Raw genomic sequence first — 144,179 nt, forward strand, 5'->3', positions numbered from 1 at the left:
TCTTACTGTGCTTACCCCAGTCCAACGCCAGCATCTCCACATGAAGATTCTTCCACACAGGAATTCAAGACAAACTCCACCTGGACAAGTGAATGGGAACCATTGGACACGACAGACAAGTCCCTGGTCTCAAACCCAATCCAACCGCTGCCTGGCTTCAACCTTCCAAGGAAAGAGTGGTCCACTCTCAACAGGTTCAGGACCAGCCACGGCCTCTGCTCGGCCAACATCCACAGAAGGGGCATTGAGTGCCAGCCCCCTATGTGCCAGTGGGAGAGAGCAAGCTGTGCCCCACATCGTAGATGAGTGTCCCATGCAGAGACTCAGCGGAGGCCTATCCGCAGTCAACACAGCAGGACCGGAAGACAGGGCTTGGCTTAGGGACTTTGCATTCGCTGAATAAATAAAATAAAAATCAGGAAAGTGTTCAAATTCTCTTGAAAAAATAATAATGAGCGGTAACCTTACAGAGGGGGAATTACGAGGTCAGAACTTGCTACCTGGAGCACAGAGGTTAGCTGACTTTACACAGCCATTTACTTTAGACGCTTACTCAGTGAAACTGGTTTTGTGAACAGTTCAGGCCCAGACGTTGGCATAAAAATTTCTAACAAACACGCTATCCATTCGCTATCTTGTACATTTTTACACAGATCCCTAAACGCTAGCGCTCTCGAGCCACGAAACACCAGGGCCTTTTTTTTTTCAAGTTGTCCGGGTTAAGTGGTTTATTTTCAAAGCCCTTTGTTTGACCAGTTTGCTTTAATTAGAAAATAGAATTCTTTGTGAACACAAGGGGCTCCCACCGAGCCGCTTCCTGCACTTTCGAAGGGCTTGTTGATGTCATTGCGAGTTCTAAGGCTTCCTCTAATCCTTTATTTTTATTCAGAATAAACTGCGCAAAGCGGGGAGGTCAGCTAGGCCCATTGCATGCTCCACTATCAATTAGCACATGAACAGGGAGACTGCAAATGGTCCCACATCTCTGACAGAAGCCAGTGGTGCAGGGGATCTGCAATTCAAATGTTTCCTGGGACAGTTTTTAAAGAGACTGTGTGCCCCTGTTTGCTGTCGCTCATGGTCAGGGTCAGCAGAGTGAGAGAAATTTTTAAAAAAACAACGCAGGTCTATTTTTCCCACACAAACCGACAGGAACTATATCCCTGTTTTGGCCTTTTTAATCCCAGTCATTGAGAGTATAAAGTTACAAGAAAAACATATTTGTTTGATCTGATTTATTATTGTCACATGTATTAGCACACAGTGAAGAGTCTTGTTTCTTGCGCGCTCTACAAAGAATACCGTTCATAGAGTACATAGGGGAGAAGGAGAGTGTGCAGAACGCAGTGTTACAGTTATAGCCAGGGTGTAGAGAAAGATCAACTTAAGGCGAGGTAGGCCCACTCAAAAGTCTGACGGCAGCAGGGAAGAAGCTGTTCTTGAGTCGGTCGGTGCGTGACCTCAGACTTTTGTATCTTTTTCCCGACGGAAGAAGGCGGAAGAGAGAATGTCCGGGGTCCTTAATTATGCCGGCTGCTTTGCCGAGGCAGTGGGAAGTGTAGACAGAGTCATTGGATGGGAGGCTGGTTTGCGTGATGGATTAGGCTACATTCATGACCTTTTGTAGTTTCTTGCAGTCTTGGGCAGAGCGGGAGCCCATACCAAGCTGTCATACAACCAGAAAGAATGCTTTCTATGGTGCAGCTGTAAAAGTTGGTGAGAGTCGTAGCTGGCATGCCAAATTTCCTTAATCTACTGAGAACGTAGAGGCGTTGGTGAGCTTTCTTAACTATAGTGTTGGCATGGTTTGAGATTTGATTATTGTCTCAACAATAATCATTTTAATTTTGTTATAGACAAAAAAATCCTCACCTGTTCTCCATCTTATCTTTTATATTTATATTGGGCTACAGTTCTACTCCAGGGGCTTGGGGCGCAGTCGGTAATGTCCCTGCCTCAGAACCAGAAGCTCTAAGTTGAAGTACCACTCCAGGATTATCTAGAAAACTTCATAATACAACCAAACAGTTTGATTAACAACTTGCAAATCCTTTCACCACATATCAATGGCAGGTGGTAAAAATGGAAGAGATTCCTGGTCAGCCATGAGGTGGAAAGGAAATTGGATCCTTGACCATCATTATCCAGGCCACAACTCACAGATAATAAGTGCATTGAGCTGTAACACACCACCGCAGTTTCACTGGCGTTAATTTCTTTTATTCATTTGTGGGACATGGGCGTCGCTGGCTGGCCAGCATTTATTGTCCATCCCTAGTTGCCCTTGGAGGGCAGTTGCAAATCAACCACATTGCTGTGGCTCTGGAGTCACATGTAGGCCAGACCAGGTAAGGACGGCAGATTTCCTTCCCTGAAGGACATTAGTGAACCAGATGGGTTTTTCCGACAATCGGCAATGGTTTCATGGTCATCAGTAGTTTGTTCAATTCCTTGGAGATTTCTCTGAGAATTCACTTAGCTACCACTTAGGGTGGCATGGTGGCACAGTGGTTAGCATTGCTGCCTCACAGCGCCAGGGACCTGAGATCAATTCTCGGCTTGGGTCACTGTCTGTGTGGAGTCTGCACATTCTCCCCGTGTTTGCGTGGGTTTCCTCCGGGTGCTCCGGTTTCCTCCCACACTCCAAAGATGTGCGGGTTTAGGTGGATTGGCCATGATAAATTGCCCCTTAATGTCAGGGGATATAGCTAGGGTAAATGCATGGGGTTATGGGGATAGGGCCTGGGTGGGATTGTGATCGGTGCAGACTCGATGGGCCGAATGGTCTCCTTCTGCACTGTCGGCATTCTATGATTCTTCTATGACACGTCAAAAGAGAACAAATAAAAAAGACAGTGTGGACTCACTCAATGCACCACAAGAAACAACCTGATCTGGACCAATCGGTATACAGGCCTATTCATACTGGCTCTTCTGTAAAGGAACTGAAAATTCTGTGATGGCTTCCGCTTCTAATTCACTGACTCCTGCTACAAGGTGTCCGAGGGTGAGGACTGGACTAATCTCAGATATGATGCCTGCCCCCCAGCCTCTCCAACAGGATGAATGTTCTGCCAACACTCAGTGTCTGGTCTCACTTGGGTGAGACAAGGTATTCCACCATGCGTCAGAGTGCCAATCGCAGGAATTGCATCAAATTTTCTGTTTGGTCACCTTGTCACTTCCCACTCACAGAAATGTACGTGTGGATTTCTTTACAGGGAGTGTCAGAGATCCTGGGTACCAGCAACCTTAGGCACCCTTAGTCAACTTGAGTCCAAGCAGCACTGGACACCATGCATAATGCAATACGAGGCCTCCAAAGACTTGTGCACAAGAAAAAACAAGCTTACAGTCTTCCCGCAAGTCTTTCTGAAGTTACAAACACCTTGGCAATTATAGTCAATTACAGCAAATCAGAAACAAGCAATCTTTCTAATCCTTTATTTGTATACATATTCACCAATTAATCCTGGCTTTTTGCCCTTTCTCAATCGATGAAAAACTGTCTTCTGCTAATCCTTCATTTGCATAGCATATCCCCATATCTTGCCTTTGGTATTGCATAGAATCCCGACAGTGCAGGAGGCCATTCGGCCCATCAGGTCTGCACCGACAACAATCCCAACCAGGCCCTATCCCTGTAATCTCACATATTTATCCCACTTATCCCTCTAACATACGCATCCCAGCACACTAAGGGGCAATTTAGCATGGCCAATGCACCTAACCCGCACGTCTTTGGAGTGTGGGAGGAAACCGGAGCACCCGGAGGAAACCCACGCAGACATGGGGAGAACACGGGGTTAACCATTGTGCCGGCCAGATTGAATAGATAGGTGATTTAAGGCCAGTGCAGTCACGATGGGCTGAAGGGCTTCTTTCCATGCTGTAAAACTCTATGATATCCCATGACGGATTTTTTTTTCAGTTGCCGATAAACACTGAATAAAAGCATCAAGAGATTTAAAACCATTGGTCAAGAATGTTACGAATAAATTATTTTTAAAATCATGAGATTTGTTGACAATCCTGACTCAGAATCAGACGAATTTCTACCACTTGGCTTCTTTTACTCCATCCTTGAAGTTATAAAACCAGTGCTCAGAGTGAACCAGGCAAATCCGAATGCATTCCTTGCTTGCTCCAAAAACCAAATTCAAATTCCAATTGAATCCAATTCATGGTCCCCACAAGAGAATTTCTTTTTGCTCAGAGGGTTGTGAATCTTTGGAATTCTCTGCCTCACAGGGCTGTGGAATCAGTATGTTGAAGAAGAAGTTGGCAGATTTTTAAATACCAATGACATAGAAAGATATGAGGATAGTATGGGGGGAAAGCATTGAAGTGGACAATCAGCCATGATTGTAACGAATGTCAGAGCTGGCTATTGGGCTGAATGGCCTATTCCTGCTCTTATGTTCCTCTCAGAGTCTCTTATGAGAAACAAACAAGATCCAAGCTGACAGGATGAGGCATCTTGGACTTGATCCAAAGCTTGAAATTAGCCGAAAGGCATTTTCAAACAGAGGTTTCTTCACACAGCAGCTCACAGGCTAAATGGGAAAAAAGCTGGTGGAGGCATGGTGGCACAGCGGTTAGCACTGCTGTCTCAGCACCGGGGACCCGGGTTTGATTCCCGCCTTGGGTGACTGTTTGTGAGGAATTTGCATGTTCTCCCCGTGTCTGCATGGTTTTCCTCCAGGTGCTTCTGTTTCCTCCCACACTCCAAATATGTGCAGGTTAGTTGGATTGGCTATGCTAAATTGCTCCTTAGAGTATCAAGGTGTGTAGGTTTGGTGGATGGGCCGTGCTAAATTGCCCCTTAGTATCTAAATATGTACAGGTTAGGTGGATTGGCTATGCTAAATTGCCCATTAGTGTCCAAAGATGTGCAGGTTAGGTGGATTGGCCGTGCTAAATTGCCCCTTAGTGTACAAAGATGTGCAGGTTAGGCAGATTGATCATGCTAAATTGCCCCTCAGTATCTAAATATTTGCAGGTTAGGCAGATTGACCATGCTAAATTGCCCCTTAGGGTCTAAATATGTGCAGGTTAGGCAGATTGACCATGCTAAATTGTTCCTTAGTGTCCAAATATATGTAGGTTAGGTGGATTAACCATGCTAAATTGTCCCTTAGGGTCCAAATATGCGCAGGTTAGGCATTTGACCATGCTAAATTGCCCCTTAATATGTTCCTAAATATGTGCAGGTAAGGTGGATTGGCTATGCTAAATTGCCCGTTAGTGTCAGGGGGATTAGCTAGGGTGAATACGCGGGGTTACGGGGCAAGGGTCTGGGTGGGATTGTTGTTGTTGTTGGCTCTATGGGCCTCCCTCTGCTCTGTGGGGAGTTTATGATTCTATTTCAGGGCCACACATGGCTCAATGTGCTGACTGCATTGCCATGGGGCGGGTGGGCTGAACACTGCCAGCCTTCAGGCTCCCTCAGCCCTTATCCTCTCAGGTAGATTTCTATCCAAGGGAAGGGTTAGCTCCCAAAGCCCCAATCAGTTCCGGGGTGGCTGGGAACTGCTTCCGGGTCGAGCGCAGCAACATGGCGGCGCCCATCGGTCTCCGCCTGGAGTTTCGGTGCGTGTGTTTGTCAATGGAAAGGGCCGGGAGGGGGTTTTCCTGCTCACCCTCCCCCGTGAATGGCGGGGGGATTGTCCGGGGAGGCGCCCGGGCCGCGTTTTTAAAAGTTTAATTTCTCCCGGCTCCGCGGGATATTTAAAGCGATAACTCCTGAAGCCTCACCCCGGGGTGCGGGGGGCCGCCCTACTTTCTGCTGTCCAGGACCTCGAGCTCTGCATTCCTCTCTGTCCCCACCTCTCCTCATAAAGACTTCCCTTAGAATTGATCTCTTTGGCCATTTTTGGTCTTCGGACCAAATATCCTCCCTCCCCAGTGACTCAGTCTCATCTCTCTCTCTGGGAGGTTCAGCTGTGAAAAAAAACTCCTATGGGGTGCATTTCAATACACTCCAAAGGCTGCCATGATTTTCCGTCAGTGGTTTGAGATTAAGTTTTAAAGTTTACTCATTAGTGCCACAAGTTGGCTTACATTAACACTACAATGAAGTTATTGTAGAAAATCCCCTAGTCGCCACACTCTGGCTGCACTGTTCAGCTACACCGATGGAGAATTTAGCATGACCAATGCACCTAACCAGCTCGTCTTTCTGACTGGGAGGAAACCCACGCAGACACAGAGAATGTGTACACTCTGCACAGATGGTGACCTGAGCCAGGAATTGAACCTGGGTCCCTGGTGCTGTGAGGCAGCAGTGCTAACCACTATGCCACTGTGCTGCCCATATTGCCGTTGAGGTTGGCAGGGAATCTTGTACAACCCACAACTGTTGTTCCCGAATATTGGCAAAGGGTGATGCGGGGGGGGGGGGGGGGGGGGGCGTGGTGAGCAGCATTGAAGCCATTGACACCAACATTGGCTCTTTCCACAGTGTTGTTCGGGGTGTAGCGGGGGGAAAAAAGGGCAAGGGGTGGGTTCCATCACGTCATGCTGACGGAGAGCCCACCCGCCAAAACTGATAATTCTTCATCTTCAGAAGCAATGAAGCAGTCCGCACCCATATGCAGCAAGACCTGGTCACAGTTTTGCTTTGGGCTGATGTGTGGTGCAGATGTAACTTGCTGCTTGAGTGCCAGGCAACAACCATCTCCTTTGACATTCAATGGCATTACTCACTGAATCCCCCGCTGTCAACATCGTGGGGGTTACCACTTACCAGAAACTGAACAGGACCAGCCATATAAATACTGTGGCGACAGGAACAAGTCAGAGGCTGGGAAATTAGCAGTGATTAACTCATTCACCACCGCCCCCCGCCAAAAAAAAAAAGCCTGTTCACCATCTACAAGGCACAAGTCAGGAGTGTGATGGTATACACTCAATTTGCCTGGATAGGTGCAGCTCCAACAACACTCAAGAAACTTGACACCATCCAGGGCAAAACAGCCTGCTTGATTGGCACCCCATTAATAACCTGAAACATCCACAGCCTCCAACATCAGTGCACGGTGGCAGCAGCGTGTATCATCTACAAGATACACTCCAGCAACTCAACAAGGTTCTTTAACAGCACCTTCCATACCTGTGACCTCTTCCACCTCGAAGGACAAGGGCAGCAGACACATGGGAACACCACGACCTGCAAGTTCTCCTCCAAGTCATTTACCATCCTGACTTGGAACTATTGCACCATTCCTTCACTTTCATTGGGGTCAAAATCTTGGAATTCCCTTCCTAACGGTACTATGGGTGCACCTACATCACATAGATGGCAAGATGGCACAGTGGTTGGCACTACTGCCTCACAGCGCCAGGGACCCGGGTTCGATTCCCGGTTTGGGCCACTGGTTGTGTGGAGTTTGCACATTCTCCCCGTGTCTGCTTGGGTTCCCTCCAGGTGCTCCGGTTTCCTCCCACAGTCCAAAGATATGTAGGTTAGGTGGATTGGCCATGCTAAATTGCCCCTTGGTGTCAGGGGACTAGCTAGGGTAAATTAATAGATTTACAGGGATAGGGCCTGGGTGGGATTGTGGTCAGTGCAGACTCGATGGGCCGAATGGTCTCCTTCTGCACTATAGGATTCTATGATTCAAGAAGGTGGCTCACCAGTATGTTCTCGAGGGCAATTAGCAAAGGACAATAAAAATGCTGGCCCAGAAGAATGGTGCACCTAACCAGTGACACCTGGGCAGCACGGTGGCACAGCGATTAGCACTGCTGCCTCATAGCGCCAGAGACCTGGGTTCGATTCCTGGCTTGGGTCACTGTCTGTGTGGAGTTTGCACATTCTCCCCGTGTCTGCGTGGGTTTCCTCTGGGTGCTCTAGTTTCCTCCCACAGTTTGAAAACTGTGCTCGTTAGGTGCATTGGCGTGAACAGGCGCTGGAGTGTGACGACTAGAGGAATTTCACAGTAACTTCATTGCAATGTCATTCATTGCAAGCCTACTTGTGACTAATAAATAAACTTTACTTTTACCTACATCCCATGAAACAATAGTTTTAAAGAAAAGTTCTTTTCATTTATTTTGTGAAGAGTTAAATTACTCAATTTTATTCTCTGCGATTAATCCATTATAGAGGCGGCGCAGAGCTGCTCTTCAATGGGGTGAAGGATCAACATGTCACATTGCCTGGCCAGCCAGCACCATGTGAGTATTGGATTTCTTTGGCATTCACTGCTTGTTGTTGAAAAGAAATTAAAGGGTGACACTTAAACTGACAGCTTGTAGCAAAGCCGAGGAATGGAGATTTGCACCGTTTATTGGCAGAGGGGAAGAGAGGGCTGTTGGGAACAAGACGTAAGAAAATGAGCTGCTGGATCTGTCAAGCCTTCCCCACACTTGTGATAACTGAAGATCTGTGATCAGTCACTTCCTACTGCTGGTCCCCATCTCTCTGCTGTCACGTGGTCTCAAGGAGAGGCTCAAAATCATAGCCGGATTAGGGGAAGCAAATTCTGAAAAATTTCCCTCTGGTAATTGAAGCCAGTTCAAGCCAGGGGGTGGCACGGTAGCACAGTGGTTAGCACTGCTGCTTCACAGCTCCAGGGACCTGGGTTCGATTCCCGGCTTGGGTCGCTGTCTGTGTGGAGTTTGCACATTCTCCTCGTGTCTGCGTGGGTTTCCTCCGGGTGCTCCGGTTTCCTCCCACAGTCCAAAGATGTGCGGGTCAGGTTGATTGGCCATGCTAAAATTGCCCTTAGTGTCCTGAGATGTGTAGGTTAGAGGGATTAGTGGGTAAATATGTAGGGATGTGGGGGTAGGGCCTGGGTGGGATTTGTGGTCGGTGCAGACTCGATGGGCCGAATGGCCTCTTTCTGTACTGTAGGGTTTCTATGATTTCTATGAAGTGGACAGTTGGGCAAAGCATATTTTTAAAATCTGTCAATTAACTTTTCTTCTATGTGATGCGATCTCTGCCCCTGTCACGACCTGGTCCAATTCCCTTTTGAAGAGTCTGACTGCTTCAGGGAAAAGATTTGATTTATTATATTATTGTCACATATTAGTATACAGTGAAAAGTATTGTTTCTTGCATGCTATACAGACAAAGCATACCCTACATAGAGTACGTGGGGAGAAGGAAAGGAGAGAGTGCAGAATGTAGTGTTGCAGTTACCGAAAACGAAAGATCAGCTTAATATATGGAGGTCCATTCAAAATCCTGATGGCAGCAGGGAAGAAGCTGTCCTTGATTGCCTAACATCCAGCCTATTTATATTTCTGTGTACAGTCCAGTACATTCTGTGCATAGTACATTTGTGGGTGGCACAGTGATTAGCACTGTTGCCTCACAGCTCCAGGGACGTGGTTCCATTCCGGCCTTGGGTCACTGTCTGTGTGGAGTTTGCAGATTCTCCCTATGTCTGTGTGGGTTTCCTCCGGGTGCCCCGGGTTTCCTCCCACAGTCCAAAGATGTGCAGGTTAGGGCATGCTAAATTGCCATTTAATGTCCAAAGATGTATAGGTTTGGTAGATTGGCCATGTTGAATTGCCCCTTAGTGTCCCAAGATGTCTAGTTTAGATCACAGAATCCCGACAGTGCTGAAGGAGGCCATTCGGCCCATCGAGACTGCATCGACCACAATCCTACCCAGACCCTATTCTTGTAACCCCTCATTTACCCTGCTAATCCCCCTGACACTTGGGTTAATTTTAGCATGGCCAATCAACCTAATACGCACGTCTTTCGGACCGTGGGAGGAAACCGGAGCACCCACAGGAAACCCACGCAGACGTGGGGAGAATGTGCAAACTCCACACACACAGTCACCCGAGGCCGGAATCGAACCCGGGTCCCTGGTGCTGTGAGGCAGCAGTACTAATCACTGTGCCACCCTGCCATCCAGATTAGATGGATTAGCCATGGTAAATGTGTGGGGTAAACACAGTAAGAGTTTTAACAACAACAGGTTAAAGTCCAACAGGTTTATTTGGTAGCAAATGCCATAATGTGTGGGGTTACAGGGATAGGGCGGGGGAGAGAGCCCGGGTAAGGTACTCTGTCAGAGAGTCAGTGTAGATTCGATGGGCTGAATGGCCTGTAGGGATTCTACGATTTTAATAGTTTAACCATACTCGGGGACTACCCCCCTCTAATATGGGCCACTGATGACTGAAAAAGGCGCATTCTGTTTTTATCACAAGATTTTCACTGAGTTTTGGATTGTATTTTGCGGTTGCATCCATCTCTCTATTAAAATCAAAAACTTGCATACAATATATTGTGACCCCCATCTCAATGAATATCTTCATTGGAATAATTGATACCAAAGAACCCAAGTCATTTACTCTGATCTTGTGAAATGTGGCTGCTGTGCACTTAACTACTGTTTTAAAATTAGCTTATCATCACTTCAATATCCCCAGCGGTGTCTGTAATTAAACTCTTTCTTGTTACTCTGTGTTGTGATTGGTGAAGTATTCGGAGATAGTGAAGTAATCATAGAATCCTTTCAGCGCAGAAGGAGGCCATTCAGCCCATCAAGCCTGTATCGACAACAATCCCACCCAGGCCCTATTCCTGTAACCCCTCATATTTACCCTGCTAATCCCCCTGACACTAATGGGGAATTTAGCATGGCCAATCCACCTAACCTGCACATCTTTGGAGTGTGGGAGGAAACCGGAGCACCCGGAGGAAACCCACGGACAGACAGGGAGAATGTGCGAACTCCACACAGACAATGACCCGAGGCTGGAATTGAACTCGGGTCTCTGGCGCTGAGAGGCAGCAGTGCTAACCATTGTGCCACCGTGCTGCCCAAGAATTATAAAAGAATTGTATTCTTGTACAAGAATTGCCTGTGTTTCTAATGGTTCTTAGCACTTAACCAAGCAAGCCAGGATCAGTGACAAGTATTCTGACCTGGAAATAGTGTTTGAAGCTTATTTCTTTGAGATTCCCTGTCTCATATGCTTCTTAAAATAAAGACTTACAAAATAAAAATATTCAATCCAACTATTCACAGTGTAATGAGCAAACATTGAGTGAGTTTCAGCTGGGCCATTGTGAGTTCAGTTAATTACTAAAATAAACTCCTTGATGCATGCGCGCACACACATGAAAATATGTACAAACATACATTAGGAGCAAGAGTAGGCCATTCGGCCCCTCAAGCTTGCACCATGATCTTGATAACGACATGGCTGATCAGATTGTGGCATCAGTTCTACTTCCCTGCCTCCCCTTTATACTCTTTCACTTCCTTGTCAATTAAGACTCTAAGTCGGCCTTAGATAATATTCAATGCACCAACTTCTATTACTCTCTGGAGAAGAGAATTCCACAAACTAATGACTGTCTAAGAGAAATAATTTATTTTCATCTCTATCTTAAATGAGATGTCCTGTCGTTTTTAATTGTGTCCCCTAGTTCTGGTCTCTCCAACGAGGGGAAACATCTTTTTACCCATTTTGTCAAGTCCCCTCAAGATTGTGTATGTTTCAAGAAGATCACCTTTCATTCTTCTAAACTCCACTGGGTATAGGCCCAACCTTTCCTCATAAAATAACCCCTTATAATCCCAGGAATGAGTCAAGGTGAACCTTGGCCTTTATCGCGAGGGGGATAGAATATAAAAGCAGGGAGGTCTTGCTGCAACTGTACAAGGCACTGGTGAGGCCGCAACTGGAGTACTGTGTGCAGTTTTGGTCCCCTTATTTGCGAAAGGATATATTGGCCTTGGAGGGAGTGCAGAGAAGGTTCACGAGGTTGATACCGGAGATGAGGGGTGTTGATTATGAGGAGAGATTGAACAGATTGGGTCTGTACTCGACGGAGTTTAGAAGGCTGAGGGGTGATCTTATAGAGACATATAAGATAATGAAGGGGCTGGATAGGGTAGAGGTAGAGAGATTCTTTCCACTTAGAAGGGAAACCAGAACTAGAGGGCACAGCCTCAAAATAAGTGGGGGCCGGTTCAGAACAGAGTTGAGGAGGAACTTCTTCTCTCAGAGGGTAGTGAATCTCTGGAATTCTCTGCCCATGGAAGTGGTGGAGGCTTCCTCGTTGAATATGTTTAAATCACGGGTAGATAGAGTTCTGATCAATAAGGGAATTAAGGGATATGGGGAGCAGGCGGGTAAGTGGAACTGATTCGCTTCAGATCAGCCATGATCTTGATGAATGGCGGGACAGGCTCGAGGGGCTAGATGGCCTACTCCTGCTCCTATTTCTTATGTTCTTATGTTCTCTGAATAGCTTCGAAATGTAATGATATCCTTAAGTAAGGAGACCAAAACTGTACAGAGTACTCTAGATGTGATCTCACTGTGCCCTATACAACTGAAGCAAAACTTTCTTACCTTATGTTTAATTCCCCTTGCAATGAATGAGGACATTCCATTCGCCTTCCTAATCGCTCGCTGTACCTGCGCTAACCTTTTGTGATTCATGTACCAGGACACCCAGATCCCTCTGTAAAAGCTCTTTTATTTATTAGTCACAAGTAGGCTTACATTAACACTGCAATGTAGTTACTGTGAAAATCCCCGAGTCACCACACTCCGGTGCCTGTTCGGGTACACTGAGGGAGAATTTAGCACGGCCAATGCACCCTAACCAGCACGTCTTTCGGACTATGGAAGGAAACCGGGGCACCCGGAGGAAGCCCACGCAGACCAGGAGAACTTGCAGATTTTGCACAGACAGTGACTCAAGCTGGGCATTCAACCCGGGTCCCTGGCGCTGTGAGGCAGCAGTGCGAACCACTGTACTACCGTGCCGCCCACACGGAGTTCTGCAGAGTCCTGCAGTCTCTCTCCTTTTGAAATAAAATCCTCCAGGCTACCTTTGTCAATCTGAATCATCCAATCTATATGTAGATTAAAATTGCCCATGATTATTGCTGCATCTTTCTTACAAGCCTCCATGATTTTCTTCTATCTCCTACAGTGACATTAATGTCTGTCAGTAACTTTGTTCCCATAAGATTACGCAGCATCCATACAAAAGGCAGTGGGACCGGGGCAGTAACTTGTAGCTTTTGCTCCGACTGATGGTATTTAGGTTATTTTTTTTCCCATAGAATCATAGAAACCCTACGGTGCAGAAAGAGGCCATCTGGCCCATCGAGTCTGCACCGACCACAATTCCATCCAGGCCCTACCCCCATATCCCTACATATTTTACCCGCTAATCCCTCCTAACCTACGCATCTCATGACACTAAGGGGCAATTTTAGCATGACCAATCAACCTAACCCGCTCATCTTCGGATTGTGGGAGGAAACCGGAGCACCCGGAGGAAACCCACGCAGACACGAGGAGAATGTGCAAACTCCACACAGACAGTGACCCAAGCCGGGAATCGAACCCAGGTCCCTGGAGCTGTGAAGCAGCAGTGCTAACCACTGTGCCACCGTGCCGCCCTTTCTTTGGTGTCATCCGTTGCCAATGCTCTCTGAGCTAGCTGAGACTCAGTGGGTGGTGCTCTCACTTCTGAACCGGAATCTTGTGAGAAATTCGGAACTGGAATGCTGCACCAGCTTTTAGGTGAAATGCGATATTCCAGGTCTGTCTGTCCTTTTGGTCTCATGGCAGCTTTTCATAGAATCCTTACTGTGCAGAAAGAGACCATTTGGCCCATCGAGCTTGCACCAACAACAATCCCAACCAGACCCTATCCCCATAACCCCGGGTATTTACCCGAGCCAGTCCCCCTGACGCTAAGGGGTAATTTAACATGGCCAATCCACCTAACCAGCACACCCTTGGAGTGTGGGAGGAAACCGGAGCATCCAGAGGAAACTCTCGCAGACACAAGGAGAACATGCAAACCCCACACACACACACACACACACACACACACACTGACCTGAGGCCGGAATTGAACATGGGTCCTTGGTGCTGTGAGGCAGCGGTGCTAACCACTGAGCCACATGGCCAGGAGAAGCAGGGAAGTTCTCCCCGGTGCCCTAGCCAATGTTTAACCCTTAACAAACATCGGTAAAACAGTGAACTGGTTATTCATCACATTGCTGTTTCTGGGAACTTGCTTGGTGCAAATTGTCTACCATGTTTCCTACTTTATAAAAATGACTATACTGCAAGAATACTTCACTGTGTGAAACATCTCGGGACATCCTGAAAGGCACTATAGGAACTCAGTCTTTTTTCTCTCTGTCTCCTCTCCTGAAGCAGCTGAAGTTTTGCCAGGACACGGTTCTGTGGGACATCATCAGCCCTCGGGTATCATGTCAAAGTGACCATGTTTCATGTCTTATTGTTGGCGGGATTATCGGCTGCAGCAGGGCATCACAGCTCAATGTTGTACAAGTTCAGCGTTCAAGCACATACTTTCCAGCATCCATCAGTGACCCAGCCTCCTGCGTGGTCACCTCTCCCGGTGCGTCCCCACAATATTATCGACTTTATTCAGTTCAGGTTTGGAGTTTTCCACTGTCAGATTTGAACTCCCAACCTCCGGGTCGTGAGTCTGTGACACAATTGTGCTCGACACACGCTAAATATTCACAGCAGTCGATCTGTGTGCTGTGGTAGCTTTGTAGCTCTTCACGTTTAACTTTCAATTCACACAGCAATTCCACCTTGCTGTGTGTGTGTCTGTCTGTCTCTGCGCCTGTGTCTGTCTCTGCGCCTGTGTCTGTCTCTGCGCCTGTGTCTGTCTCTGCGCCTGTGTCTGTCTCTGCGCCTGTGTCTGTCTCTGCGCCTGTGTCTGTCTCTGCGCCTGTGTCTGTCTCTGCGCCTGTGTCTGTCTCTGCGCCTGTGTCTGTCTCTGCGCCTGTGTCTGTCTCTGCGCCTGTGTCTGTCTCTGCGCCTGTGTCTGTCTCTGCGCCTGTGTCTGTCTCTGCGCCTGTGTCTGTCTCTGCGCCTGTGTCTGTCTCTGCGCCTGTGTCTGTCTCTGCGCCTGTGTCTGTCTCTGCGCCTGTGTCTGTCTCTGCGCCTGTGTCTGTCTCTGCGCCTGTGTCTGTCTCTGCGCCTGTGTCTGTCTCTGCGCCTGTGTCTGTCTCTGCGCCTGTGTCTGTCTCTGCGCCTGTGTCTGTCTCTGCGCCTGTGTCTGTCTCTGCGCCTGTGTCTGTCTCTGCGCCTGTGTCTGTCTCTGCGCCTGTCTCTGCGCCTGTCTCTGCGCCTGTCTCTGCGCCTGTCTCTGCGCCTGTCTCTGCGCCTGTCTCTGCGCCTGTCTCTGCGCCTGTCTCTGCGCCTGTCCCTGCGCCTGTCTCTGCGCCTGTGTCTGTCTCTGCGCCTGTGTCTGTCTCTGCGCCTGTGTCTGTCTCTGCGCCTGTGTCTGTCTCTGCGCCTGTGTCTGTCTCTGCGCCTGTGTCTGTCTCTGCGCCTGTGTCTGTCTCTGCGCCTGTGTCTGTCTCTGCGCCTGTGTCTGTCTCTGCGCCTGTGTGTGTGTGCGTGTGTCTCTGCGCCTGTGTCTGTCCCTGCGACTGTGTCTGTCCCTGCGACTGTGTCTGTCCCTGCGACTGTGTCTGTCCCTGCGACTGTGTCTGTCCCTGCGCCTGTGTCTGTCCCTGCGCCTGTGTCTGTCCCTGCGCCTGTGTCTGTCCCTGCGCCTGTGTCTGTCCCTGCGCCTGTGTCTGTCCCTGCGCCTGTGTCTGTCCCTGCGCCTGTGTCTGTCCCTGCGCCTGTGTCTGTCCCTGCGCCTGTGTCTGTCCCTGCGCCTGTGTCTGTCCCTGCGCCTGTGTGTGTGTGTGCATCTCTGCGTGTGTGTGTGTGCGTGCATCTCTGCGCCTGTGTGCGTGTGTATCTGTGCGTGTGTCTCTGCATGTGTGTGTCTGTCTCTGCAGCTGTGTCTGTGTGTGCGTGTCTGGTCTGTCATAGCAGATACTGTTTTATCCTCTCAATATTGATGTGCTTAGCAACAAGTTACTAGTAGTTTTCAGCTTATTTAATTGATCCTTGCCTTTGTTTCTGATCCATAAACAGTTTTGCTTAAAATAACTCCTCCAGGTGGGAGATGTAATTCTATCAACCCCCACCAGCACCTTTCCCCAATCAGTTCACCCCTGCCCCCCCCAACCACATCTCTTCAACCTCTATCTAATTTTGCCTCCGATAGTATTATATATGTACCCTTGTAAGGGCTGCTCTTGTGGGTGTCTCAAAATTTGACTGCCGTTCCCTTTTCCTTTTGTATTGATAACTATTCCATGGACCTTTGCACCCCCACCCCACCCCTTCCCCCGGGGTCAGGTCAGGTAAGCTATGGGCCAGCGGTCAAAGCACTACTAGGCAACCGTGGCATTGCTCCAGCAATGCAGCCTGAACCGTGACCATTGTCCTGTCGGGGAGCTCTCAATATTGTCCGTGGAAGGGCAAACAGATGAACAAAAAAGAGGGGCTCTCAGCTCCAATGGGTCGAGCTGCAGCCAAGAATTCCAAGCTGATGAATTGTAACAGTGCTGGCCAGTGACTGGGGAGACAAAAGGGAAAATGCCTTCACTTGTCAGAGAGTGAAAACCGCCATGGCTGCCCCCCTCCCACCCCCCCCCCCCCCCCCCCCCCTCCATGATTCAGCAAGGTAATCTGGCGTGGCGCAGTGCTGGTAGAGCAGGGGAAAGCCCCAAGTTTGATCCACTCCAAGGTCCCTCATCTAGCCACAGTGGTTAGCACTGCTGCCTCACAGCACCAGGGGCCCGGGTTCCATCCCGGCCTTGGGTCAGTGCCTGTGCGGAGTCTGCACGTTCTCCCCGTGTCTGCGTGGGTTTCCTCCGGGTGCTCCGGTTTCCTCCCGGAGTTCAAAAGACGTGCTGGTTAGGTACATTGGCCGTGCTAAATTCTCCCTCAGTGTCCCCGAACAGGTGCCGGAGTGTGGCGACTAGGGGATTTTCACAGTAACTTTATTGCAGGGTTAATGTAAGCCTACTTGTGACACTAATAAATAAACGGTAAAGCAAGTGGCAGTACTACGATTGACTTTGATGCCCGTGTTGGGGGTACGAGGAGAGTTAACCTCAACTACACCCCTGATTGTAATCCCTGCTCGCGGTGTGGATGTCCAATGGGAGCCTCGCTGTGATGCCTCTCGCAGTCAAATAACTACCAAGCATGAAGAGTGGTCAGCTGTGCAATCTGCAACCATGGGACACCAGTCCAGCAAAAAGCCACACTGCTTTGAAGAACTGATGGAGAAAACTGACAAAAATAATGGTTGGGGAAACCACCTCCCCCCACCCCCCGGCAAAGAAATCTAGAAGAGATCCTTTAGCAACAACTAACATAATGTACAATCGCACATAGATATTCACAGCAGTTTGAGGCCGCGCATATAATACTAAAAGCAAATTGGGGCATGGTGGCACATCTGTGCTGCCTCACAGCGCTGGGGACCCGGGTTCGATGCCCGGTCTTGGGTGACTGTGTTCATAAAATCCTACGGTACAGAAGGATTCGGCCTATCGAGACAGCACCGACCACAATCCCACCCAGGCCCTATCCCCATAACCCCATGCATTCACCCTAGCTAATCCCCCTGACACTAAGGGGCAATTTAGCATGGCTGATCCACCTAACCGGCTGATCCACCTAACCCACACATCCCGTGTCTATGTGGGTTTCCTCCGGGTGCTCCGGTTTCCTCCTACAATCCGAAAGATGTGCTGGTTAGGTGCATTGGCCGAGCTAAATTCTCCCTCGGTGTACACGAACAGGCGCTGGAGTATGGCGACTAGGGGATTTTCACAGTAATTTCATTGCAGGGTTAATGTAAGCCTTGTGACACTCATAAATAAACTTTACTTTTAAAAAACTTTAAAGAAGGGTAGCAGAAGGCATTCTGTTGATTCACAATATTGTGACACTACAGTTCAGTGCAAACACTCGTTTCCACAATTCCCTTCCGGATCCTCTCTCTGTCCAGAGGCACTTTCCCTGCTGGGGAAAAGCTCAGCTCCTAAGTATAAGCTTCAGTGAGCATCGCCTGCTTTCAATTCCCACTGAAGCAAGACCTGGGTTTATTCTTAAAGGGGCCTGTGTTTCTAATATTGGCAACCTTTCCACATGTTTGTCCTCTGGATCCCGCGGCAGAATCCGGTAGCAGCATCGCGATCAGCATTTGTCGCTGGACACGCAACAACACGCCTGGTTACTCTTCGGAATGTGATCCAAAACGCCAGAGCGAAGTATAAAATCCCGCGACAGGATAACGCCGACCCAGGGATGCTGAGCATGTAGCCAGAGACCTGGGGAAGCTAACTCCTGGGAATGGAAGGACAGCCTTGTGTTCAGGGAAATAGGTGCTGGGCAGGAGTGGGAATCTACTGAGCGGATTGGACGGTGATGGCAAGGTGTGTTGTAGTTTGGGGTAGTTGACAGCCTGAAGTGGGCCCGTCTTTCCAGCTGTTCTGTAAATTCGTCCCAAATATCGGAATGAACCTGCCCCACCCAGCATCCTCCGCTTTTGGGGGAACAGGATATCATTTTTAAAAGGCACGCTGATCTAAAAAAAAATTTAAGATGAGGACCCCCCTCCCTCCCTCCCCCCACTGACAGGGGGCATCCCCCCCCCCCCCTCCTCCCTCCCCCCACTGACAGGGGGCATTCCCCCCCCCCCCCCCCCCTCCCCGCTACGGATACAGGAAACCACCCCCCCCCCCCCCCCCGTGGACACAGGAAACCCACCTCCCCCCATGCAGACCTCTCTCCTCCCATAGACACAGGAAACCATCCCCCCACAGACACAGAACACCCCACCCTCCAGGCGATCCCCCCCCATCATGGACACAGGACAACTCCCCACACACTGAAAAATTTGATTTATTATTGTCATATGTATTGGGATACAGTGAAAAGTATTGTTCCTTGTGCGCTGTGCAGACAAAGCATACTGTTCATAGAGTACATAGGCGAGAAGGGAAGGAGAGGGTGCAGAATATAGTGTTACAGTCAGAGCTAGGGTGTAGAGAAAGATCAACTTAATGCAAGGTCGGCCCATTCAACAGTCTGATGGCAGCAGGGAAGAAGCTGTTCTTGAGTCGGTGGCTACGTGATCTCAGACTTTTGTATCTTTTTCCTGATGGCAGAATCACAGAAACCCTACAGTGCAGAAGGAGGCCATTCGGCCCATTGAGTCTGCACCAACCACAATCTCACCCAGACCCTACCCCCATATCCCTACATATTTACCCGCTAATCCCTCAAACCTACACATCTCAGGACTCTAAGGCGCAACTTTTTAGCATGACCAATCAACCTAACCCGCACATCTTTGGACTGTGGGAGGAAACCGGAGCACCCGGAGGAAACCCACGCAGACACGAGGAGAATATGCAAACTCCACACAGACAGTGACCCGAGCCGGGAATCGAACCCAGGTCCCTGGAGCTGTGAAGCAGCAGTGCTAACCACTGTGCTACCGTGCCGCCCACGTTGGGAAGTCGGAAGAGAGAATGTCCGGGGTGCACGGGGTCCTTGATTATGCTGGCTGCTTTTCCAAGGCAGCGGGAAGTGTAGACAGAGCCAATGGATGGGAGGCTGGTTTGCGTGATGGACTGAGCTACATTCACAATTCTTTGTAGTTTAGTGCAGTCTTGATCAGAGCAGGAGCCCATACCAAGCTGTGATACAACCAGAAAGAATGCTTTCTAGGTGCACCTGTACAAATTGATGAGAGTTGTAGTGGACATGCTGAATTTCCTTAGCCTCTTGAGAAAGTAGAGGCGTTGGTGAGCTTTCTTAATAATAGGGACCAGGACAGTGGCTACACGTAGAAGTATTTTAATGGTTATAAAGCACTTTGCGACTCCAGTGATTGTGAAAATGGCAAATAAATGCATGTCTCTAAAGATTATTTTCCCAAAACCAATACTGATGGTGATTTTGAATTTCTCATTTCCTTGCTTGAGTAGAACAGCTCCAGCTTCTCCAGTCTGTCCAGGTAACCAAAACTCCTCATCCCTGGTATCACTGTAATAAAGACGTAACTCCACGATTCTTTCTTTTCCATTTGTGAGGTTTTTTTTTAACAATCCCAGTGCCTGTCCATACACTTTGTTTAAAAAAAAAGGAACCCTGTCCCTTTAAGATGAGATGACCCAGTCGTGTCCCGGTGAGGTGTGAGAGATGGGCTCGTGTTTAATATTCCGTTCACACGCTGCTCATTACCAGCTGGTCATTCTGTGTTAGTTGGAAGAGTCCTGTTTGCTGAACTCTGAGCAAAGTTTAAACGGCCTGCGCCTCTGTGCAAATCACATTTTAAAAAGGCAAGTTTCTGCCTAATTAAACAATGAGCAGCGAGTCTGTGCAACATCTGTGAAAATCCATCTTCTGCCTCATTCTTTACACAAACCGGGGCTTTGTTACGCGCCATTCACTTGTAAATGTAGCCACTGATCCTGCAGCTTAGACTTTATTGGGGGTGGTGGGGGGTGGGGGACATGTTTAGGCTGTTTTTAGATTGGGTTAAGTGCCGTGCTGCTGGCTCTCTTGTACTTGGTTCTCAAAATCTGAAGATTCAGGTTTGCTGAGGCCAGCCGGCAGCGAGGGCAGGTTTCTCTCGCGTTGCTTTCGTGCAGCAGCTTTCTCATATTGGGGTGTTTAAAACATCCTACAGTCAATTACATACTTTTTGGTTTGAAGTGTGTTCGGTATTGTATTGGGGGGTAAAAGTGGTAGCCAACTTGCTCACGACATGGTGGCACAGTTGTTAGCACTGCTGCCTCACAGCGCCAGGGACCCAGGTTCGATTCCAGCCTCGGGTCACTGTCTGTGTGGAGTTTGCACATTCTCCCCATGTCTGCGTGGGTTCCGGGTGCTCCAATTTCCTCCCAGAGTCCAAAGATGTGCGGGTTAGGTTGATTGGCCATGCTAAATTGACCCTACTGTCAGGGGATGAGCAGGGTAAATAGGAATAGGGCCTTGTGGTCGTTGCAGACTCGATGGGCCAAATGGCCTCCTTCAGCACGATAGGGATTCTATGGAACCCCCTATCCTGAGGTTGTGCCCTTGTGTTCTAGATTCCCAAAACAATCTCTCAGTACGGTGGCAAAGTGGCACAGTGGTTAGCACTGATGCCTCACAGCGCCAGGGATCCGGGTTCAATTCCAGCCTCAGGTCACTGTCTGTGTGGAGTCTGCACGTTCTCCCTGTGTCTGCGAGGGTTTCCTCCGGGTGCTCCAGTTTCTTCCCACAGTCCAAAGATGTGCAAAGATTTTCCATGTTAAATTGTCCCTTAGTGTCCAAGGGTGTGCAGATTTGATTTATGATTGTCACATGTATTGGGATACAGTGAAAAGTATTGTTTCTTGCGCGCTATACAGACAAAGCATACCGTTCATAGAGAAGGAAAGGAGAGGCTGCAGAATGTAGTGTTACAGTCATAGCTAGGGTGCAGAGAAAGATCAACTTAATGCAAGGTAGGTCCATTTAAAATCCTGATGGCAGCAGGGAAGAAGCTGTTCTTGAGTCGGTTGGTACGTGTCCTCAGACTTTGGGTTGGTGGATTGGTCTTGATAAATTGCCCTTTAGTGACCAAAGATGTGTAAATAAATTTTATTTATTAGTCACACCTAGGCTTATATTAACACTGCAATGAAGTTACTGTGAAAATCCCCTAGTCGCCACACTCCGGTGCCTGTTTGGGTACATTGAGGGAGAATTTAGCATGGCCAATGCACCTGACCAGTACGTCTTTCAGACTGCGGGAGGAAACTGGAGCACCCGGGGGAAACCCACGCAGACACGGGGAGAATGTGCAGACTCCGCACAGACAGTGACCCAAGCCGGGAATCGAACCCAGGTCCCTGGTGCTGTGAACAGTGCTAACCACTGTGCCACCGTGCTGCCCCTAGGTTGGGTGGATTAGTCATTGTAAATGCATGGGGTTATAGGGCCTGGGTGGGATACTCTTTCGGAGAGCCGGTGCAGACTTGACGGGCCAAATGGCCTCCTTCTGCACTGTAGAGATTCTACGCTTTTAACATGAGCAGCAATGACATAAATGAGCAGGTAGTTTGCTTTGCCGAATGGTTTAGTCTACCAAATGTCCTTCATGGCTTCCCTTGGGCAAATGCATGGAGTTTGCTGCCAGCAGTGTCTATTCCTAAACACCATAAACCATGCAGGCAGGTCATGTGTGATTGTAACAGCAGCTTACATGATCAGGCCAGGCAGCTGGTGGCCATTTCCCTGTAGCCATCAATGAATGGCACTCAGCAGAGTCTGTACCCACTTGCTCTCCTGATCACAAAAACAAACTTTAATTGACATAACACCTTTCATGACCTCATGACATCCCAAGTGCTTTACGGGCAGTGAAATACTTGAGTTTATCTGTATTTACCCTTGTAATGTAGGCGTGGATTGTACCCTGTAGCCTGTTTCTGTCCTGTAATTTCGATTTAGAATCATAGAATCCCTACGGTGCAGAAGGAGGCCATTCGGCCCATCGAGTCTACACCAACCCAACAATCCCACCCTACCCCCTTAACCCCATGCTTTTACCCTGGCTAGTCGCCCTGACACTAAGGGGCAATTTAGCATGGCCAATCCACCGAACCTGCACATTTTTGAACTGTGGGAGGAAACTGGAGCACCCGGAGGAAACCCACGCAGACACGGGGAGAACGTGCAAACTCCACCTGTCTTTGTTTTTATATATGCTGTGTTTGTGAATCCCACCTCTCCTCTCACACCTGATGAAGGAGCAGCATTCCAAAAGCTCGTGATTCCAAATAAAACTGTTAGAAAGAATAAAAAACAAAGAAAATTACAGCACAGGAACAGGCCCTTCAGCCCTCCAAGTCTGCACCGACCATGCTGTCCAGACTTAACTAAAACCTCCGACCCTTCTGGGAACCATATCCCTCTATTCCCATCCTATTCATGTATTTGTCAAGACGCCCTTTAAAAGTCACTATTGTATCCGCTTCCACTACCTCCCCCGGCAACGAGTTCTAGGCACCCACTGCTCTGTGTAAAAAGTCTGCCTCGTACATCTCCTTTAAACCTTGCCCCTTGCACCTGTGCCCCCTGGTATACTTTAACCTGGTGTTGAGAGACTTTTTACCGTGCCCACCCCAGTCCAACGCTGGCATCTCCACATCAAACTCCACACAGGCAATGACCCAAGCCGGGAGTGGAACCCGGGTCCCTGGCGCTGTGAGGCAGCTGTGCCCAGATTTAGTTCTGTGCAGATCGCCGCTCTATCCTTGTAGCTAAGGATCTGCTCCATTATCTGTGGAAGGTCTGGACACCCAACGGTGCAAAATGACCAGTGAAAATTTGCAAGGCGTGAAAAGAAAATCGCCAGCTGAGAGAGTGTTGTGGTGCCGGAGGCTCCCGACTTTATTGTGACCTGGTTCAGAAGGTGATGCAGCCTCTGGCACTGTGCCTGGGTCAAATAACCCACGTCAAACACACCCTTTAGGTTTTGGTTGTAGGCATATGTGTGTAATACGTACTGTACGCGGGTACCTTGGGGGATCTGTGATGTTTAGTTACTAATCTGTCATATCCACCCGAGCCCAAGTGCTAGACCTTGTAATCCTTTTTATTTTAGATGTTTGTGAATTAAGTCAAAATCAATTATAGAAAAATAAACTGCTTGGAAACATGAAGCTGCAAATGAGTAGGCGAACCTGGCCTTCTCTAAGCGGAGTACTTTCTTTCTCCTTAACATGTAAGCGAGGCTTGTCAAATGCAAGTTTTATGTCAGTATGATTCACAAATCTGTACATCTGGCATGTATATTCTGTCTTCGCACTTTGTCGTTGTCGCACTCCCGTTTCTGGGACACGGTTTTTTGAACAAAATATATAAAATATGTAAAGAAGCAAAGGCAATTGTCTGCGATGCACAGAATCCGCCAACCATTGGCACTGCTTTGACACAGGAGCCAGTATGTCTATAACCTCTGACCTTAGCTCATCAATCGCACTTTTGAAAGGGTTGACAGGAAGCTGGGCTGTGACTCGCAGTCTAAAGAGCAGTTTAAAATGGCCTTATCCCCGGTTTCTTTAACAGCGGTTAGAGTCTGTTGCCCCCAAAGAAACGCTGCCTCGTCGAAACAGCAGAATAGTGACACTGAGCACCGCGGGTTATATTCTGACAAGGTTCTGGTTTGCTTGATTTAGCCATTAGTAGCTTCTATTGCGAGTATCATCCAACTTCAGAAAAAGAGTGCTTAAATGGCAACCTCTGTGTGCCACCTTCTCCCCCCTTTCTGACTAGCTTTGCTCCCAAACCCCCCTCAAGAACATTTTAACTGTCGACAGTAAGTGGAGATAAACAGCATCTTGTGGGGCGCTGGTTCGGGGAATTCCCTGCTTTATATTGAAAATGGAAATCTATGAACAGAAAGCATAATCATCGAGTGAAATGTGGGTGGCGCAGTGGTTAGCACGGCTGCCTCACATCAGCAGGGTCCTGTGTTCGATCCCCGGCTTGGGTCACTGTCTGTGCGGAGTCTGCACGTTCTCCCCGTATCTGCATGGATTTCCTGTGGATGCTCCCGTTTCCTCCCACAGTCCGAAAGACGTGCCCTATACAATTGCAGTAAAACATCTTTATTCCTTTACTCAAATCCCCTTGCTATGAAGGCCAACATACCATTTGCCTTCTTTACTGCCTGCTGTACCTAGAAACATAGAAAAACTACAGCACGAAACAGGCCCTTCGGCCCCACAAGTTGTGCCGAACATATCCCTACCTTCTAGGCCTACCTATAACCCTCCATCCTATTAAGTCCCATGTACTCATCCAGGAGTCTCTTAAAAGCCCCTATTGAGTTTGCCTCCACCACCACTGACGGCAGCCGATTCCACTCGCCCACCACCCTCTGTGTGAAAAACTTACCCCTAACATTTCCCCTGTACCTACCCCCCAGCACCTTAATCCTGTGTCCTCTCGTAGCAGCCATTTCCACCCTGGGAAAAAGCCTCTGAGAGTCCACCCGATCTATGCCTCTCAACATCTTATGTACCTGCGCGCTTACTTTCAGCGACTGATACACGAGGACGCCAAGGTCTCACTGAGTATCCACCTCTCTCAATTTACACACATTCAAGTACTAATCTGCCTTCCTGTTATTGCTACCGAAGTGGATGACTTCACATGAAGGTTGGTTATGCAGCCTGCTGTCAGCGGGGCAACATCTCTGTGCGTTTTTAAAGCCCCGTGTGTCTGAGCGATATGCTCATTCCATCCATGTAACTTAGTCCCAAGCGTTCATCGTAATAGCACCATGTGACAAATTATCCTTCATCAAGATGAGTCACAAGTGGCTCTGACAGATATTCTGGAGTAGCAAGGAAGGGAACAGGACTGAACACAAAGTTGGAAGGAAATGTAAGGTATGCCAAAGGATTGTTATTGAAGGATTCTTTCGTGTTATGAACATAAGCAATAGGAGCAAGAGAAGCCCGCACAGCTCATCGAGCCTGCTCCGCCATTCAGTATGATCACGGCGGACCTTCACCTTCAACTCCATTTTCCTGGCTGTTCCCCATATCACATTCTTCCCTGAGGCACCAAAAATATGTCTATCATAGCCTTAAATATAGTCTGAACCCTTACCTTGTGCATTAACCTTTTGTGTGGCACTTATCAAATACCTTTTGAAAATCTAAATAGACTACATCAACTGGTTCTCCTTTATTTATCCTACCAGTTACATCCTCAACTCGATTAAATTTGTCAGACAGTATTTCCCTTTTGTAAAATCATGTGGTCTTGTTCTATTGACACTCAGTGGATGGAAAGCCATTAGAAAAGCGATGCAGCAATTTGGTTTTCATTGAATCCCTACAGTGCAGAAGGAGGCCATTCAGCCCATTGAGTCTGCATCGATAACATTCCCACCCAGGCCCTATCCCTGTAATCCCATGTATTTACCCCGCTAACCCCCATGACACTAAAGGGCAATTTAGCACGGCCAATCCAACTAACCCGCACATCTTTGGAGTGTGGGAGGAAACTAGGAGCACCCGGAAGAAACCCACACAGACACCGGGAGAACATGCAAACGCCACACATACAGTCACTCGGGGCCAGAATCAAACCCAGGTCCCTGGTGCTGTGAGGCAACAGTGCTAACCACTGTGCCACCATGAGTGAACGTCCCAAGGAACAGGAATATAATTGCTGCAAGGTCAGCTAACCGTGGTAAGGAGGGAGTGGGCAATGGGTGGTGGACTGGAGGGGTGAAGAGTGCAATCTGTGGCTAAAGAATGTTGCTGAGGGATGGCCGAATGTGGACGGCCCCGAAGGTCAGGATCTTGAATTCCACAGAAAGAGATGTTGGTGAAGTTGGCAGCCGCTGGAAGTTGGAACAAGTGAACTGGATGGGCACAGATTAATTTGCAAGAGGGATGAGAATTAACCAGGGTGTATGAATCACCTCTTCTACTCAGACAGCACTGTTGCTTTATCCATGAACCTTCAGACATGACCACCTTACGTGGTCAAGAAGTGACACTAGTGGACTATACCTTAGCGTGAGGGAGGCAGCACCTTCAGAAGAGGGTGAACTAAACATTCACAGAATCCCTACAGTGCAGAAGGAGACCATTTGGCCCATCGAGTCTGCACCGCCCACAATTCCACCCGGCCTCTATCCCCATATAACCCCATGCATTTACCCTGCTAGTCCCCCTGATACTAAGGGGCAATTTAGCACGGCCAATCCACCGAACCCGCACATCTTTGGACTGTGGGAGGAAACCGGAGCACCCGGAGGAAACCCACGCAGACACGGGGAGAATGTGCAAACTCCAGACAGACAGTGACCCAAGCCGGGAGTTTGCACGTTCTCCCCGTGTCTGCATGGATTTCCTCCGGGTGCTCTGGTTTCCTCCCACAGTCCACAGACGTGCTGGTTAGGTGCATTGGCCGTGCTAAATTCTCCCTCAGTGTACCCGATCAGGCGCCGGAGTGTGGCGATGAGGGGATTTTCACAGCAACTTCATTGCAGTGTTAATGTAAGCCTACTTGTGACACTAATAAATAAACTTTAAAACTTCAAACAATGAAGGGTGGCATGGTAGCATAGTGGTTAGCACTGCTGCCTCACAGCGCCAAGGACCCGGGTTCGATTCCATCGGTTAGAGGGGTTCGTGGGTAAATATGTAGGGATATGTGGATAGGGCCTGGGTGGGAGTGTGGTTGGTGCAGACTCGATGGGCCGAATGGCCTCTTTCTGTACTGTAGGATTCTATGATTCCACACAGACAGTGACCTAAGCCGGGAATCGGACCCGGGTCCCCGGCGCTGTGAGGCAGCAATGCTAACCACTGTGCCACTCCTGCATTGCAGGGAGGAAAGGCAATGCTAAGTTTATTATTCAGAATACTTAGCCATTCCGTACAGTAACTCCCTCCATCGCAGGCATTTAAAGTGAGCCGAGTGATTTGCTTGTATCGGAAGATCAAAAGTTCAGTTTGTTTATTCAATGGTGCAGTAATCAGTGTGTTATTCTTCTTGTTTCTGTCACCTTGGTCCGGCCCCAGTGTTAAATTTTAATAGGCTGGGCACAGGACGCTGTTTCTTTTATTGAGATTAGCTTGAATTTTTATATTTGGGAGCGGGTGAACAAGGAACAAAGGGGTGCCATTATCCCACATTAACATGGAAACAAAGGCTACTCGAGGGCTCGTGTGCCAGCCGCAGAGGCTCTTGTGCGCTGCCATTGTTTCCAGTGGGAGAGTACCATCTGGGGGCTTCTGCCGTACAAGTCAGTTTATTTGCCAACATTCTCTGGGTGTGACAGTCACCACCACCCGCTAACTCTCCCCCGCCCCCAGTTTTGCATTTGGTGATTAGAAATAGCTGCACTTTCTTAAAGATGCATTAACTTTAAGAAGCAAACTTTTTTTTATTGTGTCTGTTTGCGAACACACAATTTTACTGAAATGAATTAAAGTTTATTTATTAGTGTCACAAGTAGGCTTACGTGAACACTGCAACAAAGTTAAAAGCAAATTACTGCAGAAGCTGGAATCTGAAACCAAGAGAGAAAATGCTGGCAAAGAGTCATTTGGACTCGAAACGTTAGCTCTTTTCTCTCCTTACAGATGCTGCCAGACCTGCTGAGATTTTCCAGCATTTTCTCTTTTGAGTGCAATGAAATTACTGTGAAAACCCCCATTCGCCACACTCCGGCACTTGTTCGGGTACACTGAGGGAGAATTCAGCATGGACAACGAACCGAACCAGCACGTCTTTCGGACTGTGGGAGGAAAATCGGAACACCCGGAGGAAACCCACGCAGACACGGGAGAACTTTCAAATTTCACACACAGTCACCCAAGGCCGGAATCGACCCCGGGTTCCTGGCGTTTGTGAGGCACAGTAAGAAGTCTCTCAACACCAGGTTAAAGACCAACAGGTTTATTTGGTAGCACAAGCTTTTGGAGTCTCGCTCCTTCTTCAGGTGAGTGGGAGTTGTGTTCACAAGCAGGGCATATAAAGACACAAACTCAATTTACAAAATAATGGTTGGAATGCGAGTCTTTACAGGTAACCAAGTCTTAAAGGTACAGACAATGTGAGTGGAGAGAGGGCCAAGCACAGGTCAAAGAGATGTGTATTGTCTCCAGCCAGGACAGTTTGTGAGAGTTTGCAAGCCCAAGCAAGTCGTGGGGGTTACACAGATAGTGTGATATGAACCCAAGATCCCGGTTGAGGCTGTCCTCATGTGTGCGGAACTTGGCTATCAGTTTCTGCTCAGCAATTCTGTGTTGTGTGTTGTGAAGGCCGTCTCGGAGAACGCTTACCCGAAGATCAGAGGCTGAATGCCCGTGACTGCTGAAGTGCTCCCCGACAGGAAGAGAACACTTCTGCCTGATGATTGTTGAGTGTTGTGAGGCAGCAGTGCTAACCACTGTGCTGCTAAGTGTTAGTTAACGTGGAATTGCAAAGAACCTGGCAGACAACTTTTTCAGTTCCACTGCTTTTAAGAGGATTAAAGATTAGTTACCATATTTGCATTTGATTGTTTTCCAGGCTTTCCTGACACGCTGTTTCCCGTTATAAGATATTTCATGGAAATATCGCATTGTGCAATAAATTATTTTCAATTTCCCACCCTCCTGGTGTTGGAAGCTGTTCCTTCTCTCAAGGGAAGGTGATGGCCTAGTGGTATTATCATGAGACTATTAATCCAGAAACTCAGCAAATCTTCTGGGGACCCGGGTTCGAATCCCGCCACGGCAGATGGTAGAATTTGAATTGAGTAAAAAAAATAAATCTAGAATTAGGAATCTACTGATGACCATGAAACCATTGTCGATTGTCGGAAAAAACCCATCTGGTTCACTAATGCCCTTTAGAAACATAGAAACCCTACAGTGCAGAAGGAGGCCATTCGGCCCATCGAGTCTGCACCGACCACAATCCCACCCAGGCCCTACCCCCACATATTTTTACCCGCTAATCCCTCTAACCTACGCATCCCAGGACTCTAAGGGACAATTTTTAACCTGGCCAATCAACCTAACCCGCACATCTTTGGACTGTGGGAGGAAACTGGAGCACCCGGAGGAAACCCACGCAGACACGAGGAGAATGTGCAAACTCCACACAGACAGTGACCCGAGGTTGGAATCGAACCCAGGTCCCTGGAGCTGTGAGGCTGCAGTGCTAACCACTGTGCCTCCATGCCACCCACTTGAGGGTTCTGGTCTCCTTCCATCAAAGTTTCAATAACACATTGTAACATGTACGGGTTCATTCACAGCCTGGTGTATGGGTGAGCGTGCAGGATCTCGTATTGCCGGCCAGGCCACCTTTGACATTCTAACAGAGCAGATGCTGCCGGATCAGCTCAGATTTTACAGCACTTTCTGTTTCTATCGCAGCAGGAGGCTGTATTCACGATTCGATTGACAGTTTTAAGAGGCTATTAAAGGATTATCTGTCACTGATGTGATAAGAGAATAAACATTTGTTTTTGCCAAAAGAAAAGCTACTTTCTGTGATAGTGAATTCCACACATTCACCACCCTCTGGGTGAAGAAATTTCTCCTCACCTCAGGCCTAAAAGCTTTACCCCTTATCCTCAGACTGTGTGCCCTTTAGTTTCCCTCGTTTTTGAGTTTTGTTACAGAGCGCTTTTAAGGGCCTATCAGCTAGTTAATTTGTTCACTCATTTGTTTAATCGGTCAACTCAAACAGAGTAGAAAGAGAACTGCAGGTACGAGAGTGCATCATCAGCCCCAGTGATATTTTAATTTTGCAAGTTTCTATTTCCCTTTAAAAGGGTTGATCGCTAGTTAATTGGTTGTTTGTTTTTTGTTTCCCCGAAGAAATATAAAGCGACACTGAACCTCTTTACTTAGTTAATTTGTTTATTTGATCATTTGATTTGAGACGAGTGCAAAGTAAGCTTTCTGGGACGCTGGTGTTAGTAGGCAGGAGTCAAACATAATGCATTTAGTTACGGAACACAGCATTATCAAGGAAAGGATTTGCGTCAAGTTTCATATTTCACCGTCTAGCTTGGATTCCATTTAACATTATGCTTAAAGTGAAGCCAGTTCTGGTTATGTTTGGTGAGGTTAGATATCAGTCCCTTTATGAATAAACCAAACTTTGCATCAGAGTGAATTGAGAGCAGGAGATGCTCACTGAAGGTGGTATTTTGATTTGATTTGATTTATTATTGTCACATGTATTAGTATACAGTGAAAAGTATTGTTTCTTGCGCGCTCTGCAGACAGAGCATACCGTTCATAGAGAAGGAAAGGAGAGAGTGCAGAATGTAGTGTTACAGTCATAGCTAGGGTGCAGAGAAAGATCAACTTTATGCAAGCTAGGTCCATTCAAAAGTCTGACAGCAGCAGGGAAGAAGCTGTTCTTGAGTCGGTTGGTACGTGACCTCAGACTTTTGTATCTTTTTTCCATCGGAAGAGGGTGGAAGAGAGAATGTCCGGGATGTGTGGGGTCCTTAATTATGCTGGCTGCCTTGCCAAGGCAGCGGGAAGTATAGACAGAGTCAATGGATGGGAGGCTGGTTTGCGTGATGGACTGGGCTACATTCACGACCTTTTGTAGTTCCTTGCAGTCTTGGGCAGAGCAGGGGCCAGACCAAGCTGTGATACAACCAAAAAGAATGCTTTCTGTGGTGCATCTGTAAAAGTTGGTGAGAGTCATAGCTGATATGCCAAATTTCCGTAGTCTTCTGAGAAAGTAGAGGCATTGGTGGGCTTTCTTAACTACAGTGTCGGCATGGGGGGACCAGGACAGATTGTTGGTGTTCTAGACACCTAAAAACCTGAAGTTCTCGACCATTTCTATTTCATCCCCATTGATGTAGGTATTTAAGAGCTGGGCTTTTCCCCAGCAGGGGAGTTGCCTCTGGACGGAGAGAGGATTCAGAAGGGAATATTGGAAACTAGTGTTTGCACTGAACTGTAGCGTCACAATAAAACAGCTGTGACTCGTCCGAATGACTTCTGCCAGATTCAGCAAATGGATATTCACCATGTTTAACACCGTTTGCACCTGGAAATGTCAACTGTTGAACTAGAGTTGCCGACACTCCAGGGGGTGGCACAGTGGTCAGCACTGCTGCCTCACAGTGGTCAGCACTGCTGCCTCACAGTGGCAGGGACCGGGTTCAATTCCCGGCTTGGGTCACAGTCTGTGCGGAGAAACCATAGAAACCCTACAGTGCATAAGGAGGCCATTCGGCCCATCGAGTCTGCACCGACCACAATCCCACCCCAGGCCCTATCCCTACAACCCCACACATTTACCCCGCTGATTCCTCTAACCTACACATGCTGGGTCCCGAAGGGGCAATTTAGCATGGCCAATCAACCTAACCCGCACATCTTTGGACTGCGGGAGGAAACCGGAGCACCCGGAGAAAACCCACACAGACATCGGGAGAATGCACAAACTCCACACAGACCCAAGCCGGGAATCGAACCAGGTCCCTGGAGCTGTGAGACAGTGCTAACTATTGTGCCACCGTGCTGGAGTCTGCACATTCTCCCCGTGTCTGCTTGGGTTTCCTCCGGGTGCTCCAGTTTCCTCCCACAGTCCGAAAGACGTGCTGGTTAGATGCATTGGCCGTGCTAAATTCTCCCTCAGTGTTCTCGAACAGGCGCCGGAGTGTGGCGACGAGGGGATTTTCACAGTAACTTAATTGCAGTGTTAACGTAAACCTACTTGTGACACTAATAAATAAACCAAGATTGTCCTAGAGTCTCTGAAAAATGATCTGGACGCAGCTGGGAATATCACAGCGTTAACAACGGTCGTGTATTTTTACCCACTTGCTTTGAATGCTGCTGCTTTTAGGCGTAACAATATTGGAGATGTGGAGGGAGTGGAGAATGACTGTTCGGAGTTTGAGGAAGAGAGAGCAAGGGATGGTTGAAGATAGGATGTCCAGGAACAAGATCAACCAGACTGACCCCGCCCCTCAAATGAACAGCCACGTAGCGAACAGTCGATCTTTACAGTCCTTTTACTGAGAGAGCAAACCTCTCACTAAATGTGTACTTGTCCAACAGTCAGATTGGTGGAATTCCTGGTGGAATGCTTTTCACACTATCCTCCCTGAGCAACTTTAACCGGGCATGGAGTTTGAGCTCCTGTTCAAAATCAGATCATTAATATCTGCCTAAGTCAAGAGCCCCTGCCGCGCTCCCTCTGTCTGACTGCCTTTATCCATTTTCTGAATGGGAGGGAAGATTTTTTTCCTCCCCGTTGGCTATCCCTCTTGTCAAAAAGAAAAACGGGCGTATTCATATGAACGTAGGGGTTCGGAGCAGACCATTGTAATCGGTGGGCGAGGAATTGACAGCTTGCGAAGTTGTTCCTTCTAATTGACTGAGACAGAATATCTTTGATTGAAAGTAAGGGGGAGTGACTGAGCTGCTTAAATCTGCAGCCTACCTATTATAGCATAGAATTTACAGCACCATTCGGCCCAGCTGGTCCATGCTGGCCCCCACACGCCTCCTCCCACCCTGCTGCATCTAACCCCATCAGCATAATCTCTGCAGCGGGTACGTTTGCCTTTAAGTAATCCTTATTTGGAGGCCGTCGTGGATTCTATCTCTTGTGTTCTGCCTTTCTTTATTCACGGTCCCAAACTTCACTCAAGTTGTGCTTTTGGACTGACGCAGTTGGCGAACTGACAGTTAAATACATTTCAATGTCACTTTTGTTGTCACAAGGGTGCCCGCTGTTTTCTGTTCAAATGGTGCTGAGTGACTGGGTTGGACATACTCTGCTGTGCCACTGCCAATTACTGATGAGTGGGTTGACCTATGGATTTTTCCAGTTTCCTCCTCGCTCCAGTGGAAGTGCTGGCAAGTCTCCAAGTGGCCACTCATCGCGTGTCAGCCTCCAACTAGGACTTACATTTATGTTTTATTTCATTTGTTGCTGGGATGTGGACATCGCTGGCTGGGCCAGCATTTATTGCCCATCCCTAGTTGCCCGAGGAGCAATTAAGAATTTTTTACATTTATTTATTGGTGTCACAAGTAGGCTTACATTAACACTGCAATGAAGTTAATGCAAAAACCCCCTAGTCGCCACACTCCGGCACCTGTTCGGGTACACTGAGGGAGAATTTAGTATGGCCAATGCACCAGCACGTCTTTTGGACTGTGGAAGGAAACCGGAGGAAACCCACGCAGACACGGGGAGAACATGCAGACTCCGCACAGTCACCGAAGCCAGGAATCTACCCAGGTTCCTTGGCGCTGTGAGGCAGCAGTGCTAACCACTGTGCCATGGTGCCATCCCACGTTACTGTGGATCTGGAGTCACATGTAAACCGGACCAGGTAAGGGCGGCAGATTTCCTTCCCTAAAGGACATCAGTGAACCAGATGGGCTTTTCCGACAATGGTTTCACGGTCATCAGTAGATTCTTAATTCCAAATTTTTTTATTTAATTCAAATTGCACCATCTGTCGTGGCGGGATTCGAACCCTGGTCCCCAGAGCATTACCCTGCGTCCCTGGATTCCTAGTCCAGCGACAATACCACTACGCCACCGCCTCCCCGATGATGGATTCTCTTGCTGCTTCGATGGATTTGAGCGTTCAGCAAGTTTAAAAATAATGTATACAAAGACTGTTTACAGTCTAGGCTAACGTCATCTCGTGTGTGATGTGAGGTCAACTGCAAATTGAGGCTTGACACAAGCGATAATAGAACAAAATTTGACGTGGAACCTCACGGAGAGATACTGGAACAGGCAAGACAACACTTTGTCAGAGAGAGAGGTTTTAATTAGCATCTTAAAGGAGGAGTGCGGATTAGAGAGGTGGAGTAGTTTATAAAGTAAAAGTAAAGTTTATTTATTAACCACAAGTAAGGCTTACATTAACACTGCAATGAAGTTACTGTGAAATTCCCCTAGTCGCCACACTCCAGCGCCTGTTCGGGTCAATGCACCTAACCAGCACGTCTTTCAGACTGTGGGAGGAAATCAGAGCACCCGGAGAAAACCCAAGCAGACACGGGGAGAACGTGCAAACTCCACACAGACAGTGACCCAAGGGAGGAATTCCAGTCATGAGACAGTGAATCAGAATGCTATTGAATTATGTGGAGCACCACAGTTGATCATAAAACCCTACAGTCCATTCGGCCCATCGAGTCTGCACCGACCACGATCCCACCCAGGCCCTATCCACATAACCCCATGCATTTACCCTAGCTAGTCCCCCTTACACTAAGGGGCAATTTAGCATGGCCAATCCACCTAACCTGCACATCTTTCGACTTGTGGGAGGAAACCGGAGCACCCGGACGAAATCCATGCAGACACAGGGAGAATGTGCAATCTCCACACAGACAGTGACCCAAGCTGGGAATCGAACCTGGGTCCCTGACGCTGTGAGGCAGCAGTGTTAACCACTGTGCCACCCTGCCACTCAATCTTGCAATCATCATTTTGCCTTGACCATCAAATCAGTGCATACACACACACACAGGCTTACAAGGACAGGCTGTGGTTTTGGAGCAGGAACCTCCTTAGCCAAGCATCACTGGAGCCTCCAGTTCTTCAGATATGAGCTTCGCTGGCTCGGCCAACATCTATTCCCAATCCATAATTGCCCCTGAGAAGGTGTTGGTGATCCGCCTTGTTGAACTGCTGCAGTTGATGTGATGAATGTGTTGCAACAGTGCTGTTAGGGAGGAAGTTCCAGTTTTTCAATCAACAACAATGAAGGAGCAGTGATATATTTCCAGATCAGCTAGTGTGTGCCACAGAGATGTCGATGTCGTTCCCCCCCCCCCCCTCAACCTGCTTCCCAAATAAAATCAATAATCCCCTCGTGCACTGGGTACCTTGAATATTCCTGCTCTATCTTCCCCATTTTTGATCAGTAAGGGAATCAAGGGTTGTAGAGATGAGGTGGGAGAGTGGAGTTGAGGATTTATCTTATCAAACCAATCATGATCTCACTCAACAGCAGAGAAGACTCGATGGGCCAAATGGCCTACTTCTGCTTCTACCTAACTCGTAACATCCTACAGTGCAGAAGGAGGCCATTTGGCCCATCGAGCCTGCACCGACCACAATCCCACCTGGGCCCTATCCCCGCAACCCCACGTATTTACCCTAGCTAGTCCCCCTGAATGAAGGGGCAATTTAGCATGGCCAATCCACCTAACCCGCACATCTTTGGACTGTGGGTAAAAGTCAGAATTTGCCCCTTGTTTTCGCTATCCAACAATTCCATTCTCAAATATGGACATTGGCTTTCCGTGCGACGCCCTATGTGGACGAATAGCCAGTTGACGCAGGGTGTTGAAGGTCACTGATGGATGGCAGTGTATTGGAGAGCCTTTGGCATTGTGGAGCTGTAGCTACAGGAGAAGAGGGCAAAAAATAGGAACGAGAGAAGCTTCCCTTTAACTCCGCTGACTTCTTACAAAGCAAGTGGTTTCACTCCTTTTGGGAGAAAGCTATATATAATGATTAAAACGTGGCCGCCTTGCCTTTTATCCTTCTCACCGTGTTGCACACGGCTCCGTGTGGTGCAGGTTTGAGGAGTTTACCCTGAGCTTCTCCGTTCTCCATACCCCCCCCCCCCCCCAGTCCCTCACCGCACCCGCCGAACAATGACCCCCTTCCCCCTCCCCACCCCCACTCTCCCCAACCCCCCACCGTCCACCCTGACAATAAATGGCCTGCTTCTCCATGGCGACCGGGCCATAAAGGGTGATGCGGGACTGGAATGCAATCGGGGTCGGGAGTCTGAAGCCACAGGACAGCCCAGATGACCCAGGCCTTGGGGAAGAGTGCCTGATAAATGACTGGTCCCCCCCCCTCTCCACATCACAGCAGATAAAGAAGCCGGCAAGGCCGCTGTGGCTCGATGAGCATAAGGTGGAATGATTGGAGGGTGGGGTTGGGGAGGTGGGGGGCGGAGGGGGGGGAATTCTCTTGTCTCTGGTGTTTGCAATTCAAAACTGGATGGAACTGGTGCACATACCCCCCAGGAAGGCCCTGGCAACAACCTAGCGCTGTGTTAATACATTGCTCGGCTGCTGAGATTTGCTTTCCACAAGACACGCTGAAGTCACTGCTTTTGAATCCCAATAAAAGAATTTGCTGAAAGTGCCCCTTTAACCTTGGTTGACTCGTCAAGCTCTCTCGCGATGACCCAGCGAGCCAGTTGGCAGGGCAACTAGGCCTGGACAATCACTTCAGCATTGCACGCATCTCCAGGGCGGGTTTTAAAAAGAAAATAATAAAAGGCACAAGATTTCACAAGGCCTGTCGGTGCGCTTATCGAAGTTAACATCTGAAGCGCCAGTCACTCTTGTTGTATCCCAGAAGGGCAAAGAAAATTACAGCACAGGAACAGGCCCTTCGGCCCTCCAAGCCTGCACCGACCATGCTGCCGGACTGAACTAAAACCCCCTACCCTTCCGGGGACCATATCCCTCTATTCCCATCTCATTCATGTATTTGTCCAGACACCCCTTAAAACTCACTATCATATCTGCTTCCAGTACCTCCCCCAGCAGCGAGTTCCAGGCACCCACTACTCTCTGTGTGTAAAAAATCTGCCTCATACATCTTCTTTAAACCTTGCCCCTCGCACCTTAAACCTGTGCCCCCTAGTAATTGACTCTTCCACCCTGGGAAAAAGCTTCTGACTATCCACTCTGTCCATGCCCCTCATAATCTTGTAGACTTCTATCAGGTTGCCCCTCAACCTCCGTTGTTCCAGTGAGAACAAACCAAGTTTCTCCAACCTCCCCTCACAGCTAATGCCCTTCATACCAGGCAACATCCTGGTAAATCTTTACTGGACCCTCTCCAAAGCCTCCACATCCTCCTGGTAAGTGGACAAGCGAGGAAGGATAGAAATGGAACCTATTCTTTACATACTTTATAAGCTTTTATTTACAGAGACACACATTTCAAACCTGCAGCTCTAAACCCAACAGTTTCAGTCTGTTCCTACATCTAGCAGCACAAGTGAATCCCCAGTCAATAGCCACCATCCGTACAATTAAAGACTCAATGATCAGATTCTTAGGAGGCGAGACGGGGTAACTGTTGGGAGGATGTTTCCACTCGTGGGAGAGTGTGGGACCAGAGGACATAGGATAAGGGGGTGCTCGTTTTAGACAGATTCGAGGAAAGATTTCTTCTAAGGAGGGTGAATCTTTGGAATTCTTTGCCCCAGGAGACTGTGGAGACCAAAACCTGGAACATTTCCAAAGCTGAGATCGATGAGTTTCTAATCAGTCAGGGAGTTGAGGGTTACGGAGATCTGGCAGGAAGGTGGACTGAGTGAGTGTTCGATCAGCCATGATTCTATTAAATGGCAGAGTAGGTTCGAAGGGCTGAATGACCTACTCCTGCTCCTATTTCTTATGGTCATCACACTTCTATGCTGCTCACTGGAGCTGAAGTGAAAGTGTAGAATATTTTGATAAAGGGGTACTTTATAAGTTCATAAGACATAGGAGCAGAATTAGACCATTCGGCCCAACGAGTCTGCTCCGCCATTCGATCATGGCTAATATTCTCCTCATCCCCATTTTCCTGCCTTCTCTCCATAACCCTTCAACCCATTACCAATTAAAAATCTGTCTAACTCCTCCTTAAATTTACTCACTGTCCCAGCATCCACTGCACTTTGGGGGAGCGAATTCCACAGATCCACAACCCTCTGGGAGAAGTAGTTTCTCCTCAACTCTGCTTTAAATTTGCTGCCCCTTATCCTAAGACCTCTCGTCCTGGAATGCCCCACAAGAGGAAGCATCCGCTCCACATCTACTTTATCCATACCTTTTATCATCCTGTATACCTCAATTTGATCTCCCCTCATTCTTCTAACTTCCAGAGAGTACAGGCCTAAACTGTTCAATCTCTCTTCATACGACAAACCCCTCATTATAAAAGAAATTCTATGTGAAACTACCTTTTTGGGGTTTGTTTTTCACTTTTTGTCTCGCTATGTGAGGTTGGAGATTTGTGCTGGGATACTGCTCCACAACCCCACACGCGTGCGCACACGCGGACACATATACACACCTTCTTTCCTTGTGAGATCCAGCAGTGATTGTCCGCAGCATAATTGTCCAGTGGCGGCAGCACACTGCCCTTACCTGACCATTATAACTTGCCACCAATGTATGAGAAGGTGCCAAGGCACATTGCAGACAATGAGGGAATTGAACAGACAGTATGATTAGGAGAGTATATGTTTTATATACTCCCTTTCCAATAGGATCACTAGACGGAAGGAACCTTGCTGATTTTTTTTTATTGATCGGGTTGTAGTGGTATTGTTGCTGGAATAGTAATCCAAAGACGCAGGGTAATGCTCTGGGGAGCCGGGTTCGAATCCCACCATGGCAAATTTGAGTGGATGATTCCGTGGTTAACACTGCTGCCTCACAGCGCCAGGGACCCGGGTTCAATTCAAGCTTTGGGCGACAGTGTGGAGTTTGCACATTCTCCCCATGTCTGCGTGGGTTTCCTCCGGGTGCCCCGGTTTCCTCCTACACTCTAAAGATGCGTGGGTCAGATGGATTGACCATGCTAAAATTGCCCCTTAGTGTCAGGGGATCAGCAGGGTAAATACATAGGGTTATGGGAATAGGGCCTGGGTGGGATTGTTGTTAGTGTAGGCTCGATGGGGTGAATGGCCTCCTGGACTGTAGGGATTCTATGATTCTATTCATATATTTATTGCACTCAACCCTGGAACACCTAGATAACAAGGACACCTATGTCAGACTCCTATTTATTGACTATAACTCAGCCTTCAACACTATTATTCCCACGAAACTCATCTCCAAACTCCATGGCCTGGGCCTCGGCACCTCCCTCTGCGAATGGATCCTGAACTTCCTAACTCACAGACCACAATCAGTAAGGAGAGGCAACAACACCTCCTCCATGATCATCCTCAACACCGGTGCCCCACAAGGCTGTGTTCTCAGTCCCCTACGATACTCCTTATATACCTATGACTGTGTGGCCAAATTCCCCATCAATTTGATTTTCAGGTTTGCTGACGACCAGCGTAGTGGGTTGGATCTCAAACAATGACGGGACAGAGTACAGGAATGAGATAGAGAATCTGGTGAACATAATCTCTCCCTCAATGTCAACAAAACGAAGGAGATTGTCATCGACTTCAGGAAGCGTAAAGGAGAACATGCCCCTGCCTACATCAATGGGAACGAAGTAGAAAGGGTCGAGAGCTTCAAGTTTTTAGGTGTCCAGATCACCAACAACCAGTCCTGGTCCCCCCATGCTGACACTATAGTTAAGAAAGCCCACCAACACCTCTACTTTCTCAGAAGACTAAGGAAATTTCAGCTACGACTCTCACCAACCTTTACAGATGCACCATAGAAAGCATTCTTTCTGGTTGTATCACAGCTTGGTATAGCTCCTGCTCTGACCAAGACTGCAAGGAACTACAAAAGGTCGTGAATGTAGCCCAATCCATCACGCAAACCAGCCTCCCATCCATTGACTCTGTCTACACTTCCCACTGCCGCAGCAAAACAGCCAGCATAATTAAGGACCCCACGCACCCCGGACATTCTCTCTTCCACCTTCCTCCGTCGGGAAAAAGATACAAAAGTCTGAGGTCACGTACCAACCGACTCAAGAATAGCTTCGTCCCTGCTGCCATCAGACTTTTGAATGGACCTACCTCGCATTAAGTTGATTTTTCTCTACACCCTAGCTATGACGGTAACGCTACATTCTTTTGCTTTCTTCTCTATGAATGGTATGTTTTGTCTGTATAGCGCACAAGAAACAATACTTTTCACGATGTTAATACATGTGACAATAAATCAAATCATTATTCCTTGTCCCTCCAAGTTAGGGGTACTGAGAGCAGGTGTAATTCTATCACTTGTGTGCCAGACATCCGCACTAACCCAGGGTGCTGAGGCCATTTCTATAACCGCAGCTTCCAGCTTATTTGGAAGAAGGTGTAACTGGTGTAATCAGCAAGTTTGCGGATGACACGAAGATGGCTGGACTTGCGGATAGCGAAGAACATTGTCGGGCAATACAGCAGGATATAGATAGGCTGGAAAATTGGGCGGAGAGGTGGCAGATGGAGTTTAATCCGGATAAATGCGAAGTGATGCATTTTGGAAGAAATAATGTAGGGAGGAGTTATACAATAAATGGCAGAGTCATCAGGAGTATAGAAACACAGAGGGACCTAGGTGTGCAAGTCCACAAATCCTTGAAGGTGGCAACACAGGTGGAGAAGGTGGTGAAGAAGGCATATGGTATGCTTGCCTTTATAGGACGGGGTATAGAGTATAAAAGCTGGAGTCTGATGATGCAGCTGTATAGAACGCTGGTAAGGCCACATTTGGAGTACTGCGTCCAGTTCTGGTCACCGCACTACCAGAAGGACGTGGAGGCGTTAGAGAGAGTGCAGAGAAGGTTTACCAGGATGTTGCCTGGTATGGAGGGTCTTAGCTATGAGGAGAGATTGGGTAAACTGGGGTTGTTCTCCCTGGAAAGACGGAGAATGAGGGGAGATCTAATAGAGGTGTACAAGATTATGAAGGGGATAGATAGGGTGAACGGTGGGAAGCTTTTTCCCAGATCAGAAGTGACGTTCACGAGGGGTGACGGGCTCAAGGTGAGAGGGGCGAAGTATAACTCAGATATCAGAGGGACGTTTTTTACACAGAGGGTGGTGGGGGCCTGGAATGCGCTGCCAAGTAGGGTGGTGGAGGCAGGCACGCTGACATCGTTTAAGACTTACCTGGATAGTCACATGAGCAGCCTGGGAATGGAGGGATACAAACGATTGGTCTAGTTGGACCAAGGAGCAGCACAGGCTTGGAGGGCCGAAGGGCCTGTTTCCTGCGCTGTACTGTTCTTTGTTCTTTAACCAAGGTGTGGTAACTTTGGCAGCGATCAAACCAAGGCTTTGTGACTAGATTTTCTGAGCCACTGGTGGAGTTGCTTAGGATCACAGCCGCCTTGGTGCAGGCCTCCAGCAAGCCCTTGTTTATCAGCATAAATCCCGACTGAACAAGCAAGCAGCGGACACCAATCACCGCCTGACAGCTGGGCAGAAAGCAGTATCAGCCAACATAGTGAGAAATGTTCATATCCCCCCCCCCCCTACTGAGCTGAGTTTGAAAGGGATTGATCCAGGGGCCTGTCATCAGAGCTTGGAACCGTGACTCAGCAGTAAAAACTTAGGGCGGCACAGTGGTTAGCACTACTGCCTCACAGCGCCAGGGACCCGGGTTCAATTCCGGCCTCGGGTCACTGTCTGTGTGGAGTTTGCAGATCCTCCCCATGTCTGCGTGGGTTTCCTCCGGGTGCTCCGGTTTCCTGCCACAGTCCAGAGATGTGCAGGTTAGGTGCATTGGCCATGCTGAATTGTACCTTAGTCTCGGGGCATTAGGTGCATGTGGTGAACCATTGTTGGTTCCCACCAGGTAGTGCTGAGCCATGGTCTGGCCAGTACTATGAGTCTGTAGATATGTTGCTGTTGGGGTTAGGGTTGGGCTGTTCTACCTGTTAATATAGTCCTATGGTACACCCCAGTTGGCTCCGCCTCCTGGGAGAGGTATAAAGGTCACTGCTCTGCCTGGTGACCCTTTAGTCTGGGATCATATACTGTATATAGTAGCTCTGTTATTGTTGGCAATAAAAGCCTTTATTTCCCGAGTACATCCAGCCTCTCGTGTGTTATATCGCGCATCAGTGCATAAATACGTGGAGTTACGGGGATAGGGCATGGGTGGGATTGTCGTTGGTCTAGGCTTGATGGGCTGAATGGTCTCCTTGTGCACTGTAGGGATTCTATGATGTTCAGTTCCTGGATGCCACAACCTTGTCTCCGAACAGAAGCAAGTGGGCAATTGATTTTACATCAGTCATGCTGTTGGTGAACCATGGTTTAGTGTAAGGTGGCAGGCCGGTGCTGATGGTGAAATGGCGATATTGGCAGATACTGTTTGTCATGTGCACTGGCCTTGCCACCACCCATGGTTAAAGTGATCAGGTCTCAATATCCCAGAGTTTTGGTCATTCAGGAATTATTTTAGACACATACATGTTCTCGGTATGTAGTTATATAGAACATAGAACATAGAAAGCCACAGCACAAACAGGCCCTTCGGCCCACAAGTTGCGCCGATCACATCCCCACCTCTAGGCCTATCTATAGCCCTCAATCCCATTAAATCCCATGTACTCATCCAGAAGTCTCTTAAAAGACCCCAACGAGTTTGCCTCCACCACCACCGACGTCAGCCGATTCCACTCACCCACCACCCTCTGAGTGAAAAACTTACCCCTGACATCTCCTCTGTACCTACCCCCCAGCACCTTAAACCTGTGTCCTCTCGTAGCAACCATTTCAGCCCTTGGAAATAGCCTCTGAGAGTCTACCCTATCCAGACCTCTCAACATCTTGTAAACCTCTATCAGGTCACCTCTCATCCTTCGTCTCTCCAGGGAGAAGAGACCAAGCTCCCTCAACCTATCCTCATAAGGCATGCCCCCCAATCCAGGCAACATCCTTGTAAATCTCCTCTGCACCCTTTCAATGGCTTCAACATCTTTCCTGTAATGAGGTGACCAGAACTGCGCGCAGTACTCCAAGTGGGGTCTAACCAGGGTCCTATAAAGCTGCAGCATTATCTCCCGACTCCTAAACTCAATCCCTCGATTAATGAAGGCCAGTACGCCTTCTTGACCGCATCCTCCACCTGCGAGGCCGATTTAAGAGTCCTATGGACCCGGACCCCAAGGTCCTTCTGATCCTCTACACTGCTAAGAATGGTACCCTTCATATTATACTGCTGCTTCATCCCATTGGATCTGCCAAAATGGATCACCACACACTTATCCGGGTTGAAGTCCATCTGCCACTTCTCCGCCCAGTCTTGCATTCTATCTATGTCTCGCTGCAACTTCTGACATCCCTCCAAACTATCCACAACACCACCTACCTTGGTGTCGTCAGCAAACTTACCAACCCATCCCTCCAATGACACCAATTCATCTTCGCCAACTTGAGCAGTGGATAACATTCTCTAGAAAAGAGAAGACTGAGGGGCAAGCTAATGTTCTGGTAGACCCAGGTTCGAATCCCGCCACGACAGATGTTGGAATTTGAATTCAGTAAAAATCATCTGGAATTAAGAATCTACTGATGACCATGAAACCATTGTTAATTGTCGGAAAAACCCATCTAGCTCGCTAATGTCCTTTAGAGAAGGGAATCTGCAGTCCTTACCTGGTCTGGCCTACATGTGACTCCAGAGCAATGTGGTTGACTCTCAACTGCCCTCAGAAATGGCCAAGCAAGCCATTCATAAGAACATAAGAACATAAGAAATAGGAGCAGGAGTAGGCCATCTGGCCCTTCGAGCCTGCCCCGCCATTCAATAAGATCATGGCTGATCTGAAGCGAATCAGTTCCACTTACCCGCCTGCTCCCCATATCCCCTAATTCCCTTATCGATCAGAAAACTATCTACCCGTGATTTAAACATATTCAATGAGGAAGCCTCCACCACTTCAATGGGCAGAGAATTCCAGAGATTCACTACCCTCTGAGAGAAGAAGTTCCCCCTCAACTCTGTTCTGAACCGGCCCCCCCTTATTTTGAGGCTGTGCCCTCTAGTTCTGGTTTCCCTTCTAAGTGGAAAGAATCTCTCCACCTCTAGCCTATCCAGCCCCTTCATTATCTTATATGTCTCTATAAGATCACCCCTCATCCTTCTAAACTCCAACGAGTACAGACCCAATCTGTTTAATCTCTCCTCATAAGCTACACCCCTCATCTCCGGTATCAACCTGGTGAACCTTCTCTGCACTCCCTCCAAGGCCAATATATCCTTTCGCAAATAAGGGGACCAAAACTGCACACAGTACTCCAGTTGCGGCCTCACCAGTGCCTTGTACAGTTGCAGCAAGACCTCCCTGCTTTTATATTCTATCCCCCTCGCGATAAAGGCCAACATTCCATTCGCCTTCTTGATCCCCTGCTGCACCTGCAGACTGAGTTTTTGCGATTCGTGCACAAGGACCCCCAGGTCCTTCTGCACAGTCGCACGATGTAATTTTTCTCCATTTAAATAATATTCCAATTTACTATTATTTCTTCCAAAGTGGATAACCTCACATTCGGTTGCATCAGTTGCTCAAGAAGGCACCACTACCTTCTCAAGGGCAACTAGGGATGGGTAATAAATGCTGGCCAGCCAGTGATGTTCACGTCCCATGAATGATTTTTAAAAAAACAAAGGCTTCCCATGCATTTCCTTCCATTGGATTAAATCAACCACTGTGCTGCAGATGATGTACAGTGTAGGTTTGGTTTGTCACATGGCAGTAACCACTCTGAATTCTTACTGCTCCACACAGTCCCTATTGTTAATAGAAGCCTAAAACCGTTCATGATGTGGAGATGTCGGCGCCGGACTGGGGTAAGCACAGTAAGAAGTCTCACTACACCAGGTTAAAGTCCAACAGGTTTATTTGGTAGCACGAGCTTTCGGAGCGCTGCCCCTTCATCAGGTGACTCACCTGAAGAAGGAGCGACATTCCGAAAGCTCGTGTTACCAAATAAACCTGTTGGACTTTAACCTGGTGTTGTGAGACTTCTTACTGTGAAACTGTTCATTTATCAAACGACGTGACTGGTTGGAAAAGTAGCAGCGAACCTGATGTATGGCAGGGATTTTTATGCATTGAAGATTAATCTGTCTTGGTGATATTCTAACTGTTGCTTAAGTGCTCTGAGTTTTCCAGCTTATATATTATTCACGTGATGTTTAATTGAACTTGTACATGTTTCACCGCCCCATCCCTACCCTGGACTTCCCCCAGTCGAATGTTTAAATAGAATCATAGAATCCCTACAGTGCAGAAGGAGGCCATTCGGCCCATCGAGCCTGCGCCGACAACAATCCCACCCAGGCCTTTTCCACTTAACCCCCACATAGTAACCTGCGACTCCCCCTGACACTAAGGGACAATTTAGCATGGCATTCCACCCGAAGCGGCACATCTTTGGAGTGCGGGAGGAAACCGGAGCAACCGGAGGAAACCCACAAAGACACGGGGAGAACGTGCAGACTCCACACAGACAGGTCCCTGGCACTGTGAGGTAGCAGTGCTAACCACTGGGCCACCGTGCCGCCATAAGTAATCATAGAAATCATAGAAACCCTACAGTGCAGAAGGAGGCCATTCGGCCCATCGAGTCTGCACCGACCACAATCCCACCCAGGCCCTACCCCCACATATTTTACCCGCTAATCCCTCTAACCTACACATCCCAGGACTCTAAGGGGCAATTTTTTAACCTGGCCAATCAACCTAACCCACACATCTTTGGACTTTCAAAAGTAAGCGCTAAGGGGAGAGAAAACCAAGTAGAATCTTACAAAAAGACTTCAAATAGTGATTCCTGTCAATGTTCACGGTTAAGTGCCCATTTCTTATCCTGTTAACAAACTTGCTGCTCTGATATATTTAAACTATATCCCTCTGACATTTGGATAAATAATGATTTTCTTAATCAAGATGGGAACGGTTTTCTTTGCCTTGTGATGACTCATCCAGTGGAGTTCCTCTTTGATCAGGAACTTGGTTTCCGTGAATCTATTTGAGCTGCAATGGCTTCTGACTGTTTAAAATTGTTTTAAATAATCTTGAGTTTCTGTGTGCCAGATTTTTCTATTCGAAAGTCTTGGCCAAATTTTAGAATCATAGAATCTCTACAGCGCAGAAGGAGGCTGTTTGGCCCATCGCATCTGCATCAACCACAATCACATTCAGGCCCTATCCCCATAACCCTTTTGCATTTAACCTAGCTAGTCCCCCTGACGCTAAGGAGCAACTTAGCATGGCCAATCCACCTAACACATCTTTGGACCATGGGAGAGACCACAAGATGTAGGAGCAGAATTAGGCCACTCAGCCCATCGAGTCTGCTCCACCATTCAATCATGGCTGATGTTTTTCTCATCTCCATTCTCCTGCCTTTTCCCCATAACCCCTGATCCCCTTATTAATCACGAACCTATCTATCTCTGTCTTAAAGACACTCAATGACCTGGCCTCCACAGTCTTCTGCGGCAAAGAGTTCCACAGATTCACCATTTTCTGGCTGAAGCAATTCCTCCTCATCTCTGTTCTAAAGGATCATCCCTTTAGCCTGAGGTTGTGCCCTCTGGTTCTAGTTTTTCCTACTAGTGGAAACATCCTCTCCACAGCATGACTGATGTAAAATCAATTGCCCACTTGCTTCTGTTCGGAGACAAGGTTGTGGCATCCAGGAACTGAACATCATAGAATCCCTACAGTGCACAAGGAGACCATTCAGCCCATCGAGCCTAGACCAACGACAATCCCACTCTATCCAGGCCTCGCAGTATCCTGTAAGTTTCAATAAGATCCCCCCTCATCCTTCTAAACTCCAACGAGTACAGACCCAGAGTCCTCAACCTCATATAACAAGCTCTTCATTCCAGGGATCATTCTTGTGAACCTCCTCTGGACCCTTTCCAGGGCCAGCACATCCTTCCTTAGATATGGGGCCCAAAACTGCTCACAATATTCCAAATGGGTCTGACCAGAGCCTTTTACAGGCTCAGAAGTGCATCCCTGCTCTTGTATTCTATCCCTCGCGTAATGAATGCTAACATTGCATTTGCCTTTCTAACTGCCGACTGAACCTACACGTTAACCTTAAGAGAATCTTGAACAAGGACTCTCAAGTCCCTTTGTGTTTCTGATTTCCTAAGCATTTCCCCATTTAGAAAATAGTCACTGCCTCCATTCCTCCTTCCAAAGTGCATAACCTCTTTTCCACGTTGTATTCCATCTGCCACTTCTTTACCCACTCAGAACCTGTCCAAGTCCTTCTGCAGCCCCCCTGCTTCCTCAATACTACCTGTCCCTCTACATATCTTTGTATCACCTGCAAACTTAGCAACAGTGCCTTCAGTTCCTTCTTCCAAATCATTAATGTATATTGTGAAAAGTTGTGGTCCCAGCACCGACCCCTGAGGCACACCACTAGTCACCGGCTGCCATCCTGAAAAAGATCCTTTTATCCCCACTCTCTGTCTTCTGCCAGTCAGCCAATCCTCTATCCATGCCAGGATCTTACCCTTAACACCATGGGCGCTTAACTTATTTAACAGTCTCCTATGCGGCACCTTGTCAAAGGCCTTCTGGAAATCTAAATAAATCGCGTGCACTGGTTCTCCTTTATCTAACTTCCTTGTTACCTCCTCCAAAGAACTCTAACAGATTTGTCAGACATGACCTCCCCTTGACGAAGCCGTGCTGACTCATTTTATCATGCACTTCCAAGTACTCCACGATCTCATCTTTAATAGGGAGCAAACTGGAACACCCGGAGGAAGCCCACACGGACACAGGGAGAATGTACAAACTCCACAGCACCAGGGACCTGGGTTCAATTCCGGCCTCGGGTGACTGCATGGAGTCTACACGTTCTCCCCGTGTCTGCGTGGGTTTCGTCCAGGCGCTCCTCCCACACTCCAAAGATGTGCGGGTTAGGTGGGTTGGCCATGCTAAATTGCCCCTCGCTATCAGGGGGACTAGCAGGGTAAGGACATGGGGTTACGGGGATAGGGCCTGGGTGGGATTGTTGTGGGTGCAATCCGGATGGACCAAATGGCCTCCTCCTGCATTGTAGGGATTCTATGATTCCATTCTATGATTAAGCAGTAATCGATCTGGAAATTTTGCAGAACAAAAATGCTAATCTTACTACCCAAACCATTGTGTTTTCATTTGCTTTAGGGGATATTCGACAGCTTCTGGTGTGGATTAAAAACAACTTGCTTAAAGAGCGGCCAGAACTTTTCATTCAAGGCGACACTGTGTAAGTTCAAGTTCAGTTCCCGATTCATTAGTGTCCATACCTGTGCGGTGTATGTGTACGCCTGCACTTGTACACACGCACACACACACACATGGCTCCATGAGTAACCCAGCCACAGAGACCGGACTGAAACAGACTGCCCTCAAATCTCATGTCTTGGCCTTTGTCTGGTTATTTGGTATCGGCTGGGGCACCACAATCGGCCTCAGTAACCCTGTACCAAGGCTGTATCGTTTCCCTTTTTATACTTCATGGCGTTGGTCAGGCTGCAGATGAATTTAATTTGAATTAAATTAAAGGTGGAATTTAAAACGGTGGCACAGTGGTTGGCACTGTTGCCTCACAGTCTGGTTCAGCCCATCCTCACCTAACGAAAGGGCAGCGCTCCAGAAACTTGTGCTACCAAATAAACCTGTTAGACTTCAACCTGGTGTTGTGAGACTACTTACTGTGCCTCACAGCGCCAGGGACCCAGGTCCGATTCCCGGCTTGGGTCACCGTCTGTGCAGAATCTGCACGTTCTCCCCGTGTCTGCGTGGGTTTCCTCCGGGAGCTCCGGTATCCTCCCACAGTCCGAAAGACGTGCGGGTTAGGTACATTGCCCATGCTAAATTCTCCCTCAGTGTACCCGAACGGGCGCCAGAGTGTGGCGGCTAAAGGATTTTCACAGTAACTGCAGTGTGAATGTAAGCCTACTTGTGACACTAATAAATAAACTTTAACTTTTTCAAACTTTTTATCATTTGCCTTTTTATACATTACGGCGTTGGTCGGCCTGTAGATGTTAATGAGTCAGGTCGTTGCTTTATGAAGATTGATTGAATTGGAATTCCTGGCCTGTGCTCACTGACACCGCTCGGTGTTATCGTTCTGAATCACACAGTTTCTGGAATATTCTGAATCACTGTTTGCTGAGCAGTCTTGGCTGGAAATCTGGGCTGACTTGTACAAAACTATGAAGAGCCAAAGAGTCTCCTCACCCCATGGGTAGAAATGATGTAATGAAAGCAGCCTGGCACTGTGCATTGGCACCAGTAACTTCACTGCCAACCCCGAGCCCAATCACAGGGTTGTTTCCAACGGGATTTTGTTTTTCTAAGTACCTTCTGTCCGCAGGAGGCTTTTCACTGAAGGAATGTTCCATTGTTCAGGGAGAAGAGGAACCAGCTGGGCTTTCCACCCACACGTCTTTATCTATCGACCATGAGGCACATTGTTGTGCAAGGCCCGAGATCAAAGATTGAGCATGATTCTCCCGTGGTTGAGTAGCCGGCTGCTGCTGAAGGATGGCCACTCAGCGAGGTCTTACTTCCACTCACCTTGGACCCGTGACCTTACATGGAGAGACGATGGCCTGGTGTATTATTGACCCCAACTCCACTCCGCCCCCTGCTCCCCTCGCCCCACCTTCGCCCCCAACTCCCCCCCACGGCCCAATTTCCCTCGCCCCCCCGAATCCCCCCTTGTCCCCCCGAATCCCCCCTCGCCGCCCCCGAATCCCCCCTCGCCTCCTCCGAATCCCCCCTCACCCCCTCGAACCCCCCCTCGCCCCCTGAATCCCCCCTCAACCCCCGAATCCCCTTTCACACCCCCGCATATCGACACACTCCCGGGGACCCCCCTGTAAAATATCGACACACTCCCGGGGACCCCCCTTTAAAATATCGACACACTCCCGGGGACCCCTCTAAAATATCGACACACTCCCGGAGACCCCTCTGTAAAATATCGACACACTCCCGGGGACCCCCCTGTAAAATATCGACACTCCCGGGGACCCCCCTGTATAATATCGACACTCCCAGGGACCCCTCTGTAAAATATCGACACTCCCGGGGACCCCCGCTGTAAAATATCGACACTCCCGGGGACCCCCCTGTATAATATCGACACTCCCAGGGACCCCTCTGTAAAATATCGACACTCCCGGGGACCCCCGCTGTAAAATATCGACATTCCCAGGGACCCCTCTGTAAAATAGCGACACACTCCCGGGGACCCCCCTGTAAAATATCAACACTCCCGGGGACCCCCCTGTAAAATATCAACACTCCCGGGGACCCCCCTGTAAAATATCGACACACTCCCGGGGACCCCCCTGTAAAATATCGACACACTCCCGGGGACCCCTCTAAAATATCGACACACTCCCGGAGACCCCTCTGTAAAATAGTGACACACTCCCAGGGACCCCTCTGTAAAATATCGACACTCCCAGGGAGCCCTCTGTAAAATATCGACATTCCCAGGGACCCCTCTGTAAAATATCGACACACTCCCGGGGACCCCTCTGTAAAATATCGACACACTCCCGGGGTCCCCTGTGTAAAATATTAGCACACTCCTGGGGACCCCCCTGTAAAATATTAGCACATTCCTGGGGACCCCCCTATAAAATATTGGCACACTCCCGGGGACCCCTGTAAAATATTAGCACACTCCCGGAAACCCCCTGTAAAATATTGACACACTCCCGGGGACCCCCCTGTGAAATATCAGTGCACTCCCTGCAAATATTGACTCAATTCCAATCTTATCTTCCCAAAGACCTTGCCAAGCACCCAGAGGGAAAAGCACAGCATCATTGTTTTACGGGGAACATTTTTAATAACATGCAACAATACAGATAACAAACTAATAAAGCAATAAATTTTGAGACTGATGAAAATAATAATCCCTGGATATTTATATCCATGACCAGGGTTTATCAGCACGCACTGTGGTAAGCTGCAGTGTGAAAAGGGATTGCTGCGTGGAGGCTCTCTGTTTGTCAGGGAGTCACACATAATTTGTGTTACATCAGGCCTGGTGACACATGGTGTCGGGGGTCAGGCAGCAAGGGGGAGCTGTGTGGCATGAATATTTAATGTTTCTCATTATTTTCCTTGCATCTTAACTGAGTATTTGTCATTAAGTTTGGTGGGGACTTGTTTGAAACGCGGCTTCATTTATAGGCCCCTTTGTACTGGATATTTATTTGTGCGTGGGTGCTTTCTAATTAGACTTGATTGAACTTTTAACCTGTAATGTTTAAGCTCTATCCTGCCGACAGCTTGTCCCCTTAAGGTCTCACCTCAGCCTTCATCAATGGTAAAGACACTGCGCTCTTAGCGTGCAGCGAGAAAATGCTCCAAACCCATCACCCTCCACCTCCCCCTAATCCCCCGTTCAATTATTGGTGCAATATTTAGTGTGACACTGAGCGTTATATTAGTCCCAGCTTTGATCTCTGGCCCCCTGTTGTTCTCGGTTAGCAGTAGCTGAATGGCCCAAGCTGAGGAGCAAGAATAATCACCCAGGGCTCCCGGTTCTGATGTCCACCAAGTGGAGGGCATTAGCTAGGAGGGGAGGTTGGAGAAACTTGGTTTGTTCTCACTGGAACGACAGAGGTTGAGAGGCGACCTGATAGAAGTCTACAAGATTATGGACAGAGTGGATAGTCAGAAGCTTTTTCCCAGGGTGGAAGAGTCAATTACCAGGGGGCATAGGTTTAAGATGTGAGAGGCAAGGCTTAGAGGAGATGTACGAGGCAAGTTTTTTACACAGAGGGTGGTGCGTGTCTGGAACTCGCTGCCGGGGGAGGTAGTGGAAGCAGATACGATAGTCACTCTTAAGGGGCGTCTGGACAAATACATAAATAGGATGGGAATAGAGGGATATGGTCCCCGGGAGGGTGGGGGTTTTTAGTTCACATGGGCAGCATGGTCGGTGCAGGCTTGGAGGGCCAAAGGGCCTGTTCCTGTGCTGTAATTTTCTTTGTTCTAAGTGACATTTACCACAAAGTGCCCGTTTGAATGAAGGATCTCATAGAAATCATAGAAACCCTACAGTGCAGAAGGAGGCCATTTGGCCCATCGAGTCTGCACCGACCACAATCCCACCCAGGCCCTACCCCCACATATTTACCCGCTAACCCCTCTAACCTACGCATCCCAGGACTCTAAGGGGCAATTTTTAACCTGGCCAATCAACCTAACCCGCACATCTTTGGACTGTGGGAGGAAACCGGAGCACCCGGAGGAAACCCACGCAGACACGAGGAGAATGCGCAAACTCCACACAGACAGTGACCCGAGCCGGGAATCGAACCCGGCTCGGGTCACTGTCTGTGTGGACATAATCTTGCATTTATTTGGCAGCTTTCACGACCTCAGTATGTCTCACAGTGCTTTACAGCCAATGAGATACCTTTTCAAGTGTAGTCACTGCGAGGGAAAAATGGCAGCCATTTGGCACACAGCAAACTTTCACAAACAGCAACTAGATAATTTGTTGTCGTGAGACTAAAAACGTAGTAAAAAATTTAAAATAATAAAAGTTAGGGGAGGCGGTGGCCCAGTGGTATTATCGCTGGACTATTAATCCAGAAATTCAGCTCATGTTCTGGGGTCCCGGGTTCGAATCCCGCCACGGCAGGTGGTGGAATTTGAATTCAATTTAAAAATATCTGGAATTAAGAATCTACTGATTTCCATGAAACCATTGTCGATTGCTGGAAAAACCCATCTGGTTCACTAAAGTCCTTTAGGGAAGGAAATCTGCCGTCCTTACCTGGTCTGGCCTACATGTGACTCCAGAGCCACAGCAATGTGGTTGACTCTCGACTGCCCTCCAAGGGCAACTAGGGATGGGCAATAAATGCTGGACCAGCCAGCGATGCCCATGTCCCACAAATGAAATTTTTTAAAAATGCCAGTGGGTCAGCCAGATTCTTTGGAGAGAAAAATGAGCCAACATTTCACAGAAGGTCATCATCCTGCAAATTAAACACTTATTTTTACCTTCGTAGATGCTGTCTGACCGGCTGAGTATTTCCAACCTTTCCTGTTTTTATTTCAGATTTCCAGTATCTGTGGTATTTTGCTTTTGTATGTGTTTTCAATGATGTTGGTTGATGGATAGCAATTGGCCGGACGCTGCAGAGAACTCCCCTGCTCCTCTTCACCAAAGTGCCATGGGATCTTTTACCTGAGATGCCTGTGGATTTACCTGAGGATGCCTGGAGTCTCAGCCAAAAGACGCCACGTGATGGTCCACATTCTGGTGTTCCAAGAGACAGCGGATACACTGGTTATAATCCCCCAAAGTTCCCTCGATTCTTGAATGACCCCGGTGGATTGCAATTTAGTAAATGCACGTTGCTGTCAAAGAAAGGAGGGAGGGAGAAAGGGGGAACTACAGGCCGATTAGGTTGATATTAATTGTCAGGAAAATACTGGAATCTATCATTAAGCAAGTTCTAACAATGCACTGAGAAAATCGTAACATTGTCATAGAATCAGAGAATTCCTACAGTGCAGAAGGCCATTCGGCCCATCAAGTCTGCACCGACCACAATCCATTTTGCCCTATCCTCATAACCCCAAGCATTTACCCTAGTTAGTTCCCCTGACACTCAGGGGCTATGTACCATAGCCAATCAACCTAACCCACACATCTTTGGACTGTGAGAGGAAACCCACGCAGACACGGGGAGAATGTGCAAACTCCGCACAGACAGTGACGCAAGGCCGGAATCGAACCCAGGTCCCTGGCGCTGTGAGGCAGCAGCGCTAACCGCTGTGCCACCGTGCTGCCTTTGTTAACCGTTTAAAACCTAGAGGAGAAATTTCTTCCCTCAGAGGGTTGTGAATCTTTGGAGTGCTCTACCCCAGAGAGTTGTGGCTGCTCCATTGTTAAGGCTGAGATATGACGTGGAGGTAGATTGTTAAGGCTGAGATAGACAGATCTTTGTTTACTTGGGGAATGAAGGGATCTGGGGAGTGAGCGGGGAAGGGGAGTTGAAGCCAAAGATCAGCCACGATCGTATTGGACGGCAGAGCGGGCCTGACGGGCCGAATGGTCTATTCCTGCTCCAATTTTTCATGTTCTTGCCTCTGAGAGTGCAGCACTGCCTTGGTACTGCCATGCAATGCCAGCCTTGGTGTGGCAGTCGAGTTAAGGCTAGATCAGGTATGGCTGTGATGTGCCCTCTTTGGAGGAGCATTCCAAACCCCCCTCCCACCCCCCCATCCCTCCTCACCACCTGGGCTCACAGAATCATCGAGGGATTGACGGTGGCACAGTGGTTAACACTGCTGCCTCACAGTGCCAGGGACCCGGGTTCGATTCCCGGCTTTGGGTCACTGTCTGTGTGGAGTTTCCATGTTCTCCCCGTGTCTGTGTGGGCTTCCTCCGGATGCTCCAGTTTCCTCCCACGGTCTGAAAGACGTGCTGGTTAGGGTGCATTGGCCGTGCTGAATTCTCCCTCAGTGTACCCGAACAGGCGCCGGAGTGTGGCAACTAGGGGTATTTCACAGGAACTTCATTGCGGTGTTAATGTAAGCCTTACTTGTGACACTAATAAATAAACTTCAAACTTTAATCCAAGGCTCGTGGTCCCCAGGGAAGTGGGACCCAGGATGAATCCGCGCTCTGAAGAGAGGCTGGAAAAGAACTGCAGATTGTCTGATTTTATATTTGTTGAGGTGTTTCTTTGCCAGATCCTACTCTGCTGTCAGAATGCACAGTGCGCTGTCGCAGACTCCAGATTCTGCCTGGCCCTGAGGAAACACTTTAAAATTCAGGGCACTGCGAACAGCTTGAAGTGTGCGACGCTGCTTCTTAGAGGAAAACAATTAAAGTGCACTGAAGATCAAACGGCTTTTCCAGCCAGCTCTGATCACTAACTGATGTACTGAAGCTTCCCCTTTGTGGACGTACTTTAAATTAATAGCTCCGATAGCATTTCCGAGTGTCACTTTAAGCATGCCTCTCCTCTGTCTGTGTGCACTGCTGAGCTCCCAGCTCACTTGTGTGGGATTTAGTGATTATAGCGGTGACTGTACAATGAATCAGGGGGGAAGTTGACTCTGGGGGTAGGTGCTGGCACCCACTGCTTGCCCACTGAGCACGGCACTGGGTCGAATGTTATTTTTTACTTGTGCTTAACACGGTTGCTGAGGAGCCTTTAGGAAGTGGGGAGAGGTGGGACCATTGGGAGGGGTGAGTTTGCAGGGATGTGAAGGTGGCAGAAATCTCTGCTACCGACGGAAGCAAAGCAAGGAAATGGTCCAGAGACAAAGGAATAGGAGACACAAGCTGAAACTTGGGGTCGCTGGAGGTTGTTGAGGTCGCGAGGGGCATGGATGTGAACAGGTTTGTACATGAGAATAATTATTGGGAGGATGTTATGGACAAAGCCTACAGTTCTCTGGTCACACCTGACCCAGTTCTGGTCATCAAGATACAAGGAGGGAGACGTTGAGTGTTGGCGGTGTAACTTCTCGCTGCAATAAAGCTGATTACAAGTGTCAGGGCATTGTTGTGCGAAAAGTTTGGAGCAGCTTGTAGTTGAGGAGGTCTCCATCTTACAGAGGTGTTTCTGTTCGTGAATGGAATGCAAAATGTTAATTCTGAAAACTAAACCAAGGGAAACGTCTGCTCGAACTAGTGAAAGGCAGATTCTGGACCGCTAATGGACTTCAGAATGGAAGCAAAAGCTCCAAGATTGTAAGAGACTGATGCGGCAGTGCAAGGACTTGTACAGGGTCTTTGGATGAATGAACTAAGAAGGAACATGATTGTAATCACGCGAGACATTGTGTTAAATGGATACAGCCTGAATGCGGTGGACGTAAGTTGAGGAGGAACTTCTTCACCCAAAGGATTGTGAATCTGTGGAATCCCCTGCCCAGTGAAGCATTTGAGGCTACCTCATTGAATGTTTTTAAGGCGAGGATTGATACATTTTTGAACAGTAAAGGAATTAAGGGTGAGCGGGAGGGTAAGTGGAGCTGAGTCCACGAAAAGGTCCGCCATGATCTTATTGAATGGCGGAGCAGGCTCGAGGGGCCAGTTGGGGCCTACTCCTGCTCCTAGTTCTTATGAGACCAATGTATAGGAAACGGGGAGCTGGTGTGAGTGAGGAGACAGTAATGAACGAACAAACAGGGCATCGTACAGGACAGGAATGTGGGGCTGGGGATATGACCTGCCAGGTTGAAAGATGGGTGAGGCTGAGGATGGGACGGGATGCGCGTAACAGCTTGTGCAGATTGGCAGCGGCCGGCGGAGTTTAGAAGAAGCTGAGGGAAATGGAGAAGCAGATGCTGGGCAAGTTGTTAAATATCTCCCCCGCAGCTCAGCTTCCCCAGTGAGGGTGAGGTCATGCCCACTGCAATGGCACCCGTTTAGGAAGTGAAATCCTATTGAGTAGGTCATTGTATTAAATGGATACAGCCTGAATGCGGTGGAGGGGGTGGGGGGGAGGCGCTGGCAGGAGAATGGGGGGGGGTGCCGCTAGCAGGAGATGAGGTCCGCCAGTGGCCCGCCTGCTAAATGCCACCAGCCATTAAGAGACTCAACCACACAGATTGGGAAAGACTATAGTTCATTCCAGACTTTGGCTGAGTTTGCTAATGTCATCATAGAATCTTGGAATCTCTACAGTGCAGAAGGAGGCCATTTGGCCCATCGAGTCTGCACCAACAACAATCCCACCCAGGCCCTATCCCAATAACCCCAAGTATTTTACCCACTTATCTCCCTGACACTAAGGGGCAATTTAGCATGGCCACTCAACCTAACCTTGCACATCTTTGGACTGTGGGAGGAAACCGGAGCACCCGGAGGAAACCCACACAGACACGGGGAGAATGTGCAGACTCCACACAGACAGTGACCCAAGCCGGGAATTGAACCCGGGTCCCTGGCGCTGTGAGGCAGCAGTGCTAACCACTGTGCCACCCATGCTCTCAGCCTGGGGCTGTGATTCGGATGCTAAACGTTACTTGGAGGGTTGGAGGTGGGAAACTCAGGACCCCCCCATCACTGTCCAGGATGGAAAGGTTGAGAGGTCTGTACCACAGTAGAAACAAGACTGGGTTTTGTGGTGCCTGGGGTCACAGATGAAGAATATTCTTTTGGGTGAAATATGAAAGAGTATTTTTTTTATATGAATTGAAAGGATGTGTGCATCGCTGGCTTAGGTTTAGCATATACTGCCTATCCCTAATTGCCCTTGAGAAGGTTGTGGTGAGCTGCTTTCTTGAACCTCTGCAGTTCATGTGGTGTCGGGACACCCACAGTGCTGTTTGGGAGGGAGTTCCAGGAATTTGACCCAGCGACGATGATAGGAACGATGATACATTTCCAAGTCAAGATGGTGTGTGACTGGGAGAGGAATTTGCAGTGCACCTTGTAGATGGTACACACTGCTGCCACTGTCCGTTGGTGGTGGAGGGAGTGGATGTTGCCACTCAAACGGGCTGTTTTGTCCTGGATGGTGTTGAGCTTCTCGAGTGTTGTAGCTGCACTCATCCAGGCAAGTGGGGAGTATTCTACCACACACCTGATTTGTGACTTATATATGGTGGACAGGCTTTGGGGGGTGAGGAGGTGACTTAGTTGCCGCAGGATTCCTAGCCTCTGAGCTGCTTTTGTAGCTACACTATTTATGTGGCTCGTCTAGTGCAGTTTCTGGTCAATGGTAACCCCCAGGATGTTGGTAGCGGGGAATTCAGCGACGGTAATGCTATGGCATATCAAGTTGCAATGGTTTAGATCCTCTCATGTTGGACATGGTCATTGTCTGGCACTTTTGTGGTGTAAATGTTACTTGTCACTTGTCAGCCCAGTCCTGGATATTGTCCAGGTCTTGCTGCATTTGGACATGGACTGCTCCAGTATCTGAGGAGTTGGGAATGGCGCTGAACATTGTGCAATCATCAGTGAACATCACCACCCCTGTTATGATGGAAGACAGGTGATTGATGAAGCAGCTGAAGATGGTTGGGCCTCGGACACTAACCCTGAGGAACTCTTGTGGAGATGTCCTGGAGCTGAGATGACTGACCTCCAACCGCCACAGCCATCTTCCTTTGTGCTAAGTGTGACATAAACCAGCAGAATGCTTTTGCCCTGATACCCATTGATTCTAGTTGCGCTAGGACTCCTTGATGCCACACTCGGTCGAATGCTGCTTCAATGTCAAGGGCAGTCACTCTCGCCTCACCTCTGGAGTTCAGCTCTTTTGTCCATGTTTGAACCAAGGCTATAATGAGATCAGGACTTGACCCTCAAAGTGAGCCTGAACTGAATGTCTGTGAGCAGGTTATTGCTAAGCAAGTGCCACTCGTCAGTGACCCCTTCCATCATTTGATTGACGATCGAGAGTAAGACTGGCCAGAAATTGGCTGAGTTGGATTTGTCCTGCTTTTTGTGTACAGGACATACCTGGGCAATTTTCCACATTGCCAGGTAGATGCCAGTGTTGTATCTGTACTGGAATATCTGGTGCAGTGAGTGAGAAGTCAGCAATTGCATGTGGACAATTGTGAGATAATTAATAAAATGATTTACAAGCTCCAGACTTCATAGAATCCCTACAGTGCAGAAGGAGGCCATTCAGCCCATCGAGTCTGCACCAACCACAATCCCACCCAGGCCTTATCTCCATAACCCCATGCATTTACCCTAGTCCCCCGACACTAAAGGACAATTTAGCACGGCCAATTTACCTAACCCACACATCTTTGGACTGTGGGAGGAAACCGGAGCCCCCGGAGGAAACCCACGCAGACATGGAGAGAATGTGCAAACTCCACACAGACAGTGAGTGACCCATGCCGGGAATCGAACCCGGGTCTCTGGCGCTGTGAGGCAGTAGTGCTAACCACTGTGCCACCGTGCCATCCGTCTTGAATATAAAGGTAAGGAAGTATTGTTGCAACTATACAAGGCAATGGTGAGGCCGCCTGGAGTATTGGGCACAGTTTTGGTCCCCTTATTTGAGGAAAGATGTAGTGGCATTGGAGGCAGTTCAGAGGAGGTTCACTAGATTGATTCCAGAGATGAGGGGTTTGTCGTATGAAGAGAGATTGAACAGTTTAGGCCGACACTCTCTGGAATTTAGAAGAATGAGGGGAGATCAAATTGAGGTATACAAGATGATCAAAGGTATGGATAAAGTAGACGTGGAGCGGATGCTTCCTCTTGTGGGGCATCCTAGGACGAGAGATCATAGTCTTGGGATAAGGGGTAGGAAATTTAAAACAGGGTTGAGGAGAAACTACTTTTCCCAGAGGGTTGTGGATCTGTGGAATTCGCTACCCCAAAGTGCAGTGGCTGTTGGACAGTGAGTAAATTTAAGGAGGAGTTAGACAGATTTTTAATTGGTGATGGGTTGAAGGGCTATGGGGAGAAGGCAGGAAAATGGGGATGAAGAGCATATCGGCCATGATCGAACGGCAGAGCAGACTCGATGGGCTGAATGGCCTTAATCTGCTCCTATATCTTAGGAACTCTTATGAACGTATGATGGAACACTTTCTGTCAGGATACAACCTATCATATTAACAGCTTGTGACCCACACACCAACTCTCGCCAGCAACCCGTCTGAGCTTGTAAAGTACAGTCTGAATGGCGGTCATTCAGAAAAGTGCAACAACTATTGGAAAAGAATCTGCAAAGGGTTGTGTCTATTGCTGTAAGGAAAAAAAAATTCTATTTTTTAAAGATAATTAGAGATGTTTTGAAACAGAATAAAAGTGTCTGAGTGCAAGTGTGCAAGAGTGCAAGCGAGTGTGTGTAAGACGTGCTGTCTGTCCTTTCCCCTCCCTCATTCATTTCAAAATCGCTCCTTTAAAAATGTTTCTCTCTGGGAATCACAGTCAAAGGAAGCATCCCGAATCCCTCCTGCAATCTTGCAAGCACTGTGCTCCAGAACTGCCTCAGATTAGCTTGTCTGGGAGTCTCTCTCCTACGTATAAAAAGTGCGTGGACTGATTTGATTTGATTTGATTTATTATTGTCACATGTATTGAGATACAGTGAAAAGTATTGTTTCTTGCGCGCTATGCAGACAAAACATACCATTCATAGAGTACATAGGGGAGAAGGAAAGGAGAGGGTGCAGAATGTGGTTACAGTCATAGCTAGGGTGCGGAGAGAGATCAACTTAATATATGGTAGGTCCATTCCAAAGTCTGATGGCAGCAGGGAAGAAGCTGTTCTTGAGTCTTGAAAACCTAAGGGGGGAAGGAAAGCACATTTAATATGCAGCCACAAGGAATTAGATACAGCACTTGGGGGCTAAAGGGATCAAGGGATATGGGGGAGTGGAGACGGGATCAGAGTATTAATCAGCCATGGTCATAATGAATGGCGGGCGGAGTAGTCTCAAAGGGCCGAATAGCCTACTCCTGCTTCTGTTTCCTGTGTATATTTCTGTGGAACATTGAGAAATAGTGGCTGCCCTGATGACTCAGAGGGTAAAATGTCCCATTATTTAAATACTGAGAAAGCCCTAGGTTTGAGCATCATCACTGTGCACCTTCCGGAGATGCTTGGCAAAGGCAGGCAGATGTAAATTGAAGTGAACCAATTGAGGAATTGATGGAACTGAACCAGTCTCCCCCTTCTCCCCTCCCCGGCAATTGATATAAATACTCATCCAGTCACTTGCACAGCAAAGTAGAAATGATCTTACCACGGAAGGGCACTTCCAAAAATAGCAACTTTTAAAGTTTATTTATTAGTGTCACAAGTAGGCTTACATTAACACTGCAATGAAGTTACTGTGAAAATCCCCCAGTCGCCACACTCCGGCGCCTGTTCGGGTACACTGAGGGGAAATTTAGCACGGCCAATGCCCCTAACCAGCACGTCTTTCGGACTGTGGGAGGAAACCCACACAGACACGGGGAGAACGTGCAGACTCCGCACAGACAGTGACCCAAGCTGGGAATCGAACCCGGGTCCCTGGCGCTGTGAGGCAGCAGTGCTCACCACTGTGCCACCGTGCCGCCCCAGTAAGATCACATAAGGCGCTTGCACTTTGATCAGCTGAGATTTGCACACGCATGAGGAGGTCCGACCGCAAAACCAACGAGTCACCACTCAGTGCAGAGCGAAATATCAAATACGAAAATATCAATATAATTCTGTCCAATGCATGCACTCTGAATGCTGAACTGGCTGAGTTTTAAGCAAGCTTTTAGGGTTAATATTGTCCCGACTTTTCTTTTGATAAATGTTGGCACGTTAGCAAGGCCCAACGCGTGATGTCCATCCCTAATTGCCCCTTAACTGAGTGGTTTGCTGGACTGTTTCAGAGGGCAGAGTTAAGAGTGAACCACATGGGTGAGAGTCTGGAGTGACACGGAGGCCAGACCGGGTAAAGTTGGCAGGTTTCCTCACCTCAGGGGCATCAGATGGGTTTTTATAACAATTAATGATAGTTGTCATTGTCGTCATTACTGAGACTGGCTTACGTGCTGGGACTTGACCCCAGTGCAGCCTGTGACATTACCATTACATGACATCGCCCCATGTTTTTGCTAATACTCAAATGGGAGGGAATAATGGGATGGTTTTTGACACAGTTCCAATACGTTAAGGTCATGCACCCAGCTCACCAACCTCAACATATCTACAGAGCAGAGAGCTGGGAAAGAAACTTGATGCTGAGTGGCATTGCAAAACTCCAGGCTTCAACTGGATGCCACACAGTCAATAACCAAATCTTTGTACTGCGATAGCTTTCAAATGCATTTGCCAGGTAATAATCCAGCATATAAATACCTTGGCCAACACTCATCCCTCAAGCAGCACCACTTTGAAAAACAAATGAACTGGTAGTTCATCTCATTTTTGTTTGTGGGATCTTTCTGTGCACAAATTGGCATTGTGTTTGTCTAACTCTCAGCAATGACTGCACTCATAGGATTCATAGAACCCCCTACAGTGCAAAAGGAGGCCATTCAGCCCATCGGGTCTGCACCAACAACAATCCCACCCAGCTCCTATCCCCATAATCCCACATATTTACTCCGCCAATTCCTCTAACCTATGCATCCCGGGACACTAAGGGGCACTTTAGCATGGCACCTCTTTGGACTGTGGGAGGAAACCGGAGCACCCGGAAGAAACCCACACAGACACGGGGAGAATGTGCAAACTCCACACAGACAGTGACCCAAACCGGGAATCGAACCCAGGTCCCGGGAGCTGTGAGGCAGCAGTGCTTGCCACTGTGCCGCCTCAGGTACTTCCTTGGCTGTGAAGTCCCTCGGGCAATCTGAGGATGTGAAGGGCGAAAAACAAATGAAAGTAAATTCAATTTTTTTCTTTACCTCCTCCGTTGATATGGAATTCTTACTGATTGGCCTGTCTTTCCATGGATCTAATACTGCGCCTGATGACCACCCTGCTGTGAAATGCGTGTGTCTGGAGGTCAAGGAGAGACTGCAATGTGAAGCCTCCTGTAGTTGATAACCCAATGGGATTTGGCTATTGAGACACACCAGTGAATGAGGGCCAGTTGGGTGGGGTATGAAACCGTAATCTGTCGGAGAACCAATAGCTGGAAAAGATGGCAATACTGACAAAGGAGAGGTTTTGTAAAAGCAAACTGAGGTTGGGCTGGGGGAGGGTGGGAAATCGAACAATATTATGGAGTTAGATTTTTGATGCTAAATTAATTAAAACAAGTGATGACCATTACAGAATCCCTACAGTGCAGAAGGAGGCCATTCAGCCCAGCGAGTCTGTACCGACCACAATCCCACCCAGGCCCTATTCCCGTAACCCCACACTAGTGTCAATTTAGCATGGCCAATCAACCTAACCCGCACATCTTTGGACTGTGGGAGGAAACCCATGCAGACACGGGGACAAAGTGCAAACTCCACACAGATAGTGGCCAGAATTGAACCCGGGTCCCTGGCACTGTGAGGATTTTCCCCATGCAGGATTTACAGAGTTAACTTTGAATAGCGGTATAATTTTGTTTTTTAAAAACCCAAAATATATAAACACTGATGAAATGGGTTACATTTCCCATCCAGTGCTACTATATTCACCACTCCAAGCAATGAAGTGACATACCCGAGTACTCACCACGCACTACACAAGATGACGGTCAAGGAAAGACCCCTTGATCCATCAAAGCTCAGCCTGATGGTTTATGCGCCGCAGCTGGACACTTCCCAACTCCGCTCACTGTGGACCATCCCCTGGGAGAGACAAAAAAAAAAGAACCACAACAAAACATAAGAGAAAACGCTGGAAAATCTCAGCAGGTCTGGCAGCCTCTGTAAGAAGAAAATAGAGCTGACGTTTCGAGTCCAGATGACCCTTTGTCAAAGCTTTGACAGATCTGGATTCGAAACGTCAGCTCTTTTCTCTCCTTACAGATGCTGCCAGACCTGCTGAGATTTTCCAGCATTTTGTCTCTTGGTTTCAGATTCCAGCATCCGCAGTAATTTGCTTTTTTATACAAAACATCGTCGCCAGATTCCCTTCTAACGCTCTGGGGTGAGGGGATCCAATCCAACCCCGGGTGATCGCAGGAACTTGGGCGTTATCTAGAAAGACACTTGACTTTTGTAGAGTGCAATCTCTGACCGCCCCCCACCCCCCCGGCCACATCACGATTGTGTGTTCAAAGCCATGTCTCCCCGTAGAAATCGACGATATTGCATTCATGTTGGGGGCAAGGACTCATCTTGGAAACTCACTGCCGTGAATACAGACTTGACAAAAAAAGGAAGGCTTGTAAAGCAGTTTGTTTAAAAGTTGTGATTGCAGCTTTAGCTTCCCTGGAATTAGATTTGATTTGATTTATTATTGTCACACGTATTGGGATACAGTGAAAAGCATAGTTTCTTGCATGCTATACAGGCAAAGCATACCGTTCATAGAGAAGGAAAGGAGAGGGTGCAGAATACAGTGTTACAGTCATAGCTAGGGTGTAGAGAAAGATCAGCTTTAATATATGGTAGGTTCATTCAAAACTCCCATGGCAACGGGGAAGAAGTATTGCTAGGGGAAAGTCTTTAACAGTCCAGTGATTGTTGGAGGGGGAGGGGCTGGGGAGAGAAACGCCAGACTGCAGCGAGAGCAGATGACGGTGCAGTTTACAATACTCTATGCTGCGAATGGCAGCCTTTTCTGTTTATCAGTGGTTCTGTTGCTCTGACTTCCCCGGGGCAAGGGAACACCTCGTCAGCCATTCCGCTGGTAACATTCTTTGAGTTTTGTTAACCAGATGTGTAATCCAACAACTGGCATTTATATAGTGTCTTTATTGGCGATAAATGCCCCAAAGTGTGTCGCAGGAATGGTGTGGGATAAAATTTCACACCGAGCCACTGAACAAACTTGCAGAGAAAAAAAGAGACAAGTTGTCAAAGCTTTCTGTTTTGCACTCATCAGGACAAATGCAGGAATACCAAATTTCAAACACAATGAGAAAAAGGTGCTGATTGGTTGGCATGTCAATTCTCATTGAGGCCGATCCCTTCAAAACTTGACATTCTTGCATCTGAACTGCTGGGTGCCAAATGAAAAGCTTTTTTTTCAGCAATACTCAAGTGCTATGCTACCAAAAAGCTAACTGAGAAAATATATCGGACAAAGTGCCCAAAAGCTTGAAAAGCTTGGTCAATGTTTTTACGGAGTGTCTTGAAGAAGAGGTGGAGAGGTGTAGGGAGGGAATTCCAGAGCTCAGAGCTTTGACAGCTGAAAGCACAGCCACCATTGTCAAAGACGTAAATATCGGGGCTAAAGGCCTACATTGGAGACGCGAAGGAACCTCTGGCTTGTGGGGCTGGGGGGGGCGGTGCGGGGGGTGGGTTACAGAGATAGAGGGAGGCGTGGAGATTGCAACCAAGGAATTTGCAGAGTCATTGATCAGCACGTACAGAGCTGAGGAGCGAATGGGATTCGGTGTGATGTTGCAGACTTATGGAAGAGGAGAAATTGGAGGATGAAACATGGAAAGACAACCAGAGGGAGAGTTTTGGAATCATCAATCCCAGATCTAACAAAGGCTGGGATGAGAGTTTCAGCGGAATTGTGGTTAGCACTGCTGCCTCACAGCGCCAGGGACCTGGGTTCAGTTCCAGCCTTGAGTGACTGTCTGTGTGGAGTTTTACGTTGTGTCTGCTCCGGTTTCCTCCCACACTCCAAAGATGTGCGGGTTAGGTGGATTGGCCAAGCAAAATTGACCCTACTGTCGGGGATAAATACATGGGGTTACGGGGATAGGGCCTGGATGGGATGGAACATAACATTAGAACTAGGAGCAGGAGTGGGCCATCTGGCCCCTCGAGCCTGTTCCGCCATTCAATAAGATCATGGCTGATCTTTTCGTGGACTCAGCTCCACTTATCCACCCACATAATCCTTAATTCCTTTACTGTTCAAAAATGTATCTACCCTTGCCTTAAAAACATTCAGTGAGGTAGCCTCAACTGCTTCATTGTTGTCGATGCAGGCTCAATGGGCTGAATGGCCTCCTCCTGTACTGTAGGGATTCAATGTGCTGAGGCAGGTGTGGGTGATGTTAGCAGTCGTGACCTGGTACACTCGTATCAGGGTCAAGTTAATGACTGAGTTTTTGAAGACCGAGCATCATCTGCCCAGGGAGAGGTGTGGAGTCACTGACACGGAAACTGTCTGGAGGGGAGTGAGGAAACAGCCTGAGATATTTAGTTAGAGGACTTTTCTACTTATGAGGTACATCGTACATGCAGGAATTTCACACTCTGTTTAAGTATCTAGAGCTAACCACTGAGCTACCAGTGACTATTCAATAGGTAAAGAGTTTGAATCCCACTGCACAAACATAGACACAAAATCTCATTTGCCCATTTTATTCCTGGTGGCAGTCTTGCCCAGGAGCAGGTAATTGGTGCTTCTTCTACCCTCTCGGTCAGGTGTTAAAGATTCCCCCCCGGCACTATTTCATGGAGCAGGGAGTCCATCCCGGTGCCCTGGCCAATATTAATCCTCCCACTGACACAGAAATATCGGCCATTCCTTCACAGTCGCTGGGTCAAAATTCTGGAATTCCCTCCCGAATGGGTCAACCACACAGCACGTGAACTTTCAAGAAGGCAGTTCACCACCACCTTCTCCAAGGGTGGCACGGTGGCACAGTGGTTAGCACTGCTGCTTCACAGTGCCAGGGACCCGGGTTCAATTCCTGGCTCGGGTCACTCTCTGGGTGGAGTTTGCACGTTCTCCCCGTGTCTGCGTGGGTTTCCTCCCACAGTCCAAAAGACGTGCTGGTTAGGGTGCATTGACCACGCTAAATTCTCCCTCTGTGTACCCAAACAGGTGCCAGAGTGTGGCGACTAGGGGATTTTCACAGTAACTTCACTGCAGTGTTAATGTAAGTCCACTTATGACAATAATAAATTTTAAAAAGGGCATAAATGCTGGTCTAACCAGTGACGCCCATGTCCCGTGAATGAATGATCTAGTCATTGGTCACCTTGCTGTCTGTGGGAGCTTGCTGTGCACAAATTGGGCTGCCTTTCTTCACAAAAGTGGTTGCAGGTCAGAAGATTTAATTGGCTGTGCAGCCCAGCGATGGAGAAAGACACAAAGTTGATCGTTCAGGGGTCCATTGGGGGAGGACTGCTTGCAATGTTTACTGTCAGTGGACAATCTGTCATCTTACAAATAGGTTAGGAGAACATCTAATATTTCTAACAGATACAAACATGAATATTTAATATCCAAAGAACACTCCCCCCACCTCCACACACACACACACACACCGACAGGAAAAGGGGTGTTGATGCCAGTGGGAGAGAGAGGAGCAGAAATCCGCACATGGTGGAGTTGTGATATTTTCCTATTAGCGGTCAGGCACTGTGTGTTTCCCGCTGTCCCTTTAACCCGGTCCTCCCTTCCCCGCCTGTGAACGCTGGCTCGTCCACGGATGTTTTAATATATTCAGCAGCAAATTCATGGCCCCCTTTTTATTTGAGAAATTGTAAATTCTAAAGGGCGAAGCCATCCCCTCCACCGCCCCGAAAAAATAACTAGTTTGACACAAGAAGTGGGCAAATTAAACATTCGGACGATTGGGTGTTGCCGTGTTCACAGATCCGTACTTTCTTGTTGTCGCAGAGACCAGTTGGCCCTGTTTACAGTTCAGATATTAACCCGGGAAATGTAAAAAAATGATGTGAAATTGAGCGATAAATTAAGTTAAGAGTATCTGCGACAAACACACAATGCCCCTTATATACACACACAATATAATGTCCCTTATATACACACACAATATAATGCCCCTTGTACACACACATACACACTATAATGCCCCTTGTACACACATACACACTACAATGCCCCTTGTACACACACATACACACTATAATGCCCCTTGAACACACACACTATAATGCCCCTTATACACACACACACACACAGTATAATGCCCCTTGTACTGTACCGAGTGACTGACCTCGCTGGCGTTTGCTTCTCTTTCAGGAGGCCGGGTATCCTGGTTCTGGTCAACGATGCCGATTGGGAATTAATGGTTGGTATTCGCCGATTTCGCTAATAAACCTGCGTGGGGGAGGGAGGGAGGAGGGCGGGGGGGGGGGGGGGGCGCAGGTGGCGAGAGGGTCCTTAGAAAGTTTTTTTTTAAATAAAAGGGGACACAGCCACAACAGAATGGCTTGTGATCGTCTTCCAATGTGGTTTCCTGTAAAGGGGGAAAATAAAGCTTTTCCCCTGTAGGTGAGGAATGGATAAAGCTTTCCCGCCCCCCCCCCCCCCTTGTAGGTAAGAGGGAATAAGGTCTTTTCCCCCTTATAGGTAAGGGGGGAATAAAGCATTTCCCCCTTGTAGGAAAGAGGGAATAAGGCCTTTTCCCCCTGTAAGTAAGAGGGGAATAAAGCATCCCCCTGTGCGTGAGGAATGGATGAAGCTTTCCCCCCCTTGTTGGTAAGGGGTGGATAAAGCTTTTCCCCCTGTAGGTGAGAATGGATAAAGCTCCCTCCCCCCGCCTTTCCCTACAGAGCGACCTCTGCTCAATGATGATACAATTATGACATTTCACAGCTGAAGCAAAAAGGAACCAGTTCAGAAGGGTTTTTGCCTCTCCCCCCCCCCCCCCCCCACCCAGTTCATTTGACTCCGGTGAAATATTTATTTTGACATCTCCAAGTACCTCTTACCTTAAAAGTAAAATATTCTGGGCACAATCAACTTGTGAGGGGCGGGACAGAGAGTGAACATTCTGACACCAAAATAGTATCGTTACTCCATTCTGGACAAGCGATTAGAAACCGGAATCGTTGTTTTGATGAACCCGCTCGTCCCTTTTTAAAAAAAATAAAAATATAATTAATGACCAGGAACATCCCTCCATTTTATCCAACCGGGTAGAAAATGGCTGGTTTGAGGCTGAATGGAATTAGAGTGAATTTTGTTTTGGTGGGAGGGAGTGACATGTATCTAGTCTTGTTTCAATACTCCCCTCCCTTTTCCTCCTCTTTCTGGGCTCCACTCTCCTCGATTTCTGGTGGGATTCCCCCCCCCCCTCCCCTCCCTCCTCACCAACCCCCCCTTCCCATCCTGGTGGGCTGCTGTCTCTCAGGGAGGTTCAAGTCCAATTTAAAAGTTGGGGAGTTGAACCTTCCGCCCAATCTTGAGGTGACAACCTTTTTTTAAAAAAAAGTCGATGAAAATTGGAAAATAACGAGAGTTCGTTCTTGAGAAACGAGTCCGGGGAGGGAGGGTGTGTGTGGGAAATGTGCCCCAATAATTTTGTTTGGGGGGGGGGGGGGAATAATGCGAATTTGACTTGAAGTTTACCAATGCATTGGGTGAACGAAGAGAGCGGGAAACTGGTGCGACAAGGAAACCAGAGCAGAAATGTTCAGCGCAGAAACTCCAGAGGAAAAGGGGTCCACCTGGGTCTACTGGGCGAAGGCGTTGTTAACGAATGGTTTGAAATTCAGGAGTGCGAATGATCGGGGTGGGGGGGGGGGGGGGGGGGGGGGAATTGTTAGATTTTGTGAATTGTGAACGGGATTTCTCCCTTCCCACAGTTATCTTTGTTTTTTTTGTGTGTTGTGTGTGTCTTGGACAGGGTCAGTTGGACTACAGACTGGAGGATCAAGACAATGTCGTGTTCATATCAACTTTGCACGGGGGTTAAAAGAGACATTTAACGGGGCGGGGGGAGGGGGAGGTGGAAAATGATAAGAGATGAGATATTTCTCTTGTAACGTGGCTCCTCAAAGTGATGACATCCCCAGCCTGCAGGTTATCCGGATCCATTCCTGGAACATACAAATAAATCTCTTTGACCCCCGCAGTACACAGGGAACAGAGGCCGGACTGAGAGAGCGAGAAAAAGAATGGGTGTTTCAGTATAAATTTTTGAGCTGTGGAATAAAAAAAAATAAGCTTCTCTGATCCTTAAAGTCCTTAATCTCTACTTTAAAAAAAAGTAATTCCGGCATATTATGTCATATAATATTGTAACATCACATGGTTTAACATAATCGAGTCAGTGCACCGAGAACTGAGATCTCTCTCTGAAAATGATGCCCCTACCGCTATTCCAATCCTAATCATTTCCTTTGATAGTAAAACTGAAGTGAAATCATGATTCTGGGGTGCGAATGTTGCGCCCCATTTACCTTTTTCGCTCCTGGTATGTTTCTGAAACGTTCCCTCGACCCACCCACCCCCAAAAAAAAACTAATTTGTAAACGAAGGAGTGGGAAATGAATGGACCCTTATTTTAACCCCCCTCCACGAGAAGAGGTATCATCCAAGACCCCAGTGAGTGAGGGGAGAATTCTTTAAACAAACCTTCTCCTCTGAGTTCTGGGGCTCGAATCGGCGGCGCAATATATATGAAGCTGAATATTTCTAACCCTAACTAACTCTTTTAAACTATATTATAACACACACCATTGTAAATATATTATAACAACAATTTAAAAATTCCCTATCGGAGACTGGCAACGCCTGTTAAAGACTAGTTTCAGGGAAGGTCAACCCTGAAATACAGAATCTGTATGAGATTCAGGGGGTGAAGTTCCTTTTAATAATAATATTACTCATGTCTCAATGTCAATACTGGCTGAAAAATAAGTTATTGGGGGAAAATAAAACACGAGGGGAGGAACAGGTGCGATTAAGTTTTGCACCAACGTCAGAATATTTTATTATTTTGCAAAAAGATTATGTGCAGCTCACATTGCGAGTCACAACGTGAACGTCCTTATTGCAAAAACAATTTTTTTTTAAAGTTGCTTGTTTGATACGAAGACGCGTGTTGGAAGCAAAAGCAGCAATCTGCCGATCATTTAAACCGAATTTTTAACCTGGCTTTAAATTTGTAAAGGAATTGAATGAGGAATCATCTAAGCGATATTTTACACTGGAATGGGTTCTTTTTTTAAAACAAAAATTGCCCCTCTTTCACATTTAACACTCCCTCCCTCTGAGAGAAAATAATGTAAACACGTAAAGCATAAACCAGCCTTGTTGTCTGCTGTCTCAGACCCTGTGTCCGTTCGCAATTTACCTGATCGTTCGTTACCCCTTGTCGCCACTTCTCCAGTTCTCCAGGCGTGGGTTTGCTTTCCAAACAAAAAAAAATTGACAAATCCCAATGGTCCTTTCTTCATAGGGAGGTGTATTCAAGGTTGGGGGGGAGGGGGTTTCACCGGCTTCAAGGTGTTCTCATTTAAACCTGCTTGCTCGATTTACTGAACCCCCCCAAAAAAACTGGCTTGTTTAAAAAAAAATTAAAAATACACCAAAATATTTGTTTCCTGGTATTTTTTTTAAACATCACTGCGGACGGAAGACGAATGTGAAAATCCAGCTACGGATGTCCATCTACAATTCTCGGGGTCCGACTTGGAAAAACACAAGAATTGCGTTTGGACAATCAGCAGCGAGAATTTCTAGATTTTTCCCCCCTCTCTCTCTCTTCCTCCTGAAGGCAGCATCTCCTGTCTTCAATACATCCCTCTTTCTCTCTCTCTCTCACACACATATACGAAATAACATTTACAACGGATCTTTTGACCAACGCAACGGAACCGGGAGATGCGGGGAGAACCCAAATTGCCAACCATGTCTCCTGGAGTACACTGCGGGGCAATTTATAAACACAGTGGCGCGGCTGGACATGCATCCATCCCGTCTTGTTGTTCGGCATGCAGTGAGGAACCGCATTGTCCCTACCACCATTTATTTCTGCGCCAGATCAAGTAAACTATATATATTTTTTTAAATGCTGACTTTTCTTTCTCTCTCTGCCCTGCGTTTAAAATAAAGACATTTTTTTTCTCGTTTGGGAGCGAAAAATAGATACAATCCGTTATCTGAGTACCAAAGGTAACATCGGTCATAATTGCAGCAATATTTATATGCGCAGAGACAGACACACACACACCTCGCAGATACACACACACTGTAACATGCTGCTAAAAAAAAAAGAGGGGGGAAGAGAAGGAGGAGGTTTGCTTCCTTCTCCGTTCAAAAAACTATCGGTATTCCGTCCTCTTCCTTCCAGCTGAGAGAGGCTCCTAGTCTTTTGGAAGGCTGCTGTGGGGAAAGGCTGAAGGCTGTGTCTGCATTCCACACTGTGCTCGGCTGCCCGACTTGAACTGGAAAGCGGGGTTTCTCCTGTGAGCTGATCCTCTCCCAACACCACCCACCCCTTCCCCCCCCCCCCCTCCCCTCAACCACCCCCCTGCCATCCCTCCCCCTAACAATAAATGTATAGTGACCACAGCGCAGAGAGAGAGCGAAAAAAGGCGATTGTCTTCAATTGGCTCTGAATTTGAATAACACCACGGGGTGATAAATGGGCATTGAGGTAATGAATCTGTACAATCTCTATAGCAGGGAACAGCAGCTGGGAAATATCCAGTCAAAAAGCCCACTGAAAAAAAAAATATCTTTGCATAAAACTCGGGCCTTTATTCTATAGATATGTGTGTGTGTGTCTATTTATATAAAAGACACATCTGTTCCGTTCAAAAATAAAACTTGTGCCTCAACAAACAGCTGCAACGTGGCGAAGATTGTTATTTATTTCATTTTTAAAAGTTAATCATATCAGAATAAATGCTTGGCCTTTTTTTTTTAGCCCAAGCTGCACGTATCTTTTAATACTTAAAAACAAGAAGTTTTAGATGCAATGGACACCTTCTCCGGGAAGCACTTGCTTCCAAAAAAAACCCCCAAAATTCTGCTGTTAACAATTACTGCATTTGGGACCGGTTGAGATGTGATTATACAATCACACAATCCGCAATTGGATATCAGCACAATGCTCAGTACATGACAACTTTATCCGTCTCTTAACGCGGGTCCCCTTTTGCAGGTAAATGTCGACATCTTTAAACCGTTCTGGGACTTTCAATTTATTATTATTATTTTAAAAAATTTATCAGCCAGTCCATGAATTATTTTTTTTTAAATTTAGGACTGACTTCTTTTGTATTTCTTCTTGTTTTCGTTTGTATGGGACGCTGAAATCTCGATCCCAAGTGTTTCTTTTTAAATATATATAAAAAATCGGTATGAAGTTATGTCCCTCGTCAATAACTTTCTGTGGACCGCACGGATCACAGTTGATTGCAAATTAAATATTTAATCCTTGACTCAGCACGAATTCCCCCCCCCCCCCCCCCAAACGAATTACGAGATCGCATCAATGTTGGATCATTTCGTACGAAGGGGGGGAAAAAACGTTCCCCTTTTTCCCAGTGCCTTATCCCCTCCCACTCCCCCACTTTGTGAGTATGTGTGTGTCAATGTATTTTGGAAGGCGAGATTTCTTGGCTCGCTCACACAAGTTGCCCGGCAACAGAAAACCAAAAAGGACAAATGTAACCAATCCGAAGATAAAGAATAAGATTTTCTTGACGTCTGACCCTTTTAAGAGAACGAGGGGGGAGGCAGGGGTTGGAATAAACAAACCCCCTACAGTCATAAAACCTCGCAGCCCCCCCTGTGGCGCACACAGCTCCCTCAGTTTAACTTCTAAATTCCACTCCCTGCTCTGGCCTACAGGTGCATTTCCAGAATGTATATATATATATATATATATTCAACACGGAAACGTTAACAAGTGCAAATTTTAAGCAGAATGCATCAAGCCAAGCTGAGGTCACTCAGCCCATTGTCCCTCTGCCAGCCCATTGAAGGAGAAGTTCTCCAGTTTACGTACCAACCGTCTCAAGGACTGCTTCTTCCCTGCTGCCATCAGACTTTTAGACTATAAGACACAGGAGCAGAATTAGGCCACTCGGCCCATCGAGTCTGCTCTGCCATTCAATCATGGCTGATATTTTTCTCATCCCCATTCTCCTGCCTTCTCCCCATAACCCCCGATCCCCTTATTAATCAAGAACCTACCTATCTCTGTCTTAAAGACACTCAATGACCTGGCCTCCACAGCCTTCTGCGGCAAAGAGTTCCACAGATTCACTTTTGAATGGACCCACCTTATATTAAGCTGATCTTTCTCCACACCCTAGCTATGACTGCAACACCACATTCTGCACCCTCTCCTTTCCTTCTCTATGAATGGTATGCTTTGTCTTTATAGCGCGCAAGAACCAAGACTTTCCAATGTATCCCAACACGTGACTATAATAAATCAAATTAAATCAAACTTCGCCCCCACATTTACTTATTTTGACTGCCAAACAGCGTTAGGCACGATATTGAAACAGGAACAGCAATAACAAACAACATCAGACAACACACACATAGAAATCACACTCATGTTTCTGACAAGTCTTTCAAAAGTTTTCAGCACTCAGAACAAAATCAGACAACGAGTGTCGACAATTCTTACAATTGGGGAAGGGGAAAATATGTCCCAGTAACTTCCAGAGTTAGCAAGACCGCGGTAAAACAGTTTGAACGGAATTTGAATAGGCGAACTATTTCACATCAAAAACCAGGGCAATTGACTGATAACTTGGATTAAATAAATGCACAGAAAGAGAGAGAGAGAGATTGGCTGTGTTGATGCAACCACAAATTAAACTTATCTTAGTGTGACTCAAGTTTTTTTTAAAGGAACGTTTCAGCTCCTGGACAGAAGCGGAATATTTCAAATGTCTCCCAGGATTCTGCTGCTCTGAAGTTGGCCTGTTCACGAGCTAAGGCGTTTCTTGAAAGAGAGTTAGATTCGCAACGCCTTCAAGCAGGATTTACCGACCTTGGAGCATCGCCTTCAGCGTTACTGTCGGGGAGGGAGTGGGGGTGGGGGGTGGTCTACATAGTGTTTTGTTTTGCAGAGATTTCGCAATTCAAATTCGCAGCCAACTCTCCACAGAACCACGCTAACCGCGGGGAAAGGGTCTGTCTGCTATCAAAGCAAAAATATATATTCGTATAATAATAATTGGGAGATCTTTAGGTTGGTCGCTGAGAAAGATAGGCTTACCTTCTGGGTCAATGCTGCCAAGGCATAACCAGCAAGTAATTCACAAAGTCACAGCCACACTGACACTTGTCTTCCCAAAAATAATACACCTTATTGGCCTGCAAGAGACAACACAACTTTGTTTCCTAGCTATCCCAGCCACTAAGGGCACATGGTTCATCGTATTGGACTGACATTTTTTTTAGAAAAACATCTTTTCTTTTATCAGTTTTAGTTCCTCCCAGTTTTACATTTTGAGGCGACTTTCCGTTTGGTTTTTTAAAAAATCTATATTTTATCACTTTTGAGTTTGCACCATCACCACCCGCCCACATTTCGATACATTCCCATGTTTTATTGGAGTTTTTGGGGATTTTCCTGTTATTCTGAGTGGGACCCTTTTATAAACATATTTAGAGTTGGGGGGAAAGGTGTAGGGGGGGCATAACCATCCCTTAGAGTTGGGGGGGGGGGAAAGGTGTAGGCAGGGGTGGTGGGGACATAACCATCCCTTGTCCCCAGTCACTCCCCGCCGCTTGTTTGCCCCCAGTTTCGATTTCGTTTCTTTTTTGTTGTTGTTGGAGGCGAACCCTCACATCAGGAAATCAACAAGATCCATCGAAACCCCATTCTGGGTTGTTGTACGGGGTGGGGGGAGGAGGAGAGGGAATGGTTCTCCGAAAAAAATATTCTAATAAAATAAACCGAGGGAGCAGAAACGCTTCGGCAGCAGCGGTGAGTCGGGATCTTGCTCATTTGTCCCAGGGAGAGTGGTGACATTCCTAAATAGGGGTGAATAAAAGTGATGAAATGAAAGGGTGGCACAGTGGTTAGCACTGCTGCCTCACAGCGCCAGGTTGATTCCAAACTTGGGTCACTGTCTGCGTGGAGTCTGCACGTTCTCCCCGTGTCTGTGTGGGTTTCCTCCGGGTGCTCCGGTTTCCTCCCACAGTCCAAAGATGTGCTGGTTAGGTGGATTGGCCATGCTAAATTGCTCATAGAAATCAGAGAAATATTATAGAAACCCTACAGCGCAGAAGGAGACCATTCGGCCCTTCGAGTCTGCACTGACAACATTCCCACCCAGGCCCTATCCCTGTAACTCCATATATTGACCCCACTAATCCTTCCAACCACATATCCTGGGACATTAAGGGGCAATTTATCATGGCCAATCCACCAAACCCACACATCTTTTGGACTGTGGGAGGAAACCGGAGCACCTGGAGGAAACCCATGCAAACACTGGGAGAACGTGCAAACTCCACACAGACAGTGACACAAGCCGGGAATCGAACCCTGGTCCCTGATGCTCTGAGGCAGCAGTGCTAACCACTGTGCCACCCGCTCCCTAGTGTCGGGGGACATTGGGTTAATGTATGGGGTTATGGGGATAGGGCCTGGGTGGGAATGTTGTCGGTGCAGATTCGATGGGCCAAATGGCCTTCATCTGCTCTGTAGGGATTCTATGAAACCAATAGAACACGGGAAATGTTGGAAAAACTCAGCAGGGCTGGCAGCATCTGTGGAGAGAGAAACAAGAGTTAACGTTTGAAGTCCCAAATAAAGCTCTCTTCTACGTAACAGAATAAAAGCGAATTGAAAGCGATGAGCCTGTTTAAAATAAAAGATTATACTTCTCCTTCGAATGTCCTTTAGGGAAGGAAATCTGCTGTCCTTACCTGGTCTGACCTCGATGTCACTCCAGAGCCAAATGTCCTTAAACGTTCTTAGGGAAGGGCAATAAATGCTGGCCCAGTCAGCAACACCCACATCCCATGAATAAATGAATAAATAAAAGCAAATTACTGCAGATGCTGGAATCCGAAACCAAAAGGGAAAATGCTGTAAAATCTCAGCAGGTCTGGCAGCATCTGTAAGGAGAGAAAAGAGCCGACGTTTCGAGTCCAGATGACCCTTTGTCAAAGCTCATGATTCTAGCATTCTATGGTCATGTTCCCAAATGCCTGTTCTACTCCCCAGTTTCCGCTATTCCAATGACTAAATAAAACCTGGAGAATTTGAGACAGATGTTTTTACAGGATGTAGCGATAGAACACTGGAACTCACTCCCTAAACTTCTCCACCTGTCTCCCAGTGTAAGACTTTTTTAAAAAAGTTTTAAAGTTTATTTATTAGTGTCCCAAGTCAGCTTACATTAACACTGCAATGAAGTTACTGTGAAAATCCTCTCATTGCCACACTCCGGCGCATGTTTGGGTACATTGAGGGAGAATTTAGCATGGCCAATACACCTAACCAGCACGCCTTTCGGACTGTGGGAGGAAACCGGAGCACCCGGAGGAAACGCACAGAGACGTGCAGACTCCACATAGACAGTGACCCAAGCTGGGAGTCGAACCCGGGTCCCTGGTGCTGTGAGGCAGCAGTGCTAACCACTGTGCCACCGTGCCATCCCACTGCCTGCATAATCTAGATTTTGAGCATTTTCTGTTCAGATTATAAGCTTAAATCCTAGCTCAATTTGACCAAAACGGAGGCTGAGGGGAGACCTGATAGCAGTCTACAAAATTATGAGAGGCATAGACAAGGTGGATAGCCAGAGGCTTTTTCCCAGGCTGGAAGCATCAATTACGAGGGGGCACAGGTTTAAGCTGAGAGGGGAAAAGTTTAAGGGAGATGTACGGGGGAGGTGTTTAACACAGAGAGTGGTGGGTGCCTGGAACGCGCTGCCAGAGGAGGTGGTGGAGCAGCCACATTAGGAACATTTAAGAGGCACCTGGATGGGTGCATGATTAGAGAGGAAATAGAGGGATACGGACCGAGTAAGGGCAGAAGGTTTTTTTTTTAGTTTAGTTAGGGCATCATGTTCAGCATGGGCTTGGAGGGCCGAAGGGCCTGTTCCTGTGCTGTACTGTTCTTTGTTCTTTGTTCCTTTTGGGCATCTCTCCCAGTATCAAATCTTGCTTTGTATCGCTCCTGTGACAGTGCCCCTGGGACCTTAGACTATATTGAAGACGCATTTTAAATGTTATTCCACGTGTTTGAAGGCCCCTCGACTGAAAATACATCAATATGAAGTTAATTGTTAAAGATTGGGGACAGGATAAACTTTTTTCTACAGAGCAGCCTGTGGACTGGAATTAATGATTTAAACAGGAGACTGTGTCAACATTTGAGAATAAGCTCTTAGACAAAAACAGAAACAAGGGCACTGGGAGTAGAACAGGCATTTGGGAACATGACCATGGAATCATAGAATCCCGACAGTGCAGAAGGAAGCCATTTAGCCCATCGAGTCTGCACCCGACAACAATTCAAACCAGGGTCAATTTAGCAGGGCCAATCACCCTAACCCGCACATCTTTGGAAACCGGAGCACCCGGAGGAAACCCATGCAGACACAGGGAGAATGTGCAAACTCTGCACAGTCACCCAAGGCTGGAATTGAGCCCGGGTCCCTGGCACTGTGAGACAGCAGTGCTAACCACTGTGCCACCGTGCCAACCAGGGCTCACATAGAGGATAAACACCAACACGTATTTGTAGGGCTGAAGGGCCTTTGTCTATGTTTGTGATTTCTATGGAGGTTTTTGGTTAGCCGCTGTTTGTTAATGCTCCACTTTCGAAGCTGGATTTAATATGTATTTCTAGCACCCGGGTTCTTTTGGAACACAAACAGAACACGCCGGAAAATCTCAGTGGCTCTGACAGCATCCGTAAAGAGAGAAAAACAGAGTTAAAGGTTCGAGTCAGACCCCCTCCTTAGAGCTCCCCCTTTTGGTTTCACTGTGGGTCGCCAAAAGCCATGAATTTCCAGAATTGAAGATTTAAAGCAGTTTATTTTGGAAATGAGGCTGTAATATGTAGCAGAGTGAGATCCAGAACAGCGCTGCCCACTGATGGAGCAAGACAACACTTGCTTGGGCAAGTGACAGAAAAGGCCGGAGGAATGGCCAGGCAAAGAAACCTTCATCAGAACTGGAAACCAGGAAAATAAGATGGAATGTGTTTGTGCATTGGAGACATTGCAGTCAACACATCTGGAACAGCAATCTTTCTGCTATGTAGTGAGCACATCTGGGACAACAGTCCTGGTGCTATGCAGCCAACACATCTGGAACAACAGTCCTGGTGCTATGCAGCCAACACATCTGGAACAACAGTCCTGGTGCTATGCAGCCAACACATCTGGAACAATAGTCCTGGTGCTATGCAGCCAACACATCTGGAACAGCAATCTTGCTGCTATGCAGTGAGCACATCTGGAACTGCTGGTCCAAGACTATGCAGTAAGCACCTCTGGAACAGCAGTCCTGATGCTTTGCAGTGAGCACATTTGGAGCAGCATTCCTGGTGCTATATAGTAATCACAGCTGGAACAGTATTTCTGCTTCTATGCAGTAAGGACATCTGGAGCAGCATTCCAAGTGTTATGCAGTGGACACATCTGGAACAGCAGTCCTGGTCCTGTGCAGTAAGCACAACTGGAACAGCAGTCCTGATTCCATGCAGCCAGCATTCCATTTTCAGCCTCATAAAGTCCCCTGATTAACACATCCATCACATGAACCTATCTCACATTTGCAGTGTCTGCATACTTCACCTGACTGACTCAAGCATCACATTCACAATGTAGCAGCAATCGCAACTAAACACGGGGAACTTCCCAATAAACACATATCTATTTCATCAACGAAATGGAACAATCAAATAATGGGAAACAAGTTTGCAAAGTTATCCATTTTTAACAATTTAAAATGATATTTCATCTACTCTACTCTCCGTATTATCCCACCCAAGAGAAACGTGCGAAGGATCAGTTGAACACACGCAGCAAAAATAGCCTCTGTTTGGAGCTTGTTCCAGGACAATATTTAAATGGTGCTTTCAGTGGTGTTGTGCAGAGGCTGTTTAATTAGGAGATGTATCTGCCTGCCATTGCTCACTGATGTACAAGGAGTACATCATCCTCACTGCTGGGCAATGTACAGTGTTTTATCAGCCTGGTTTGATGGAACACAGCACTCAAGTACTGCACTGTACACTGTACATTCACACAGACACACAGAGACACACACACTCACACAGGCACATATTCACACAGACAGACACACACACACACTCACACAGGCACATATTCACACAGACAGACACACACACACTCACACATTCTCACACACTCACTCTCACACACTCACACCCACACGCTCACATACACTTAGAAATCTTAGAAACCCTACAGCACAGAAAGAGGCCATTCGGCCCATCGAGTCTGCACCAACCACAATCCCACCCAGGCCCTACCCCCATATCTCTACATATTTACCCACTAATCCGTTTAACCTACGCATCCCAGGACACTAAGGGCAATTTTAGCATGGCCAATCAACCTAACCCACACATCTTTGGACTGTGGGCGGAAACCGGAGCACCCAGAGGAAACCCACACAGACACGAGGAGAATGTGCAAACTCCACACAGACAGTGACCCAAGCCGAGAATCAAACCCAGGTCCCTGGAGCTGTGAAGCAGCAGTGCTAACCACTGTGCTACCGTGCCACTCTCTCACACACACTCTCTCATACACACACTCACACACACTCAATATTGTCTTTTCATTTCATTCATCGACCCTGACTGAATCATCCAGCCCAGTAACTGTGGATTGTGCTCCAGAGATTTGGATCTCTGGGAAACTCCGTTTCAATCCTGCAACTGATTCACGATTAGATGACTTCAATTGCCTTGAAGTTTATTTATTAGTCACAAGTAGGCTTACATTAACACTGCAATGAAGTTACTGTGAAAATCCCCCAGTCGCCACACTGTTCGGGTACACTGAGGGAGAATTTAGCATTGCCAATGCACCTAACCAGCACGTCTTTCGGACTGTGGGGGGAAACTGGAACACCCGGAGGAAACCCACGCAGACACTGGGAGAACATGCAGACTCTGCACAGACAGTGACCCAAGCCGGGAATCGAATCCAGGTCCCTGGCGCTGTGAGGCAGCAGTGCTAACCACTGTGCCATCGTGCAGCCCCCGTCTTGTGTGGGAGAGCTGAAACAGTCCCCTTCAAAATCCAAATCAGTATCAAGTAAGTCTGTGTGATACTATTTATAATCGACCTGAAGTTGGCTATTCATCTCATCAAAGATCAGCCGCCCTCTGGTATCAGTATTAAGTATTGCTGAGATGGAAAACTCTTTAACGTTGGTCATCTCCGTGTCAAAACTAAACTGACCACCGTGCACGTACAGCTTGCGGGAGATTGCAATGTTGTTGTACACTCCATTCCAGATTTGCAAACTACTGTTGATCTCTATAGTTCTGTATACAAGATAACCAACCTGTGTTTGAATGTTGCCAAAACAAAACTCACATCAACCCACACCTGGTCAAGCAAAAACTCCACCTCTCATATAGGTTAAAGGAGGCACACATTCTCACACTCATTCTCACAAACATTCACACTCATTCTCACAAACATTCACACTCATTCTCACAAACATTCACACACATATTCTCACAAACATTCACATTCATTCTCACAAACATTCATACACACATTTTCACACACATTTACACACATTCACTCACACACATTCACACACATTCACTCACACACATATTTGCACATTCACACAAACATTCACACACATCGTTACACATTTTGTCACACACATTCACACAGAATTCTCACACATATTCACTCACACATTCACATGAATATTCTCACACACTCACAAACATTCATTCACACATTCTAACACATACATTCTCACAAACATTCTTACACACACACACACAGTTACACACAGACACTTGACTTCCAGTTCCTCCATAACTCTCCTCTATGTCTGCCATCTCCGCCAGTCCCTCTGAGATCTTTGCTTTCCTCTAACTCTGACCTCATGACCATCCCCAGTTTTAATCACTCCATCACTGATGGCCATCCCTTCCATTGCCTCGACCCCCAAGCATTGAATTCCCTTCCTACGCCTCTCCGTCTCTCTACCTCACTTTCCTCCTTTAAGACACTCCTTAAAATCTACCTCTTTGACCAAGATTTTGATTATCAGTCCTAATATCTCCTTTTGTGGCTCAGTGTTACACTTCCCACTGCGTCGGAAAAGCAGGCAGCATAATCAAGGATTCCACGCACCCCAGACATTCTCTCTTCCACCTTCTTCCGTCGGGAAAAAGATACAAAGGTCTAAAAAGACTTATCAACTGACTCAAGAACAGCTTCTTCACTGCTGCCATCAGACTTTTGAACGGACCGACCTTATATTAAGTTGATCTTTCTCTATACACTAGCTATGACTGTAACACTACATTCTGCATCCTCTCCTTTCCTTCTCCCCAATGTACTCTATGAACAGTATGCTTTGCCTGTATAGCGCGCAAGAAACAATACTTTTCACTGTATCCCAATACATGTGGCAATAATAAATCAAATCAATTCAATTCAATTGTTTTATAATTCTCCTGTGCCCTGCAGTGGTTAATTATTATCAATGGCACTATCTCAATTCAAGTTATTGTTGTTATTTTGCTATCTTAGCCAGCTGACTGCATTACTCCCCCCATCCCCCACCTCACCTCCCCCCCCGCCTTCCCCCCTCCCCGCCCCACCCCCCCTCCCCACCCCGCCTCCCCCTCCCCACCCCGCCTCCCCCTCCCCTCCCCGCCTCCCTCCCTCCCCGCCTCCCCCCTCCCCACCCCGCCTTCCCCCTCCCCACCCCGCCTTCCCCCCTCCCCACCCCGCCTTCCCCCTCCCTGCCCCGCCTCCCTCCCTCCCCGCCCCACCTCCCCCTCCCCGCCGTGCCTTCCTCACTCCCCGCCCCCCCACCCCACCTTCCCCCTCCCTGCCCCGCCTCCCTCCCTCCCCGCCCCGCCTCCCCCCTCCCCATCCCGCTTTCCCCCTCCCCGCCCCGCCTCCCCCCTCCCCACCCCCCCTCCCCATCCTGCCTTCCCCCCTCTCCCCACCCCACCTCTCGTTGAGCTTCTTGCTCCCGATTCACTATCTGGTGATTCCTGTTGGAAACTCATGCAACTACCCAGTGAAGACAGGATAGCCTATGATTATGATGCTTCCCACAGCCGAATATCCTGATAACACTCGCTGACTGCCAGCAGCACAGCTGCTTTAGCGAGGGTGCTGGGGCACTCAGCATCTGTGACACTCGGTTTGATTTGATTTATTATTGTTACATGGATTGGTAAACAGTTTGTTTCTTGTGCGCTATAATGACAAAGCATACCGTTCATAGAGTCCCTACAGTGCAAAAGAAGGCCATTCACCCAATCGAGCCTGCACCGACAACAATCCCACCCAGACCCTATCTCTGAAACCCCATGTATTTACCTTGCTAGTCCCCCTGACACTAAGGGGCAATTTAGCATGGCCAATCCACCGAACCCGCACATCTTTGGACTGTGGGAGGAAGCTGGAGCACCCGGAGGAAACCCACACAGACACGGGGAGAATGTGCAAATTCCACACAACAGTCACCCAACACCGGAATTGAACCTGGGTCCCTGGCTCTGCGAGGCAGCAGTGCTAACCACTGTGCCACTGGGCCTAGCACTGCTCCTCACAGGGACCCAGGTTCAATTCCAGCCTTGGGTAGAGTACACAGGGGAGAAGGAAAGGTGAGGGTGCAGAATGTAGTGTTACAGTCATAGCTAGGGTGTAGAGAAAAATCAATCTAATATGAGGTAGGTCCATTCAAAGTCTGACAGCAGCAGGGAAGAAGCTGTTCTTGAGTCGGTTGGTTCATGACCTCAGACTTTTGTATTTTTTTCCCAACGGAAGAAGGTGGAAGAGAGAATGTCCGGGGTGCGTGGGGTCCTTAATTATGCTGGCTGCTTTGCCGAGGCAGCGGGAAATGTAGAAGGAGTCAATGGATGGGAGGTTGGTTTGCGTGATGGATTAGGCTACATTCATGACCTTTTGTAGTTTTTTGCGGTCTTGGGCAGAACAGGAGCCAGACCAAGATGTGATACAACCAGAAAGGATGCTTTCCATGGTGCATCTGTAAAGGTTTCCAGCAGGTTAACAGGGCAGGAAGAGCTTGCAACTTATCATGTTCTCAGGACTTCCCAATAAACAGCCGGCTGGTGTGCAGTCGGGTTTGTCAAACGTAGTGAATAAACGATTCATCGGGTCTGGTTTTTGTCTGTGTTGGTCGGGGGGTTGAATGTTGGTGAAGGGAAGCTAAGCTCCTCTTTTCCATTCCACCGAGGAACAAACTCGCCTCACTGCCCAATAACTCCTCAACATCGCACTCACCTCTCCATCTTTCCAACCTCCCTGGACAGCCTGGTTCACACACTCACTCCCCGCTGTGTGAAATACACAACCGCTTTTCATCGCTCCCCCCCAGTGGCAGGGGTGGGAGTAACGAGAAAGCTGCCACAACTGGAGCATCTCACTGTTACAATTTACATCGCTCTCCCTCCCCATCCCAATCTTCTTTCCTCTTGAGAACATGATATTTCCTTGTTTGGATTCTAAGGGCAGTGACTGCCTCTGCAAGTGGCCATTTTTCATGTGTGGGTCTAAACTTTGAGCTTAAGCTATTTCACTAGGGGAAGCATCACAGCCCATTCTAACCTTGTCCTCAGCTGACCACCACCATCCGCACCCATCTTATCCTGCTCACGGATGCTTGGTTCGGGTTCTATCAGGGTCACTCAGCTCCTGACCTCATTACAGCCTTGGTTCAAACATGGACAAAAGAGCTGAATTCTAGAGGTGAGGTGAGAGTGACAGCCCTTGACATCAAGGCCGCATTCGACCGAGTGTGGCATCAAGGAGCCCTAGCAAAACCGGAGTCAGTGCGGATCAGAGGAGAAAACCCATTACTGGTTGGAGTCATACCCAGCACATAGGAAGATGGTTGTGGTTGTGAAGGGTCAGTCATCTCAGCTCCACGACATCTCTGCAGGAGTTCCTCAGGGTACTGTCCTAGGCCCAACCATCTTCAATGACCTTCCCTCCATCATAAGGTCAGAAGTGGGGATGTTCGCCGATGATTGCACAATGTTCAGCACCATTCGCAACTCCTCAGATTCTGAATCAGTCCATGTTCAAATGCAACAAGATCTGGACAATATCCAGGCTGATAAGTGGCAAATAACACTCGTGCCACACAAATGCCAGGCAATGACCATCACCCATAAGAGACACTCTAACCACCGCCCCTTGACATTCAATGGTGTTACCATCACTGAATCCCCCACTGTCAACATCCTTGGGGTTCCCATTGACCAGAAACTCAACTGGACTCACCACATAAACACAGTGGCTACAAGAGCAGGTCAGAGGCTAGGAATACTGCGGCGAGTAACTCACCTCCTCACTCCCCAAAGCCCGTCCACCATCTACAAGGCACAAGTCAGGAGTGTGATGGAATACTCCCCACTTGCCTGGATGGGTGCAGCTCCAACAACACTCGAGAAGCTCAACACCATTTATACTGAGCCCACTGGAATGACTCAGGTCTCATGCCTGCTCTGCGTCTATATCAGAGAGAGGGACCCACTCCTGATTTTGATTGAACGAGTCTGATTGGGAAGGTGTGTGGTGAGCAGAGGGAGGCAAAGATCCTGTCCCGGTGAAAGAATCATAGAATCGTAAACAGAAAAGGCTGGAAAATCTCAGCAGGTCTGACAGAATCTGTGGTTCTCCCTGTGTCTGCGTGGGTTTCCTCCGGGTGCTCTGCTTTCCTCCCACAGTCTGAAAGATGTGCTGGTTAGGGTGCATTGGCCGTGCTAAATTCTCCCTCAGTTTTACCCGAACAGACGCCGGAGTGTGGTGACTAGGGGATTTTCACAGTAACTTCATTGCAGTGTTAATGTAAGCCTACTTGTGACTACTAAATGAACATAAACATAAACCTAAATACAGCCAATGTTTCGAGTCAGGATCCAGACGCGAAACGTTGGCTCTATTCTCTCTCCACAGAGGCTGTCAGACCTGCTGAGATTTTCCAGCATTTTCTGTTTTTGTTTCAGATTCCAGCAGCTGCAGTATTTTGCTTTAATCTTCGAATCGGAGAATTTACAGCCCAGAGGGAGGCCATTCAGCCCATTAACTCTGCACCAACTCTCTGACAGAGCGTCACACCCAGGCCCGATCCCCATATTTACCCTGCTCACCCCCTAACCTACACATCCTGGAGGGGCCATTTAGTCTGGCCAAACATCCTAACCCCACACTTCTGTTGTCACCTGACAACATTCAATGCTGGGCTCAGACCGACAAAATGGTCACTGAGCTTTGTGTGGACACTCAATGGACACACCTCCATTGTCAGAGGAGGGAAGCTGGAGACAAACAATAACTTACACCGCTCCAAGGGAAACAATATTGATCTGCCCCCAAGTGGAGGAAACCTCTATCATGAAGCCATTCTGCCACCTGGTGGCCTTGGTCAGAAATGGCAGCTGCATCAGCGTCACGTCCCCAGAGTTTAAAAATCTCCTGTTTCCAGCAGGGAATGATTCACTGAGGGCCAGTCGAACCCACGGTTCACATTCAAGACCTCAACCTTTCAGCCCTTTTCCCATGTGAAGAGCGAGTAAAGAAGGCAAATGGTATGTTGGCCTTCATAGCGAGAGGATTTGAGTATAGGGATAGGGATGTTTTGTTGCAATTGTGTAGAGCGTTGGTGAGGCCACAGCTGGACTTTTGTGTGCAGTTTTGGTCTCCTTATCTGAGGAAGGATGTCCTTGCTATAGAGGGAGTGCTGCGAAGGCTGATTCCTGGGATGGCAGGTCTGTCATATGAGGAGAGACTAAGTCGGTTAGGATTATATTCACTGGAGTTTAGAAGAGTGAGAGGGGATCTCATGGAAACTTTGTAAAATTCGAACAGGGTTAGACAGGGTAGATTCAGAAAGAATGTTCCCGATGGTGGGGGAGCCCAGAACTAGGGGCCACAGTTTGAGGATAAGGGGTAAACCTTTTAGAACTGAGATGAGGAGAAATTTCTTCACCCAGAGGGTGGTGAATGTGTGGAATTCACTCCCACAGAAAGTAGTCGAGGCCAAAACGTTGTCTGATTTCAAGAAGAAATTAGATCTAGCTCTTGGGGGATAAAGGGATCAAGGGATATGGAGGGGAGAGGCAGGATCAGGACATTGAATTTGATCATCAGCCATGATCAAGATGAATGGTGGAGCAGGCTCGAAGGGCCGAATGGCCTCCTCCTGCTTCTAGTTTCTATGTTTCTATGAGTGTAACTGTTGCCCGGGACTGTAACACACATGTAAGAGTGCATGTTGCCACAGCAACTCAGACTCTCTGAGTGAAGTGTAACACACGGCAGCACCATCAGAGGCCTTGGTGAGTCTGGAGAAGTGAAGTTGGATTTTGTTTTGTGCAGGAACGCTCTTCAGAACATATTAAAAGATTGTGAATGTGTGTTTTCTTTTCAATTGACTCAGAAACTGACTATGATTCCCCGGAATTACAAGCAAATGGTGTTGTTTAAATGTTATTCTCTGTCAGGTAAAATTGGGTTACTCCCAAGCTATGGAGCGGAGGATGATTTAAATGTTTATTTATTGCGATCAATCCATTTTCAGTCGTTTTCATCAAACTGCACCAAGTTTTATAAAGTTTATTTATTAGTATCACAAGTAGGCTTACATTAACACTGCAATGAAGTTACTGTGAAAATTCCTTAATCGCCACACTCCGGTGCCTGTTCAGATACACTGAGGGAGAATTTAGCACGGCCAATCCACCTAACCAGCACATCTTTTGGACTGTGGGCGGAAACCAGAGCACCTAATCTGATGTGATTTGATTTGATTTATTATTGTCACATGTATTAACATACAGTGAAAAGTATTGTTTCTTGCACACTATACAAAGCATACCATTCATAGAGAAGAAAAGGAGAGAGTGCAGAATGTAGTGTTACAGTCATAGCTAGGGTGTAGAGAAAGATCAACTTAGTGCGAGGTAGGTCCATTCAAAAGTCTGACAGCAGCAGGGAAGAAGCTGTTCTTGAGTCGGTTGGTATGTGACCTCAGACTTTTGTATCTTTTTCCCGATGGAAGAAGATGGAGGAGAGAATGTCCGGGGTGTGTGGGGATCCTTGATAATGCTGGCTGCTTTTCCGAAGCAGCGAGAAGTGTAGACAGAGTCAATGGATGGGAGGCTGGTTTGCGTGATGGATTGGGCTACATTCACGACCTTTTGGAGTTCCTTGCGGTCTTGGGCAGAACAGGAGCCCATACCAAGCTGTGATACAACCAGAAAGGATGCTTTCTATGGTGCATCTGTAAAAGTTAGTGAGCAGACACGGGGAGAACGTACAAACTCCACACAGACAGTGACCCAAGCCGGGAATCGAACTCGGGTCCCTAGCGCTGTGAGGCAGCAGTGCTCACCACTGTGCCACCTTGCCACCCTAACTTATAACTTCACACTTAAAAACTGGCGATGTAAAATTAACCAAACTGTAATTACAGCCTCTGTACAACTGTAGCGCTGCAGCACCTCAACTGAAGGTGAACGAGTTAACAGTGTGGGGAGATTGTGTGTGTGTGAAAGTAGGTGAGTGCAGTGGAGTTAACAAGAAGCATTGCGGCTGTGGGACCTTTGGTCTATCATAGACATATATATGTCACATATTCTCTATGAATGTTAAGAGTTGTGATTACCAGAATATTTGGGGTCAACTGGATATTTGACCATTCCATTGACTCTGTCTCCACTTCCCGCTGCCTCGGCAAAGCAGCCGGCATAATCAAGGACCCCACGCATCCTGGACATTCTCTCTTCCACCTTCTTCCATCAGGAAAAAGATACAAACATCTGAGGTCACGTATCAACCGACTCAAGAACAGCTTCTTCCCTGCTGCCATCAGACTTTTGAATGGACGAACCTCGCACTAAGTTGATCTTTCTCTACACCCTAGCTATGACTGTAACACTACATTCGGCACTCTATCCTTTACTTCTCTATGAACGGTATGCTTTGTCTGTATAGTGCGCAAGAAACAATACTTTTCACTGTATGTTAATACATGTGACAATAATAAACCAAATCAAATCAAAAATTCTCAGTGAAAGAAATATCTCACTGATTGAGAATTACTCATGATTCATATTTAAAAAGAACATTACAAATTGGCCTAATATCTAATTACAATAGAAATAGAAGGTCAGGAAGCCTTTGGAACATCCTCCTCCATTCGATAAAATCATGGCTGATTTATTACCTCAGATACATCTTTCCACACTATCCCCATGTCTCTTAATTCCAAACTTCTATCGAGCTCTGACTTGAATATACACAATGGCAGAGTATCTAGATGAGTAACGATCTAGATGACGGGACTGGGAGCATTCTGGCCAAGTTTGCCGATGATACAAAGATAGGTGGAGGGGCAGGTAGTATTGAGGAGGTGGGGAGGCTGCAGAAAGATTTAGACAGTTTAGGAGAGTGGTCCAAGAAGTGGCTGATGAAATTCAACGTGGGCAAGTGCGAGGTCGTACACTTTGGAAAAAAGAATAGAGGCATGGACTATTTTCTAAACGGTGACAAAATTCATAATGCTAAAGTGCAAAGGGACTTGGGAGTCCTAGTCCAGGATTCTCTAAAGGTAAACTTGCAGGTTGAGTCCGTAATTAAGAAAGCAAATGTAATGTTGTCATTTATCTCAAGAGGCTTGGAATACAAAAGCAGGGATGTACTTCTGAGGCTTTATAAAGCACTGGTTAGGCCCCATTTGGAGTACTGTGAGCAATTTTGGGCCCCACACCTCAGGAAGGACATACTGGCACTGGAGCGGGTCCAGCGGAGATTCACACGGATGATCCCAGGAATGGTAGGCCTGACATACGATGAACGTCTGAGGATCGTGGGATTATATTCATTGGAGTTTAGGAGGTTGAGGGGAGATCTGATAGAAACTTACAAGATAATGAACGGCTTAGATAGGATGGACGTAGGGAAGTTGTTTCCATTAACAGGGGAGACTAGGACGCGGGGGCACAGCCTTAGAATAAAAGGGAGTCACTTTAGAACAGAGATGAGGAGAAATTTCTTCAGCCAGAGAGTGGTGGGTCTGTGGAATTCATTGCCACAGAGGGCTGTGGAGGCCGAGACGTTGAGCGTCTTCAAGACAGAAATTGATAAATTCTTGATTTCTCGAGGAATTAAGGGCTATGGGGAGAGAGCGGGTAAATGGAGTTGAAATCAACCATGATTGAATGGTGGAGTGGACTCGATGGGCCGAATGGCCTTACTTCCGCTCCTATGTCTTATGGTCTTATGGTCTTATGGTATCTCCTGCTCTCTGAGGTAGAGAATTCCAAAGGTCCCCAACCCTTTGAAGAAATTTCTCATCATCATTTTTTAAATTATTCATTCGTGGGACATGGGCGTCGCTGGTTGGCCAGCATTTATTGCCCATCCCTAGTTGTCCTTGAGAAGGTGGTGGTGAGCTGCCTTCTTGAATCTTCTTCTTGAATCTTGCCATTGGGTTGGCCCACAATGCTGTTAAGGACGGAACTCCAGGATTTTGACCCAGCGACTGCAAAGGAATGACGATATATTTCCAAGACAGGATGGTGAGTGGCTCGGAGGGGAACTTGTCCTACTTGGCTGACTTCTTTTCCTGAGGATATGTGCGCCGGGAATCGAACCTGGGTCCCTGGCACTGTGAGGCAGCAGTGCTAACCACTGTGCCACCGTGTCACTGGAGGTTACTTGGGGCTAAGACACTCAATTCAAATACCAATGACTCTTGTGCTGGCAGCTTGTTTGAAGCTGAAGAAACACATAGAATCATAGAATCATAGAATCCTATAGTGCAGAAAGAGGCCATTCGGCCCATCGAGTCTGCACCAACCACAATCCCACCCAGGCCCTATCCCCACATCCCTACATATTTACCCACTAACCCCTGTAACCTATGCATCCCGGGACACTAAGGGGCAATTTAGAATGGCCAATCAACCTAGCCCGCACATCTTTGGACTGTGGGAGGAAACCGGAGCACCCGGAGGAAACCCACGCAGACACAGGGAGAATGTGCAAACTCCGCACAGACAGCGACCTGAGCCGGGATTCGAGCCCAGGTCCCTGGAGCTGTGAAGCAGCAGTGCGAACCACTGTGCTACTGTGCCGCCCATCTTTAAACTTTCTTTGCCTTGGCCAGTTTAAGAATGATTTTTAAGCATCCCTTTATGAAAATGGACATCTGTCTGAAGCCATTAGAGACGCAGAGAGAGGTTTGAAGAGATTCTGCAGCCAGTCTGTTGCATAATGTCCAGGTAAAGCCAAGAAGGGACTGAGAATCATGATCCAAGATGTAATGTTTCTGATAGGAACTGTCATGGTGCATTGGCGAACATCCCTGACTCTGAGCCAGAAGCTCGGGTCTGAATCCCACCCCAGGGGTTGGTACAGCCAAACAAGTTGATTATCAAACCACAAAATCCTTCCAACACACACACACCAGTGGTAGGCAGTAAGGACGGGAGAGATTCCTGGCCAGCCAGGTGATGGAAAGAATGTTGGAGTCTCCACCATTACCAACCCTAGCTCCAGACTACAACATGTGTGTAAAAGTGCCGTTGCCACAGCAACTCGTACTTCCTGAGTGAAATACCACCTATGTTTCTGTTGGAAGCGAAACAAGGTGGCTGGGATTTGCTGCGTTGGTCGGGCACTATCTGTTCTTCTATCTGGATAAAGGGGGAAAAATGTTCCCAACGCCACCCTCATCCTGATGCCACCTTTGTGTGTGGCTGCATCAAACTGCGTGTAGATCCTCGGTACGTTAACACCAAGTGTCACTACGTACTAAGGTTCTACCTACCCCCAGTGTCGCCACACTGCCATGGAACGCTCCAAGAGGGTGGCACGGTGGCACAGTGGTTAGCGCTGCTGCCTCACAGCGCCAGGGACCCGGGTTCAATTCCTGGCTTGGGTCACTGTCTGTGTGGAGGTTGCACGTTCTCCCCGTGTCTGCGTGGGTTTCCTCCGGGTGCTCCAGTTTCCTCCCACAGTCCAAAAGACGAGCTGGTTAGGTACATCGGCCATGTTAAATTCTCCCTCAGTGTACCCGAACAGGCACCGGAGTGTGGCGACTAGGGGATTTTCACAATAACTTCATTGCAGTGTTAATGTAAGCCTTACTTGTGACACCAATAAATAAACTTTAACTTTTAACCTGGGCCGTGTCGTACCATCTGTCCCTCCTACAAACGTTTATGCAGAGAAACACCTTTGACCACGGGTCCATGAGGCAGTGGTCTGCATGTAATGCCCAGGAGGACGACGGGAAGAGATGGTGGATCCTGTCGGATGGTTCTCTGTCTGGCAGAGTGTCAGAGTCATTGGCAGAACGCCTCATCACCAGAACTTTCACACAAGCACCAAGACCCAGCCTGGCTGGTGGTGAGAATGTCCCTCCCCGTCAGATCAATCCTACACGTCTGGAGTCTCACTCCACGTTGCCCTCGAGGTGACTGTGGGGAAGAGACCATTGTCCACCTCCTTGTGGAGTGTGCCTTTGCAAATTTCTGGAGAAGGATGAGGTGGTTTTTGTCGAGGTTCATCCCCAGCAACTCTGTGACGCGGGACTCTGTGTCTATGGGTTGTTCCCAGGGACGGGGACTCTGTGTCTACGGGCTGTTCCCAGGGACAGGGACTCTGTGTCTATGGGCTGTTCCCAGGGACGGGGACTCTGTGTCTATGGGTTGTTCCCAGGGACGGGGACTCTGTGTCTACGGGCTGTTCCCAGGGACGGGGACTCTGTGTCTATGGGCTGTTCCCAGGGATGGGGACTCTGTGTCTACGGGCTGTTCCCAGGGACAGGGACTCTGTGTCTACGGGCTGTTCCCAGGGACGGGGACTCTGTGTCTACGGGCTGTTCCCAGGGACAGGGACTCTGTGTCTATGGGCTGTTCCCAGGGACGGGGACTCTGTGTCTATGGGTTGTTCCCAGGGACGGGGACTCTGTGTCTACGGGCTGTTCCCAGGGACAGGGACTCTGTGTCTATGGGCTGTTCCCAGGGACGGGGACTCTGTGTCTATGGGTTGTTCCCAGGGACGGGGACTCTGTGTCTACGGGCTGTTCCCAGGGACAGGGACTCTGTGTCTACGGGCTGTTCCCAGGGACAGGGACTCTGTGTCTACGGGCTGTTCCCAGTGATGGGGACTCTGTGCTCTACGGGCTGTTCCCAGGGACGGGGACTCTGTGCTGTATGGGCTGTTCCCAGGTACGGGGACTCTGTGTCTATGGGCTGTTCCCAGGGACGGGGACTCTGTGTCTATGGGCTGTTCCCAGGGACGGAGACTCTGTGCTCTACGGGCTGTTCCCAGGGACGGGGACTCTGTGCTGTATGGGCTGTTCCCAGGTACGGGGACTCTGTGTCTATGGGCTGTTCCCAGGGACGGGGACTCTGTGTCTACGGGCTGTTCCCAGGGATGGGGACTCTGTGTCTACGGGCTGTTCCCAGGGACAGGGACTCTGTGTCTATGGGCTGTTCCCAGGGACGGGGACTCTGTGCTCTACGGGCTGTTCCCAGGGACGGGGACTCTGTGTCTACGGGCTGTTCCCAGGGACGGGGACTCTGTGTCTACAGGCTGTTCCCAGGGACAGGGACTCTGTGTCTACGGGCTGTTCCCAGGGACGGGGACTCTGTGTCTACGGGCTGTTCCCAGGGACAGGGACTCTGTGTCTACGGGCTGTTCCCAGGGACGGGGACTCTGTGCTCTACGGGCTGTTCCCAGGGACGGGGACTCTGTGTCTACGGGCTGTTCCCAGGGACAGGGACTCTGTGTCTACGGGCTGTTCCCAGGGATGGGGACTCTGTGTCTACGGGCTGTTCCCAGGTACGGGGACTCTGTGTCTATGGGCTGTTCCCAGGGATGGGGACTCTGTGTCTACAGGCTGTTCCCAGGGACAGGGACTCTGTGTCTACGGGCTGTTCCCAGGGACAGGGACTCTGTGTCTACGGGCTGTTCCCAGGGACAGGGACTCTGTGTCTACGGGCTGTTCCCAGGGATGGGGACTCTGTGTCTACGGGCTGTTCCCAGGGACAGGGACTCTGTGTCTACGGGCTGTTCCCAGGGATGGGGACCCTGTGTCTACGGGCTGTTCCCAGGGATGGGGACTCTGTGCTCTACGGGCTGTTCCCAGGGATGGGGACTCTGTGTCTATGGGCTGTTCCCAGGGACGGGGACTCTGTGTCTATGGGCTTTTCCCAGGGACGGGGACTCTGTGTCTATGGGCTGTTCCCAGGGACGGGGACTCTGTGTCTATGGGCTGTTCCCAGGGACGGGGACTCTGTGTCTATGGGCTGTTCCCAGGGACGGGGACTCTGTGTCTATGGGCTGTTCCCAGGGACGGGGACTCTGTGTCTATGGGCTGTTCCCAGGGACGGGGACTCTGTGTCTATGGGCTGTTCCCAGGGACGGGGACTCTGTGTCTATGGGCTGTTCCCAGGGACGGGGACTCTGTGTCTACGGGCTGTTCCGAGGGACGGGGACTCTGTGTCTACGGGCTGTTCCCAGGGACAGGGACTCTGTGTCTACGGGCTGTTCCCAGGGACAGGGACTCTGTGTCTACGGGCTGTTCCCAGGGACAGGGACTCTGTGTCTACGGGCTGTTCCCAGGGATGGGGACTCTGTGTCTACGGGCTGTTCCCAGGGACAGGGACTCTGTGTCTACGGGCTGTTCCCAGGGATGGGGACTCTGTGTCTACGGGCTGTTCCCAGGGATGGGGACTCTGTGCTCTACGGGCTGTTCCCAGGGATGGGGACTCTGTGTCTATGGGCTGTTCCCAGGGACGGGGACTCTGTGTCTATGGGCTGTTCCCAGGGACGGGGACTCTGTGTCTATGGGCTGTTCCCAGGGACGGGGACTCTGTGTCTATGGGCTGTTCCCAGGGACGGGGACTCTGTGTCTATGGGCTGTTCCCAGGGACGGGGACTCTGTGTCTACGGGCTGTTCCCAGGGATGGGGACTCTGTGCTCTACGGGCTGTTCCCAGGGACGGGGACTCTGTGCTGTATGGGCTGTTCCCAGGGACGGGGACTCTGTGTCTACGGGCTGTTCCCAGGGATGGGGACTCTGTGCTCTACGGGCTGTTCCCAGGGACAGGGACTCTGTGCTCTACGGGCTGTTCCCGGGGACGGGGACTCTGTGTCTACGGGCTGTTCCCAGGGATGGGGACTCTGTGCTCTACGGGCTGTTCCCAGGGACGGGGACTCTGTGCTGTATGGGCTGTTCCCAGGGATGGGGACTCTGTGTCTATGGGCTGTTCCCAGGGACGGGGACTCTGTGTCTATGGGCTGTTCCCAGGGACGGGGACTCTGTGTCTACGGGCTGTTCCCAGGGATGGGGACTCTGTGCTCTACGTGCTGTTCCCAGGGACGGGGACTCTGTGTCTACGGGCTGTTCCCGGGGACGGGGACTCTGTGTCTATGGGCTGTTCCCAGGGACGGGGACTCTGTGTCTACGGGCTGTTCCCAGTGACGGGGACTCTGTGTCTACGGGCTGTTCCCAGGGACGGGGACTCTGTGTCTACGGGCTGTTCCCAGGGATGGGGACTCTGTGCTCTACGGGCTGTTCCCAGGGACGGGGACTCTGTGTCTACAGGCTGTTCCCAGGGACGGGGACTCTGTGTCTACGGGCTGTTCCCAGGGACAGGGACTCTGTGCTCTACGGGCTGTTCCCAGGGACGGGGACTCTGTGTCTACGGGATGTTCCCAGGGACGGGGACTCTGTGTCTACGGGCTGTTCCCAGGGACGGGGACTCTGTGCTCTACGGGCTGTTCCCGGGGACGGGGACTCTGTGTCTATGGGCTGTTCCCAGGGACGGGGACTCTGTGTCTACGGGCTGTTCCCAGTGACGGGGACTCTGTGTCTACGGGCTGTTCCCAGGGACGGGGACTCTGTGTCTACGGGCTGTTCCCAGGGATGGGGACTCTGTGCTCTACGGGCTGTTCCCAGGGACGGGGACTCTGTGTCTACAGGCTGTTCCCAGGGACGGGGACTCTGTGTCTAAGGGCTGTTCCCAGGGACAGGGACTCTGTGTCTAAGGGCTGTTCCCAGGGACGGGGACTCTGTGTCTACGGGCTGTTCCCAGTGACGGGGACTCTGTGTCTACGGGCTGTTCCCAGGGACGGGGACTCTGTGTCTACGGGCTGTTCCCAGGGATGGGGACTCTGGGCTCTATGGGCTGTTTCCAGGGACACGGGGCTCTGGGCTCTACGGGCCGTTCCCCGGTCATGTTTAACTATTTTAGTGGAATTCTTTGAGGACATTACGAGTGGGGTGGACAATGGGGAACTGGTGGTTGGGATGTACCTAGATTTCCAGAAAGCATATGACAAGGTGCCGCACAAAAGGTTGCTACATAAGATAAAGGTGCATGGTGTTACGGGTAATGTATTAGCATGGACAGAGGATTGGTTAACTAACAGAAAGCAATGAGTGGGGGTAAATGGGTGTTTTTCTGGTTGGCGATCAGTGACTAGTGGTGTGCCTCAGGGTTCAGTGTTGGGACCGCAATTGTTTACGATTTACATAGATGATTTGGAGTTGGGGACCAAGTGTAGTGTGTCAAAATTCACAGATGACACTAAGATGAGTGGCAGAGCAAAGTGTGCAGAGGATGCTGAGGGGGAGGGGGGGGGAAGGGGGGGGAGGGGGGGAGGGGGGGGGGAGGGGGGGGAGGGGGGGGGAGGGGGGGGGAGGGGGGGAGGGGGGGGAGGGGGGGGATGGGGGGGGAGGGGGGGGAGGGGGGGGGAGGGGGGGGAGGGGGGGGGGAGGGGGGAGGGGGGAGGGGGGAGGGGGGGGGAGGGGGGAGGGGGGGAGGAGGGGGGGGATTTTCCAGTCTCGGGTCAAGCGCGGTTGTAAAATCCCGTCCCAAGGGTGAAACTGTGGTGATGAGCGCTGTGTAACACAAGTGACCAATTCACTCGCGCCCATTGGTGACCAATTTTTAAATGACTCACCGTTCATGGACCCCTTCGGATAGTCTAAGTGAGTGGACGGGGGTCTGGCAGATGGAGTACAATGTTGGTAAATGTGATTGGTCCATTTTGGTAGGAATAACAGCAAAATGGGCTATTATTTAAATGGTAAAAGATTGCAGCATGCTGCTGTGCAGAGGGACCTGGGTGTCCTTGTGCAGGAATCACAAGGAGTTGGTTTGCAGGTGCAGCAGGTAATTAAGGCGGCAAATGGAATTTGTCCTTCATTGCCAGAGGGATGGAGTTTAAAAACAGCGAGGTTATGTTGCAGCTGTATAAGGTGCTGGTGAGGCCACACCTGGAGTACTGTGTACAGTTTTGGTCGCCTTACTTGAGAAAGGATATACTGGCACTGGAGACGGTGCAGAGGAAATTCACTAGATAGATTCCAGAGTTGAGAGGATTGGCTTAGGGGCGGCACAGTAGCACAGTGGTTAGCACTGTTGCCTCACAGAGCCAGGGACCCGGATTCGTACCCAGCTTGGGTGACTGTCTGTGTGGAGTTTGCACGTTCTCCCTGTGTCTGCATGGGTTTCCTCCGGGTACTCAGGTTCCCTCCCACAGTCCAAAGATGTGCAGTTTAGGTGGAATGGCCATGCTAAATTGCCCCTTAGTGTCAGGGGGACTAGCTAGGGTAAATGCATTGGGTTATGGGGTTAGGGCCTGAGTGGGATTGTGGTCGGTGCAGACTCGATGGGCCAAATGGCCTCCTTCAGCGCTGTAGAGATTCAGTGATGATCTATGAGGAGAGACTGAGTAGACTGGGACTATACTCATTGGAATTCAGAAGAATGAGGGGAGATCTTATAGAAACATATAAGATTATGAGGGGAATAGATAAGATAGAAGCAGGGAAGTTGTTTCCACTGGCAGGTGAAACTAGAACTAGGGGGCATAGCCTCAAAATAAGGGAAAGCAGATTTAGGACTGAGTTGAGGAGTAACTTCTTCACCCAAAGGATTGTGAATCTGTGGAATTCCCTGCCCAGTGAAGCAGTTGAGGCTACCTCATTGAATGTTTTTAAGGCAAAGATACATTTTTGAACAGTAAAGGAATTAAGGGTTATGGTGAGCGGGCGGGTAAGTGGAGCTGAGTCCATGAAAAGATCAGCCATGATCTTATTGAATGGTGGAGCAGGCTCGAGGGGCCAGGTGGCCTACTCCTGCTCCGAGTTCTTATGTTTTTATGTTCTTGACATGGTGTATATTGAGAACCTGAATGTTATTGCACTTTGAAATGTTTGTAATGTTCTTGCAGAGATTTTCAGAATAAAGTATATTTTTGCAAAAAAAAAAGAAAATTTTCCAGCCCTTCCTGCTTGCGGAATCTTCCAGTCCTGCCAAAGTTGACCCCCGTGGTAGGTTTCCCGGTGATAGGGCAGATGAACCACACAAAACAGGGCTGACTTCAGCGAGACTGGAAGATCCTGCTGGTGGCCAATGGTGAGCCGCCTCTGCCGTAGGAAAACCCGCCACGGAGGGGCTGGAAAATCCCAGCCAGTGTCTCTGGTCTTTCCAATCTTGGCTGAAGAGTATTCAATATTTCACGCGAGACAGGAGGTCAGCAGCTGTAGAACGCAGGATAGCAGCAGTGAGGTGGGTGCTGTTAACATATATATGGAAGCTGCTCCTATACTGACGGATAATGCGATCCGGCCACCATGTAAAACTCAGTATTACGAACAACCCAAAGATCTGGAAGGGGAGATTCACCAGGATGTTGCCTGGGATGGAACATTTAAGTTATAAAGAGAGGTTGGATAGCTTTGGGTTGTTTTCTCTGGAGCAGAGAAGACTGAGGGGCAACCTGATCGAGGTGTACAAGATTATGAGGGGCATGGATGCGTGGATGGGAAGGCGATGGCCCAGTGGTATTATCGCTAGACTATTAATCCAGAAACTCAGCTAATGTTCTGGGGACCCGGGTTCGAATCCCGTCACGGCAGATGGGGGAATTTGAATTCAGTAAAAAATATCTGGAATTAAGAATCTACTGATGACCATGAAACCATTGTCGGAAAACCCATCTGGTTCACTAATGTCCTTTAGGGAAGGAAATCTGCTGTCCTTACCCGGTCTGGCCTACATGTGACTCCAGAGCCACAGCAATGTGGTTGACTCTCAACTGCCCTCCAAAGGCAACTAGGGATGGGTAATAAATGCTGGCCCAGCCAGTGACGCCCATGTCCCATAAATGAATAAAAGTAAGCTGTTCCCCTTCGTTGAAGGGTCAGTTATGAGGGGACACAAGTTAAAAGTGAGGGGTGGGAGGTTTAGGGGGGATTTGAGGAAAAATGTTTTTTACCCAGAGGGTGGTGACGGTCTGGAATGCGCTGCCTGGGAGGGTGGTGGAGGCGGGATGCCTCACATCCTTTAAAAAGTACCTGGATGAGTACTTGGCATGCCATAACATTCAAGGCTATGGGCCAAGTGCTGGCAAGTGGGATTAGGTGGGCAGGGCAGAACCTTTCACGCGTTGGTGCGGATTGATGGGCTGAAGGGCCTCTTCTGCACTGTAGTATTCCGTGATTCTGTGATCCGTTTGACTCGAAGCAAAAGCTTAGGTATGGAGGGAAGGTGGTGGCGCAGTGGTATTGTCACTGGACTAGTAATCCAGAGACCCAGGGTAACACTCAGGGGGAGAGATTCTTTCTGTTCCTATTTTATTATAAACTGACTGGAAACAGCCAGAAGAGGGCTCTGCTCTCGAGATGGTCCGTGGACAATGTAACAGTCGGTGGCGCACATTGAACTTTGAACCTGCCTTGAACCAGGGTGGGAGCAAGTCACCCTCGATCTCCTGACAATGTCGGAGGTCACGGAGATGTCATGGAGGTTGAGGAGGCTGGGGATAGGGCTAAGGTCACGTCAGGAGGTTGTTGGTAACTTGGACCAAGTCACAAAGCCGTGTGTAATAGATTGAGGGCGACTCAACACAGCTTTAACTATAAAGGCTTTATTGCCAATGGAATAATTTTATACATATACAGCAAGGTAAGACTAGACTACAAATGCAATCACTCTTTTTGACTCCCTGGCTCCAGCTGCCAGTCTCTCCTCGACCCGTGGCCCGCGCCCTCCTGCCAATTGGCTCAGCTTCACGCTGGAGAGGTCCATAGGGTCCTCGCCAATCATGTGGCCCTTGGATCATACCACCACCAACACCCCCCCCCCCCCCGCCATCGCCCCCATCTCCTCTGCCTCCCCCACCCCCCCCCTCACCCCCATCCCGCTTTCAAGGACCATGCTACTACATTGCGGAAACCAGGCAGGGACAACTGTCCATGAGGCGGTGAAAATTAATCAAAATATTTAACAGGAAGAAGGGAGAAATCTTCAAACAGTGCCGGCAAGTAGCCAGAGTTCCACAGCAAGAGGATCACTTTTGTGAATGGCAGGATATGTGTTACACGGTGGGCGCGCAGATTGCCAGGAAAGGTGCTCGAGGGCTGAATATGGGGCTTATTTGGGACACAGCTGGGGGCTGTCATGGGGATACAGCAGGCCTGGTATTGTAGAAAGCAGATGAACGGAAAGGCTTTAGTGGTTGCGGTGAAGAGTGTTCCATTTAACTGCACCCAGTATTAGCAACAGCCATGTTGACAGAATCACAGAATGGTTAGGGCAGCGCCAGAGACCCAGGTTCGATTCCCGGCTTGGGTCACTGTTTGTGCAAGTCTGCACCTCTCCTGTATCTGCGTGGGTTTCCTCCGGGTGCTCCGGTTTCCTCCAACACTCCAAAGATGTGCGGGTTAGGTGGATGGGCTATGCTAAATTATCCCTTAGTGTCAGGGGGACTAGCTCGGGTAAATGCATGTGGACAGAGCTTGAGTGGGATTGTGGTCGGTGCAGACTCGATGGGCCGAATGGCCTCCTCCTGCACTGGTGGATTCTATGAAATCCAGTCGCTCTTTATTGTTCTGTTTTTCATTTTGTAAAGGGAGACAGACAGAAAAAAATTAAGTGCCTTTCACAAAATCGATTTGATTCTCATTTTTGAGAACAATGCTGGTCTCGAATTGAAAAGGACATTTGCCTCTTTGCTCAGTGGAGCAAATTAAAAAGTGGCGACATCTTGGCGACGACTTGGTGGCGACTGTTCATGTTTCTAGTCTTCCGTGCTGGGTGGGAATTCTTTGAAAAGAAAAGGAGGAAGTGCATTCTCTAAACCATGTTTGAAAGATTTTGTTTGCCAGATGTGGAATATAGACTCTCTCCCTGCGGGACACACCCTGGTTGGCCAAGCCTGCAGATGTTTAAGCCCAGGATTTGTGTGACGGCTTTAAGACGCTGAGGAAGAGAAGAGGTCCTTACTGCTTTGCACGCCAGAGGGAGCTAATTCCCCAGGACTTCCATACCAAGGAGTCAGTATCTCGGATAAAGAAATAACACCGTTGACACAAAATGAAATAATTATTGTCTGTTTCTGGTAATTTTATCACCTCCACCATTGAAAGTTGGTGGAGGTAATGATTTTGCCCTTGTTTGTCTGTAAATAACATATCTCAAAAATTAATGGAAGGACTTCAATGAAACTTGGTACACAGATAGGGTATGGCCAACGGAATAACTGAGCAGTCTTTGGCAAGGATATGATCCAGATCATGGAATTATTTTTTTAAGGAACTGTTAACCTTGGGAGATAAGGTGATTTGACTTTTTGTTTAGGATGTTGTGGGTTATGGAGGAATTTGCCACAGCTGTCGGAGTGTAGACAGAGGCAGCACGGGGCAGCACGGTGGCACAGTGGTTAGCAGCGCCAAAGACCCGGGTTCGATTCCCGGTTTGGGTCACTGTCTGTGCGGAGTCCGCACGTTCTCCCCATGTCTGCGTGGGTTTCCTCCGGGTGCTCCGGTTTCCTCCCACAGTCCAAAAAGATGTGCTGGTTAGTTGCATTGGGTAAATTCTCCTTCAGTGTACACAAACAGGCGCCGGAGTGTGGCGACTAGGGGATTTTCACAGTAACTTCATTGCGGTGTTAATGTAAACCTACTTGTGACACTACTAAATAAACTTCGAAACTGAGTTTTCAGGGCAGGTTATTGGATATGAGTTGGCCTTAAGCCTCCTCAGTCAGATGATAGCTTTGTAGTTATGGAGCATCGATCTGGCAGGGAAAAGCCTCTCAAGGGAGAGCCGCGTAATTGTGATAATGTTGAGTTAACGCAGCATGATGGTCGGATTAGCCGTACCGAGTGCCTTCTTCAATTGTTTACTTCTGTTTTCCATCCTCCACCCTGACTCATGCATTCTTTAGTTATGGAGAGAGACTGGATAGACTGGGGTTGTTTTCCTTGGAGCAGAGGAGACTGAGGGGGGGGACATGATTGAGATGTATAAAACTATGAGGGGCATAGATAGACAGGAAGAAACGTTTCCCATTAGTGGAGGGATCAATGACCAGGGGCCATAGATTTAAGGTAAGGAGCAGGAGGTTTAGAGGGGATATAGACCCTTTTCACCCAGAGGTTAGTGGAAATCACTGCCTGAAAGGGTGGTGGAGGCAGAGACCCTCATAATATTTAAGAAGTATTTAGATGTCCACTTGCAATGCCAAGGCATACAAGGCTATGGGCCAAGTGCTGGAAAATGGGATTAGAATAGTTAGGGTGGTTTGTCTTTGATTGGCACAGACAAGATGGGCTGAGTGGCCTTTTTCCATGCTGTACACCTCTATGATTCTATGAGTACTTGTTCCATGGATGTGGATCATACAACAAACTACAAAAAGTCATGAACAAAGCCCAGTCCATCATTCAAACCAGCCTCCCATCCATTGACTCTGTCTACACTTCCCACTGCCTCGGCAAAGCAGCCAGCATAATTAAGGACCCTACTCACCCTGGAAATTCTCTCTTCCACTTTCTTCCATCGGGAAAAAGATACAAAAGTCTGAGATCATGTACCAACCGACTCAAGAACAGCTTCTTCCCTGCTGCTGTCAGACTTTTGAATGGACCTACCGCGCACAAAGTTGATCTTTCTCTACACCCTAGCTATGGCTGTAACACTACATTCTGCACACTCTCCTTTCCTTCTCTATGAACGGTATGCTTTGTCTGTCTTGCATGCAAGAAACAATACTTTTCACTATATACCAATACATGTGACAATAATAAATCAAATCAAATCAGATGAACCTTCTGATATCTCACTCTGTTCTTCACCACTGAACCTAGAGGCCCCACCAAGGGCATCACATACCCTGTCACGCAACCAGTATCCACGGACACATATGAGCTTTCCACCAGGGACACGAATTAGCAATCTGGTGTAGAAACCTGGATCACTATTTTCCTCACTACGTTAGGGTGGCAAGGCGAATTGTAAACCTCGCTGTTATTGATGAGTTTCTGGTTGGCTATCATGCTGCAGATTAGAGTTGAACGTGTGATATGCTGGCTTCCTATGGTTCAATTCTAAGATTTATGATTTTTTTTTAATGTTTATTTATTAGTGTCACAAGTACGCTGACATTAACACTGCAATGAAGATACCATGAAAATCCCCTAGTCGCCACACTCCGGCGCCTGTTCGGGTACACTGAGGGAGAATTTAGCACCTAACCGGCACCTTTTTCGAACTGCGGGAGGAAACTGGAGCACTCAGAGGAAACCCGCACAGACACGGGGAGGATGTGCAGACTCCACACAGACAGTGACCCAAGCCGGGATTCGAACCCGGGTCCCTGGAGCTGTGAGGCAGCAGTGCTAACCGCTGTGGGTATTAAAATGAGCACTCTTCCTTAATTAAAACAACAGTGTTTAATGTAGTTATTGCCATGCGGGGTTTTAATTTTTAATGATGCAGATGGAGAAATGGGGGAAACCAGTGAGGCCCCGTCTCAGTAATTTCCCCTCCCCCTCCCCATGTGTGCCTTTTTCTCACTCCTTCTCTCTTCCCCAGCTCCTCGGGGTAGGAATGTAGAAGCTGTTCTAATTGCGCTTTGAAATGAACCCTTGCCCCTGTGTTGAAGAGGGGAGATTATTCCGTACTCCACCTGACTTTTATTCTAATAGCGCCCAGCTCCCTCCAGGTTAACGTTCCGCATGGATTCTGCTGTAGGTTCAGGATCTGCTCCTTTGCCAATGGCTGCATCCAGCCTGTGCCTGGCCCCTTGGCTATGAATTCCTGGCTCGCTATCTGGCTTCCACATGTTGCTGGAAGGTTGAAGAAACTCACGTCATTTATTGTAAAGCAGACCTTTCAGCTGAACTCATGTTTGGCAGGTCCCAAACCCTTTGTTTTTCCCCCTTGCTTTCGTACAGCTGAATTTCTTTTTAAGACTCCACTGGTTCAGCGCTCCTGTGCCTCCCCCATGTTCTGCGTCACTGGCACTCCTCCGTCACTCGATCCAAACGATTTTGATTTTGATTTGATTTATTATTGTCACATGTATGCAGTGAAAAGTATTGTTTCTTGCACACTAGCGGCATCTGGGCCTTTTGGCTAAGATGCAAATGAGATCAATCATCATAGAAATCATAGAAACCCTACAGTGCAGAAGGAGGCCATTCGGTCCATCGAGTCTGCACCGACCACAATCCCACCCAGGCCCTACCCCCACATATTTTACCCACTAATCCCTCTAACCTACGCATCCCAGGACTCTAAGGGGCAATTTTTTTTTTTTAACCTGGCCAATTAACCTAACCCGCACATCTTTGGACTGTGGGAGGAAACCGGAGCACCCGGAGGAAACCCATGCAGACACGAGGAGAATGTGCAAACTCCACACAGACAGTGACCCGAGCCGGGAATCGAACCCGGGACCCTGGAGCTGTGAAGCAGCAGTGCTAACCACTGTGCTACCATGCCGCCTCCTCCAAGCCTTGGAGGAGGAGCTATTCCTACTCCAATCAGCTTGGATCATGTAGATCAAGCCCAAGACAGGAGCCCTGTCTTGTCAGCTTGGATCGGGAATGTCTCAACTTGTCGAGACTCTGAATTGGACTTGATTTGATTGAATTGGAATAAAACTTAAAAAAAACAGACAAAGCATACCGTTCATAGAGAAGGAAAGGAGAGAGAACAGAATGTAGTGTTACAGTCATAGATAGGGTGTAGAGAAAGATCAACTTATTGCGAGGTAGGTCCATTCAAAAGTCTGACAGCAGCAGGGAAGAAGCTGTTCTTCAGTCAGTTGGTACGTGACCTCAGACTTTTGTATCTTTTTCCCAACGGAAGAAGTTGAAGTTTATTTATTTATTAGTCACAAGTAAGACTTACATTAACACTGCAATGAAGTTACTGTGAAATTCCCCTAGTCGCCACAGTCCAGCGCCTGTTCAGGTCAATGCACCTAACCAGCACGTCTTTCAGAATGTGGGAGGAAACCCATGCAGATACTGGGAGAATGTGCAAATTCCACACAGACAGTGACCCAAGCCGAGAATCGAACCCAGGTCCCTGGAGCTGTGAAGCAGCAGTGCTAACCATTGTGTCACCGTGTCACCAAGAAGATAGAAGAGAGTATGTCAGGCTGCATGGGTTCCTTAATTATGCTGGCTGCTTTGCCAAGGCAGCGGGAAGTGTAGACAGGGTCAATGCATGGGAGGCTTTCTGTGCTGCAGAATGTTCCCCAGCCTCATCCCTCCCAGCCCCTTGCACATTTAACCCCTGCCATTGACCCAACCTCGTGTTCAGCAAACCCCCTTCCTCCACCTTCAGTACAACCCACAGCACTTCACAATCTGAATAGTTCGCTGCGGATTCTGTTGTAGGAAACACAGCAACCAACATGGACTACAATGCTGCAGGGAGACAGCTCACCTCCACTTTCTGAACCCACCACCAGCTAGAGGGACAGGGTAGCAGATACCTGGGGACACCACCCATCTGCATGTTCCTCCCCAAATCAAACTCCATTCTGACTTGGAAATATATCGCCGTTCCTTCACTCTCACTGGGCCAAGATCCTGGAACTCCCTCCTTGACAGCAATGTGTGTGTACCTACACTGCATAGAATCATAGAATCTCTACAATGCAGAAGGAGGCCATTTGACCCATCGAGTCTGCACCGACCACAATCCCATCCAGGCCCTATCCCCACGTATATACCCTCCTAATCCACCTGACACTAAGGGACAATTTGCATGGCCAATCAACCTAACCCACACATCTTGCGTGTCCACATGGACTGCAGCGGTTCAAGAAGGCAGTTCATCACCATCTTCTCAAGGGGCAATTAGGGATGGGCAATAACATAGAAATATAGAAGATAGGAGCAGGAGGGGGCCATTCGGCCCTTTGAGCCTGCTCCACCCTTCATCACGATAATGGCTGATCATCAAACTCAATAGCCTAATCCTGTTTTATCCCCATAACCTTTGACCCCATTCGCCCCAAGTGCTGTTTCCAGCCACCTCTTGAATACATTCAATGTTTTGGCATCAACTACTTCCTGTGGTAATGAATTCCACAGGCTCACCACTCTCTGGGTGAAGAAATGTCTCCTCATCTCCGTCCTAAATGGTCTGCCCCGAATCCTCAGACTCCTGGTTCTGGACTCCCCCCACCATCGGGAACATCCTCCCTGCATCTACCCTGTCTAGACCTGTTAGAATTTTATAGGTCTCTATGAGATCCCCCCTCATTCGTCTGAACTCCAGCACGAACAATCCTAACCTAGTCAATCTCTCCTCATACATCAGTCCCGCCATCCCCGGAATCAGTCTGGTAAACCTTCGCTGCACCCAGACTAGATGGGCCGAATGGTCTCCTTCTGGGCTGTGGGGATTCTATGATATTACAACATAAATGTGGGATCTAAGATCTTCTGTTCTGTAGCCCAGAAACAGCACTTCGCTTTCTGGAGGAAGGGATTTTAGACTTCAAGCCACATTGTGTTTTAGCCTTTACACACAAAGATTTCAAGAACTCCATTCTCTCTGACTTCCAAAGAAACTGTAAATCATCATTTTTAAATACATTGCTTATTTCTCATCTCCTCCCCAATTTATAACAATTTCCTTTCGCACAGCTGTACAGTTTGCCTGCGGTAAGGTTTTATTTAGATGTTCTTCCCCCCTCCCCCTCCCCCTCCCCCTCCCCCTCCAAAGTCATGCCAAAACTCTCAAACCCTTGGCTCCGCCTCGGCAGAAACTTTTTTGGCAACTTTTCAACAACTTTCTCTCTGTCTTCACCCCTCCCCCCCGTCCTCCTCCTCCTCCTCCTCCTCCCCTTCCCCAAGTTGCTGACGCGTCCATATCCCGGGGAAGTGAGTGTTTTTTGAGTGAGGAGAGAGAGAGAGATGTTGAAGATGTCAGGGGTAGGGGCTGTGTGGACGCTGCTTCTCCTAGCCCTTCTGGGGCGCCCCTCCGCAGTTGACACCTACTTTTCCGAGGAGCGACAGCCCACCGAATCCCCGCTGCAGAACCCGACGGTACTACTGGCGATCATAGCCAGGAACACAGCTCACACTCTACCTTACTACCTAGGGGCCATCGAGAGACTGGACTACCCCAAGGACAGAATCTCCATCTGGTAACTGGGAATCTGCTTGTGTGTGTGTGTGTGTCTCATTGTGTTAAAAAACCAACCCCATGCATTAAAGGGCAAGTCTGGTCTGGCTGCCAAGGAGATGTGACAACCTTGTTTTGCAAATCTTGTTTCTTTTGCCCTGTTGGTGAGAATGCTCCCCTCCACTCAGAAGTCTTGTGAATCCACAGTATGTCTGGCTGTCTATTAGAGACTGTAGCTCTCTCCCTCCCACTGTGTGTGTTAGTCAGCCAACACCCTTTGTACTTCACCCCATGATACTGTTGTGTTTTATTCTGTTGCTGTTGGGGGTTTCTGCTCCTATGTGTTATGGGAGTTGCTGTCGGGCTGGCTTGTTGTTGGGGGTCGTGGTCCCTGGCGCCGTGTCTGAGTTTGATTTATTATTGTCACACGTATTAGTATACAGTGAAAAGTATTGTTTCTTGCGTGCTATACAGACAAAACATACTGTTCATGGAGTACATAGGGGAGAAAGAAAGGAGTGGCTGCAGAAAGTAGTGTTACAGTCATAGATAGGGTGTAGAGAAAGATCAGCTTAATATATGATAGGTCCGTTCAAAAGTCTGACAGCTGGGAAGAAGCTGTTCTTGAGTCGGTTGGTACGTGACCTCAGACTTTTTCCCAACGGAAGAAGGTGGAAGAGAGAATGTCCGGGGTGCGTGGGGGTCCTTGATTATGCTGGCTGCTTTTCCCGAGGCAGCGGGAAGTGTAGACAGAGTCAATGGATGGGAGGCTGGTTAGGGAGGGGCAGAAATCAGTCAAAGAATCCTGGTTACTGTCCAGTGAATGCCCTGCTATACTGTGTGTGGGGTGGGTGAACATCTGATAGAATGAGACCCCCCTCCCCCGTCTCCTTCCCCTCCCCTTCTCCCTTCTTGTCAAATGTCAACACTCTATAGAATCCCTACAGTGCAGAAGGAGGTCATTCGGCCCATCAAGCCTGCACCGACTCTCCAACAGAACATACCCACGCCTACCCCTCCGCCCTATCCCTGTGCATTTTACCATGTCTAATCCACCTAACCTGCACAGCTTTGGATAGTAAGGGGCAAATTTTGCACGGGTAATCCACCTTACCTGCACAGCTTTGCTCTCTTGGATCCCAAGTGAAGGGTTGTCAGTTGGCTGAGGTCTTGAAGGGATTGGAAGTACGGGTGTGGTGTTGGGCAGGGGGGGGAAACGTGGCATCAGTGAGGCAGAAACCTTGAGGAGAGAAACGGGCTGCAGGGGTATGAGCTGAGGGAGGCTTGGACATCTCCGGGCAACCTGCCAACCTCAGGGCTCAGCACCAAGTGCCGCTCACCACAGCAGAATGCAGTGCGGACAAGTTACTCTGAGAGGTGTGCAGCTTGGAAGCTGGTACACACTCCGCACATGCAATCCATAACAAGAATATTCCAGAATCCTGGGCGGACAAATATTTGGAATGAGAAGCACCGCAATGCTGCTGAATGGTGCAGTCACAGTATGAACTGCTATCCGTTTCCCTAAACTCCCACTAAACTGTTTTGGTGTTGGATTCTAGGCAGTAGCTGCCAAGTGTAGGTTTATACTGGACTGCAGATACTTTATATAATCTGGATTGTGTCTGTTTAGCAATTTAGCTGCCAATTATCATAGAAATCCGACAGTGCAGGAAGAGGCCATTCGGCCCATCGAGTCTGCACCGACCACAATCCCACCCAGGCCCTACCCCCATATCCCTACGTATTTTACCCGCTAATCCCTCTAACCTAACATCTCAGGACACTAAGGGGCAATTTTAGCATGGCCAATCAACCTAACCCGCACATCTTTGGACTGTGGGAGGAAACCGGAGCACCCGGAGGAAACCCACGCAGACACGAGGAGAATGTGCAAACTCCACACAGACAGTGACCCGAGCCGGGAATTGAACCCAGGTCCCTAGAGCTGTGAAGCAGCAGTGCTAACCACTGTGCTACCGTGCCGCCCCAAATTATACAGAAGTCTAGAAGCTAAATACTGGAGGATCTGATACCCCTTGTTCTTGTAGCCACACCCATTTTCGAAAAACATTTCATTTAAAAGGTTGCGGGGATTGCTGCAGTTCTCCCATTCGAGTTAAATACCTTGCAGACGCGAGGTACCGTACTTCAGTCCTACAAACCCCCATTCTCCCTGCAATTCAGTTTTACTCTGCCGTTTCCCAAATCGATTCTCGGGAAAAGGGCATCACTGGCTGGGCTGGTATTTATTGCCCATCCCCAGTTGCCCCGGGAAGGTGGAGCTCCACCCCCCCCCCACCCCCCCGCTCCCCCTTCCCCAAAACTGGTATAGAATCATATAGAATCCCTACAGTGCAAAAGGAGGCCATTCGGCCCATCGAGTCTGCGCCGACAACAATTCCACCCGGGCCCTAATCCTTGTAACCACCACCGCCCACCCCACTTTTTTTACCCTGCTCGTCTCCCTGCACACTAAGAGGCTGAATGGTTTTCAGGGCCACTTTAACAACTTGCATTTATATAGCACCTTTAACATCATAAAAGATGCCAGTGGCACTTCACAGGACTCATGGTCAAAACTCAAGTTTAGCATCAGGCATCATAAAGGCAGGAGAGGAGGGGTCCGAAAGGAGGAGAGTGAGGGAGGTATAGAGAGGTGCCGAGGTTTAAGGAGGGAATTTCAGTGGCCAGGGGCCGAGACAGCTGAATGCACCATGACTGTATTGGAGTGATTAAAATGTTCAGGAGGTCAGAATTGGAGAGGTGTAGATGTCGTGGGGCTTCACCCGGCTGGTTAGAGTCATAGAATCCTTCTGTGCAGAAAGAGAGGCCATTTGGTCCATCGAGCCTGCACCGACAACAATCCCACCCAGGCCCTATCCCCATAACCCCACGTATTTACCCTGCCAATCTCCCTGATACGAAGGGGCAATTTAGCGTGGCCAATCCACCTAACCTGCATCTATCGGACTGTGGCAGGAAACCGGAGCACCCGGAGGAAATCCACACGGACACGGGGAGAACGTGCAGACTCCACACAGACAGTAACCTGAGGCCGGAATCGAACCTGGGATCCTGGCGCTGTGATGCAGCAGTGCTAACCATTGTGCCACCGTGCCAACCACATTTGACGTGGAACTAGAGTCACATCAAGACCAGACCAAGTAAAGAAGGTTTCTTCCCCTAAGGGACATCTTAGCCAGTATTTAGGTTTGTATTGTGACTTATCGCCTCTCTCAGAAATGTTACTATGGCCTGGTATGGTGGCACGGTGGTTAACACTGCTGCCTCACAGCGCCAAGGGCCTAGGTTCAATTCTGGCCTTGGGTCACTGTCTGTGTGGAGTTTGCACATTCTCCCCGTGTCTGCGTGGGTTTCCTCCGGGTGCCCCGGTTTCCTCCCACACTCCAAAGATGCGTAGGTTAGGTGGATTGTCCCTTAGTGTCAGGACAAATATGTCAGGCATTGGTACGAAGCCATGGTCCTCCCACAATATGAGATACAACCATGCAAATGGCGGCACTCCAATCTAATGTCTTTTTCTTCAGGGCGGCAACGGACCATAATATGGACAACACGACTGCCGTGCTGCGGGAGTGGCTGATCAGCGCACAGAGGTTTTACCACTACGTGGAGTGGCGCCCACTGGATGAACCAACGTGAGTATCTCCACTTCCTCTCCGTGCGGCTTCCTGAGAGATCGTCCTCGGGAGAGAGCTGCAGAGTGTATTCGAGTCTTCTCCACTCCTGTGGTCAGATCATCTCTTCCAGGTGATGACTGGCAGATGTAAGTTGGCCAGCATTCCTCGCAGGACTGATTCAATCCCCTCCGATATAACGAGGCATTCCGGGGGATGGGTCAAGTTTCCTCGGAGGGCCCTGTCGAATTGATCCTCAGTATCAATTACGCCATATCAGTAATTTATGGCGTGATTGATTGAAAGCTAGTACTTATGGGAAACAGTATTATAAATTATCGGATGAATGAGCCCCTAATCGTCTGCTATAGTGAGCAGCAGCCGTCAGTGACTTAGACACCTTACTGTCAATGGCAAACCCTCTGATGTTAACTCCAGTGCCAATTACAGGGGAGGCGATGGCCTAGTGGTATTATCGCTAACTGTTAATCTAGAAACTCAGCTAATGTTCTTGGGATCCCAGTTCGAATCCCGCCATGGCAGATAGTAGAATTTGAATTCAATGAAAGATATCTGGAATTAAGAATCTACTGATGACCATGAAACCATTGTCGATTGTCAGAGAAACCCATCTGGTTCAGTAATGTCCTTTAGGGAAGGAAATCTGCCGTCCTTATCTGGTCTGGCCTACATGTGACTCCAGAGCCACAGCAATGTGGTTGACTCTCAACTGCCCTCGGGTAACTAGGGATGGGCAATAAATGCTGGCCCAGCCAGCGACGCCCATGTCCCATGAATGAATAAAAAAAAACATCCCTGTATGAATTTTCCCCTTTTACCTTCTCGCATGCGCTACCACTTAACCTTTCCCCCTCTCCTGAGCTCAGTGTGAGTTACAGAGGGAAACATTTGACATTTAGGCTGGAATTTTGCCGTCCTGCCCCCCCCATGGGGATTGGTACGGGCGAGGGGTGGCCAGTGGATAGGTCATTGACCTCAGGCGGGATTTTCACGATTTTGGACGAGCGAGGCCATAAAATCCGGCCCTTTAAAATTTATTTATTAGTCACAAGAAGGCTGACATTAACACTGCAATGAAGTTACTGTGAAAATCCTCTAGTCGCCACACTCCGGCGCCTGTTCGGGTACACTGAGAGAGAATTTAGCATGGCCAATGCACCCAACCCACATGCGTTTCGGACTGTGGGAGGAAATTGGAGCACCCGGAGGAAACCCACGCAGACACGGGGAGAATGTGCAGACTCCGCACAGGCAGTGACCCAAGCCGGGAATCGAACCGGGGTCCCTGGCGCTGTGAGGCAGCAGTGCTAACCACTGTGCCGCAGCATTTTCTCCACCAGGACATCCCAAAGAGTTTTCCAACCAATCAGTGATGTGTATTCACTGTTGCAATGGAGGAAACACAGCAGCGAGTTGTTGCACAGCAAGATCCCACATACAGCCATGTGGGAACGACCAGATGATCTATTTCAGGTGATGACTGACAGATGTATGTTGGCCAGGATACCTCACAGGAATCCCCACTATTTCATTTAAGAACTAGTTCCTTGGGACATTTGAGGATGGAGGAGCTCCATAGTTACTGACAGCTTTTCAATTCATTATCCGAGCATTCATCGCTCAAAGCACGATAATCTTCCATAAAATTTGAATATCTTAATTGATCAGTTACCATAAGACATAGGAACAGAATGAGGCCACTCGGCCCATCGAGTCTGCTCTGCCATTCAATCGTGGCTGATATTTTTCTCATCCCCATTCTCCTGCCTTTACCCCATAACCCCTGATCCCCTTATTAATCAAGAACCTATCTATCTCTGACTTAAAGACACTCAATGACCTGACCCCCACAGCCTTCTGCAGCAAAGAGTTCCACAGATTCACCACCCTCTGGCTGAAGAAATTCCTCCTCATCTCTGTTCTAAAGGATTGTCCCTTTAGCCTGAGTTGTGCCCTCTGGTTCTAGTTTTTCCTACTAGTGGAAACATCCTCTCCACGTCCACTCTATCCCGGCCTCGCGGTATCCTGTGAGTTTCAATTAGATCCCCCCTCATCCTTCTAACCTCCAACGAGTACAGACCCAGAGTCCTCAACTGTTCCTCATACGACAAGCTCTTCATTCCAGGAATCATTCTTGTGATCCTCTTCTGGATCCTTTCCAAGGCCAGCACATCCTTCCTTAGATATGGAGTCCAAAACTGCTCACAATACTCCAAATGCAGTCTGACCAGAGCCTTATACAGCCTCAGAAGTACAAGTTCAAATAGCACCTCTAACAAAAGGAGGTAACTAATGCTTAAATCTCACAACTTGAATAGAACCAATGCGCGGGGGTGCAGGAAAAAGGCAGTGGATTGGCGCTCGGTCATGATGCTCATTTGGAGAGCCAGTCCAGACGCGATGGGCCAAGTGGTCTCCTCCTGCACCATAACAATTCTGTTTAAAATACTGGGATGATTTGCAAAGGAGAACACTTCATGCAGGCAGTCGGCTATCCCAATGGATCTAACGAGGCAACATCTAAATATTGTGGACAAGCCCCTAGCATTCATAGCACTGTGACACAGCATTGGGCAGAACTGTGGGAGGGGCAGAACCCCCCCCCCCCCCCCCCCACCCCCCCTCCCCAAGCAGGTCACATGCAGTACTTTACCCAGCAGATAAATAGCTGTCCAGTTGAACATACAGGGAAAGATATGGGCAACATGGTGGCACAGTGGGTTAGCATTGCTGCCTCTCAGTGCCAGGGACCCGAGTCCAATTCCGGCCTTGGGTCACTGTGTGGAGTTTGCACGTTCTCCCCGTGTCTGCGTGGGTTTCCTCTGGGTGCTCCGGTTTCCTTCCACAATCCAAAGATGTGTGGGCTAGGATGATTGGCCATGGTAAATTGCCTCTTCGTGTCAGGGAGATTAGCGGAATAAATACACGGGGTTGCGCCTGGGTGGAATTATTGACGGTGCAGGCTCGATGGGCCGAATGGCCGCCTTCTGTCTTGTCCTATTCTATAGAATCCTTACAGTGCAGAACAAGATCATTCAGCCCAATGATTCTATAACGATTTTATAATCAAGCTAAAGATAGCGCTCATCGGGAACAAGTTTTTAAATATTTTGTTTTATTTCCTTATTATTTCAAAGCACTTTGCTTATTTGAAACAGAGTTTGCAGTGATAAATATACAGACATTGCGCTGTTTATTTGAACTCTTGTGTTAGAGCGTGTATTTAAACTGCAGCCCACAAGATTCTAGCACAATCTTGGCAGTGTGGGGAGGCAATCATGGGCAACGTGTGGGGAGAGAACCCGGTGGCCTCCTCCTGGAGCTTAGTTGGAAGTCAGAATGTAAAGAGGGGTACAATATGGAAGGGGCAAGAGGGAGTTGGGGGGAAGGGGAGTAGGGGGGATGTGGGGGGTGGGCGGGAAGGGGGTGCGGGGTTGGAAGGGAGGGGGTCGGGAGGGGGGAAGAAGGGGGAGGGGGGTGAGGGGGTTGGGGGGTTTGAAGTGAGGGGGGTGGGGAGGAGGGAGGAGACACAGAGCGGCCAGCAATGACCTGAGGAATTTTGGATCCACAAATGTCAGTGTTTTTCATAAATACAGATTTTAGAGCCGTTTTCCAAACATTCAGTGGTCACTGAAATCATTCCTTTGGTCACTCCTGGCCAGGGGTTAGGGCATGCCTGGCACCAGTGGACAGAATGTGCATGCTGCCCACTTCACCCACTGGCATCATAAAATGGTGTGGCATTGGGATAGCCAGTGCACATTAACAAACCTTCTGCCCATGTCGGATTGATTTCGAGAAGCAATTAGATGTGGCTCTTGGGGCTAAAGGGATTAAGGGATATGGGGGGAAAGGTGGGATCGAGATATTGAATTTGATTATGAGCCATGATCAAAATGAATGGTGGAGCAGGCTCGAAGGGCCGAATGGCCTCCTCCTGCTTCTAGTTTCTATGTTTCTATAAGTTGTCATTCCACAATAAACATAGAACGGTATGGGGGTGGCACAGGGGTGACACGGTGGCACAATGGTTAGCACTGCTGCCTCACGGCATGAGAGATCCAGGTTCGATTCCCGACTTGGGTCACTCCCTGTGTGGAGGTTGCACGTTCTCCCCGTGTCTGCTCCGGTTTCCTCCCACAGTCCAAAAGACGTGCTGGTTAGGTACATTGGCCATGCTAAATTCTCCCTCGGCGTACCCAAACAGGTGCCGCCGGAGTGTGGCTACTAGGGGATTTTCACAGTAACTTCATTACAGTGTTAACGTAAGCCTACTTGTGACACTAATAAATAAAGTTTAAACTTTTACAGCACGGGAACAGACCCTTCGGCCCGCAATGTTATGCTGAACATAACGCCAAATTAAACTAATTCCTTCTGCCTGCCTTTGGTCCATATCCCTTTATTCCTTGCATATTCATGTGCTTATCTAAAAGCCCCTTATATGCCCCTATCGTATCTGCCTCCACCACCACCCCTGGCAGCGCGTTCCAGACACCACTCTGTGTAAAAAAACATGCTCCCTCACATTCCCTTTGAACTTTCCCCCTCTCACCTCAAGCGCATGCCCCCGAGTATTAGTCCTAGTAAAGACCCCAGTCAGCCGAGAGGTGGGCGATGAATGGGGCATGTGCCAGCTGCAATTTGCCCTCCCTCCCTGCCTGCCGCCTTCCAGGCACAATCCAAGTTTGCAAAGTGTTACCGAGAGCTGCAGCTTCGAAGCGACCAAGAAGCAAAAGAAATGCATGAAACTGCCGTCATGTATTTGCTGAGATGTTAGTGGCTCCACTGCGTCATTTTCCCCTGCAGGGAGCCTGGATTGTACAGTGGATGATTTGTACTGCGCTAAGATTAGACAAGTCGCGGTGAAGGTTGCGCCATTGACTTGTGTATAAGTGCTGTTGAAACCTGGAGCTCCCAGTCCCTCTGACAGGCAGGTAACTCTCACTGAACAAGCCTTGGAAGCAAGGCCAGAGGAACTGTTAGGAGGCTAGCACATCTGCAAACTGCATTAATTTTGTTGGCAGTTTTCTTGTCGTCCTTTCATGCAGGGCTGCGGTGTATGTTGAATTCTTAATGAAAACCATCTGGTGTTAAATGAGGCTCCGTGGGAATGGGTAGCCCGGGGCTGGCTTTCGAGATTTGTCTATTGTTCCATGTTTCCTCTGGTTGCTCCTGTCACCTGCGGGTTTAGAACCCACCTTGTCAACACTCCAGATGGTCTGGAGAAATGGCCCGTTCCGCCTTTCGTGAAACGAGCACAAATATTTCGAGCGACGCGGAAAAATGAGGCATGTTATGTCGAATTTGACTGTTCCTTTCTCTACGTGCCTGTGTGAAACTCTTGTCTTCCTTCGCAACGGCATGTGAACCAAATGGATTCTTTCGCAGGCTTTCAATCTATTCCTCCACATTGTCAACCAGCAGGTGAAGATGAAAGTTTACCTCAGTGCCCTGTTTCTTCAGTGAATTCCCTCCCTAACGGCATTGTGGGCCAACCCACAGCCCGGGGACTGCAGCGATTCAAGAAGGCAGCTCACCACCGCCTTCCCAAGGGCAACTAGGGATGGGCAATAAATGCTGGCCAGCCAGCGACGCCCATGTCCCATGTTCGAATAACAAAAACAAAAGAAGTATTAATTTTATGGGAGACTTTTGGGTCTCTCGAGCATCCCAGAATTTCACCACTGATGGCCACGCCTTCAGCTGGCTAGGCCCTAAGCCAGTGATGGGCAATCTTGGTTAGTGTGGTGGACCTCAGTTGTGCCTTTGTCCTATATGGACCACCGTTGTGTGTGCTTGTCATACCTGGACACACCCCCTTCCAGTTTGGTTCCTCCCCTCGGCACCTAGTATAAAGGTGGCTGTCTCCTCCCCCTTGTTCAGTCCAGGTTGGTTATTTGTTGGGATCTGCTCCTGATTCTGTTGTGAATAAAAGCCTACACTTATATTGGCATATCGGTAGTCTTTCGCCTTATTGATAAGGCATCAGTTAGTGAGTGGGCCGCATGGCACGCCTTCAGCTGGCTAGGCCCTAAGCCAGTGATGGGCAATCTTGGTTAGTGAGTGGGCTGCATGAATGGCCCTCCTTCATCTGAGTGGGCCACAAGATTGAAATCGTGCTTGTTCACCAACCATGACCCCATGAATAAGATCATACACACTGAATATTTCATAAGGAGTTCTGGAAAATGCTGAATCATTCATATATTAATAGAACGATCAACTTCAAATGGTGGAAACAAAAGAAATATTTACACTTTGATTGGACACAGAGGGAGCGCACGGCTCTCACAGTCAATGTTGTGAGCAGTCAGCACACACCTCACTTCACTTGCCCTTGCTTTACACAAGTATCACTTCAGTCACACCACATGGACAGAAATGAGCAGAATGAGGCAAACCCGTGCGTGGGCAACGGTAAACACAATATCTCATGGGCCACACTGAGAAACATGATAGAATGCGTGGGCGGCACGGTGGTACAGCGGTTAGCACTGTTGTCTCACACTGCCTCGGACCCTGGTTCGATTCTGGCCTCGAGTCACTGTCTGTGCGGAGTCTGCACATTCTCCCCGTGTCTGCGTGGGTTTCCTCCGGGTGCTCCGGTTTCCTCCCACACTACAAGGATCTGTGGGTTAGGTGGATTGGCCATGCTAAATTGACCCTTAGTGTCAGGAGGATCAGCAGGACAAATAAATGGGGTTACGGGGATAGGGTCTGGTTGGGATTGTTGTGGGTGCAGGCTTGATGGGCTGAATGGCCTCCTTCTGCTCTGGAGGGATTGTATAATTCTATGTGTGCCAGGCTGCAGGTTGCCCCGCGCCCACCAGGCAAGTCCTGGAACTTTTTAACTTCCCCACCTCGCTACCTCTCAGTTATGACACTCCTGTAACTTAACCCCTTGACCGAGGTTTTGGTTCTCCACTCTGCTATCTCTGTATGTGACTCAGTGTCAAAGTTTCAGTGATGATGCTGCTGTGAGGTGTTTTGGGACATTTTTACTATATTTAAAGGCACTATGTAAATGCTCTTTGCTGTAGTGTGGGTGATATAGGTGATATCAATTCAACATCTGTAATAAATAATTCACAAATTTGGGGGAAGATAATGGTGTAGTGGGTTAATGTTACTGGAGCACTGAAGCAGGTGCCCAGGCTAATTCTTCACCAGTCTAGCTGGTGAAATGAAAAAATACATTTCCATACAGTGGCATCAGGGCAGCATGGTGGCACTGCTGCCTCACACTGCCGCAGACCCTGGTTCGATTCCAGCCTTGGGTCACTGTCTATGCGGAGTCTGCGCATTCTCCCCCATGTCTGCGTGGGTTTCCTCCGGGTGCTCCGGTTTCCTCCCACTCTCCAAAGATGTGCTGGTTAGGTTGCTAAACTGCCCCTCAATGTCCCAAGATGTGTAGGTTAGGGGGATTAGTGGGGTAAATACGTGGGGTTAGGGGGATATGGCCTGGCTGAGGATGTTGTAGGTGCAGACCCGATGGGCCAAAAGGCCCCTTTCTGCGTTGTAGGGATTCTATTCTCTGTGGCCTTCGATGGTATGGCCAGCATTTGTTGCCCATCTCTAATTGACCTTGAACTAAGTTGCTTTCTGGGACATTTCAGAGGGCATTTGAGAGTCAACCACATTGCTGTGGCTCTGGAGTCACATGTAGGCCAGACCAGGTAAGGACAGCAGATTTCCTTCCCTAAAGGGACATTAGTGAACCAGGTGGGTTTTTACAAGAATTGATGATAGTTTCATGGTCATCATCACTGGGAGTAATTTTATATTACAGATTTATTAATTGAATTTAAATTCCATCAGCTGCTGTGGTGGGATTTGAACCCATGTTCCCAGAAACATAGAAACTAGGAGCAGGAGGAAGCCATTCGGCCCTTCGAGCCTGCTCCGCCATTCATCTTGATCATGGCTGATCATTGAATTCAACATCCTGATCCTCTCCCAGTTCCTCCCATATCACTTGATCCCTTCAGCCCCAAGAGCTATATCTAATTTCTTCTTGACATCAGGCAATGTTAAGGCTGGACTGCCAGATTATTAGACCAGCAATATTACCCAATTCAATTAATAATATCTGCAATTGAAAGCTAGACTCAATAATGGTGATCTTGGAACTATCATCAATTGTCCTAAAAGCCCATCTGGTTCTTTAGCAAAGGCAATCTGCCGTCCTTGCCTGGTCTCGTGACTCCAGACCCACAGCAATGTGGTTGACTCTTAACTGCCCTCTGAAATGGCCCAGCAAGCCATTCAGTTCAAGGGCATTTAGGGCAACAAAGGCTGGTCTTGCCAGTGACACCCACATTCCATGAACTAATAAAGAAAATGAAACAATCCATTACAACAATGACTGTACTGTAATGTAATAATGACCAGAGAATCTGTTGTAAGGATGTTAGAGGGATAAATGTTTGCCAGGACATTGGGGTGAATTCTCCTGCTCTCCCTTCAAATAATGCCAGGCATCCTATTCATCCACCCGAGGGGGGAAGGCAGGACCTCAGCCTAAGGGCGGCACAGTGGTTAGCACTGCTGCCTCACGGCACCAGGGATCTGGGATCAATTCCATCCTTGGGTCACTGTGTGGAGTTTGCACGTTCTCCCCGTGTCTGCGTGGGTTTACTTCGGGTGCTCCAGTTTCCTCCCACAGTCCAAAGATGTGCGGGTTAGGTTTTTAAAAGTAAAGTTTAAAGTTTACTTATTAGTCAGAAGTAAGGCTTACATTAACACTGCAATGCAGTTACTGTGAAATTCCCCCAGTCGCCACAGTCCGGCGCCTGTTCGGGTCAATGCACCCTAACCAGCACGTCTTTCAGACTGTGGGAGGAAACCAGAGCACCCAGAGGAAACCCACGCAGACACGGGGGGAACACGGCCCATCGAGTCTGCACCAACCACAATCCCACCCAAGCTCTATTCTCTCAACCCCAAGCCGAGAATCGAACCCGGGTCCCTGGCGCTGTGAAGCAGCAGTGCTAACCACTGTGCTACCGTGCCGCCCCCAAGGTTGGTTGGCCATGCTAAATTGTCCCTAGTGCGGGGGATTAGCTGGGTAAATATGTGGGGTTATGGGGATAGAGGCTGGGTGGGATTGTGGTTGGTGCAGACTCGATGGGCTGAATGGCCTCCTTCTGCACTGTAGGGATTTTATGGATTCTAACCTGAAAAACAGCCCCTCTGTCAATGCAGCACTCCTTCACTTGTGTCAGTCTTAAAGGCTGAAGTCTCTGCAGTGGGACTTGAACCTGTAATCTTCTGGGTCAGGGGTGGGAGTGCCATCCCTCGAGCCATGGCTGAACAGCTAAATAGAATTGAGTGTCAACTATAGACTGAAGCAAGTTAAAGGTACACCCTGTCTGTATGTGGTTGGAGAATAGATTATGTCATGTTACACTTCAGGCTCTGTGCTTTCCAGAGAATCCCCTTGGCACCTGAAATTTATACTTTTATGTAGTGAATACGGGCAGTGAACCAACATGTAACCCTGATGTGTTTTACACCTGGAATATCCCAATGTTTAGTCCCAACTTGTTACCCGACAGGGTACTTCAGCTGCTTACAGCACTCCTGTACTAAAGTTTAAAGTTGATTTATTAGTGTCACAAGTAGGCTTACATTGACACTGCAATAAAGTTACTGTGGTTAGCACTGCTGCCTCACACAGCGCCAGGGACCCGGGTTCGATTCCCGGCCTCAGGTCACTGTCTGTGCGGAGTTTGCACATTCTCCCTGTATCTGCGTGGGTTTCCTTCGGGTGCTCCAGTTTCCTCCCACAGTCCAAAGATGTGCGGGTTAGTGGATTGGCCACGCTAAATTGCCCCTTGGTGTCGGGGGGATTAGCTGGGGTTAATGTATTGGGTTATGGGGATAGGGCCTGTGTGGGATTGTGGCCAGTGCAGGTTGATTGGCCATGCTAAATTGCCCCTTAGTGTCAGCGGATTAGCAAGGTGAATATGTGGGGTTGAGAGAATAGAGCTTGGGTGGGATTGTGGTTGGTGCAGACTCGATGGGCCGAATGGCCTCCATCTGCACTGTAGGGATTGTATGATCCCCTAGTTGCCACACTCCGGAGCCTGTTCGGGTACACTGAGGGAGAACTTAGCATGGCCAATGCACCTAACCAGCACGTCTTATGGACTGTGGGAGGAAACCCACGCAGACACGGGGAGAAGGTGCAGACTTTGCACAGACAGTGACCCAAGCTGGGAATCGAACCCGGATCCCTGGCGCTGTGAGGCAGCAGTGCTAACCACTGTGCCACCGCGCCACCCATACCAGGGAGGTATGTACGAGCTTGCACTTCTGATCAATGTTTAGTGACCACCCTCCCCCACTTTGAAAGTATGTGAATTGTTCTTAGGCTATGGTGCACCAGTCAAAACAAAGCTCTTGGATGTAACAGGCACCACCGTAGAAAGAAGGGCCAATCATTATTGTTCTATAACACGAAGCACTGTAGCCAAGTGAACTCGATCTGATTATAGTCTAACTACAAGCAGCTCATGAACAGAAGTAGGCTACATCCCCATGAAATATAATCGTATCTCCAGATGATAACGTTCCAACACACAGGCTGTTTTTCAAAGTTCAACTAATAGAGTTTCATTTTAAATGCATAGTCCAATGACCTATTTAAAATTGATATCTTAAAAAAAAAACCAAATTTACAATCTAATGCAACAGTAACAGGGATTAACTGTGTCTCAGCATTCTCCAATTCTATGATTAAATTACTCCCCTTTTACAGTTTTCTTTCAAAGAGTTTCTGTTAGGGCAGCACGGTGACACAGTGGTTAGCACTGCTGCCTCACAGCGCCAGGGACAAGGGTTCAATTCTGGCCTCAGGTCACTGTCTGTGTGGAGTCTACACATTCTCCCCGTGTCTGCGTGGGTTTCCTCCGGGTGCTCCGGTTTCCTCCCACTGTCCAAAGATGTACGGGTTGGATTGATTGGCCATGTTAAATTGCCCCTTAGTGTCAGGGGGGACGAGCGGGGTAAATGCGGTTGCAGGAATAGGGCCTGGGTGGGATTGCGGTCGGTACAGACTCGATGGGCCGAATGGCCGCCTTCTGTACTGTAGGGATTCTGTGATTTTCCCATGAGGGAGCTGAACTGTCAAGGGGAAGGTATGATCCATGGTTAGTAACTGTCCTCCGCAACCTCACCCTCATCAATTAGCCTGGAACTGTGGTTCTCCGTTTAGTTGACATGTATTTGGGTTTCTTTATAATAATAATATGATGTCAGTAACCCAAAGGAAAGTGATTATATCGTTAGAGTGATTTTATCCACAGAAAGTGACTGAAACCAGTGTGGTAACACAATACAGTGAACTCAACTGTGGCAGCCCCAAAGCCCCCCTTGCACCTCCCCCCGCCTCCCCCTCCCCTTCTCATCACCCCCCCCCCCCCCCCCCCCCCACCTCACCCCTCCTCTCCGGGTCCAGCATACACCCAACACTGCTTCCCCCACCCCGGTGGATCCTTACGATCCAACTGTGAACACCTGGGGCCTCAGGAGTAATTGTTGATGGGGTTGGTCAACCATGGGGGGCTTCACCGCTGAACACAATCTTCACCAATCATCAGTGCATCCACCGTTTCCGGGAAGGTACCACTCTCTGGGAGTCAGGAGCGGGAAAGCTGGCTGATCTGATTGTTGTGTCCCAGCAGAGACTCATCACAATCTGGGGACCACTTTCATTGACACCACTGATCATTCTTGCCGGAGGACGGCAATGTCGGCGGCACAGTGGTTAGCATTGCTGCCTCACAACGTCCGGGAGCACAGGGACCCGGGTTCAATTCCGGCCTCGGTTCACTCTCTGGGTGGAGTTTGCACATTCTCCCCATGTCTGGGTGGGTTTCCTCCGGGTGCTCCAGTTTCCTCCCACATTCCAAAGATGTGCAGGTTAGGTGCATTGGCCATGCTAAATTGAACCTAGTGTTGGTGGTTAGCAGAGCAAAAATGTGGGGTCAAGGGGTTAGGGTTTGAGAAGGCTTGATGGGCTGAATGGCCTCCTTCTGCACTGGAAGGATTCTATGATTCTAAGAGACTTAGGAATATGGTGTAGTCGAGCCTGATAATGGGAAGAGTGCTATTGAGGTTTTCCACATATCCTGTGCAATTCCTTAACACAAGGAACCTGGGTGTGTCTCACTGTGATTTATAGACATAACACAGGCTTTTCATCAAAGCATTCCCCACTCTCTAACAGTCCAAAGTTATTACAAAGAGCACAGATCTAAAAGATTTGGGACTGAGAGCAGGAGAAACATTTGTACACAGAGAGATGTGGAATTCCCTGCCAGAATTAATGACTCAACAGAGAACATGTAAGGATAGGTTGGTGGGGTGCTTTAAGGAAAGGGGAATAAAGCATTGCTGCGTGGGTTTCCTCCGGGTGCTCCGGTTTCCTCCCACAGTCCGAAAGACGTACTGGTTAGGTGCATTGGCCATGCTAAATTCTCCCTCGGTGTACCCGAACAGAGTGTGGGGACTCGGGGATTTTCACAGTAACTTCATTGCAGTGTTAATGTAAGCCTACTTGCGACTAATAAATAAACTTTACTTTTAACCTGAGATGCGCCAAGTCTTCACTTGTGTTAAGGAATGTCCCAACACGTCTCCGCTGGCAATATCTAATCAGACAGATGTATTGGCTTCCCCTGTGTAATTTCACAACTGTCTGCCAATGTCCAGTGCAAGTTTGCATTAATTCATTCACCAGTTCCCCAGTGTAACCTCACACTCAGCTGCAAGTTAGTCCCGTGCAGCCTTGTACTTGTTTGTTCACTGCACTCATGTAATCTTCCTCGCTGCCCTCGTGTAGCTACACACTTGTGCATGGCTTGTGGAATCTCGCAATAGTTCCCCAGCAGACTTTGCTCTAACCTCCTGTTTGTACTAGGTCCTCTGTGTATTCTCAGACAGGCTCTCTTATTAAACCTATGCATTATCAGGATGACTGGCTCAGTTGCATTTCCCAGTGCTCCTTCATATGCGATCTCCAACTGACTGGCATTTCTCTGTGCGATCTCAGTTGGATTCCCTACCTAACCCTGCATCATGTTAACTAACTGGATGCATGAGGAATGTTAGTGTTTCCACTCAGTGAGGTGGGAGTGGTGGAGAGGGAAGAGACCATGACTAGTTCTTTCTGCTAAGTCTTTTTCCAGCTGCCAATTGTTGTTTGAACGTGGTTTAATTTTCCATTGGCGGTTTGTGAAGCCCGATTGTCCTGCTCTGAAATGTGGCTGATTAGCTTCATTCTCTACAAGCGGTTTGCAAAACAGGCTGGTCGGAAACAGTTGACGCCATAATGTCAATTTGTTTTTGTCGATTCTTTATACGGTAACGCCTGCAGAAGACAATGCAGCTTCTTTCAGATTATAAATTGCATTATCTAATGAGCTAATGTGGGCAGCACCACACACTCAAGCAATGGCTGGAGTTTGTTACCATGGCAGTGGTTGGTTTTCCAAGAGTTCCAAACTGGGCCATATCACTGTTGGCTAGGTTGCAGTTGGGTAGGGCTGGGTTGGAGTTGAGTTGGATTGGGGTAGAATTGTGTAAGTAAGGGTGGAATTAGATAGGGTAGGGTTGGAATCGGGTTGGATTGAGGTAGAATTATGTCATGTGGGGTGGAATGGGGTAGGGTAGAGTTAGAGTTGGGTAGAGTAGATTTGGATTGGGTAGGATAGAGTAGCGTTGGGCAGAGTTGAGTCGGGTTGGGGTAGAATTGTTTAAAGAAGGGTGGAATTGGGTTAGTAGAATTGTGTTGGAGTGGGGTTAGGTTGGACAGAGTTGGGTTGGGTTAGATGGGGTGGTTTGGGTTGAGTAAGGTTGGATTGGACTTGAGTGGGTTCAGGTAGAGATGGATTGTGGTAAAATTTGGTTGAGGGGTTATGTTGGGTAGGGTTGGATTGGATTTGGGCTAGATAGGGGTTGGTCTGGAGGGGGGATGGTGAGATTGGATTGGGTTGGGTGAGGGTTGTGTTGGAAAGGCGGGAGGGTGAGGCTGGATTGGATTTGAGTTGGAGTTGGGTTGGGTGGGGTTGGACTGGATTCGGGGTGGGGGGGTGAGATAGGATTGGGTCGAGTTGGAGTAGGGTTGTGTTGGCCAAGGATGGAGTAGGGTCAGGCCGGATTGAAATTTGGTTGGGTCAGATTGGGGTCAGGTCAGATTGGGGATGGATTGGTTTGGGATAGGTTTAGAATTGGGTTGGATGTTGTTGGATGATGGGGAATGATTGGGCACGTCAATCACCAAGGGGGCTGGTGGTAAGCTCAGAAAGGGTATTGTCCAGAGATCTGCTCTGTGGTATCACGGACCAATGGGGACACTTGACCCTTGATGGTGCACCGGAAGAACAATAACGATTGCTTCCCACATTCACAGCCATTCTCTCCCCTGTTAAATTTACTTTTACCGCAAGATAAATAATTGGACATTTCCCCAACTCATCGATTAGTAACATTATTGCTTATATTCAGAAGAACACAGAACTCTCCATGTCTGTCCAAACAGCATCTCCTGTGTCTCCAACAATTCCTATCAAACCTTTCATTACATATAGGGCTGGAATTCTCCGACCTCACCCGCAGCTAGGATTCTCCAGTCCCGCTGCAGTGGAAGGAGATTTGGCTGAGCACCAAATTCTCCAGTCTCACTGGGAGCGGCGGCAGAGTGTGAACGGCCAGAGAATTACCGCTCTAGTCTCCCGTTCTCTTTGCCAGCCTCCCAAGCTTCAACTACCTAAATTTTGACTCATTTGAACCTCGGCTGCTCACATGGTATCCCGCGCTGACTCCCGTAATCTCCCATTATCCTTTCCCTCGCAAACATTCACTGGCTTCCTGTTTCCCCCAGTGGTCCATTAGTGAGTACATTGTTGTGTTGCGGCTCACCACTGGATGTGATAGCTTACTGCGTGTGTGTGTATGTGTCTACATATGTTTATGCACATGTATGTGTGCGGGCGTGCGTGTATGTGTGTGCATGTGTTTATGCATGTGTGTGTGCCTGTGTGTATGTGTGGGTGCACGTGTGTGCTGGTATGTGCGTGAATGTGTTTGTGCACATGTGTGTGTATGTATATGCGTACATGTGTGCGTGTGTGTATGCGTGTGTATGTGGTGTGTGTATATATATGCGTGCATGTGTTTGTGCGTGGGTGTGTGTGCTTATGCATGTGTGTGTGCTGTGTGTGTGTGGGTGTACGTGTATGTGTGTGCATGCGTGTGTGCACGCACGGGTGTGCGTGCATGTGTTTGTGCGTGCTTGTGTGTGTGTGCCGGTGTGTGTGAGTATCTCAGCGGGAGGTATTGTCTTCACTAACCTGAATTATAACTTTTCACTCATCCTATTCCGGACTCGCCGGGGCCGTTTATGAAGCTGATATTATTTACACTCAGCCTCTTGCTCAGAATCATCTGATCTGCTGCCAAAATTCCCAGGTTGGGACTTGTTCCATCAATTCCCGATTATTTTCTCATCTGCAGGGTCTGAAGTGAGCGAATGGAAGTGGATTTTGACAGTGTTTGTAATTGTCTTGTTCTGCCAAGTGTGGAATCTTGTCACTTGCCAGAAACAATGCGTTACTGGAAACGACCTGTTTGAGCATTCTCTCTGCTGTATCCTCGGTTACTCATTGTTACTCAGCCACCAGCAGACGTCTGCCTAGCACTGATACCTGAATGGCAATGTCCTGGAGATCTTGGACGGACGTCAAGCAGAGCGTTTGGGAGCTGGGGTGGGGAACGTGGCATGGTGACCATTTCAAATTGCCTTTTAATGAGACATAAACCACAGGGGCTTGGAAAATATGTTTCAAATATTCATGTTTATTCTCATTAAACAAAACAAAGACATCAGACGTCTATGGTTTGACAAGGCCAGAAACAGAGTTCCAGATGCCACAGAATCCCTCTCTCATCTTGTATCTGCTCTCTGTCTGTATTTCTCTCTCCTTCTCTTTCTAGTTGCTCTGATGTCTCATTGCTTTTCTGTCTGCTCTCTTTAGCTTTCATTTTGCTGTTTTTTTCCGCTGTTTCCTACCATCTTTCCCCCTCTCTATCCTCTCTTTACCCACCATAGAATCACTACAGTACAGAAGGAGGCCATTTGGCCCACCGAGTCTGCACTGACTCTGAATCGTACCTAGACCCCCATTCTCCCCCCCGCCCCCCCGCAACTGCCGAACCCCTGTAACCCCTAATCTACCTAACTACACAACCTGGGACACTAAGGGGCAAGTTACCATGGCCAATCCACCTAACCTGCACATCTTTGGACACTAAGGAACAATTTAGCATAGCCAATCCACCTAACCCGCACATCTTTGGATAATAAGGAACAATTTAGCATAGCCAATCCACCTAACCCGCACATCTTTGGATAATAAGGAACAATTTAGCATAGCCAATCCACCTAACCTGCACATCTTTGGATAATAAGGAACAATTTAGCATAGCCAATCCACCTAACCTGCACATCTTTGGACACTAAGGAACAATTTAGCATAGCCAATCCACCTAAGCCGCATATCTTTGGATAATAAGGAACAATTTAGCATAGCCAATCCACCTAACCTGCACATCTTTGGATAATAAGAAACAATTTAGCATAGCCAATCCACCTAACCTGCACATCTTTGGACTGTGGGAGGAAATCGGAGCACCCAGAGGAAACTCATGCAGACACGGCGAGAATGTGCAAACTCCGCACAGACAGTGACCCAAACTGGGAATCGAACCGGAGTCCCTGGCACTGTGAGGCAGCAGTGCTAACCACTGTGCCACCAAGCCGCCCTCTTGGATCTCTCGCTGTTCCACATCGTTTCCCCTCCATCCTCACTGCTCTCCATCTCTCTTTTGCCTCCTCTCATTCTTCCATTCATTCTCTCTGCATCTCAGTGATGAGCCTCCTCCAGTCTGCCCTGACTGAAGGTCTCCCTCCACCATTCCATCCTCCTGTGTCTGCCGGCTCGCTCCTGTGATTATCCCGGTGAATGCCGTTCACCCACTGCCACCGCCTGTGCAGCGGGAAAACAGGGCGGATATCTCGCCACTTTGCCAGTGATGGAGCAGCTTCCGTACAATGCTGTGGAGGTTCAAACCGCACTGTCTCCTAAATCTCCCCTTCATCCCATCAGTGAAAGGACATAGAACAGATTCCTGGCAACCTTGGCAGCCAGACTAACCAAGACTGGGTGGGGAACAAGCGGCTGAAACCAGAAACTTAATGACAGCTACACAGAGCTGAGACGGATGAGAAATGTTCTTCCCCCGCTGCCTAATTTCCTTTGTTCATTTCTGTTTATCTCTTCTTTCCCTTCTCGTCCTGTCCGCTTTCACTTGGTAATGCGTTGCAATGTCAGCTTGCATCAAAAGCTCAAATCCCCGGAGTGGATCCTTAACTCTTTAATCTTCTAAATGTAAGGCTACAACTAACTGTCGAAGCCTGTGTCTCAACGAGGAGTGTCCCAGTTGTTAAAACATTTCTCAAATCGCTAAGACTTTATGGCTGTGACCCTCCTGGGTCATGTATAAAGGGTGGGAGCTTCCATTCTAAAGACGCTGGTGGGAGCGGAAAGCAGAATGTTTTCCGTGAGGGGGAAAGATTTCTGAATCCACGCCATGTTGCGCTGGTCAGCTCATTACTTCCATTTGTGATGTGGAGATCCTGGCGTTGGACTGGGGTGGGGCACGGTAAGAAGTCTCACAGCACCAGGTTAAAGTCCAACAGGTTTATTTGGTATCACGAGCTTTCAGAGCACCGTTCCTTCATCAGGTGAGTGGAGAGTTGGGTTCACAAACAGGGCATATATAGACACAGACTCAATTGCAAGATATCATGTACCATTATCTTCACTCTTCACTCACCTGATGAAGGGGCAGCGCTCCGAAAGCTCGTGATTCCAAATAAACCTGTTGGACTTTAACCTGGTGTTGTGAGATTTCTTACTGTACTTTCATTCGGAGCACAGAGGATTGTCTGGCGGGGGCAGGGTGACAGCAGAAATTTTAACTCCCTGCTGTTAACCTCACGGGGGTGGGGGGTTGGAGGTGGGAGTTGAAGATCTACGCACCATAGTTTTTTTAAAAATTCATTCATGGGACATGGGTGTCGCTGGCTGGCCAGCATTTATTGCCAATCCCTAGTTGTCCTTGGAAGGCAGTTGAGAGTCAACCACATTGCTGTGGCTCTGGAGTCACATGTAGGCCAGACCAGGTAAGGACGGCAGATTTCCTTCCCTAAAGGACACTAGTGAACCAGATGGGTTTTTCCGACAATCGACAATGGCTTCATGGTCATCAGTAGATTCTTCATCCCAGATATTTTTTATTGAATTCAAATTCCACCATCTGCCGTGGCGGGCTTCGAACCCAGGCCCCCAGAACATTAGCTGAGTTTCTGGATAAATAGTCTTGCGATAATACCACTAGGCCATCACCTCCCTTGTTGGGCACCCTCCCTCCCTGCCCCTGTCTCCTGGGTCCCATTTCTGCTCCACCTTCCACCCTACCCCTGTCTTTCAGCTTTCACACAGCTTGTGCTGCCGGCACCCGATATAAGTCAAGCTGAGAGCAGGCCCAAGGAATGCGTACCCACCTCAGAGCCATGGAGGAAATAAAGCTCGGCAGCCGCAGGCCACTGATGTACAGTCATAGAATCCCGACATTGTAGAAGGAGGCCATTCAGCCCATCGAGTCTGCATCGACAACAATCCCATCCGAGTCCTATCCTCATAATCCCACGTATTTACCCTGCTAATCCCCCTGACACTAAGGGGCAATTTATCATGGCTAATCCACCTAACCCGCACATCTTTGGACTTTGGGAGGAAACCACTAAGGGGCAATTTAGCACGGCCAATCCACCTAACCTGTACATCTTTGGACTGTGGGAGGAAACCGGAGCACCCGGAGGAAACTCATGCCGACACGGGGAGAACGTGCAAACTCCACACAGACAGTGATCCGAGGCCGGAATTGAACCTAGTTCCCTTGCGCTGTGAGGCAGCAGTGCTAGCCACTGTGCCACCGTGCTGACGGGGGAACTTAATTTGCAGGGAAGCTTCATTCCAGCGAGGTGGCCTTTTGATCAGCTTGCATGACATTCTAATGCGTGGAAAAGGGTTTTCGAACATTGCTGCTCAGGTAGCTTCAACCGCGCTTAAACTCCTCAAAGCAGAATTGCGACAGTACATCCTGACACTGTGCTGAATTAAGTTTCCAGCTATTAATGGGACTGCAAGATTCCCCCCAGATTTGAACTCAATTTTCCCAAAAAAACCCCGCTTCCATCGTGTTGTGGGGCTGTTTGGTGTTCATTGCAACTTTGTTCCCCTTGAAGTAGCCAGACCGAGTCAGAGTTTTTCAAACAGTTGTTTAATCAGGCTCTATAGCAAGGACTCTGGGGGAAGGTCAGCTGTGGCCAGCCAGAGTACAATCATACTAAAGCAGATATAGCTTCAGATTTGATTAGAAGTAATTAACATCTACCAATCAAGGTATCTCTATCCACTCACAGCTATTGATTAAGGTTACATCATGCATAAGATACAAATATTAAACACCAGTCACTACTATTGCGCACTTGCTTAATTATAATATCCAATCAGTGTGAAGACTTAATCTTGTTAGCTAACCTATTGGCCATGCTAAATTGTCCCTTACTGTCTCAGGAAGTGTAGGTTAGGGGAGATTAGTTGGGTAAATATGTGGGGTTATGGGGAAAGGGCCTGGGTAAGATGCTCTTTCAAAGAATTGGTGCAGACCCAATGGGCTGAATGGCCTCCTTCTGCACTGTAGGGATTCTATGAAATCTATATCATTCCACAGAGGAAATGTTGCCATAGCCAAGACCCATTGGAGTTGCTTTGGCAACTTTAGCGATACTTATCTGAGGGAATAGTAAGCAGTCTCACAACATCAGGTTTATTTGGAATCACGAGTTTTCGGAGCACTGCTCCTTCCTCAGGTGAGTCACTGACTCACCTGAAAGACTCACCTGAGGAAGGAGCAGCGCTCCGAAAGCTCGTGATTCCAAATAAACCTGTTGGACTTTAACCTGATGCTGTGAGTCTTCTTACCGTGCCCACCCCAGTCCAACGTCGGCGCCTCCACCTCATCTCTGAGGGAAGTGAGTGGAATTGGCAGGTCAGTGTCAGAGCAGATTCAACCAGGCAAAGCAGGGATGGAGGGGTGAGATGGAGACTGATTGGACCCTAACACTAACCCTACTGACACCACACCCACAGTCTAAACTCAGACCTGAGAGAATTTACCCCATGGGGTGAAGTTACCGAAGACTTGGCTTGAAACTGTGGAGCTCTGCCTCAGGTAAGACTCCAGACTTTCGGCAGAGTGAGTGAAGTAGGAAAGAAGGCAATGGTTCATTCAGGAGGCAGACACATTTAACAATTACCCGTGTCCCGCAGTTTATTAATTCAGTGCTGACGTCCTGTTGAAACCCTATTGTTGTTTCCTGCGTTTAACTATTTCCTTTTCTGTCATGTATAGAAGCTATCCCAATGAACTGGGCCCCAAACATTGGACCCAAACCAGATTTGAATACATCATGAAGCTGAAACAGGCTGCCCTGAAGTCGGCGAGGAAACAGTGGGCTGATTACATCTTGGTGAGTAGAACTGACACCTATTCTTATAAAGGACTCTACCTCAAAGGGGAAAATGGGCTTGACCAATGAATGTACGGTGTGTGATGATGGTGGCACAATTGGTATAAATGTATTTACATTGTTTTTTTTATTTTTCTGTAGAACGTTTTAAATTTCAGTTTTATTCTATAGACAGTCGGTGTGTCTGGAAAACATTTAGCTCAAGGGCTGTAGAATTACTCATTTCAGCTCGGAAGTTGTTACTTTGATAGAGCTAATGGACTTTTGTTTGCACAAAAGATTCCTTGGGAAGTTGATTGACAGGGTCATGTGATAATGTGGTTAATGTGCAGAGCTGGGTCTGTAGCAGCAGATGTGTAGGTTAGATGGATGAGCCATGGTAAATGTGTGGTGTTACGCAGATAGAGCGGGTGAGAGGGCCTGTGTGAGATACTCTGTCAAAGAGTTGGTGGCGACTCGATGGGCCTAATGGCCTCTGTCTGCACTGTAAGGATTCTACGATTCTATGAAAGAAGTTTTTGCAGTTTTTAGAGTTGCAGCTCTGCTGAAGTCAGAGACATGTGTAGGCTGTTCCTGAGAACTCACCCTCTTCCTCCACAAAATCTCTCTGAAAGCTTCAAGACTGTTAACACAATTTATAGCAAGTATGCCCGGATTTGCTAACTGTGTTTATTTGGAAGTGGGTTTGGTCTATGCATGAATGGAGCATATTTGGAACTGGAACAGTTGTAAGATAGAAAGTAAAGTTGCTTCCTTTCATTTTTAAATATTGTTCAACTTTTACTGGTTGGGCTGCTTCATTTGTTAGAGTTATATTTAAACTGTTTTGTTACATAAGTTTGTTTTACTATAAAAGATTGCTGCCTGGAGTGAAGCATGCTATCCTCGCATTTATGCCAAAATGGAAAAGAGTTTGGAGTCTGGTCTGGCATTCTAATGTAGTTTGGGGTTCTGGTCCGCCACCCGAAACATAGTCTTGTGGAGATCTCCCATTTTGGTTAAAGAAAGCTAAAAAGACACAACTTTTATAAAGAAGCTGGTTGTGTTGGAATATCTCAAGGTGCTTCACACAATGAGTTACTTTCTAACGTGCAGCCACTCTTGTTATGTAGGCAGCTTTTCTTAAACCATCATAGCTGTTTATTTCTTTATTTTTCATGTTGATTGAGAGAGGAATGTTGAGCAGAGCAGAGGAAAGGCTCCCTGTCCATAAAACCACTCGAACAGTGCAGCACACATTCATAACTCAGCTCTGTGGATCACAGGGTCAGAGCTCTTAGGAGCAAGGGGACAGGTAACTGTGGCAAACCCTCAGTTTTACCCTTTATCCAGAGGTTGGCATCTGCAACAAAGCAATCTCCTTCAGTATCGCCTCAGTTTGAAGGGTAGATTATACCCTCAAACATTAGTGTGCGCCCCGGCCTGAATGTATGTCTCTCCCCTCCACCCACCACTACCCCTGTCCACCCATCCCCACAGCACCCCCCCCCCCTCCCCTCCCCCACTGCACCATTCAATGTCTAATAGGAAAGTCTGATTAGCTGGCCAGGTTCTCTGGGCGTTTCATGATTTATGCTGACTGTTCCCACCCGTTGCCATGGGCTGATGTTGGGGAGGCGGTAGCCTAGTGGTATCGTCACTGGACTAGTAATCCAGAGACCCAGGGTAGTGCTGAGGGGACCCGGGTTCGAATCCCACCACAGCAGATGGTGAAATTTGAGTTCAATTTTTTTAAAAACCTGGAATTAAGAATCTACTGATGACCATGACACCATTGTCGATTGTCGGAAAAACCCATCTGGTTCACTAATGTCCTGTAGGGAAGGAAATCTGCCGTCCTTACCTGGTCTGGCCTACATGTGACTCCAGAGCCACAGCAATGTGGTTGGCTCTTAACTGCCCTCTGAAAATGCAAACCACCCAGTTCAAGCACAATTAGGGAAGGGCAATAAATGTTGGTCCGAGCAGCGATGCCCACATCCCAAGAATGAATAAAACTAAAAGGGTCCAGCACATATAGGACTAAATATAGCAATATATAGTATAGTAAGAGGGCACATGACCTGTACCTGGGGACAGTGTTGGACAGAGATGTGTGCGCCAACCAGCATGGAGACCACTCTAACTTGTGTAGCCTTTACTATATAGTTCTAAGGGTCAATGAAGGCAGTTTACCACCTTTGGACCTGCAGTCAACACCCTACACCAACCTCCTGGTCACTGAATAAATCCCACAGTTACCTGGGAGCCCCCTTGCTCCTGAGTGCTCTGACCCCGAGATCTGCAGAGCTGCGCTCTGAATGTGTGTTGCACTGGATCAGTTGTCAGGTTTTCTGGGGGAAAGCAACAGAAAGAGCTGAAAATACTCAGCATTCGGGCAGCATCTGTGGAGAGAGAAACAGAGTTAACAGTGTGGGCTGAATATGACTCTCCTTCTCTGTTCTTATTTCCGATTTCCAGCCATTTGTCTTTGCGTTAGGTTTCCAAGACCTTTCTATTTATTTGACGCTGGCAATTGTGATTGTGTATACTGTGGGTCAATGGGGCGCCATTGTGTTTGCACTATTCAGTGATGGAAAGTAGTGTTAATCAAGTAATTGTATTAAGTGAGCTGCTGGAAGTACTGAAATACTGTGCTTTTAAACGTAGCAAGTATGGACATAATTTTTTCAGTTTATTCTTTCATGGGATGTGGGCGTCGCTGGGCTGGGTTAGCATTTATTGCCCATCCCTAATGGCCATGAGCTGAGTGGCTTGCGAGGCAATTTCAGAGGACAGTTAAGAGCCAACCACATTGCTGTGGCTCTGGAGTCACGTGTAGGCCAGATCAGGTAGGGACAGCAGATTTCCTTCCATAAAGGACATTTCTGGTGTCCAGATCAAAGAACAAAGAACAGTACAGCACAGGAAACAGGCCCTTCGGCCCTCCAAGCCTGTGCCGCTCCTTGGTCCAACTAGACCAATTGTTTGTATCCCTCCATTCCCAGGCTGCTCATGTGACTATCCAGGTAAGTCTTAAACGATGTCAGCGTGCCTGCCTCCACCACCCTACTTGGCAGCGCATTCCAGGCCCCCACCACCCTCTGTGTAAATCACTAACAATCTGTCCTGGTTCCTCCATGCCGAATCTATAGTTAAGGAAGTCCACCAACGCCTATACTTTCTCAGGAGGCTAAGGAAATTTGGCATGTCAGCTACGACTCTCACCTATTTTTACAGGTGCACCATAGAAAGCATTCTTTCTGGATATATCACAACTTGGTATGGCTCCTGCTCTGCCCAAGACCGCGAGAAACTACAAAGGGTTGTGAATGTAGCCCAGTCCATCACACAAACTAGCCTCCCATCCATTGACTCCATCTACACTTCCCACTGCCTCGGAAAAGCAGCCAGCATAATTAAGGACCCCACGCACCCCGGGCATTCTCTTTTCCATCTTCTACCACTGGGAAAAAGATTAAAAAAGTCTGAGATCACGTACCAACCGACTTGAGAACAGCTTCTTCCCTGCTGCCATCAGACTTTTGAATGGACCTACCTAATATTAAGTTGATCTCTCTCTTCACCCTAGCTGTGACTGTAACACTACATTCTGCACCATCTCCTTTCCTTCTCCCCTATGTACTCTATGATCTGTATGCTTTGTCTGTATAGCACGCAAGAAACAATACTTTGCACTATATACCAATATATATGAAAATAATAAATTAAATCAAATAGTGAACCAGATGAGTCTTTATGACAATTAATGGTAGTTTCATGGTCGCCATTATTGAGACTAGCTTTAAATTCCAGATTTACTAATTGAATTTGAAGTTCACTGGCTTTCATGTTAGGATTTGAACCCATGTCCCCAAAACAATAGCCTGGGCCTCTGGAGTACAGGTTCAGTGGCATTATCACTGTACCTGTACAGTGTCTCTCCCAATGTACTGGTGCGTTGACTCATATTTTGACTTCAAGCCAAATTATCTTGTGATGTAAAGATACTCAAATAGGAGTGTGTGTATTTGGACCCCCTGCCATGGGACGTTGAGGTGGAAAAAGATCACAGCGCCAGAGACCCGGGTTCGATTCCAGCCTCCGGTTACTGTCTATGTGGAGTTTGCACATTTGAGCTTTGACAAAGGGTCATCTGGACTCGAAACGTCAGCTCTTTTCTCTCCTTACAGATGCTGAGATTTTCCAGCATTTTCTCTTTTGGTTGGAAAAAGACCAGATGGCTTATCAAGCCTGCCCCTCCATCAGAATGCTTAGAGTATCAGAATGAGACATTTTGAACTGTATATGAGTAGATTGGTTATTTAACCATCCGACAGAAGCAAAGAATTCCAGGATCTAGAATCATAGAAACCTTCCAGTGCAGAAGGAGGCCATTTGGCCCTTTGAGTCTACACAGACCACAATCCCACCCAGGCCCTAACCCCATAACCCGATGTATTTACCCTAGCTAGTCTCCCTGACACAAAGGGGCAATTTAGTATGGCCAATCATCCCATCCCGCACATCTTTGGACTGTGGGAGGAAACCAGAGCTCTGGAAGAAACCCACGCAGACATGAGGAGAACGTGCAGACTCCACACAGACAGTGACCCAAGCCGGGAATCGAACCAGGGTCCCTGGCGCTGTGAGGCAGCAGTGCTAACCACTGTGCTGCCCACCATCTACAGGAGGCTAAACCTGCAAAATTCCTCTCTCGCTCCTTCAGCCAATTGAAACCAGTCCAGGGAATCAAAAACAAAATACTGCGGATGCTGGAATCTGAAACCAGAACCGAGGGAGCCAGAAACATTAACCAGGTCTGGCAGCACCTATCAGGAGAGGAACAGTCAACATGTTGAGTCCAGAGACTCTCTGTTAGGTGATTGGCCATGATAAATTGCCCCTTAGTATCAGGGGGATTAGGACAGTAAATATATGGGGTTACAGGGATAGGGTCTGGGTGGGATGGTTGTCGGTGCAGGCTCGATGGGCCAAATGGCCTCCTTCTGCTCTGTAGATTCTATAACTGAATGAAAACATTCAGCTAGCCTGGCAGAGAGTGAACCAGAGTTAATGCCTCAGCTCACTGACCCTCCCTCAGAAGCAATTCAGGGGATCAGTGATGTAGAATGAAACTGTCCTGTGACACATTTGATGTGCGTTTACCTATGTTCTGACCAGTGCCATTAGGGAAAGCTGCATAGCCAAGGACAGGAGGGTGGCAGAAAAGTTCAACTTTCTCAGGGTATGGACTGTGAATATTAATATAACCCAATAAAAGCTTACGAAGTGCAGCACGGTGGCACAGTGGTTAGCACTGCTGCCTGACAACGTCAGAGACCCAGGTTCAATTCTGTCACTGTCTGTGTTGAGTTTGCACGTTCTCCCCGTGGCTGCGTGGGTTTCCTCCCGCACTCCAAAGATGTGTGGGTTAGGTGGATTGGCCATGCTAAATTGCCCTTTAGTGTCAGGGAGACTAGCAGGGTAAATACGGGGGTTACGGGGATTGGGCCTGGGTGGGATTATTGTCGGTGCAGGCTCGATGGGCCGAATGGCCTCCTTCTGCACAGAAGGGATTCTATGACAGTAATTACCCAGGATATTGTAACCAGTTCTGCTTATCACGGAATAGATAATTAAGGACAAGTGACTGATTACTTGGTGAAATTTGATCTGATTAATGAGAATCACCGTAGATTTGATGAAGGAGCAGCGCTCTGAAAGTTTGTGATTTCAAATATACCTGTTGAACTATAACCTGGTGTCGTTTGACCCCTCATCTTGTCCACCCCAGTCCAACGCCAGCATCTCCACATCATAGATTTGTCAAGGGTAGGTCACGGGTAATGACATTTTTCAGGAGTTAACTGAATTAAGAGATGGGAGAATGTCTATCGATGCAGATTTTGTGCAATTCCAGAAGACACTCATTCAGGTTCCACACGAGAGACTGTGAATTAAAATTACAGCTCGTGAAATTGTTGGGTAAATGATTGGATTGCAGAGAATGGAGAACAGGGATAACGGGTGTGTACTCAAAGTGGAAGTGACTAGTGGTGGCCCACAATGACCTGTACCACGGTCTGAATCATTGTCTATATACCGGGGCCCCACAAAAGCACAGTCAGCTGTGGCACGGAATGTGGTAAAGTACAGTGACAAAGTAAGGATATATTGGCTTTGCGGTGCAGAATGTAACTCGGGGTTAGATACCAGAGAGTCATTCCATTAACTAGGTTCACTAGTCACGTATTGTTAAATTACTCTAAACACTTTATCTTACAAGTTTGAATTTGCACATTCTCCCCGGGTCTGCGTGGGTTTCCTCCGGGTGCCCCAGTTTCCTCCCACAGTCCAAAGATGTGCGGGTTAGGTTGATTGGTCATGCTAAATTGACCCCCTGAGTGTCAGGGGTACTAGAAATCATAGAAACCCTACAGTGCAGAAGGAGGCCATTCGGCCCATCGAGTCTGCACCGACCACAATCCCACCCAGGCCCTATCCCCACATATTTACCCACTAATCCCTCTAACCTACGCATCCCAGGACTCTAAGGGGCAATTTTTAACCTGGCCAATCAACCTAACCCGCACATCTTTGGACTGTGGGAGGAAACCGGAGCACCCGGAGGAAACCCACGCAGACACGAGGAGAATGTGCAAACTCCACACAGACAGTGACCCGGGCCGGGAATCGAACCCAGGACCCTGGAGCTGTGAAGCAGCAGTGCTAACCACTGTGCTACCGTGCCGTACTAGCGGGGTAAATACATGGGGTTATGGGGATAGGGCCTGGGTGGGATTGTGGTCGGTGCAGGCTCGATGGGCCGATTGGCCTCCTTCTGCACTGTAGGGATTCTATGATTCTAAGAATGGGGCAGTCAGCCCAGCTACTAACTGGCAATTCGCTCATTTAGATATTGCAAAGATATGGGAGGGATATTTCTATTTGTGTGGTTTGTTAAAATCTTCTTTGCCCCAGACGTTGGTGTTTTCAGTCCACCTACTTTGTGAGTTTTCACATTAATCTTGGTCTGTCAATGCCTCACCCAGCAAAGAGTAACTCAACTTCAGAGACAAGTTTTAAATGCGATCCTTTCTTTCCATCCTGTGGCTGGCCTGGGGAAACTTCAGTCCCCTTGGTAACCTATTACTCATTCTTACTTCGACCATCATGAAGGGAAAATAAATTGCCCCCGGGGACAGGTGTGTTCCTATTCGACAGAAATTGGTCCCTTCCAGTGAAATGATGTTATCGGCTGAGATTGCACAATGTCCGGATCCGCACGCAGTCAGTCGGAGGCTCGTGTTTTCCCAACATGAGCTGTTCAAGAGACATCTCTCCAGGTTTGAGTTGAACTCACAACCTCGGCACTGCGGGCACCTCAACCTGCACTGACGACAATCCCACCCAGACCCTATCTCTGTAACCTCCACCCCCTGATACTAAGGGGCACTTTAGCACAGCCAAACCTCTCGTGTACCGCGTGCTAACCGATTGCGCCACTGGAGTGCAGCAGCATTCGTTTGCATATGTGTTTTAAGTTGTGTCATCTTGTTAGGGTGTGTGTGTGTCTCTCTGGGGAGGGGGTGGTGGGTAGGCAGTGGAGGGCTCCGGGGAGGGGGTGGTAGGTGGGCAGTGGTGGGCTTGGGGGAGGGGGTGGTGGGAAAGAATCATAGAATCCCTACAGTGCAGAAGGTGGCCGTTTGGCCCATCGAATCTGCACCAAATACAATCCCACCCAGGCCCTATTCCCATAACCCCCACATCTTTACCCTGATACTAAGGGGTAATTTAGCATAGCCATTAACCTAACCTGCACATCTTTCAGACTGTGGGAGAAAACCGGAGCACCCGGAGGAAACCCACGCAGACATGAGGAGAACGTGCAAATTCTGCACGGACAGTGACCCAAGCCGGGAATCGAACCCGGGTCCCTGGTGCTGTGAGGCAGCAGTGCTAACCACTGTGCCACCCCCAGGACTGAAGCTGATCTCAGGGCCCCACGAATTGTAAATCTGCCAGCACTGATTTGATCTGGATAAAAGCAAATTACTGCGGGCGCTGGAATCTGAAATCAAAAGAGAAAATGCTGGAAAATCTCAGCAGGTCTGGCAGCATCTGTAAGGAGAGAAAAGAGCTGACGTTTCAGATGACCCTTTGTCAAAGCTGATTTGATCTGACCTGATTTGATTTATTATTGTCACATGTATTAGTATACAGTGAAAAGTATTGTTTCTTGCATGCTATACAGACAAAGCATACCATTCATCGAGTACATAGGGGAGTAGTAAAGGAGAGAGTGCAGAATGTAGTGTTACAGTCATAGGTAGGATGTAGAGAAAGATCAACTTAATGCAAGGTAGGTCCATTCAAAAGTCTGACAGCAGCAGGGAAGAAGCTGCTCTTGAGTCAGTTGGTGCGTGACCTCAGACTTTTGTATCTTTTTCCCGACGGAAGAAGGTGGAAGAGAGAATGTCCGGGTTGCGTGGGGTCCTTAATTATGCTGGCTGCTTTGCCGAGGCAGCGGAAAGTGTAGACCGAGTCAATGGATGGGAGGCTGGTTTGCGTGATGGACTTGAGTTTCACTCACAACCCTTTGTAGTTTCAACCGAATTTGGACAGAGCAGGAGCCATACCAAGCTGTGATACAACCAGAAAGAGTGCTTGCTGTGGTGCATCTGTAAAAGTTGGCGAGAGTCATCGCGGACATACCAAATTTCACTGTTCGTACTCCCTGGGATGTAGAAGATGAAGGAGCCGACTTGACTTTGATCTGATTTGATTTATTATTGTCACATGTATTAACAGACAGTGAAAAGTATTGTTTCTTGCGCGCTATACAGGCAAAGCATACCGTTCATAGAGAAGGAAAGGAGAGAGTGCAGAATGTAGTGTTACAGTCATAGCTAGGGTGTAGCGTAGGATCAACCTAATACGGGGTAGGTCCATTCAAAAGTTGAGGGTCTTGAGGATTTTGTAAGGAATTTTTGAGGTACGGAGGGAAACATCTACCACTGGTGGGGGGAGTCCAGGACAAGAGGTCGTAACCTTAACACGAGAGTCACACCATTCAGGAGAGAAGTGTGGAAAGGCTTCTTCTTCTAAGGGATGGTTAAAGCATGGAATTATCTCCCAGAAAAAAAACAGTGAAATGTAATCATTTTCGATCCGAGACCAATTGATTTTTGCCAGACAGGATTATAGCAGTATGTGGAGTCACAGTAGCATGGTTAGTACTGCTGCCTCACAGCACCAGGGCCTGGGTTCTATTCCGGCCTTGGCTGACTGGCTGCGTGGAGTTTGCACGTTCTCCCCATGTCTGCGTGGCTTTCCTCCGGGTGCCCCGGTTTCCTCCTGCACTCGCAAAAATGTGTAAGTTAGGTTGATTGGCCATGCTAAATTGCCCCTTAGTGCCGGGGGGTGGAGGTTACAGCGATAGGGCCTGGGTGGGATTGTTGTCAGTGCAGGCTCGATGGGCTGAATGGCCTCCTTCTGTACTGTAGAGATTCTATGAGCAGGTCGATGGAGTTAAGATATTGATCAGCTGGGATCTGATTGAATAGGGGTACAAACAGGCCTGAGGGGCTGAATGGCCTATCCCTGTTCCTTTCTTCCTTAAAGGTCACCCCCAACATCGGGGAACATCCAAGCTCCAGAGGCCGCACAAAGGAGAGCAACAAGATGTGAGAGGAAAGATCTACAAGGAATGAGTTGTTAAACAAGGGGGAGTTCAGCCTCAAAGAGATAGCTTTGCTAAAAATTAATTTATGGGATGTGCTGGCTCGACCAGTATTTATTGCCCATCCCTAGTTGCCCTCAAGAAGGTGGTGGTGAGCTGCCATCTTGAACCGCTTTGTCCCTGAGGTGTCGGCACAGCCGCAGTGCTGGAGGCTTTAAGGAGGTATGTAAGATGCCTAACAACAGAGAGAATGTGAACCAGAAAGAATCTGGCTGGGCTGCGCCAGCAGAGATTCAGAATCTTGAAATCAAATTTAAGCTAATGTCAAGACAATATTTTTCCACACATTTGAGTTAGTAATGGTTGGTGCTAATGCTCAGGGGGGATTGCTAAGCCGAGTACACTGGACTGGTTTGAGCACCAGTCAGGATACCACAATGGAAAGACGTGGGTAACAGTCCGGAAGGATTAGATAAATGGCCTTATTGGCACTTTTCATTTTAAACTTATTTTAGGGTCTTAATATAAGCTGAGAACAATGAGCGAAACTGTGCTGCGAGTTACAAAGGGAGGTGACAGATAGAATCCCTACAGTACAGAAGGAGGCCATTTGGCCCATCGAGTCTGCACTGACTCTCCGATAGAGCATCCCACCCAGCCCCTATCCCTGCAACCCCACATATTTACTCCAATTTACCCCTAACCTACACAGCTTAGGACACTAAGGGGGCAATTTAGCATGGCCAATCAACCTAACCCTCACATCTTTGGAGTGTGGGAAGAAATCGGCGCACCCGGAGGAAACCCACGCCGACGTGGGGAGAATGTGAAAACTCCACACACACACAGTGACCCAAACCGGGAATCGAACCCGGGTCCATGGCGCTGTGAGGCAGCAGTGCTAACCACTGTGCCACCGTGCCGTCCCTGACTGGTGACTGTGGCTGTAGCAAGTACAATATTTAACTTCCATGTGGCAGTAATAGAACAAGTATTGATTTTCCAATCACCGTAACTTTAAACAGATTACAGATAATGCAGACCACAAAAAAATTAACATCTGTTACTATCAAATATTAAGAATAACAAAGGGCAAAAATTAGTTTGGCAACGTGTTCGTCGCCTTTAATATCACTCTTGCCAGTAAACTCCCAAGCCAGACGTGAGTTAATGTTTTACCAGTGAAAGAAGTTGCACGCCTACATTATTGGCCAGCATCTGACTTCTGGCAGATGTTCGGCTGCTACAGTCTCAATTTGGCCATGTTACGAGCATTTGGCAGCAGGCAAGAGCCAAGTTCCACAGTCCTCTTGGGGTCTTGGCAATCAGACGCAAACAAGAATCCAAGGACTTAAAGTACAAAACAGTTCTAGAGCGCACGGTACAGTTCGGGTGATGGTGAATGTGTGAGAGAGTGAGGCAGCATTTACACCGTGGTTACTGCTGTCCGCCAGCTGTAAGGGCCCTTTTGCTGAACTTTGAAAGTCCAGAGCAGGTTGATTCTGTTTTTGTTTCCATTTCTGGAGGAGACAGGGATCTGAGCAGTTCTTTCCAGCCTCTTCTCCATCTGTATGAATCACAAGCTAATCAGCTAGTGTCTGCAATGTCTGATCTGAAGCTCCCTCTCCAGCACCCTATCCAATACACAAACTATTCATCGAGTCGGAGAATCCCGACAGCGCAGAAGGAGGCCAATCGGCCCATCAAGCCTGCACTGACCAAAATTCAATTCAGGCCCGATCCCCGTAACCCCAAGTATTTACCCTAGCCAGTCCCCCTGACACTAAGGGAGAATTTAGCATGACCAATCAACCAAACCCGCACATCTTTCGGTCTGTGGGAGGAAACCGGAGCACCCGGAGGAAACCCACGCAGACAGAGGGAGAATGTGCAAACTCCACAGTCACCCAAGTCTGGAATTGAACCCAGGTCCCTGGTGCTATGAGGCAGCAGCGGTAACCGCTGTGCCCACCGTGCCGCCCTAATTGAAAGTATTTATCGCAGAAACAGGCCACTGATAGAATCATAGAATCCCTGCAGTGCAGGAGGAGGCCATTCGGCCCATCAAGTCTGCACCAACCACAATCCCACGCAGGCCCTATCCCCCCAACCCCATGTATTTACCCTGCTAAACCCCCTGACACTATGGGCAATTTGCCATGGTCAATCAACCTAATCTGCACACCTTTGGCATGTGGGAGGAAACCGGAGCACCCGGAGGAAACCCACCCAGACACGGGGAGAACGTGTAAATTCCGGTGACCCGAGGCTGGAATCGAACATAGGTCCCTGGCGCTGCGATTCAGCAATGCTAACCACTGTGCCGCCCTAATTGTGGAGTATTTATCGCAGAAACAGGCCATTCAACAGCTCCATGCTGGTGTTTAGGTTCCTCAGTTTTCTCCTCACACCCCAATGCCATCAACATTTCCCTCAATTACTTTCCTTCCCCTAAATGTATCTGACCCCTTGAATCACATCAATGCTGTTTGTCTCCAGTTAGTTAAACCATGCAGTACATGACCAGTTAGGTCAGGTACTGCATGGGCAAGCGGTAGAGTAAAGCTTCTTCATCTTTTTGCCATCACTCAACCCCCAGTCAGGTGCAGCATGGGCTAGATGTCGAGTAAAATGATCTCTCCACGGTTTCCAGGACTCAGTGGCGGAGCCTAGTGGATGTGTCAGGTACAGACCAGCAAGTACATCGACACTATTTCAGTGTGTTAGATGCTTGGGAGGGGGCAGGTTTGTACTCTGGTAAACATCTGGGAAGAAATAATAAGTTGCTTATCAGCGCAGGGGGAGGGAATACAGTTGATACTGGGATAGAAATGCAAGATGTTTAAATTGAGGTGATATCTCTTTTGGCTTTGTATGTGAGCTCAGATCAAAGTGTTCTTTTCTTGATAATCCTTTGAGCTGAAGATGACCATGTTCGTCACCTAGCTTGGGTGTTTCATAGAATCCCTACAGTGCAGAAGGAGGCCATTTGGCCCATCGAGTCTGCACCGACCGCAATCCCACCCAGGCCCTATTCCCGTAACCCCACATATTTACCCTGCTAATCCCCCTGACACTAAGGGGCAATTTAGCATGGCCAATCAACCTAACCCACATATCTTTGGACTGTGGGAGGAAACCGGAGCATCCGGAGGAAACCCATGCAGACACGGGGAGAACGTGCAGACTCCGCACAGTCACCAGAGGCCGCAATT

The 144,179-nt window shown here is 48.4% G+C and overlaps 3 protein-coding genes across 5 annotated transcripts in view; 2 read left to right on the top strand and 1 right to left on the bottom strand.

Annotated features, from left to right (window-relative positions):
* The first annotated feature begins 5,532 nt into the window (after positions 1 to 5,532).
* urm1 (ubiquitin related modifier 1) lies at positions 5,533 to 71,783 on the top strand. 2 transcript variants are annotated; one of them, XM_078226302.1, is made up of 5 exons: positions 5,533 to 5,592; positions 8,111 to 8,181; positions 48,238 to 48,319; positions 67,593 to 67,641; positions 69,202 to 71,783. In XM_078226302.1, exons 1-5 carry the CDS (start codon positions 5,558 to 5,560, stop codon positions 69,268 to 69,270), a joined length of 306 nt encoding a protein of 101 aa, XP_078082428.1. In that variant the 5' UTR covers positions 5,533 to 5,557; the 3' UTR covers positions 69,271 to 71,783. The 2 variants fall into 2 exon arrangements, with proteins under 2 accessions (XP_078082428.1, XP_078082429.1); XM_078226303.1 differs by lacking the exons at positions 67,593 to 67,641; positions 69,202 to 71,783 and having other exon boundaries at positions 48,238 to 48,323.
* Positions 71,784 to 106,734: 34,951 nt separating this feature from the next.
* The window catches only part of cercam (cerebral endothelial cell adhesion molecule), a 112,127-nt gene continuing 74,682 nt past the window's right edge, over positions 106,735 to 144,179 (top strand). For both annotated transcript variants that reach the window (XM_078226291.1, XM_078226292.1), the window contains exons 1-3: positions 106,735 to 106,995; positions 110,525 to 110,635; positions 131,183 to 131,300. In XM_078226291.1, the coding sequence (XP_078082417.1) occupies positions 106,763 to 106,995; positions 110,525 to 110,635; positions 131,183 to 131,300 (462 nt within the window). In that variant the 5' untranslated portion in view covers positions 106,735 to 106,762. The remainder of the gene's footprint in view (positions 106,996 to 110,524; positions 110,636 to 131,182; positions 131,301 to 144,179) is intronic.
* The window catches only part of LOC144502412 (ral guanine nucleotide dissociation stimulator-like), a 301,219-nt gene continuing 269,623 nt past the window's right edge, over positions 112,584 to 144,179 (bottom strand). The window contains exon 19 of the transcript XR_013499336.1: positions 112,584 to 112,624. The gene's annotated coding sequence lies outside the window, so the exon portion shown is untranslated. The remainder of the gene's footprint in view (positions 112,625 to 144,179) is intronic.

Source organism: Mustelus asterias, chromosome 13 (assembly GCF_964213995.1).
Source record: "Mustelus asterias chromosome 13, sMusAst1.hap1.1, whole genome shotgun sequence".
Classification (NCBI taxonomy): domain Eukaryota; kingdom Metazoa; phylum Chordata; class Chondrichthyes; order Carcharhiniformes; family Triakidae; genus Mustelus; species Mustelus asterias.

Bases quoted from the DNA above. Each gene is read 5' to 3' on its own strand.
- urm1 (XM_078226302.1), top strand. From the start codon at position 5,558: ATGGCGGCGCCCATCGGTCTCCGCCTGGAGTTTCG. The intron at 5,593-8,110 runs GTGCGTGTGTTT...AATCCATTATAG, and splicing joins GGTCTCCGCCTGGAGTTTCG to AGGCGGCGCAGAGCTGCTCT. The intron at 48,320-67,592 runs GTAAGTTCAAGT...CTTCTCTTTCAG, and splicing joins TTCATTCAAGGCGACACTGT to GAGGCCGGGTATCCTGGTTC.